The 140,598-nt window shown below is 41.7% G+C and overlaps 12 protein-coding genes, 1 long non-coding RNA gene and 1 other non-coding gene across 20 annotated transcripts; 6 read left to right on the forward strand and 8 right to left on the reverse strand.

The window, feature by feature from the left end:
* Window positions 1-17,837: 17,837 nt before the first annotated feature.
* On the reverse strand, window positions 17,838-22,242 carry LOC115684701 (uncharacterized). Its single transcript, XR_004006164.2, has 2 exons — window positions 22,079-22,242; window positions 17,838-18,061 (listed from the first exon to the last, which is right to left on the reverse strand). It is a non-coding gene; the product is annotated as an uncharacterized LOC115684701 (long non-coding RNA).
* A 732-nt stretch (window positions 22,243-22,974) lies between these two features.
* On the forward strand, window positions 22,975-26,486 carry LOC115684626 (probable LRR receptor-like serine/threonine-protein kinase At3g47570). The gene is made up of 2 exons (XM_030609440.2): window positions 22,975-25,759; window positions 25,860-26,486. Exons 1-2 carry the CDS (start codon window positions 23,068-23,070, stop codon window positions 26,312-26,314), a joined length of 3,147 nt encoding a protein of 1,048 aa, XP_030465300.2. The 5' UTR covers window positions 22,975-23,067; the 3' UTR covers window positions 26,315-26,486.
* Window positions 26,487-31,133: 4,647 nt separating this feature from the next.
* Window positions 31,134-31,934, forward strand: LOC115684654 (dof zinc finger protein DOF1.2). The gene has a single exon (XM_030609483.2). It carries the CDS (start codon window positions 31,134-31,136, stop codon window positions 31,932-31,934), a length of 801 nt encoding a protein of 266 aa, XP_030465343.1.
* A 15,088-nt stretch (window positions 31,935-47,022) lies between these two features.
* Window positions 47,023-50,841, forward strand: LOC115684646 (LRR receptor-like serine/threonine-protein kinase RGI2). 2 transcript variants are annotated; one of them, XM_056305876.1, is made up of 3 exons: window positions 47,393-47,533; window positions 47,727-49,934; window positions 50,269-50,841. In XM_056305876.1, the coding sequence occupies exons 2-3, from the start codon at window positions 47,747-47,749 to the stop codon at window positions 50,703-50,705; spliced, it is 2,625 nt and encodes an 874-aa protein (XP_056161851.1). In that variant the 5' UTR covers window positions 47,393-47,533; window positions 47,727-47,746; the 3' UTR covers window positions 50,706-50,841. The 2 variants fall into 2 exon arrangements, with proteins under 2 accessions (XP_030465336.2, XP_056161851.1); XM_030609476.2 differs by having other exon boundaries at window positions 47,023-49,934.
* Window positions 50,842-52,886: 2,045 nt separating this feature from the next.
* LOC115684647 (uncharacterized) lies at window positions 52,887-56,459 on the reverse strand. 3 transcript variants are annotated; one of them, XM_030609477.2, is made up of 10 exons: window positions 56,154-56,458; window positions 55,970-56,035; window positions 54,864-54,944; window positions 54,710-54,763; window positions 54,559-54,627; window positions 53,752-53,814; window positions 53,569-53,651; window positions 53,416-53,481; window positions 53,198-53,298; window positions 52,887-53,096 (listed from the first exon to the last, which is right to left on the reverse strand). In XM_030609477.2, exons 1-9 carry the CDS (start codon window positions 56,385-56,387, stop codon window positions 53,256-53,258), a joined length of 759 nt encoding a protein of 252 aa, XP_030465337.1. In that variant the 5' UTR covers window positions 56,388-56,458; the 3' UTR covers window positions 52,887-53,096; window positions 53,198-53,255. The 3 variants fall into 3 exon arrangements, with proteins under 3 accessions (XP_030465337.1, XP_030465338.1, XP_056161864.1); XM_030609478.2 differs by lacking the exon at window positions 55,970-56,035 and having other exon boundaries at window positions 56,154-56,459; XM_056305889.1 differs by lacking the exon at window positions 53,198-53,298 and having other exon boundaries at window positions 56,154-56,459.
* Window positions 56,460-60,493: 4,034 nt separating this feature from the next.
* Window positions 60,494-63,167, forward strand: LOC115684623 (glycolipid transfer protein 3-like). 2 transcript variants are annotated; one of them, XM_030609433.2, is made up of 7 exons: window positions 60,494-60,826; window positions 61,004-61,265; window positions 61,357-61,412; window positions 61,801-61,931; window positions 62,288-62,423; window positions 62,654-62,797; window positions 62,879-63,167. In XM_030609433.2, the coding sequence occupies exons 2-7, from the start codon at window positions 61,025-61,027 to the stop codon at window positions 62,912-62,914; spliced, it is 744 nt and encodes a 247-aa protein (XP_030465293.1). In that variant the 5' UTR covers window positions 60,494-60,826; window positions 61,004-61,024; the 3' UTR covers window positions 62,915-63,167. The 2 variants fall into 2 exon arrangements, with proteins under 2 accessions (XP_030465293.1, XP_030465294.1); XM_030609434.2 differs by lacking the exon at window positions 60,494-60,826 and having other exon boundaries at window positions 60,910-61,265.
* A 208-nt stretch (window positions 63,168-63,375) lies between these two features.
* On the reverse strand, window positions 63,376-66,383 carry LOC115684689 (endoglucanase 25-like). Its single transcript, XM_030609534.2, has 6 exons — window positions 65,889-66,383; window positions 65,471-65,772; window positions 64,912-65,388; window positions 64,676-64,808; window positions 64,347-64,519; window positions 63,376-63,986 (listed from the first exon to the last, which is right to left on the reverse strand). Exons 1-6 carry the CDS (start codon window positions 66,295-66,297, stop codon window positions 63,594-63,596), a joined length of 1,887 nt encoding a protein of 628 aa, XP_030465394.2. The 5' UTR covers window positions 66,298-66,383; the 3' UTR covers window positions 63,376-63,593.
* Window positions 66,384-67,639: 1,256 nt separating this feature from the next.
* On the reverse strand, window positions 67,640-68,934 carry LOC115684628 (pathogen-related protein-like). Its single transcript, XM_030609445.2, has 4 exons — window positions 68,662-68,934; window positions 68,438-68,570; window positions 68,038-68,339; window positions 67,640-67,926 (listed from the first exon to the last, which is right to left on the reverse strand). Exons 1-4 carry the CDS (start codon window positions 68,797-68,799, stop codon window positions 67,780-67,782), a joined length of 720 nt encoding a protein of 239 aa, XP_030465305.2. The 5' UTR covers window positions 68,800-68,934; the 3' UTR covers window positions 67,640-67,779.
* A 1,933-nt stretch (window positions 68,935-70,867) lies between these two features.
* Window positions 70,868-72,372, reverse strand: LOC115684640 (pathogen-related protein-like). The gene is made up of 4 exons (XM_030609462.2): window positions 72,142-72,372; window positions 71,841-71,973; window positions 71,422-71,723; window positions 70,868-71,194 (listed from the first exon to the last, which is right to left on the reverse strand). The coding sequence occupies exons 1-4, from the start codon at window positions 72,277-72,279 to the stop codon at window positions 71,048-71,050; spliced, it is 720 nt and encodes a 239-aa protein (XP_030465322.2). The 5' UTR covers window positions 72,280-72,372; the 3' UTR covers window positions 70,868-71,047.
* A 3,305-nt stretch (window positions 72,373-75,677) lies between these two features.
* Window positions 75,678-75,770, reverse strand: LOC115684737 (small nucleolar RNA Z221/R21b). The gene has a single exon (XR_004006172.1). It is a non-coding gene; the product is annotated as a small nucleolar RNA Z221/R21b (small nucleolar RNA).
* A 1,549-nt stretch (window positions 75,771-77,319) lies between these two features.
* LOC115684688 (protein LAZ1 homolog 1) lies at window positions 77,320-81,088 on the reverse strand. Its single transcript, XM_030609533.2, has 9 exons — window positions 80,958-81,088; window positions 80,134-80,651; window positions 79,829-79,885; window positions 79,508-79,616; window positions 79,099-79,283; window positions 78,925-79,013; window positions 78,467-78,722; window positions 78,068-78,313; window positions 77,320-77,979 (listed from the first exon to the last, which is right to left on the reverse strand). Exons 2-9 carry the CDS (start codon window positions 80,347-80,349, stop codon window positions 77,680-77,682), a joined length of 1,458 nt encoding a protein of 485 aa, XP_030465393.1. The 5' UTR covers window positions 80,350-80,651; window positions 80,958-81,088; the 3' UTR covers window positions 77,320-77,679.
* A 12,784-nt stretch (window positions 81,089-93,872) lies between these two features.
* LOC115684622 (vacuolar protein sorting-associated protein 45 homolog) lies at window positions 93,873-100,162 on the reverse strand. The gene is made up of 13 exons (XM_030609429.2): window positions 99,973-100,162; window positions 99,559-99,760; window positions 99,368-99,447; window positions 98,912-99,139; window positions 98,019-98,144; window positions 97,825-97,905; window positions 97,587-97,728; window positions 97,283-97,461; window positions 96,426-96,581; window positions 95,833-95,940; window positions 95,641-95,762; window positions 94,866-94,997; window positions 93,873-94,491 (listed from the first exon to the last, which is right to left on the reverse strand). The coding sequence occupies exons 1-13, from the start codon at window positions 100,060-100,062 to the stop codon at window positions 94,431-94,433; spliced, it is 1,707 nt and encodes a 568-aa protein (XP_030465289.2). The 5' UTR covers window positions 100,063-100,162; the 3' UTR covers window positions 93,873-94,430.
* Window positions 100,163-106,236: 6,074 nt separating this feature from the next.
* Window positions 106,237-111,079, forward strand: LOC115684621 (putative UDP-glucuronate:xylan alpha-glucuronosyltransferase 3). Of its 3 annotated transcripts, XM_030609427.2 has the most exons (5): window positions 106,237-106,425; window positions 106,619-106,715; window positions 108,417-108,626; window positions 108,858-109,495; window positions 109,865-111,079. In XM_030609427.2, exons 2-5 carry the CDS (start codon window positions 106,657-106,659, stop codon window positions 110,893-110,895), a joined length of 1,938 nt encoding a protein of 645 aa, XP_030465287.1. In that variant the 5' UTR covers window positions 106,237-106,425; window positions 106,619-106,656; the 3' UTR covers window positions 110,896-111,079. The 3 variants fall into 3 exon arrangements, with proteins under 3 accessions (XP_030465287.1, XP_056164311.1, XP_030465288.1); XM_056308336.1 differs by lacking the exon at window positions 106,237-106,425 and having other exon boundaries at window positions 106,556-106,715; window positions 108,164-108,626; XM_030609428.2 differs by lacking the exons at window positions 106,237-106,425; window positions 106,619-106,715 and adding an exon at window positions 106,744-107,781.
* Window positions 111,080-111,967: 888 nt separating this feature from the next.
* LOC115684653 (uncharacterized) lies at window positions 111,968-114,156 on the forward strand. The gene is made up of 5 exons (XM_030609482.2): window positions 111,968-112,140; window positions 112,185-112,275; window positions 112,379-112,554; window positions 113,188-113,296; window positions 113,767-114,156. Exons 1-5 carry the CDS (start codon window positions 111,968-111,970, stop codon window positions 114,073-114,075), a joined length of 858 nt encoding a protein of 285 aa, XP_030465342.2. The 3' UTR covers window positions 114,076-114,156.
* Window positions 114,157-140,598: the final 26,442 nt, after the last annotated feature.

Here is a 140,598-nt window from a genome sequence, read left to right on the forward strand (position 1 = left end):
CCCCTCGCGTGCAAACCGGATTACAAGTGACATGTGAAAATTTGACTGATGGGGGTGGATGCACAATCGCAGAAAGAGATAGTACTGACTCCGATATCATGTTAGAAAGTGCAGCACCAAAATTTAAACTGTCAAATGTTTTCATGTTCGAGCTTGTCATTGTAATTTGAGCCTGACGGCACTACCGCCAAGACTACTTGGAAGACTGAGTCCGGTCTCCCTAGCCATTAACAAAACAGATAAAGCAAGAAAGAGAAAACGGGAAGAAGTGCTGCATTTGGATTTGGTTTTTGTTAGCTATGTACTAGGAGTTTTAATCTTCTAGATGAGCTCGCAATCTGCAATGGGATTGCGAATTTGTAATGGCTTACTCGTTTAGCTCGCAAAAAAATTTCACAAATTTTCAGTTGCAGACAAAAGAAAAATGCTAGGCACGGAGTATATAGCCGGTAATTCGAGTGCGGACAAGATTTGAGACTTTTTTGCATCGAGAAATGTGGCATTTTATGTCTAAATATAGCGATGGAATAGCTCGGATACAATGAAATGAGTGATATCGATAATCTCATACCTATAATATGACAACAAAATAAGTAATTACTTTTAGGGAAAATGGCCATAAAAAATCCCAAACTATATCTACTGTGACATATTTACCCTGAATTTTTTATTGTAACATAAAATATCCCAAATTATGCTCAGTGTGACACATTTATCATGAAATGTTTATTGTGATATAAAAAACCCCAAAATTGTACATAGTGACACATTTACCCTCTTTTAATGTTCCATTAGATGATTTTTTAGCCAAAATAACGTCGTTTTTATTTCATTTAAGTCACGTGGGTGTCATGTCAACACAATTTGCCTTCCGGCGTCCATGCAGGTAGATTTTTAACAATACTCGTTGACAGAATCTCGATGGATGATAAATGGTCACACAGGCACAAGTTTGGAATTTTTTTATGTTGTTTTATATTTCATTTAAGTCGCGTGAGTATATGTCAACACCATTTTCCTTCCAGCGTCCATACAGGTAGATTTTTAATGATACTCATTGACAAAATCTTGACGAACAGTAAATGTGTCACTCAAGCACAAGTTTGAAATTTTTGGTGTCACAAGAAAAAATTTAGTGTTAATATGTCGCAATATTTGAGATTTTCGGTGGCTCCTTTCCCTTAATTTAATGCATTGACCTTCTCAAAAACGCTTCTATATCGTCTTTTTATGGGGGTGCTAGGATGAAGCTTTTGCGGTCAGGTGAAATCGACCTCGGTCCTTAAACATGTTGGAGAGGCCCTTGGGATCACAGTGAAACGGTTTCATTATGTTTCAATGTTGAAGGTTGACTATTCACGGCATCTAAGGTTCTTTTGTGTTTTTCGGACGTGACTTTTATTTTTTTATGCTTTGCTTTTCTTATAATGAATTCTCCTTTTCAGCTATCTCAACCCATGAAACCAAGCAAGTAAATCCTTCGCTTCATTCTCCAGAGACACGGGATGAGCGATTGGACCAATGCAGCAAATTTATGAGGTGCTTGAAGATTTCTAAGTATCGTAGAAAAACTTTATAATGAAATAGAGAGTAAAATCAAGAAAGAGAAATCGGGACACAATATTTATCCTGATTCACCTTTAAATTAAGATTACGTTCAGCAGAGGCTCGGAGTAGCTACCTCTGCAACCCCGCCCGCTCATTGGGGAGCGGGAGTCTCGTGTTTTTTTGTCGATGAGGAATATGAATCACACCCACCAAGAGAAGAGGTGGGGAGGTTTAATATATTGATGTAGACATGAGAAAAATTGGACAAAGATGATGAGCCAAGCCAACCCAAAGAATAGGGAGTGTTTGGGTGAAGCTTTCTTGGACCCATTCAAATGCATAGGAGTTGCCAAAGATCACCAGCTCGATTGGACCTGATCTTGTTTGACTCCAGTTGCTTGGATTTCTTCAAACTTCCCACTCCTACACCGAAGGTGGCAGTGTGATGTCATCATGTAGAAATGTTGTGGCTCGATAATGTCTCGTGCGCTAATTATATGATTGGTTCCTCAAGTCTCACGAGTTTATTGCTAATTAACGAGGATATTCATATCCGTAAAAGGAAATAGATGGGTCCCACCTAATCGGGGCAGAGAAGGGACGAAACCGTGACTTTTCAACGATGGTGAACACGCAATAAATACGAAGTGACAAAGGGAAAGAACGAGACTTCGGTCTCCTCAACTGATTATTGTCCGTGATTTTCGATTGAAATTCAGTCGTTTGCGGTATGAACGAACGATTCCAGGTTTGTATAATTTCCACCTGGATTCTAAATAGGTTTCTTATTTTTTTAGAATCTTGAACCTATCCAACATAGCTTAGAATCTGGAACCTACCGTGTCACAGATTTTAAGGTCGGTTTCAGGATATACCCAAGTTCCACCTGTATTATTTATTGAACGATTGTAGTGAATCATTATCTGTAATTACCATCACTTGTTGCTACAATCCACTGACCATAATTTATACTTAGACATCCGAAGAATATAAAACATTAATAAACTTAAAAGTCTCAGTTATAAAATGGAAGTTCGGGCTAGTAGTTCCAGATTTTACACTCATCGTTGAATGCCATGGAATACTGCAGGATCACGCAAAGATATAGACTAAGAAAAATACAAAACTTGTTACAAGTTTCAAGTTCCATCTATTTAGAACCTGAAACCTACCCGTCAAAATAATTTCTCCAATTTTTGGAACTTAGAACCTATCATGCATACCTTAGAATCTAGAACCAAACAGGTTCCTACCAGTCCGATTCTTCAATTCCAGATTTTACCCTATAACCATGCTCACCCCACATGTAATTATTGACATAAATGAGTTGTGAAGCCTATAACTATGTCCGAAATTGTTCGACGCCCACCTTTGCCCTCCTTTTTGGTATCATGCGCTTCGAGAACAATGCACTTTTAATAAAGGGAAAATGGCATAAATAGTATTTGGATTTTGGCTTAATATGTAATGTGATCCATGAACTTTTCATTTATTCAATGTGATCCCTGAACTTTAGCTCAATGTGTAATATCGTCTATGAACTTTTAATTTATTTAATGTGGTCCCTAAACATTTGGTACATATTTAATTTAGTCCATGGACTATACGAAAATGTTCAATGTTGACATTAAACATGTTCGTATAGTTCATGGACTACATTGAATACGTATAAAAAATTAATGGACCACATTGCATATTGAGTTAAAGTTTAAAGATGACATTAAATAAATTAAAATTTTAGGGATCACATTGAATAATTGGTCAAAATTCAGGGATCATTTGTGTCATTATCCCTTCAAAAATTAGTTATGGCAAACTACTGCAGGTTATGAAAAATGAAGAGACTAAAGCGACATTCCGACTATTAAAAAAGATTGACAATTTGTGTCATTCTCTTTCGGGTCAAAACGAAACTCCTAACCGCTATGGTTGAGCTAGCAACGTGCTTTCAGCTGAATCCTTCTAACTTATGATTGAATTAGCCCAAGTCCAGTTGGCATTAGTCTTGCAATGGAGCAAGTAAATCTCATGATTTCTTGCAGCTAACTCACACGGGCTGGATCTGGACTTAACAGTCGTGTCGGCCTTTTGATCTCAATTCAATTGGGTAAATAAGTGAGGCTGAGAGTATACAGACACGAAGAGCATTTTGATGTTGCTGCTAATGAGGTAGAACCGTAGAAGCTCATTTAACTTAATTTCATGCTGCCTGAACAAATGTTTTTTTATTGTTGGGTTTATTCTATTAAGAGATTTGTTTATTCGCCCATTTTGAGCCCGAGAAAGGTCTTATGATGGGAAGTAATAGAGGGGATAGGGGGTCAAAATCTAAAGAACGATTACCTATAATTGAAAAGGAAAATGTCAAAGGATTGATCTAAGCCCATGCAAGAAGACACCTTGGGCTCTTTATCTTTACATTGTGTTGGGTCTATTATTTATCAAATCCATATCTTCAGCGATGCTAATGTTAATCCTAATGGCTTCCTTACTAATCTATTCCATTATGCATAAAACAAGAGTTGAGAGAATGTTCGCCCATGTACCCACCGCATGGCACTTTGCATTACCTCTATGATTGCGAGCGGCAAGACACATGTCGGAGTATTGGCGCATCGTCCACATTCGACCAATGAGCTTTACTTGACTGATTCGTTGTCTCTAAACTTCTAAGGCTACCGTCGAAGGACCTATACCTCCCTACCTTTGTTGGCGAGATGGTTGTTCCCAAAAAACTTTAGTATTGAGCCTCGCATTCCCACGACTATCTTGCTCTGATGCCACCTGACGCAGTGGAAATGAGGATGAAATGAATCGCAATTCGCAACACGAGTAAAACTCACAAACACGCACGAAGGGCAACATAGAGAACAAAAAATCTTGAATTTATTTTTGCTTTTAAGAGATAAACTGTCTTTATGAAAAAAAACATAATAGCAATACAAATAGACTAAACATGCTAAAGAATCGTAATTCGTTAAATCAAAAAAAATCCGGATGAAATTTTAAGTTTAAAATAGGAAATAAGTAAATTTAGTATTGAGCCTCGCATTCCCACGACTATCTTGCTCTGATGCCACCTGACGCAGTGGAAATGAGGATGAAATGAATCGCAATTCGCAACACGAGTAAAACTCACAAACACGCACGAAGCGCAACATAGAGAACAAAAAATCTTGAATTTATTTTTGCTTTTAAGAGATAAACTGTCTTTATGAAAAAAAACATAATAGCAATACAAATAGACTAAACATGCTAAAGAATCGTAATTCGTTAAATCAAAAAAAATCCGGATGAAATTTTAAGTTTAAAATAGGAAATAAGTAAATTTAGTATTGAGCCTCGCATTCCCACGACTATCTTGCTCTGATGCCACCTGACGCAGTGGAAATGAGGATGAAATGAATCGCAATTCGCAACACGAGTAAAACTCACAAACACGCACGAAGCGCAACATAGAGAACAAAAAATCTTGAATTTATTTTTGCTTTTAAGAGATAAACTGTCTTTATGAAAAAAAACATAATAGCAATACAAATAGACTAAACATGCTAAAGAATCGTAATTCGTTAAATCAAAAAAAATCCGGATGAAATTTTAAGTTTAAAATAGGAAATAAGTAAATTACTAAGAAATTCTATTAGACTGAATCTTAAATATTTAAAGAGATAACTACTAAAATTTGTAAAAAAATCATCTAAAATTCGAACATAATTCCAAAAAAAAAAGGGGTTAATACCACGAAAAATCCCAAACTGGTACATCTGTGACAATTTTATCCCGAACTATTTTTTTGATCACAAAAAACCCAAAACTGGTACACCTGTAATAAATTTACCCAAAACTATTTTTTTTTACCATAAAAAATCCCAAACTGGTACATTTGTAATAATTTTAGCCCGAACTAATTTTTTGATCACAAAAAGCTACAAACTGGTACACCTGTGACAATTTTACCCCGAACTAATTTTTTGACCACTAAAAACCCCAAACTGGTACATTTGTGACAATTTTACCCTCTGTTAGTGTCCGTTAAATTGGATTAATATCACGAAAAATCACAAATTGATAAACTTGTGACAAACAGAGGAGTAAAATCAAAAACCGGTACACCTGTCAATTACCATGTGTCATTAAACTTAGCAATTTGATAATAAAATTTAACGGAAACTAACGGAGGGTAAATTTATCACAGGTGTACTAGTTTGGAGTTTTTGATGGTCAAAAAATTAGTTCGGAAGTAAAATTGTTACAGGTGTCTAAGTGTGGGGTTTTTGGTGGTCAAAAAAATTGTTCGGGGTAAAATTATTACAGATATACCAGTTTTTTGTTTTTTGTGGTCAAAACAATAGTTTGAGGTATATTTATTACAGATATACCAATTTGGAATTTTTCATGGTATTAACCCAAAAAGGAGATGAGAAAATAAACAAAAATCATAACATATTTTGATATAGTGGTTGACATGGGCACCCTCTTTCTCTCTTCGTCCCTCCCTCTCTCTGTTCGAATTTCTCATCCATGTTTTGTTGAACTACCTGTGCGTCTGTCCATTACTTTTTTCACCCCGGGAGATCACGGCAACAACCACAGACCGAAAAATCGATCAAACTAGCGAGTAAAAACTCGTTTATCCCATGTACATTCCAATGGTTGTAAATGTCTTCAGTGACAGCAATGAGGTTCAGCAACCCAGATATCAGTAAGCTTCAATAGAACTTATACTAAGTAACAAATGCTCAAGCACCATATTTTACAATCATGAGTTCCAATGCAAACTATAAGCTATTACACTGAGAAATACCACAAAACAGCCGAACAGACTTATTAGGGTGCGCATGGAATGCATTCCGGAATAAAAATTCTGTTCCGGAATGCATTCCGGAGCAGAATGGCGTTTGTTAAAAAATTTCCGGAATGCATTCTGGAGCGATTTTTGCATTCTGGAATAAAAATGCGTTTGTTAAAAATACTTGATTCCAGAATGCATTTTTTATTCCGGAATGAGTTTTTGGCAAGAAAAAGAGAAGTTACTTTTTGTAGCTTCTTGATTCCGGAATGCATTCTTCATATTTTCTCACAATTTTTTTTTTAGAAAATGCATAAAAATTGAAAAATTCTAGAAAAATTCATAAAAATTTCCAGAAAATAAAAAAAAGTCAGATTTCGGGAAAATATGAAATTTGGTTTTATTTTTTTAAAAAAAATAAAAAAAGTCAAAAATTTCAAAACTTCACAGAATAGCTTAAAACACATGTGGCCACCCACTTTGAGTGAAATTTAAATTTTTTGAGGTGCCTAAAAAAATCAAAAATTTCAAAACTTCACAAAATGGCTTAAAATACCTGTGGCTACCTACTTTGAGTGAAATTTAAATTTTTTGAGGTGCCCAAAAAAAAGAAAAATAATAAAAAAATAAAAATTTTCAAAACTTCACAAAATGGCTTAAAATACCTGTGGCCACCCACTTTGAGTGAAATTTAAATTTTTTGAGGTGCCCAAAAAAATAAAAAAAATAAAAAATTTCAAAACTTCACGGAATGACTTAGAATATCTGTAGCCACCCACTTTGAGTAAAATTTAAATTTTTTGAGGTGCCCAAAAAAATAAAAAAATTCAAAACTTCACAAAATGGCTTAGAATACCTGTGGCCACTCACTTTGAGTGAAATTTTAATTTTTTTAGATGCCAAAAAAAATTAAAAAAAATCAAAAATTTCAAAACTTTACAAAATGACTTATAATACATGTGGCCACCACTTTGAGTAAAATTTAAATTTTTTTAGGTGCAAAAAAAATCAACAAATCAAAACAGATTTTTGTTCCAGAAATCAATTTCTAGAGCAGAATTAGTCATGTTTTACCAAACAGATTTCTCCTCCAGAAATCAATTGCTGGCAAAAATTCCAGAAATCAATTTCTGGCAAGAATTTGATTTCTGGAGCAGAATGGTTACCATTCGCACCCTTAGCAACCCAGTCCAGTAGTTCACACATTCCGACAGGACATTACAACAATCCCATTGGAGCACATTCATCAAGTTGCCGAAAATGGTGGCTACCATGTTTCAGCTTTTATTTGCTTATTAACCAGCAACCAAATGAGATCAAGGAGAGGAAGATAAGGGCGCCAATGGTAACCATTCTGCTCTAGAATCAAATTCTTGCCAGAAATTGATTTTTGGAGGAGAAATTTGTTTGATAAAACATGACAATTCTGCTCCAGAAATTGATTTCTGGAACAGAAATCTATTTTTATTATTTTATTTTTTTGGGCACCTAAAAAAAAAATTTCACTCAAAGTGGGTGCCCAAAGGTATTCTAAGCCATTTTGTAAAGTTTTAAAATTTTTGATTTTTTGATTTTTTTGGGCATCTCAAAAAAATTAAATTTCACCCAAAGTGGGTGTCCAAAGATATTCTAAATCATTCTGTGAAGTTTTGAAATTTTTGATTTTCTTATATTTTTTGAAAAAAATTCACCAAATTTCCTATTTTCCCGAAATTTGACTTTTTTTATTTTCTGGAAATTTTTATGAATTTTTCTGGAATTTTTCAATTTTTATGCATTTTCTGAAAAAAAAATTAGTGAGAAAAAGAGAGAAAATAGGGAGAATGCATTCTGGAAGAGAGAAGATACAAAAAGTAGCTTCTCTTTTTCTCGCTAAAAACTCATTCTAGAATCAAAAATGCATTCTAATCGAACGATTCGGAATCAGTATTTTTAACAAACGCATTTTTATTTCGAATACAAAAATTGCTCAAGAATGTATTCTTGAAATTTTTTAACAAACGCATTTCTGTTCCGAAATGCATTCTGAAATAGAATTTCTATTCCAGAATGGATTCCATGCGAAGCTTCCTTGTGCTGATCGTGATCCTGGAGTGAAGCCGCTTCCTCCTCCTGCTCCATAATCGTAGTCCTCCGAGAGAGAAAATAATCAGTAGTTCGCGAGCGCCATGCCAACGGCTGACGTGGAGAGCAATTTTTGCTTTCATCCACTAACAAATGGACAACATGGCTGCTAATGTGTATTAAAATAGATGACGTGGAATTTCTTTTTTTTCTTCCTTCTTCAACAACGCAGTCTTTCATCTGGGTTTCCATGGACGGCGGCGGTTGGTATGGACGGCCGCTCATCCACTGGCGACGGCTGCACGACTTCTCGTCACAGATCTGAAGACGCGCAGGAGGGGTGGCCATGGACGGTGGCCCATCCAGAAATCGCGCGGTGGTCGGCCATGGACCAGCGCTTCCTCTTCCTCTGTTCATTCACCAACGAAATCCAAATCTGGAGCAGTAGGCATCTTGAAACACAAGTCGAGAAAACCCCACGCAGTTCACAAAACTTCATTCCCAGAAATCAAAACCCATGAACCCTAAAAGAAACCCAGAAGAAAAGAAGACGAACCTACAATTAGCGGCGAGCCCGTCGGTAGGGTCAAATGACTCAAGCCACCGTCCATGGCCGCGAGGTTTTTTAAAGAATGCCAGATCTGGCCGCGCAGGTCATCGCTCAGATCTGTGGACGAGAGGCCGTCCATGACCGACGCTACTCTGCATCTCCATATCTGTGGACTAGCGCCCGCGGCCAAGACTTAGTCGCCAGGACAACGGAAAGGGTGGACGCGGCGATCGACCATCGCTCAACAGCCAGATCTGGTCTGCTGCTTAACAGCTTTCAGCTCGAGTCTTGGCTCGTCCATGGCTACCGGCAACGAGCTCAACAACTTTGCCGCGGACGGTGGTGGCCGTGGTGGGGCGGTGGCCCAAGGATGGTGGTAGCGGCGGCTTGGCGGTGGAGATAGCCAAGCCCAGCGGAGCGGAGGTTGAAGATGGAAGAGGAAGGATTAAAAAACTTATTTTTTTAATTTCCAAGTCAATATCTACGTGTCATGATCTAATTGGATATTAGTAAATAAGCGCACACACATTGGTCATTAACGTGACGCTCACAAATCACAAAATATTTTCTCGTGGGAAGAGTATGTTCCACAAGAAATTTTCTTCCTGCACATGAAATTTAATTGTGTCACACATTGAATAATCATAAATGCTCCCCAAGTTCTAACTTTCTTCCATTTACAGTATGCCATGTGGTCGAAATCATATTGATTAGTGTACAAACCTTCTTTTTAGGCTCGTTATCATTTATCAACCGGTTTATATTTCAAGCGTTTGTGGAGTAACTCTCTTTATCTTTCTTCCAGCTTGGGAAGAATTCGGTCATGCAAGTTGAGAAGTGTAGATGATTACATTGAATAGGAGAAGGAGTAGAGGGAAGAAATTGTAGGCACAGAACAAAATGGAGGATCAGAATCTGATTAAACCCAAAACACAAAGCAACCGCTGCACCTAGGGTAAACCACACAGATGTCCAGAGATCTGATTCAAGTACAAGAATCAATGACGATTCTTATAAACACAGACATAACATAGTTGGTAACATGATGATACAAGAATTGTCTCTATAATAGTGCGCCCATCTTTAATTTCTAGTCATATAAACCATGTCCATCCTTAAGAACCCTAGGAATTAGGAGCAGCACTTGCTCATCTCAAAAAGAAGAGCTTAGATGTTGTCAAAAGGTTCAATATATTATTGAAGGTTGGGAAGGCAAAGGAATAGACTTTCATTCAGTATGATTAAGGGCGTGTTTGGTAACCGGCCAAACAGTAACTATTTCTATTCTTTTATTTTCAGAATCAATTTTGGAACAGAAATCCGTTTGGTAAATTTTTTGTTCCCAGGCACAAATTTGCAAAAATTTGTTCCCGGAATCAGTTTTGGAACATAATCAAGAAGCAAAAAAAAGTTGCTTCTTGATTATGGGAACAAGAATCAGAAATGGAAAAGAATTTTCTTTTTCTTTTTCTTCTTCTTGATTTTCTTCTTCTTCTTCTTCTTGGCTTGTGGTCGGTTGCCAGCCGCCGGCAATCGGCGATCGGCCACAGACTAGGGCCGGTGAGGGCGAAGGCTGGACCCTCGCTAGATTCGACGAAGGCTGCAATGCCCTGGCCTGTGGCTGGTTGCCGGCGCCGGCAACCTGGCCATGGCCAAGGAAGGGGAAGAAAAAAAAAGAAATATGAAAAAATTCAAAATATTATTAATAAAAAGAAATTTTGTGTAGTTACCAAACGCATTTATGTTCTTTTTCTATTCCAAGAATATAAATTTTGGACAATTACCAAACGCCTTCGAATGCTTAGAAATTATTCTCAGGCACGAAATCAAAAATAATTATTTTTTAACAGAATCAGTTTCTGAAAACAGAATAGTTGCCAAACGCACTCTAGAGGATGATGCCATTTTGTAATTGGGGATGCAGACACCGCTCCAGGTGACCACATGAGCAATACGGCTGCGATGAAGATGCCCGTCAATATGCCTCTCAAGCCCTTAGAGGATGATGCCATTTTGTGTCCCAGAAGCACCCTCGAGAAGTTTCTTTGTTGTGAATGAGTTTCGATATTTTGGTTGCCCTCTGCATTGCAAATTGGTAGTGCTTCCACCACGAGATGGAACATTAGTTCTACCATTCAACTCTCGAGATTGAGAAATCACGTTGACTTGTCGTCAATGCGCCGCATTTTATGTTCGATACACTAAGGTGCGTTTGACAATCAATCTGTTCCCGAAAATAATTTCTGTTTAGAAATAATTATTTTTTATTCTGTGCCGGGAACAATTTCTAAGCATTTGAAGGTGTTTGGTAACGTCATCGCCAGCCCTGGCCTATGGCCAGTCGCCGGCAGCCGGCCACAGGCAAGGAAGAAAAAGAAGAAGAAAACCAAGAAGAAGAAGAAAAAAAATTCTTTTCCATTTCTAATTCTTGTTCTCAGAATAAAAAAAAGCAACTTTTTTTTGTTTATTGATTCTGTTCCAAAACTGATTCTGAGAATAAATTTTTGCAAATTGATGCCCGGGAACAAAATATTTACCAAACGAATTTCTGTTCCAAAATTGATTTTGGGAACAAAAGAATATAAATAGTTACTATTTAACCAGTTGCCAAATGTGTCCTAAATTTCACGAACAACTTTTTCAACTCTCTATTTCCTTCACGTTTTTCTCTTTTTCTTACACTTTTCAAGTTAACAATTCGGAGGTTCATAAGGAGATGTACTTCTTTGAAATTAAGCTTTGGTGGGCTCTTGCCGGGAAGAGGGTTGCATTTGCCGAGAGGATGGGAGATAATTTTCTAAAATTTGAAAGAAGTGAGCTTGTTCCGACTTGTTAAGCCAAGATTTCACCGACTTGAGAGAGCGGTCGGAGGACATCACATCATCCCTCCGACTTCGGGAATGCTCACATTTAGTCATGGCCACGGGCCGGTTTTGGCCCGGAACCGGCCCGGGTCAAACCCGGGACCGGCCCGTTGATTGGGCTTGCGGTTCAGAACCAGAACCGGCCCGTGACCTACAGGCCCGGTTCCCAAAAAAAAAAAAGAAAAAGAAAAAACCTTCTGCTGCACAGCAGCCCCACCTCTACGTTCGCACGCCCAGGGCCCCACCTCCAGTCCTCCTCCTCCAAATCCGTCCTTCCCCCTCCCTCTCCCCTGCGCCTCCTCCGCCTCCGGTCTTCCCCTTTTCTCCTCCGCCCGCCCCCCGTCTTCCCAGATCTGACCCCCGCCGCCGTTGCCCCCGCTCATGACCGCAGCCGCCGACACCGATGCTCCCTCCTCCTCCCCCCTCGCTACCCTGCGCCTCCTTCCCTTTTCTCCTCCGCCCACCCCCCGTCTCCCCAGATCTGACCGCCGCCGCCGCCCATGGCCGCAGCTGTCGACGCCGACGCCCCCTCCTCCTCCCCTCCCCACGACCCCACCCAGCCCCTGGAGGAGGAGGACCCCCCGCTCCTCCTCCCCGTCCCCATCCCCATCCCCCTCCCGGCCCCCTCCTTCTCCCCCTCGCCACCGCCCCGGTCTCCCGCTTCATCTCCTCGCCGCCTTGAACCCCGCCTCCGCCACCGTGGCCAAGGCCGCGAAGCCCGAGCGACGACCGACGGAGGACCAGCGACCAGGTCTGCAATTTTTATTTTATAATTTATTTTATTAATTTTTAAATTACGAACCGGAACCGGAACCGCCCCTTGTGGTTCCGATTCCGGTTCATACATGGCCACGAACCGGAACCGCCGGTTCCTGAACCGTGGCCATGTCTACTCACATTACTCTCTCGAGCATGAGCTTCGTTTTTTATACTTCTAACTTACTTTAATGCACTTTACATGAGCCGTTAGATTACGTGGATCCTTCATAAATCTCACTATATAGTTCACATGATTTAACGATTGAAATGAGCTAACAAATACTGAGTCTATCCAATAATTTTCCCATCGTTCTTGATTGAAATGAAAATAGAAGTTTTGGAGGATTTTCTTCGATCGGACGCTCTTAATTTTCCAAATGTAATTTATTAGTTTCGACATATAACAAAGATAACTTCAATTTTGTTGGCGCTTATGTTGACTATTATCTCTCCCCTTTAGTTGTTTTCTTCAATCTTTCAGGCAATTCCAAATCTTGGATGAAGTTACAAAAGCAAGAAGTCGAACAAACGAGTGGGATAGACCTTATTTTGACTCGGTCAAACTCAAACGAGTAAATACAGGACCCAGTTGCAAGTGAGTTGCATTATTTGTATCTCCACACATCAGATTTTGCAAATGGACATCGCTTATCGAATAAAATTTTGCACCACAGTAGATGTGGGTTCTGTGAAACTTTGGCTATACAAACCACCATAATTTCAGCAGGGATATAAGCTAGTCAAGCTACTTGTGAAGGGTTTAAACTTGACTTAATGAATTTTTCGATAAAAAAAAAACCCAACTCAATGAATTCTCGAAATCGACTCTTTATATTTCAGTCAAGCCCAAGTTCAAATTACTTCATTTGGTTTTTAGGTCGAGCTCTAGCTTGCTAATATTCAAATTGACAAGTAACTTTATCGAGTATCTTGATTTTTTTTGAATAATTCTTTAACATCTTTAAAATTAGACATAAAAGACCTTAAAATAACATATTGTACCATGACATATTTCCTAGCGAGTCGAGCTTAAGTTTCTCAATTATATTTTGAGTCAAGTTCAAGCAGGGTACATGATATTTAATCGAGCTTAAGTTGGATTTTTTTTATTTGTACCGAATATTGAAGTCGAGTCGGGCTAGAGCCTGATATGTAGCTGGATTTGATCGGGTTTCCCTCCCATCCCAACCTCGATAGATTTGAAGTTTTGAGTGCAAAATTAGACATAAAAGACCTTAAAATAACATATTGTATTATGACATATTTCCTAGCGAGTCGAGCTTAAGTTTCTCAATTATCTTTTGAGTCAAGTTCAAGCAGGATACATAATACATGATCGAGCTTAAGTTGGATTTCTTTTTATCAGTACCAAATATTAGGGGAAAATTCCAAATAAGAGTATGAAATGCTCACATTTTCTCAAATAAGGATCTGAAGTGGACTTTATGTTAAATAAGGGTCTGAAGTGGCTATAACAATTTCAAATAAGAGTCTCACCCTACCGGCCGGCCAAATTTTCCGACCGATCAAGGGAAATTTCGTCCAAAACAATTTTAATATAAATTTTAGTTAAATTAGATTAAAAATTAACAAAAAGGTTTTTTTTAAAAATAAAAAAAAACAAGGGGCTGACTCCAGCCCTCCCTGCTTATGGCCACTGCCCCATCGTCGGCAAAAGGTGAGGGCTAGCGACCCTTGCCCAGGTCTGGGACAAGGTTGCCAGACCTATGCAAGGGTCGGCGACCCTTGCTAGATCTGGTAGAGGGTTGGGCAACCCCTCCTGGCCCTCGCTGAGGAGCTGGCGACCTCACCAACCATCACCGCCGCTCCACTAGCGATGGGGCGGCGGCCACAAGCGGGAGGTGCCAGCTCTCCCATTGTTTTTTTTTTATAACTTTAGCTTTTTCAGTTTGTTTTTTATGGAAAAAACACACAAAAGGAAAAAAATAAAGATAAAAAGGAAAAAAATCAAAAAAATTAAAAGACGAAAATGCCCTTGACTCCGGTGAGGAGGTTCTTTTTTTAGACTAAGATGGCCACTTCAAACCCTTATTTGAGATAATATTCACTTCATGCTCTTATTTAAGAAAATAACGGCACTTCATGTCTTTGTTTGACACTGGGTTCACTTCATGCCTTTATTTGAGAAAATGAGAGCATTTCGAGTCTTTATTTAGAATTTTCCCCAAATATTGGAGTTGAGTTGGGCTAGAGCCTGATATGTAGCTGGATCTGGTTGGGTTTCCCTCCCATCCCAACCTTTATAGATCTAAAGTTTTGAGTTTTGAAACTGTGGGACAATTTTACATCCCACTTACAGAAGGTTTATAACGTGTTTGAGATTATTCTAATTGGTAACTTGCAATTTGAACTGGATAAGCCATTTAAAAAAAAAAACTTAAATTTGTTTGTATAAGTTTGCAAATCCTACATCAATGAAATTAACGTTCACTCATGTAGTCCTTATAAGGTATTTTGCCACCGTGATTATGGCAAGCCATTATGCCACACGGCCGACCAATTATCATTAGTTTAATTATTTATCATTTTCATATGTCTATTACTTATCAACGTAATATTTATATATAAAAATGGACAAAAAAGTATCTTCAAATGTAATAGGCCTGTCACATATATGAAGATAATAATAAATATTTTAAAGTAAACTTATGTTTTCTTTTACAAACAATTATCTCTTTGGACTTATTTCATTCATCTTAAATTGAAAAGATCAAATAATTATGAAGTATCTCGAAATATTTAATCTGTCATTCAATATGAAATTATGTCAAAAAGAAAACTACATCTTAATACATGAATAAAGTACTCACAAGTCACAGCAACTCCGTATCTCTCCTTCCCTCTCTGAGTTTGAGCCTTTATTCGTCATTTCAACTTTTAGAGGGGAATGAGTATAAGATATAATGTTTGCTGACCAAAAAAAAACTTTTAGAGGGAGGCGATTTGACCTAGATTTCTTCCTCCCCTACCTAGTTACTTTTCCTTTTATTTCCTTTTTTTTTTCATTACTCTCCCGATCTTAGATTTGGGAGCTTCGCTCTCCCGATCTTAGATTTGGGAGCTTTTCTATCCAATCTAATTATAGATTTACAAGTTTTAATGAATAATTACTCCGCCTTGAGTTTCAATGGTGATCATAGCAATTTCTGTGTCAAATTTATGCTCGTTCAACGTGTTTTTGTAGCCTTGAGGTCTTGTACTTGCTAAATGGCTCGCTCTCACAGGTGTTAAATTTAAGCTTGTTCAACATATTTATGTTGTCTCCGTATGTTGATAGTGTTGGGGACGCCAAACCTAGGTCCACACCGCCGAAAGGCAAATCCGTAACTACAGATGGAGATCCCGACGAATGCTTATTATCAATAATGTGAGATTCGGTGATTGACCGCCGATCCTTTTGTTTGGATGTAGTTACACATCTGTTCTTAAATGACGAGTGTGTGATTATTTTTGCCAATCATTCTCTGATGATGTATTGATTTCTGGTTTTGGTTTGTTTTAGAGCTCCACGTTATGGTGACTTTTGAGATTTTCTATTGATATTTTCATGTATCATTTTAATAATGAATAGAAATTTCTTTTGACAAAAAAGAAAAGGTACTCACAGGTCAAGGTATAGCTTTTCTTAATTACATGAATATATGCACCATTAATCCATTCAATCTACATTAAATTAAAACAAATATAAGCATAACTTATTTTATACGTGAATAAGATTCACTTAATATTCACTAAACTTGAACACTAAAATAAGAGGATAAAGTTTTCTATTTGAATCATGCATGTTCACATTTCATTTAATTTTGTTTCGTTCCCTTGAACTTCACTTATTTTAAGCTCCACTTATTTGAAATATAGCTCGTATCATCTGAAGAAAATTTATATATCAATAAAGGAAAGCGAAACTATTTTTTTTTTTTTTGAAAGCCACTTAATTTCAAATCAAGATATATTTAGAAAGAAAATCAAATAAGAGATAAGTTCACGAGTTTTCGTTCATTAGCTTATTTTTCTGTAATTAGTCGATTACACAAATTAAATTGACATTTATCCAAGCCAAATTTGATGTATGTTTGATATCTGTTTTAAGTACAAAATTATGATGAAAAATCTTGAATCAACCAATCAAGTTCAAAAACGAGAGTTAAAGACTCCTCACGTCCTCTCCATTAATAATTTTAGGGAATTGTTGTTCATTAGCGAGAAAGCGAAACTCTAAAAGATTCGTGTCATAATGACCCCGACCGTCTTTCTCTTGAGATCAAAGCCATTGAGACATTGAAGTTCAATTCATGAAGGATATTCTAAAATTGTGATGTTGGATTTGTGATTAAACCATCAAGACCCTCAATTGTAATAAGAGAACTTTTATGATTAGATATTGTATTTAGAGATTGTACACTATTTATTCAAAGCGACAGAATTTGATTATCTGAATTCATATAGGAAAGTTTATTCATACACAAATAGGTATCGGTATTGATTTCATCATGCAAAAATGATAGTGGTAAGCCCACGCTTAAGCAAACAAGGATGGGTACCTAGTCCGCAAAACTTTTTAAAATCGTACTGAAGCCAATATGCTCGCAAAATACACATGGCATTTTTTTTTTTGCCATGTCATCCATACTAGATCAATTAATTTTAGCTTATTGATTTGTCATTTACCAACTTCCATCATGTGATTTTTAAATTTGATAGATATAGAAAACTAATGACTGTAAAATGCCTTATTGAGTAATACTAGGCGTGGCTTATCATTTGAGCAAGCCCTTGACATTGGAAAAATAAAGTGACGAGTGAGGTCGCGCAACCGCAAGCAATCCCGAACAGCGAGGACGGCATGCCTCGGACTCGAACAGATGGTCATGTTGGTAACCATTTCATCTCTCTGTCCCTCCCTTCATCTTCTCTAATTTCTCATTCATGCATTTTTTTTCTTTGATAAAACTACCGTTATATTTATTTTTGGGAGCCTAGATTGGATAGATGCGTTGCAAAATTCGACACATTATTATATTATGCATGTATGGATTGTTTACTTGTATTATTTTTATGGAATCGGTGTGCGACTCCTATCGTTAATTACATGCACGTGGCGACGTCTTCAATGTTTCGGGAGCCAGCGCAATTGAAGTTCGGCAATGCTAATACGACCGACCCAAAAGCATGGTGACCGATATTTGCCGTGAAATAACAAAATCGTACTGACTTGTGTCTCATCAGATGCTCAAACACCATATTCAACAAACATTAGTTTTTCATAAGACAAAAATATTTTAAGCTATTACATTGGAGAAGACCCGCAAGAACATCCCATCCTCTGTCTAGAAGTTCATGTATTATTCTACAATGAGTGGAACATGATGATTGTTAATTAAGGTGTTGGATTAAAGTAGCCTCCTCCTCCCGTTCCGTAGGTTCCACCTTCATAGTCTTGGGCATATACGGCAAGAAATTTTCGTCCTGCCACATGAAGTTTAAAGTTGTCACATTTTGAATAACCTATAAGTATATACATGGATGTGTATGTATGGTCAAATGGCTATAAGTTTTACTTCCATTTACAAAAGGTGGGGATGCGTATCCATGATGATTGTTGTGGACCGAGTTAGAGTTCTAGAGCCGTGCAAACGTGAAGTCAAGAAGTGAAAGGCCAAATAGTGTGGGAGACGAAAGAAAAGTGAAACTTCGAGGGAGCCAATGATCCAAGGGGAGGGTTTGATTGGGCAAGCGGAGGAATCCGAGTCGAGAGCACTGAGGGCATCGCTCAATGAGGTGGGGGAAAATGTCATGGACCAAAAATTTTCAAGGCACCATAGGTCAAGGAGGTGACCAAGATAACTGAACATGCCTTGAAGTTGTTAGGGGTTCAGGATTTTAGCACTTTAGAATGTTCTCAATGATGTTTACGAGAATTGTATATCTGTATTATAGAGCATTCTTGTAATTAATTGGTGTTAGACAATAGATATGGAGATTGTATCTCCACTTGAGATTGACAGAAAATATATGATTGTAATTAAAGGGACTCATATGTAAATACGGATTTTCTCCCCCTCATTTGTAGCACCCCATATTCAACACAATAAGAAGCAATAGAGCATTTTCTCCGAAAAACTTCTCTCTTGCGTTTCTCTCTACAATCTGGGGTGGGTTAATGATAAAGATGAAAGCCAAGCTTAGGTAAGGGGTGAACGAGTCAAAGGAAGTCTAAGTATCGCAAGGTTGTGATCTCAAGTGTCGGCACGGGCCTAATTTGAAATAAATATAGTTTTTTTTTTATCATAGGAGAACGTGGATATAAATTTTAAATGTGATGATATGTGCTCCATTAAAGAAGGAAAATTTGTTTGGTAACCTTCTAGGTATATCAAATTTTAATCCAAAGAGATATACAATGCCCTCCTTACTTTTTTTCTCGTATTGAGATTGACTATAGGTAAGGATAAGCGTGATTGGTTCTAGGGAACCGACCTTGTTATGACTGGTTCCTATTTTTTGGAATCTTGAACCTATCTTATTTGCCTTGAACCTGTTTTGATACCCTGTTTGGTTGCAGGACCTATTCGAGAACCTGTTAATCTTTTGTTCCTTTTTCTAGTTTTATTTTTTCCAGCAAAATAACATAAGTAGCAATGAAATGATTCAAAGTAGAAGATGAATAACAATAAAAATCACTAACCGCTAAAAGCAAGAATCCTTAAGATGAGTCATAGAAATTACTATCCACAAAAAACAACAATCCAAGATATAATAATATTATGATCCACCAAAATGCTAAATCAATAGGTTCAAAAACCGGTCTGGTTACCTGGTGGGTCTCCACTTGAAACTAGGAACTGGACCGGTTCAAATAGGAACCGGTTCCTAGACCTGTTTTTCAGGTAGTCCGGTCCCGTTTTCAGGTAAACCCGGTCCGGTTGCATACCCTTAATAAAGATCTATCAATCATTTGAAAAGTGAACACCAAATTTAAAAGTTGGCTTTACATCTAGTATAGATAAAAGAAGTGGAGGAACGTAATTGTTGGAGATCGATATATCTTAGTAACTATATTTCCTAAATTATTCAAAATATATTCAGTTTACTTAACGAGAAGGAAACAACTTTCATATTTCACTGGATAAGCTGTCATGCATTCACAATGCAGAAAATTGATGCAATAAACAGAGACCGAAAGTAACATGAGAATTATTGTCTCTATACTTTGGCCGTAATGCAAGGGTCCATCTTCAATTGAGTTTCTGTTTCTATAATCTGGGGTGGGTTAATGATAAAGAAGAAAGCCAAGCTTAGGCAAAGGGGTGAACGAGTCAAAGGAAGTCTTGAGTTCGCAAGGTTGTGATCTCAGAAGTGTCGGCACGGGCCTAATTTGAAATAAATATAGTTTTTTTTTATCATAGGAGAACGTGGATATAAATTTTAAATGTGATGATATGTGCTCCATAAAAGAAGGAAAATTTGTTTGGTAACCTTCTAGGTATATCAAATTTTAATCCAAAGAGATATACAATGCCCTCCTTACTTTTTTTCTCGTATTGAGATTGACTATAGGCAAGGATAAGCGTGATTGGTTCTAGGGAACCGACCTTGTTATGACTGGTTCCTATTTTTTGGAATCTTGAACCTATCTTATTTGCCTTGAACTTGTTTTGGTACCCTGTTTGGTTGCAGGACCTATTCGAGAACCTGTTAATCTTTTGTTCCTTTTTCTAGTTTTATTTTTTCCAGCAAAATAATATAAGTAGCAATGAAATGATTCAAAGTAGAAGATGAATAACAATAAAAATCACTAACCGCTAAAAGCAAGAATCCTTAAGATGAGTCATAGAAATTACTATCCACAAAAAACAACAATCCAAGATATAATAATATTATGATCCACCAAAATGCTAAATCAATAGGTTCAAAAACCGGTCCGGTTACCTGGTGGGTCTTCACTTGAAACTAGGAACCGGACCGGTTCAAATAGGAACCGGTTCCTAGACCTGTTTTTCAGGTAGTCCGGTCCGGTTTTCAAGTAAACCCGGTCCGGTTGCATACCCTTAATAAAGATCTATCAATCATTTGAAAAGTGAACACCAAATTTAAAAGTTGGCTTTACATCTAGTATAGATAAAAGAAGTGGAGGAACGTAATTGTTGGAGATCGATATATCTTAGTAACTATATTTCCTAAATTATTCAAAATATATTCTGTTTACTAAACGAGAAGGAAACAACTTTCATATTTCACTGGATAAGCTGTCATGCATTCACAATGCAGAAAATTGAAGCAATAAACAGAGACCGAAAGTAACATGAGAATTATTGTCTCTATACTTTGGCCGTAATGCAAGGGTCCATCTTCAATTAGTGGTTGCAATTACCATGTCCGTCCCTTCAACCTAGGAACAAACAACACTTCTTCCTTATCTAAAAAAAAAGAATAAATAGGTTCGTTTGTTAGGGGGAAAACTTCATAATAAAGAAAAATACCTTTCGGGAAATCATTTTTTTTAAATGGTTATTTTTTTTTGTTTGGTGATATGTGACCGAAAACTTTTTGTGGTATTTGGTTCTCATTTGGAAAATAATTTCAATCTCATGACATTATCTCAGGCAAAAAAACAAAAATCAAAATTTTAAATATTTTTTACGTTTCTTTTCTCTCTTTTTTCTTTTTTCCTTTCCCTTCTTTCTCCTCCGGCAGTCGCCGAGCCTCGGTGATGGCTGCGACAAGCCACTAGTGAGGGCCGACTTGGCCAACCTCAGTGAGGTCGAGCTCGCTAGATCCTGACAAGCTTGAGCCTTGCTAGCCTCACATGAGGCCAACTCTCGACGGCCCGTATCTATGGCCGGTCGCCGGCCGTCGCCGAGGCCCGACAACCGGCGGAGGAGGAAGAAGAAGGAAAAGGAATAAGAAAGAAAATAAAAGAAAAAAGAAAACATTAAAAACTCAAGAGGAGTAATTCCGGAAAGTGTTTTTACCTTCTTAGATTTAGGAATTCAATTTCCTAATTTCATGCATGAATCCGTTCATTAACCGGAAAGTATTTTTAGTTGACTAATCATTTTCGACGAACCAAACGGGCAAAAGTCCGGAAAACTAATTTCAAGAAAACTCTTTCTCTCAAACAAGCACACCAGTCTCTATTTGTTCGCAGAACATGAATAATTTAAAAAACATTTTTCAAAAAAATGATTACTTGAAATAATTAGTCAATGAAAATTATATTCATTATTTACAATAATTTATGTCTAACTATTTATGTAGATAATGAAAAAAAAATTATTTTTGTATTTTTGTAAGCGATACAAGTAATTATTTTCAGAAAAATATTTTCTAAATTATTCATTTTTTGTGAAACAAACGCACCCCTAAAATTACCAAAGAGCCTTGATATCTATTGAGGACCGAGTTATGCAAAAAGAGAACACACTCAAGAATGATAAAGTTAAATTAGCTAATCAAGTTCGACAAAAAAAAATTTTAACTTACCAAGATTAAGGTTCGGCGAGGCAGACACCACTTCAGGTGAGGACATGAGCAATATGGTTGCGACCAAGATACCCATCAATATGCCTTTCAAGGCCTTAGAGGATAATGCCATTTTGTGTCCTAAAACGATACTTGTGAATTTTAGTTTTTGTGAAGGAGTTTTGTGATTTGGGTTGCATTCTTATAGGTCAAATTGGACAGGCTGACACGTAATTTATTTCTTTGTAAATTTGCTCTGGTGTTGACTGTAATGGACAATTCCAAACTTGGATGAGGAATAAAAGACAGTCAAAACAGACCTGGATGGCTGTTATGTATGGCTTACTCAGTCAAAAGCAAGGCGGCCACCTACTACCTAGTGACATTTCTTCGCGCGAGTTTGGCATAGACTGGACCGAGCAGATCACTTCTTCAACCATGTTTCGTCAATCATCTAGATAGATAGGGACGCATGAGAATTTTTTAAACGGACGATGGCGCACTCAAATTTCTACCAGCTAGTGTTAGACTAATGAAAAGGTTGAAAATCCAGCTTCTCTGCAGACTTATATGACAATGATTCGGTAGACCGACAACTTCTTGGAAAACGAGAGGAGTTGAATGGCAAACCAAGTCTTCCTTTGCGTGCGTGGCAGAGGAAGACTGACGGAGTCTTCATCTGCCCGCATGGCTTATGAAGACTATCTTATGACTCGAAAGTGCTGAAAAGGAGAAAAATAACGAAAGTCTTCGCATGCATGGTGGACGTAACACCCTGCAAATGTCAAAGACGTGGCGTTCCAAGACAATAATCCGAACTTATTTGGAACTGTCTGAGAAATTAACATCGTATTACCTCATGGATCTTGAAAATAATTGATTCAGTCAAGCATGGTGTTCGCCCATGGATGATCACTGTATTTTCGGATCTGCCCATTCTTCTACTCATAATCCGACATTCCTATGTTAAATTTTTTATTCGTTTGAGCTACATCTCAAGAGAACTTCAAATGAAGCAGAAGAAATTTCACTCAGTTCTCTACATCCTCATTCTGATTCACATCAGGCTTTGTACAAGCACGGCTAGAGCCAGTGATGCCGACACCGACAGAGAAGCGCTCGTGGCTTTCAAATCCACGATATCTGACCCGCGAAATGCACTCACGGGTTGGAATCTCAGCACATCTCACTGTAATTGGACCGGCGTTTCATGCACAAATGATGGTGAAATGAGAGTGAATGCTCTAATCCTTGCTGGTCTCGGACTCACTGGCATCCTCCCATCTCAACTCTCCAACCTCAACTCTCTTCAGTATCTCAATTTGTCTCGGAACTCGTTCAGCGGTGAAATTCCGTCAAGTTTTGGACACCTCACAGCCCTTCGGCAAATCATTCTTTCCAGGAACTCTATCAGTGGCTTGATTCCAGCGAATCTCTCTTGGTGTCATAGCCTTGAAGAGATCAACTTCGAGTATAACAACATATCCGGCGAACTTCCCACTGAATTGGGTGTTCTCTCTGAGCTAAAGATTCTTATTGTTTCAGTGAATAATCTCACTGGCTCAATCCCGAAAACGTTTGGTAATCTCTCTGCTCTCACCACTCTTAGCCTTGCGAGCAACCATTTGTCCGGTGAGCTGTCGAACGAGCTTGGGAGTCTTCAAAATCTGACCGTTCTTCAGCTCTCTGTGAATGCATTAACTGGCACAATCCCCCCTTGGATTTTCAACATTTCAACCCTCGAATTCATTAGTCTTACACAGAACAAGCTCGTCGGAAGATTGCCGTCTAGTATAAGCATCTCACTAGCAAACCTGAAACAACTCTATTTGGCAGAAAATATGATTGAGGGGTTGCTACCAAATTATTTGTTCAACAGTTCACAAATTCAAGTCCTCGATGTCTCTTCCAATCGATTTAGTGGGTCCATTCCTTCACTAGGTAACATGAAAAGCCTGAATTATTTGCATCTCGGCTACAACAATCTGTCATCTACCACCGATCTCAACCTTCAGATCTTCCATTCACTTGTCAATTGCACCAAGTTAGAGATTCTCTACCTAAACAGCAACCAACTAGCTGGCGAACTTCCTAGCTCAATTGGAAACTTGTCAGTGCATCTGCGAGAGTTTTGCATCGATGATAATCATTTAACCAAAGGTTTCCCCGATGTCCTCGATAGGTATCAGAACCTCACGGCCTTGTCGCTCTACCAGAACTGGTTCGCAGGAAAATTTCCCAGCACCGTAGGAAGGTTGCACCAGCTCCAAACTCTCCAAGCATACGGAAATAACTTTTACAGTGAAATCCCGGATTTCTTTGGCAATCTCACTCAGTTATACCGTCTCAGGATGGGAAATAATGAGTTCTCTGGTAGACTTCCTTCGAGCATTGGAAACTGCAAGCAATTGAATGTACTCGGGTTGGCGTCGAATAGCCTCAGCGGAAACATTCCAGAGGAGATTTTCAGGCTTTCCAACTTGAGAGCTCTGCTATTGGCCGAAAACAAATTGACTGGTTCTCTCTCTCCTCGGGTGGGAAGCTTGAAACAACTCGAATCGCTTGATGTTTCAGATAACCAGCTATCTGGAACTATTCCAACGTCCATTGGTGGCTGCTCGAGTTTGGATGCTCTCACAATGGCTAGGAACAACCTAAGCGGGCAAATACCAAGTCAAATTGGCGACTTATCTGCACTGCAGAGTTTGGATCTCTCGTCGAACAATCTCTCCAGTTCAATCCCAGTAGAACTAGGAAATCTTCAGATTCTGCAGAGACTGAACCTGTCTTTCAATCATTTAGAAGGGCAAGTTCCTATGAATGGTGAGTTTGCTAATCTAACCTGGGATGAACTCCAGGGGAATAATGAGCTTTGCGTGATCGATGCAGAAGCAGCACGAAAGCTAGGGATTAGTACATGTGAAGCTATGACAAAGAAAAAGTCCAATCAGCATCACCTGCTTGCAGTCCTCATTCCCGTTTCAATCTCTTTTGTGTTAGTGTGTTGCATCCTCTGCTTCACATGGGTAATTATCCAAAAGAAGAGGAAGATAAAAGAGAGAGAGTCATCATTCCCATCTCCTCTCATCAAAGGCTTGCCGAAGAAGGTATCTTATGATGAGCTTCGCCGTGCAACTAATGGGTTTGCTCAAGAAAACTTCATTGGGAAGGGCGGGTTTGGCTCCGTGTACAAAGCTGTGTTCCTACGGAACGATGGCTCTTGCATTAGCCTTGCTGTTAAGGTCATAGATCTTGAGCAAAGCAAGGCTTCCAAGAGCTTCAATGCGGAATGCAAAGCCCTCAAATTCATCCGGCATCGGAACCTCGTGAAAGTCGCAACTTCCTGCTCAAGTGTCGACAACATGGGGCATGAGTTCAAAGCGCTGGTGATGGAGTACATGCCTAATGGTAACTTGGAGAAGTGGCTCTACCCAGAAGACATCGAGCGTGATGGCTCGAGCTTGAGCCTAATGCAGAGGCTCAATGTCGCTATCGACATTGCTTCTGCAATGGATTACCTGCATCACGACTGCGACCCTCCTGTGGTCCACTGCGATCTGAAGCCGGGGAATGTCCTTTTGGATGACAACATGGTTGCACACGTCGGGGACTTCGGATTGGCTAGGTTTCTTCCTCAAAATCAGCAGGAAACTGGTCACAGCACAATAGGACTGAAAGGTTCGATTGGTTACATTCCTCCAGGTACAGCGATTTCTTTTTTTAATCCAATTTTTTTTTTCAAAAGTTCGATCAATCTTTTCATTATTAAATGATATGCTTGTGCCTTTTTGGTCACCCCTAGAGTATGGAATGGGAAGCAGGGCATCAACCAGTGGAGATGTCTACAGTTTCGGCATCCTCCTGCTGGAGATGCTTGTCTTGAAGAAACCGACAGACCAAATGTTCGAGGAAGGCCTGAACCTGAGAATTTTCGCGTCGGCATTGGACAACGGGGCTCACAAAGTTCTCGACATCGCTGATTCAAGGCTTTTCGCAAATGATGAGGCTTCCAATTCGACGGGGAGCAATATCTCCTCGAGCAGCTTCTTCATGCATTCAGACAACGTCAGCTTAGGAGGCAGCACGAATCCAAGGAACAGCTGGTTGATGAGGTGCGAAGAATGTGTCGCAGGTTCGATCAGGTTAGGCCTGTCTTGTGCAGCGCCATCCGCCAAGGATCGTCCGAGCATGAGAGAGGCCTTGGCTAGATTGCACGAGATAAAGAGAGCTTTGCTGGGCTCAGTCGATGCCTCCTGATCACGTATAAGAATTTTGAGAACCTGTGTGCCCCTATATTTTGTACAATGGCTGTGCAACATCAAAGGCAATTAGCATCTCCAAATCAAAGTCACGTTTGTCATTTATGTCTATGAGAGATTTCTTATATACGTATGTATATGTGTAGATTGAATTTCTAGCTAATGCACTCAATTCCCACGTTTAACATGAGATTTAAGGAGCAGAAGATTTGGCAAGAAAGATGTGATTCTGGGAAGGATATGCACATGCTAGGAAAAACAAAAGGAAACAGTGATAATGACGCGAAACCTCCCCATTACACGAATTCAATGTCTTGATCTCCAAACCCATCAAGGAGGAATTCTGATGGACTCTCACACCCAAAATTCATTATTGTTTTGTTTTAGTCCATTTTTTTCTCACCTCTCACCATGAATAATCGGAGTGTGAATCCAATAGATATCTTCACAGAACCGTGGCGAACTCCAATATCCAAGTAATAACCACTTAGATCAGAAACTGTCTTCCTGTTCAGTTGCTCTTCTCAACACTACTGTTGGAGAGGGTCATGCCCAGCCATTGCAGTACCCTCTGAAAGAATTTACTGAGTTAATACTTTTCTTTCTGATGAGTTTTCTGAGGGTCACCACTTCCTTCTAATTAATTTTCCAACATTTCTTGTTTTTTCTTCCTTTAGCAAACAAGAAGTGGGGCTCTTTGAAAATTCGGCTAATCTGCTCAGATATGATAATCTCCATAGTCCCGAACACAAAAGAAAAAAATCATTTCTTTGTTCTTTCTTTTAGCGTTTCCTTAGGAACTATAAGGTGTTGAGATGCACACGCGAGATGTATAAAAAAAAATATCCCATATCGGAGAATTGGTATGGTGTGGAATATTTAATATATCATAATTGGCTTATAATTCATTGTTTCAAGTGTTTGAGTGAAGATGGATTCAATTGAATATGTTGATGAACTCTACGGTATTGAACTTCTTAGCTTTGTTGTTTTGCGGAAAATGTTTTTCAGGAAAATAATAATATTTTCCGATATTTAACTGATATCTTAAACAAAAATAAACTGGAAAATATTTTTTGCTGTTTCATATTTAAAATCCAATTTGATTTTCCTAGGAAATTACCAAAAAATTCGAATTTTTTATTATTTTTTCTTTTTTCTTTTTCCTTCTTCCTTCTTCCACAGCCAGTGGTCGGCCATGGCAATGGCTAGCGATCGGCCACAAGCAAAGGACGAGCTCGCCCAAGGCCAGCGAGGCTCGAGCTCGCCATATTTCGATGATCTGAGTTGAGCTAGCTTCGGGCAAGGCTCCACATCTCCAAATCTGGTGAGCTCAAAGCTCATCGCCTCCTCCTTGAGATCGCCACGACTCATGAGGCCTTAGCTCGCCACAATTGGCCAACCTCTGGCAAGGCCTTAAGCTCACCCCTCCTCCTCGAGCTTGCCATGACTTGCAAGGCCTCAAGCTTGCCACGACTCACCAACCTTTGGCGAAGCCTCAAGCTCGTTGAATTGGCGAGGTGGAGGCTAGCTTGGCTCAGGTCGTTGGAATTGGGCGAGCTAGAGCCTCGCCGGCTTTGGACAAGCTGGTCCCTCTCCTGCGGCTGGTGCTGTGGCCAGTCACCAGCCGAGGAAGAAGGAAAAAGAAAGGAAAGAAAAGAAAAGAAAAAAGAATAAAAATTAAAAATTCAATTTTTTTAAAAATATTGTTATAAGAATGAATGTTTTATTAACTAAGGACCCGAATCAGAGAATCGAGGACCTGCACTTGGCTTTTGTGAACCTGGGCCTAAGTCCCGAGGACCAGAGCTCAAGGATCGTGGACCCAAACACGACATTTATGGACTTGGGCTCGAGTGCCAAGACATCGGGCATGGGCACCAAGAGTTCGGGCCCAGCCCCGATGGACTCGGGCGTGGGCGCTAGGGCACCGGGCTTGGGCACCAAAGTCATAAACTCGGCCTCGATGGACCCGAGCCCAGGTGCCGGAGACCTGGTCTTGCATGCCGGGGACCTGGGAACCAGCGTTGGAGTTTCCGTGCTCAAACGCAGAATTTCGGGTTCAAGCGTCGATACGTAGTCATATTTTGAAAAATATTTTCCGGTTTTTCAAAGAGGAAATTGTGTTCTTGAATGTAAGCATAAGTTTTTTGTCGACTAGGAGAACATTTTTCGTTATCTCATTTTTCTAAGCGAACCAAACATCGGAAAATGAAGAAAATGTTTTCTTGAAAAATGATTCCCGCAAAACAATCGGAGCCTAAACCGAAATAAATCAAAGCCTAATCTCTTCTGACGTTCATATGGCGTCCGGATGCGTATCTTGACCTAATCCACTTCCTATATGCGGGTAACAATATCTTACGTTCAAGATAACATTGATAATATCACAATCATCGCTTCTACGAGCGAAGTATCACTAGTTGTCCATGAAAGAGACAATTAACGTTCATCCGTGCCGATTAAATTAAGCCGGGACGTCCGTTATGTCGTGCCATAAGTATAAACTACAGCTTGAAATGCACAAGACACAGGCACACGCCAGCTTGCCCAATGACTGGCCAGTGATCATCATCGTATTAGCGAATGATTAACCGCGTAATTAACGAGCTGACCCTTGAAAAGTCAAAGGGATTGCATCGGATTCGAGGAGGGTACCCTGATGGCCGGAAACTCCTGCGAGTGCAAGCCTTGTTCCGAATTTGTTAATCGGACTTTGCTTCGAAAGAACTGAGGAAGACGCGCCACGTAACAGCGGAAGCACGTGCGGGCGCCACAACGCCCCCGCGACGTTAGCTCCTCAAATTTCACGAGCAATCTTCCCCCCTTGACTTGCGTTGCGATTTCGCTAATCCCCAAGTGCGAAAGTACACTGTACATGCTGCACAGCCTCATCACATGCGGACGAAACTCACAGAGGGGGATGCAAACGAGGGTATTCATCACTGATGCAAATCGAGCTAGCATCTCCGCGTCAGTGCTGATCGTGTCATATAAAACGGCCGACGTCTATGTCAGCGATTTCCAGTCAAAATTGGATGGACTGAATTGACACAATTACAATAAATTTAGGACTTTTTTTAGGTAATTCTTTTCCACGGGACATCATTGGCCAAGGACTTGTTCTAATTTTTTGCACTTCTAATGTCTTCAGCAAGAAACAAACAATAGTTGCCATTTATCGTAATAGAGCCGTACCCTCCATCCCAGCTCAAGTGGATCCCTTATGGTCATCTATGGATCCATTGTCCCCACACCCAACACTCAATCGAGGACAACTATGCCAACCGACAAGCCCCGACTCGTCCACTTCAATCGCACTCCGATGTTGCCCATTCTATAAATGCCATGTGACGGATCGCCCCTAGGACGAGCAATTGCCCAGCCCCTTAACCACTACGCGACAAATCGCTTTTAAGAAGAGAATGATGCCGGTACGAACTCATTCGATCCGTGATGTAGTGAGTTGAGCCAAAAAATAAGCGACGTTCTATAAGAATCGGAAATGGAGCGTTCGACAAAAGACAACAGATTTATGAAATGCAGAACATTTGATTCGTAAAATACGAGCCGTGAACATGTAATAGATGAAATTAGAACAATAAGGATGCGAATGGCAACGATTCTGTGCGAGGAAACTGATTCTGCTTAGAAATAATTCTTTTTGATCCCGTGCTAGGGAACAATTTCTAAGCATTTGAAGGCATTTGGTAACTGCCTAAAATTTCTATTCTTAGAATAGAAAAAGAACAAAAATGGGTTTGGTAACTACACAAAATTTCTTTTTATTAATAATATTTTAATAATATATTTGAATTTTTTAATATTTCTTTCTTTCTTTATTTCCTTTTTTTTATTATTTTTTTCTTTCTTTCCCTTCCCTTCGTTGGCCATGGCTAGTAGCCGGCGCCGGCAACCGGCCACAGGCCAAGGCTGGCGAGGGCTAGGTCGGCCTCACCATGGCTAGGAGAGGCCTTGCCGTCGCGGCCGCGAGCCGCCCTCGCCCAGGCGGCGAGGGGGACCCTTGCCGACCCTGGCCTATGGCCAATCGCCGATCGCCGGCGGTAGGCCAGGAAGAAGAACAACAACAAACGAAAAAGGAAAAAGAAAACCAAAAAGAATCAGAAATGGAAAAATTGTTCCCAGAATTAAGAAGTTACTTTTTTTGGCTTCTTGATTCTATTCCAAAACTGATTTTGGGAATAATTTTTTGTAAATTTGTGCCCGGGAACAAAAAATTTAACAAACAGATTTCTATTCCCAAACTGATTCTGATAACAAAAGAACAGAAATTTTTACCATTTGGCAACTTGCCAAACGGGCCCTAAGTCGTCCCAACTCCACACGTAGGCACTCTTATTAATGCTTGTATGAAATGTTATCAGATGTTAGATTAGACTAAGAGAGTATAACTTGGATCCAACTTAAGAAAATTGTACAGGTGAAATGAAATACAAAAACACAAAACACATGACCATGAATCATCACCATCACCACCTCCTCCATCGTTATGATTTCACACCACCATCCTCTTCCTTGGTGCTGACGGCTCAGCAACCGCCCACAACGTTCCGTGTCAGCAAATCCACACTGACCCCACACATGCCCCCTTCAATGCACCGCTCCTCATGCTCCATTCATATATATCTCTTCCTCTTCTTCTTCAATCTTGATCATCTCCTTTCGTATCACACCCACCCAAAAAACCAAAAGAGCGAAAGGAACAACCACCTCCCATCTTGGTCACTGGCTAACCCTAGACCGAGAACCACAGAGTTTCTCTCAGTTCTCTTCGTCGCTGAGTGTGAAAGAACCCGATGTTCGCACCCTCGAGCGACCAAGCAGCGCTGTTCCAGCGGTGGGGGACCGCAAGCCACAGTGGCGTCCCCGCTGCCGCTCCGAACTGCCCCCGCTGCACCTCCGGCAACACCAAGTTCTGCTACTACAACAACTACAGCCTCTCTCAGCCCCGGTACTTCTGCAAGTCCTGCCGACGGTACTGGACCAACGGCGGCTCGCTCCGCAACATTCCCGTCGGCGGCGGCTGCCGCAAGAACCGCCGCAGCACGAAGCCCTCCTCCAGGTCGCAGGCTCCGGGCTCTGGCCAGCCCGAGCGCGCTTCCCTGGCTGGTGGTCAGCCTGACTCAGTGGACAAGGATCAGAGTGTCGAGTCACCTCAGGGTGGCTCGCCGGCCACCACAGCTGGTGCGATGGATATCGATATGGCGGCGGTTTTCGCCAAGTTCTTGAATAATGAGCAGACCAAGTCCAGCTCTCAAGATTTGACAGGTTCGACCTCTAGCGCGGTGACCCCGGATAGTGTGCAGACGTCAGCGTCGCTTGACCTCGTTGGAGAGCAGGCTGAGCCGCCTCTGGAAGTGCCTCACGTTGAAGGGCTGTTCATGGAAACAAATGGTTTCGGTCACCATGAATCAGCGGACGACTTGTTATGGGGCGATACGACGTCCTGCTCGGCGAATTTCGCGTGGCAGCCCATGTTGCAGTTACAGGAGATTGGAACGTCACCGTCCGACGATCAGTTCAGATTGCTTCCGACGAATGATAATTTTTGGAGCTCATTTGATCTTGCGGGGTTTGAGCTCTCCTCGAGGCCTTGAATATGAGGTTGCGGTTTTCTATTTTCTCTTTTTTTTTTCTTTTGGGGGTGGGGGGCATATAATTTTTTAGTGTTTTTCATAAAGTAAGAATTATACAATGAGCCAATGACGCGATTCATGGCGCATATAATACACTCTAGCGATTGATATATGGAATCTGAAATAAGAATAGATTCAAATAGTCCTGATATTATCTTCCCTTATGTATGATTGATCTAACTCATAGAATGAAGTGATTTTCTTTTTGTGAGAAAACTCAGAGAATGAAAAATTGTATGGCTAATATATCAAACTATAGAGAAATGTTGCTAGCATATGACATGAACAATTATCAACTATCTATCTTGTCCTACCATGGCAAATGTTGGGTAGTCAGGGAGGACATAATATCGATATAACGAAGCGCGGGGACCGGTCTTTAGGTTTTCGGAGCACAATAAGTAGTGCATGGTACAACTTGGCTGATTGCATGATCAAATGAATTGCATAGTTTATTAAATGATTGGTGCACCCAAACATATGTGATTCAACCATCAATTGGGTAGACTCATTCTCCGTATTGTTTTACTTTCCATTCTAGTGGGAACTGAAGATAAATGCACCAGTGGCACACTCCAAATTTGAGAAGTTTCAGTTGACCATTATCTTTTTCTTAAATTAGTAAAAACTAGGGTTGATAGTTGGTTCTTAACCAAGTTATTATTTAGTCGTTCTCGTTTGGAGTCACAATCTAGATAGTTATACTTTCCTCCGTCAATCCGTGGTTCTTTGATATCAATTACTCATTCTCATTCTTTAACCATGCCTCTGATCGGGTGGTTTATGAGTCATGGTCTATGGCTATTCACTCGCATGCTAACTTAAGTAAATATAAATATGGTTGATGTCCGTGCTTGTAACCACCAATCACAAGACTGGTTGGATGAAGTTTCCTTCAATTAAGGATCCCGGGAAAACATGGCTCCAATAAAAATCCATATTCCTATCCTCGTTTTGCTCTCATTCTTCTTAATTTTCTTTTACTAAGCTCACAGAAGGCGAAAACTGATTATAGAGCGAATAAGTACATATATTTTACTTTCATGTATCATGTTACAATCGAATGTCACAGCATGTAGGGTTTGGATCTCGATCTAAGGTTTTATTTTGGAGAGAAAGTAATAATAGACCGCCACAATCTTTCTTTCTTTCTTTCTTTTTTTCGGCTAGATTAGAAAAGAAACTAAAGATATTTGATTAAAAAAGTTCCGTGAGCTAATAATTGCAGATACCATTTCATTTTTCGTTTCTTTCTTTTGACTAATACTTAAATATGGAAAAGTTCCTATTAGTTTAGTACATTCAAGGACGAGAAAAGAGATTGGAAAATTTAAATTAATTTTTCTTGGATCATGCGTCGTACCAATTTATTTATACTCGATCCGAGATCTAATAATACGTAATGTCCTTTTGAGGAAGCCAAAGAAAGCGTACCGCAATCGTCTAGGCAATAAGAGAGGACGTTTATCAAGCTCCTCGAGCAAAAATTTACCCTAAAAACACACGTCTGTTTCGGGCCGCAAGTTCTGCCGATGTCTCCACCTTACTTCTCTACTCATCCTCGCTTCACATGAGGTTCAAGAACGATCAGCTAGCTTACCTCGGATCGAGGCAGAGAAGATGTGTACATGACATTGACAACTACGACATCGTGCTTCATCGACTTGATTAGATGTATGAGTAGATACGCCATCGATTTTTTTGAGAAGGTCAAAGTCAGAGAGATTTGGGCAGGTCTCATTGAGTTAGGTATTGCTCAAAATTGTAATAATGGAAGTCCAATACCTCACAATGAGATATCATGAAAGAGATTACCCGACTCGACCTGATTAAACTCAAGAACTTATATTAGTATTATACGAGTTATCCGTCAAAAATAAGAAAGTTAGATTGCTCCATTTAACTTTATTAACTGACGTGGACTTCATAGAAGTTGCGCATTCTTTCCCTTGATAAGTCACTAATACCCAAGAAAACCAAAAGAAAAGCATGTGGAAATATAATACCTCTAAGTTGGAGAAGAAATACTACATAAACTTATCTTGTGAACAATGTGCAACGAATCAATGAACAAATGACAGCACAACGAATACTTCGTATTACGCGATTTATTGCGCAACTCAATATGAAGCTCACTTCAATTCGAAATATATAAGATCAACTTGTTCTAAAAGTAGTGAGAGCCTAGACAACAATTCACCCTTTGGAATCAAACCAACAGACGACAGGAACCATACAAATCTTCTTCTCCCTCTCTCTCTCTCTCTATGTGATGACATATCCATGGGACTCCTTCCACTGCTCACTAACTGGCATCAGTAAAAAACTGTTGCACGTGGGTCATTCCCAAGCGCGCCATTGCATGTGGGCTTGACGTGGGAGCGTTGGGATGTCGATGTTGACGATCCAATTCCGATCGGATGTGGAGTGATTGTATCGAAGATGTTTCCCATCTCTATCGAGATTCGGGTGGATTTTTGTTCCGGGGGAAGTTGGAACGAGTCCCCTTTTGGTGTGATGTCAAACCCCCATCACATGGCCTCATCGAATCATGCATATGTCCTCTTGTGTGGCTTCATATCTTCGGTGGACCCTTGGCAAAATAGCGTCGTGCTCCTTGAATTATTTGGATGAATAGGCTAAAGATTCGCAAGGGGACCTGCTTCTCTTCATATGCTTGGGGTTGTGGATCAATTCGGTTGGCTTAGAGTAATAAATTCGACTGTGAAAAAAGGTGCGGCGGCTTTTACGAGGATCGGCAAAGCACCTCGATGCAACAATTTTAGAGAAGTTGCTTGCCTGGCTTCTAGGTGGTACAACTCTGATGTGTTTTTCCAAACACACGGAGGTACGACCCATCACGGTGTAGTCGCATCACAGCACAGCTAACTTACAGTCGAAGCTATACCATACAAGTTCTAAAATTCAAAGAGCATTTTTGGCATTGGGCTTAAGCTTATATTACGATCATTCATGTCGACGAATGCAATTTTGCAAACATCGTCGGTAAAAAGGAAAATACCAAATGTAACCGTTACCTCTCTCCATCAATTATCACTTTGGCTCCTTTATTTCTAAGTTACCTCTTTCCATCATGCGTGTTCATCTTAAATACCAATTTGCAGCTTAGTTCAGATATTAGTCTAATATTATTTACGAAATCACTACTTGCTTCGTAAAATGCCTTTTACTCAATTCCAAATTATCCCCAACCCAGAAGCACAAACCTCTCTACTAAACCTAACCACCGTAACCTAGTTGTAACCATCATCATCCGGGCACCACAACTGCTGTCGAACCAGCCTTCCATCTCGGCCTCCTCACTACTTAGCACTTCTCGCCTTCACATTGAGAGAGAAAGAGAGAGACCCAAAAAAAGAAAACGAGCCAAATAATCAAGAAGGGGGCTTCGAGTGTCGAGGGTGGTGGCGGGAGTGGAGGCGACGATATGAACAATGGGAGATGTGGCCGTAGAAAGTGGGACAGTCTCCGGCGACGGCAGCGGGGGTGGAGGAAGTGAGGCTCTATGGATGTACTGTTGGAGGTATTGGAGTTTGTGGTCGGTGAAGAGTTAAGACACGCTTGATGTTTTCTAGAAAGAGAGCAATGTAGTCTTTTGGTGCATAAGGTTCTATCTAAGGACTCAAATTGGTACTTTGGAAAACAGACGAGGAAAATTGATAAAGGAGTAAAAAGTGGGATCATATTTGGTATTTGTCTTTCCTAAAGCATGCTTGATATGGGATAAGCCAAGGGTTTCTAAGAAGGGAAAATTGTCCAAAAAATCATAAATATATTACACTTTTGATAATTCAGTCGTGAACTTTTTAATTGTGTTAATTGAGTCATAAACATTTTCATATTTGCTAATTGAATCCATCCGATCAATTTTGGCCTGAAATCTCTTATGTGAACGTCAGCCGTCCTATGTGGCACGATTGGTACAAATGTGAATAATTTTTAATAATATTTTTTGAATTATATATTTATTTTTTTCCTTCTTTTCTCTTTTTTTTTTTATTATGGCCTGTGAACGTCGTCCGACCCTTGCCAGCCATTGGGCAAGGAGAGCGAAGCCCTCGTCAACCGCGAGCGAGGGTTGCAGCCTCACTCAGCCTCGCCCAAATTTAGGCGAGGCCATTGAGACTAATTTGGATAAGGCTGCCTCGCCCACGGATGCACGATCCCCACTAGCAAGTAAGAAAAAAGTAAAAAAAAAAAAAAGGAAAAGAGAGAGAGAGAAGAAAAAAAGGAAAAAAAGAAAAGTTAATAACAAATTCAAAAAAATTTATTAAAAATTGTTTATGTTAGTAGGACGGCCGCGTCCACGTCAGCCATTTTGGACAAATTAAGTTACAAAAAGAAAATTTATCCGCATTTATAAATAATCTTATTTTGTTTTTACAAGTGTGCATTCTCTATCATAAGTAACAGAAAATATGTTTTCTCACGGAGAAAATTAAGTTACAAAAAGCCACAAGAAGAAAATGCAATAATTTGCAAGTGAGCTCGTTCGCTCGTGGTTACACGGTGATGTTGGGCTTCTCTTGTGTAGATTCAACAATCATCACATGGGCTTCTTATGTCCATATTCATGTTCCTAGTCAAAAAGTGCGTTAGCATTCATCAAGCGGACCAAGGATCTTTCGATTTCTAATTGGTAGATTACAAATATAGACCTTACCCTCGTTAACTTAACAAAAAGCAAATCTATCCGCGTTCATAAATCAATCGGAAACACCACCTTCAATTAGGATGATAGCATACATGATCAGTGAAAAATACCTTTCTCCAACTTCAACAATTCCTTTTTGGGATATTTTCAGTTCTTCTTACGGTACAAATCCATATTTTCACTTGCGATCATGTCCTTCGGAGATATTTCTATGAACTGTTTACAAAAAAAAAACAATCAACTCTTTGTTATCAAGAAATCGTGAGGTTTGATCGATTAATCAGGAGTTTGGCAAAAGAGGATACTCAAAGGACACAAGCAAATCGACAAACTATGCACGAGCGACATTGGTATCTAATGAAAGGCGATTGACAAGTACCATGTCTTGTCGGCAGAACCTTTGAGTGACCAACTACCGTGAAATTTTGTTCAATGTTCGACCCAAGAAAGGAGGATGCTTGAGTCACAGGCTCAGAGGTCGAATGGAGCCTTTATCACCAAACAATGGTTTCCTAGGTGGCATTGAAAGTTGTAACCTCTATGATAATGATTGTCAATGTACGAAAAAGCACCCCATGGATCTCGGAGAACATGCAACAGGTAAGTGTAACGAGACTTCAGGTGTGATTGTTTCGAGGAAAGTATTTTTTGAAAATCTATTTTCAGACTTTTACCCGTTTGGTTCGTCAAAAATAATTAGTCAACCGAAAATACTTTCATGTCAAGGAAAACATTCATATATAAAATTTGGAAAGTGAATTTCTTAATTTAAAAGGTAAAAATACTTTTCGAAATTGCTTCCCTTGACTTTTTTAATATTTTTTTCTTTTCTTTTTTTTTGTTCCCTATTCTTTTCTTTTTTCTTTTTATTTTCCTTCTTCCTCCTCCGCCGGTAGCCGGCCTCGGCGATGGCCGGCGACCAGCCACAAGCGCGAGCCGGCAGTTGACCGGCCTCAAGCGAGGCCGAGCTCGCCAGATCCCGGCGAGCTAGAGCCTCACTAGCCTCGCCGCGGAAAGGTCAAGCTCACCCGAGGCCGGCACGCTCGAATCTCGTTGGGATCTGGCAAGGCTCGAGCTCACCGACCTCGGTCGAGCTCAAGCCTGGCCCGTCTCACCACCTTGACCTCACAACCTTGACCTCACCTTGAGCTTGTTGCCTCGCGACTTGGCCCTTGAGCTCAAGGCTCGGCCAATCCCAGCGAGCTCGAGCTCGAGCTCGAGCCTCGCCAAATCCCAACGAGACTCAAGCTCTCCGGCCTCGGGCGAGCTCGACCTCATCGCGGCGAGGCTGACGAGGCTCTAGCACGCCGGGATCTAACGAGCTCGGCCTCACCTGAGGTCGTCGCCAGCCGGTTATGGCGGAGGAAGGAGAAAAAAAAAAGGAAAGAAAAGAAAAAATAAAAAATAAAAATAATATAAAATTTTAGAATTTTTTTAAAAAATAAAAAATAATGAAAATTTCGAATTTTTTAAAAAATATTAAAAAAATTATAAATTTTTTTTTACCTTAGCTAAAATCATGGGATTGAAATCATTTTTCAAATGAGATTCAAACACCAGAAAACGTTTTCAATCACATATCACCAAATAAACAAAAATAATCATTTTCCTGGAAAATGATTTTTGAAAAAGCATTTTCCAAAAACGTTAATTTTTCCGTAGCACAAACGCAACCTTCGTTTAATTTACGAAAAATATTTTCCTCATTTTCCGGCGTTTGGTTCGCTTAGGAAAATAAGTCAATTAAAAGTGTTATCATAGTCGACGGAAAAGATTTCTTACCAAAATTTAAATTTAGGAAAATGGATTCCTTTTTGAAAAATCAAAAATCATTTTATAAAATATGACTAGATATCGGTGCTTGGACCAAAAACTCTGCGCTTGGACTCGTGAATCCCAACGCTAGCTCTTGGGCTCCTGACAATGGGATCGGGTCCACGACGCCTAGGCCCGAGTCCATCGAGGTCGAGCCGGGGACACCGATACCCATGCCTAGGACGCCGGGCCTGGTAATATCGAGGCCGAGCTTAGCTCCTCAATTCCCATGCTCGAGTCCATCGAGGCCAAAATAAAAAATATATATTTTAAATATTTTTATTTTATTTTATTTATTTTCTTTCTTTTTCTTTGTCATTCTTCCTCCGACAGTCGCTAGGCCTTGGCAACGGCCGACGACCGACCACAAGATTGGGTTGGCGAGGGTCTGTGTCACGCCCCGAATCCCACGAATACGCAACATCCCGCATTGGTCGTTAAGTATGCGACATTCCAGCAATTGTCGCCGACCCAGATGAACCTCTAACGATAAGCACAAGCGGAAGCAAACTCGAACTCTCCGAACAGCATACAAATAAACGGGATAGTAGAAAGATATTTGATACACATCAACAAACCACTTTTATAAAACACATTGCTAAATGCAAATATACAATTACAAGCCTTGCTAAAGACCACTATACCAGAACCACGCACAACAAAAAGGGTTGGTGGTTGGTTAGCCTAGCTTCTCTACTAAAAAGGGTATTCAAAAGACGGAGGACTGGACCTAGCTTCAATCCTCGCGATACCCTAGCGGCATCCTCGGATCTTCCATATTGTCGTAAGGCTCGGGATCCGACTTCTCCATATTGGTATGATCAGGATCGATAACTTCTCCGTCAGGGGGATCAATCTCTATGGAATCCCACTCCATGTCTTCATCACCGCCATGAAGGGAGCCATCAAATCCTTGGATCGGGCCAGTCACCTCATCCCCATCATGATAGAACCAGCCCAAAAAGGTGTGGGGCCTTCAATAAGCTAAGCCATCATCTACCCATATCGTTGTATAATGCCTAATATAAACCTTGTCCTCGCCTATCGGGTAACCTGTTTCTAAATGGTCCATATCCATGGGTACCCCAACACGTCGATGAGGGCTAGTCATGGTCGGGGGTCTGAAATGGTTAAATACAACAATGAGAATAAATCTCAATAAGTAACTACCTAAGTCTCGCTTAGGCTAACGCGTACTTCCGAACTAACCAAACATGCAATACTAACGACCAACAAGCCATAAACAATCACAGACGCCATTACCTCGTCTTGACACATACATGAGCCATGCACGTTAGAAAACTGCCACAACATGACAATTGCTCCTTGAGCATGTCAATATCACGCGTGGCATAAATGTGTGTGATACACATAATAATCCAGACACGCTCAATGTGAATCTCAATTATAGCATTTCCCCACTGCATATCGCACTCATTTAAGTCCAGATTATTAACGGCCCCTTGGGCACAACTGAACCCCTGCCGGTCTTTTAGTCTAGCCGGACATCGCCCCGCTACTTCGGGTGTGGTAACTTCTGGGGTCGAACACCCCCCCGGCAAGCCAAGTATCAGATGGCATTCCATAAAGGAGTATTGATCCGGTCTCCGCCGCGATCGACAATGTCTAGAACCCCCGCCGAGACGGTATCCGAACTCCCGCCGGGCATCGTTTAGAACTCCCGCCTGGCATCGTTTAGAACTCCCGCCTGGCATCGTTTAGAACTCCCGCCTAGACGGAACGTGCCATGACCATACGCACACATCATACACTCAATGCCAATTCCTATCTTTGCAATTTAGTCAATGCCGAGTGTTTATGACGTGTAAATCTCGATGAATGAACATGTCATGAAGCGCAATTACATCTGAACGTCAATTGCATAACCGGTTAACACATGAATCAAATCAACCATTAAAGGTCCAAACTCAGCCAACAATATTTCGATTCAGCCATGGATTAAGCCACAATCAAACAACCACATTTCAATCAAATTAAACCATTAAACAATCAAACACCATCGGCGATTAACTAAACAAGATCAACCAACGCTTAAACCACCTAACATGGCATTCAATCGGTCCTTAATCAGCCCACATGTTAGCCACAATTCCACCATAATTCAGTCCACATTCGGTCCTTCCATTTAGCACACAATTCAGTCACCAATCACACATGATCAACCATTCAATTAAACCACAACTCAGCCACAATTCGGTCCCCAGACCAACCACTAAAACAGCCACTAAGTGATCAACTAATTAGTCCACAAACCACATCCATATCAGTCTCTAAACAGTCCTAAATCAGCCCCTAAACATGTCAATTAGTTACCCATTGTCCTAATCAAGGTTTGGGGAATTACTTACACTTAAACCTAAGCAAGAAACCAAGCAAGGCAGCCGCAACAACAGCCACAGCGAGTAGCAGCTATTTCGGCAACCACGAAGGCGAACGGCGACAACGGCAGCTCACAGCGGAGGGGCAGTGATGGCTGGTGATGACGGGGAGATGCTGATGGTCACATTGTGGTGGCGAGGTGGTGATGTGGTGGTGGTGACCAGACAAGAGAGAGCGAATCATGAGGGTGGTGGGTGGTGACCAGCGAACGGGAGCTGGTCGGCGGAGACGTGCAGTGCGGACGGCTGGTGGCCGAGCAAGTCACGGTTGAAGGTAAGGGAATGGCGGACAAGCAAGAAGGGGGCTAGGTGGCAACGGCGAGCAACACAGCCGCGGTTGGACGGCGGCGACGGTGCTCCTCTGGCGACTGGACGGCGACGACGCGACTGCTGTTGATGGTCATGGCTGAGATGGTGGTGGTGGTCAGTCGAAAACTCAAGGGAGAAGGAGAGAGTGAGAGTGAGGGAGTGGTCTTGATCCAAATGTGAGAGAGAGAGAGAGAGAGAGAGAGAGAGAGAGAGAGAGAGAGAGAGAGAGAGAGAGAGAGAGAAGAGTCTAGTAAACCCACTCAAAACCCCACTACTTACCCCACTCACAATCAAGGGTTAGGATTCTATCTTGCTCACCACTCCAAGATCCAAAGGTCCTCATTTTATCTCCCAACTTAATTACCCAAAATAACTAATGACAAGTAAATAAATAAGCAATGAGAGGAGGGGCAAAGTGGTCTATGTAGTTCGGCCAAGATGGAAATGCCATAAAGTCCAAATCGCCCTTCAATGCAACAAATGAATTCAAATATCTCGAGGGTAAAATGGTCTTTTCTAACTTCCGGTCCAAATTATGCTTTTCCGATAATTTCCGAGCGAACCAACAAATGGCCAAGCTTAATGAGACGGCGTCCGATAAATTAGTCGTGGAACTTTGAAAGTTAGATACCTAATTCTGGACTCTAATTCATGGCTAAAACCAATCAATCGCGACTTTAGTATATCTCAAACTAACGGACGGCTTTTAGGAGTTACGCGTATCGACCCATGGTTGACTCGGTTATCAAACCACATCTAAGTTTACTCAAGCCATGGCGACCTCGGTTGTCATATAACTGCGAGGGTCAATCACTAGTTTCGATGGACACGATCGTTCGGAATAGGTTTAGGATCGTTCTAAATTCATACAATGGTCAAGCGTAATCACCCGCAATCTAATTGTATAACATTGGCGAATCATTCCATAACCATTCTTGGATCGATCTATAATTGCCCAAAATATTCCCTCGTCAATCTTTATGGTTGAAGTATCAGTTCATGATCAAGTTCTTAGGTCCACGTACTCATTTCCTAGCTAGTCTTTCCCTAACGGTTAGTCTTCTCAAGAGTGATCAAATCCGAGGGAGATTTAACTAAAAGTGCATTGAAGATATATTCATTTCATAAATTTCGAAAATGGGTCGAATTTCATAATGTCACAATCTGCCTCGGGCGAGGCTCCACCTCGCTAGATCCAATGACGTTGAGCTTGCCCGAGGCGGCGAGCTTAAGCCTCGCCCGAGGCTCCTATGGCCTGTTGCCGGCCATCACCGAGGCCCGGCGACTAGTGGAGAAAGAAAGAAAACAAAACAAAATAAAAATTATTAAAAATTACAAAATTTGTCTACATCACTGTGACCGTGCCACATAGGACCTCGTAGGACGGCCAGCATTCACGTTAGCAATTTCCGACCAAATAAGATTTTTCTTACCATATGACACAAAATATTTTTAGTTTATTTTCAAATCTCAACAAAGAAAAATATTATCATTTTCCGAAAATGCCTTTTCGAAAAACATTTTTGAGAAATGTCGTTTTTGCTAAGAGTCTTTTAAAGCGTTCGTTTGTGGAAAATATTATCCTTTGGAAAATATTTTAAGTCCTGGAAAATGTTTTCCGAAACATAATTTTCGGTGTTCGGACAATATGAAAAGTTTCGGAAAATATTTTCGCGGGCCCGGCGGCGGCCGGCGCGCCGGCCAGCGACAGAGCGACGGCCCACCAGCGGCGGCGCGGCGGATGGCGGCGGCGCAGCGGGCGGCGGCGCCAAGGCACGTTAGCAATTTCCGACCAAATGAGATTTTTCTTACCATATGACAGAAAATATTTTTTTGTTTATTTTCAAATCTCAACCAAACACCGAAAAATATTATCATTTTCTTGAAAATGCCTTTTCGAAAAATATTTTTCAGAAATGTCACATTTTTCGCAATACAAAGGAGCCTTAGAGTAATAACTGCTTGTTTGTAATTGTGGTCAGTGGGTTATAAATACTCACTATATTTGTTGTAAAAGAGGATATTGTTGCCAAAACATATTATTCAATGAAGTTCACTATTTCCATTTATTTTTCTTGTAAGATTTATTTCTGTGTACTTTAAATTTTCACCTTCGTCTCTTTATTTTCACTTTTAAAGCCAACAACTTTGCCGTCCAGAATCATCACAGAACCATTTGCACAAAAAAGAAAACTCAAGAATCAATTTTTTTGTGAAAGATTTCTCGCTATTTGGGTGAATTCCCATTTTCAGTGAAATGTGTTCATTAATATACAGGATAATAACATAAATAGTCCATGACTATTGGCCCAATCTGGTCATTGCACTTTTAATTCGTTCAATGTAATCCCTAAACTTTAACTTACTATTCAATGTTAAGAGATTGTTTATATCATTTTCTCTTAAAATACCGCGCATTTGTTTTGTTGTCCTTGCTTTTTGACCTATATGTGGTATGGGAGGTGGGATTATATAGTTTTCGTGTATCATTTTAAGACTTCCATCACGTACCTTGTTTTGAGAAATGACAAGCATCGAGTAGTTCAATGAAAACTCGAGAGATGACGAAGCAATTCGCCTCGCAAAATCACAATGATGACCTAGAGTATTGTCCCCTCCTTTTCTTCCCTTCTCTCACTTTTTCTGATCAGTTTTTATGGAGGGATGATAGGTCAACATCGGAACAACAATGCAAAATGATAGCTTAGCGAAAGGAAATCGTATGGTTGAGGCAACTACCAATGGTTGGGAAATCAATTGCCCCCACCTTTCAAATCGCTTTGACAAATTTCTCCATGACCTACACGTATGGATGGACCATCATTTTTCTCGTTTCCAAGATTTTTCTCCCAAGTTTGGACTCATTACATGCCATCCTTCTCTACATTGTCCTCTCCATGGAGGCATATCCATCTACAAGCTCGCTTCTATTCATTCATTTGTTAATCTCATCTTCTTTTGCTAGATTAGTGGTGATCGTTCGTATGTCGAAAAAACACGAGATCCCCAATGGCACTTTGGTGCCATGCTCTAGGTCTTAGGAGTTCAAGAAGTGATTCTTGACTCCAAATGGTCTAGGTCTCAGCAAAATAGGATGATTGCCAACTCTTTACAAACCCAATTATTCGTGATCATATATACACGAATTAATGGAACAAAGTCGATGCAACATCTCCATCCTCTCGAACACGGACGTGACCAGGTCCAGTGGCCAAACAAGAGCAAGGAGATAATGTCAGAAAAGGTAGAAAAGAAGAAGATTGGTAATGAAGGAATTTTTGGGGGATTCATTGTATGATGAAATGAAGATCCACGACAAAGACCACATGACAAACATGCACTGTTGTTGTTGGAGACGACAGCGACCCGTCGTCTGAGATGGCCCCAAAACTATTTTGGCAGTGTGTTCTGTCCCCCCTTTGTTCGCATTGGTTGCAGCACTTTTCTTTCATAAAGCGTCTCTCGCATTTACTGCCTAGATTTACCATACCATCTTGTCACATCACATTCGATATCTCAATCAATCTTTTAGAGCTTTATGTCTGTGTAAAGTCATTCTTCAGTAATTTTCATCCTTAGGAAAAGAGAATGATCATTGGAATTTGGCGCGGCGAAGGTTTTCCCAATTCAAGTTTACTACCACGCGCTTTATTGAATTAACCGGTACTATGTTTGATCATGATAAAAGGGCTTGAATTCGATTCCAAATTTGAATTTATTATTGAGTGTCTAAATGTTAGGATTTGTGCGTATTGCAAGAGATCAACAGCCTAATGTCGAGACATATTCAATAAGCATCCCACGCTACATCATCACTTGATAGTGTGTATGACTATCAATCGCGATGCATCATCGATGCGTAAGATTGTAAATCAAATGATGAAAAAAAGTTGAAAAGAGCAATATCGATAGCATTGTGCTATGTGATCCCCATAAAAAGGATTAGGGGAATGGAAACGAGAGGTCTTGAATTCACACCCCGAATGAAAAATCTCGTGAGAGCTAAAGAAGAGAGATCGGAGTGACAAATGTACTTGCCAATTTGCTTTCTAGACAATCTAAGTACCACCTAATTATTCACTTTGCTCTCTCTCTCCCTCTCGATCTTTCGATCTCTCGACTTTGAACCTTTTCTTGTCTTGTCAAATGATCTCACTTTACATCCAACCCTTTTCCCCGAAGGGCAATCCACTTTGATACTCAGTGCTCAACTGGTCCTACAGCTGGTGATCTGCCTCTATCACACTTTAATCATCTATAAATTGAAGGCCTAACATTTATGTCTTATTTTCTTTATTTTTTTTCTTTCCTTTTCTCTTTATAGCGAGACAACGAAGCAGTGAAAATTACACGAACGTAAATCCTTGAATAAATCGGGATAGTCGAAATAAAAGGATAAGATAATAAATTTAAGAATCGCAGAGGAAAATTGAGAGGGGAGGGGGGGAAGTTGTTGGTTGGTCATCAAAAGAAAATAAAATTAATGAAGGTTCATGCATGGAGATCCAACTCTAGATGAGGGTTTGGATGGAACGGAATTATTTATTATTTCTTTTAGAAGTAAACAGGCTCTGTTGCATGATTGGAGCAACTTTATCTGTAGACACGAACTGATTTGGAGATCTCACCTCCGTTTCTATCAATCTATAAGCTTGTGGTGTCCATCTCTTCTTTTTTAGCTGCTTTGTCCTTTTCATTCATTTAATCCTCATGCATCCTTTTATTTTAGCCTCCAAAAAGATGCAAAACTCCTGTCTTGAAGAAACACTGTTCTGATAGATGAAGTTTCTGTCACAATTGATACATTGCCAGAGAAAAACAAACCACGCAGTGGGTTTTACTAGTAAATTATGAAGATGAACCTGAAATTGTTTTTGCAATTTGATCAGCTCCTTCGTACTGCAGTTTTTGCAAGCAGAGAAGTGCAAAAAGTAAAAGTAAAAGAAGCTATGTCTCAGGGTGCGTTTGTTTTGTGGAAAATAGACCATTTCTGAAAAATACTTTTCAGGAAATCATTTTCCAGAAAAATGAGTTCATTTTTCGGTGTTTGGCTAAAACCTAAAAAAGGACTTGGAAAGTATTTTCAGTTGTTTGGTGAGGAAAATCTGATAGTGAAAATTATCAAAAAATTTTGTATTTTTCAAATTATTTGTTATTTTTAAATTATTTTTATTAAGAAAAGAAAATACATGAATGTTTTCTTTCTTAGAATGAAAAGAAAAGAAACAAAAAGAAAAGAAAAGAAAAGAAAAGAAAAAATATTAACAAATTCAAGATGAGCAATTCCGGAAAGTGTTTTCACCTTCTTAGATTAAGGAATTCACTTTCCTAAAATTAAACATGATATTTGTGTTGACCGGAAACTATTTTTCGTTGACCAAATCATTTTCGGAGAACCAAACAGATGAAAATCCGAAAAACACTTTCACCAAAACAAACACATCCTTAGATCCGTATCTGAAACTGTGATGCCACCATTCACTTAGCAAATGTTGTACTCGAAGAAGAATATAAGCTTTGGCTCGCATCGGCTGCGATTTCACTGTGAATAAGGTCACCATAGTTTCGCCTGTTATTTTCAAATTTAACCTGCGCATGTCTATAGCAGATAATTAGTTTCAGACCTTTCGAAGCCGACTTTGCTTATCATACTCTTTTGTCGATCGCGGCATTTAAACCATGAAAGGATCTGCCCTTGTCAATACAAGCTGTCAATCAATTCGATCAGGCCGTGTTACTCGCAAAAGGCGGATGGCTAATCACTAATTACCACGATTTCCGATAAAACTTCCTTTTCAGTAAATATCAATGGAAAGAAGGGGCATTTCGACAGGGCTTTTTCATTGAAAAAAAGAAACCTTCATGTTTGGTGACCATAACTTCAGAAGCAACTGGTCTTTGCTAAAAATAGATGAGATAGAACAGTAGCAGCAGAAGTAGCAAAAGTTTCATCCATGTCAACCAATGAAATCACCTTCTTTCTCTTGCTCATCAACCTCTCCCTCTTCCCATCCATCGCAGCCCTGAATCAGGAAGGTCTCTCTCTGCTCTCGTGGCTCTCGACCTTCAATTCATCGCCCTCTGCCACTTTTTTCTCTTCATGGAACTTCAACCATCAGAATCCATGCGGATGGGAGTACATCAAATGCTCCGACGACGGGTTCGTCTCAGAAATAGCTATCACATCCGTCTATATTCCAACCCCCTTCCCCACACAAGTTCTCAACTTTAACCGCCTCACGTCCCTCGTCATCTCCGGCGCGAACCTCACCGGGGAAATCCCTCTTTCCATAGGGAACTTGACAGGACTAGTCAGCTTGGACCTCAGTTTCAATCACCTCAGAGGAAAAATCCCTACCGAGGTCGGTAAATTGTCTGAACTTCAGCTGTTGTCATTGAATTCGAATTCCTTGAGCAGCAAGATTCCTAGAGAAATATGCAACTGTTCAAGGCTTCGGCAAATTGAACTCGTCGATAATCAGCTGTCCGGAAGAATTCCGGCAGAAATAGGCGAATTGCGGTACTTAGAAATTTTTCGGGCCGGTGGGAATGCAGGCATTAGTGGAGAGATCCCAATGCAGATATCAAGCTGCAAAGAGCTAGCATTCCTGGGCCTCGCGGATACAGGAATTTCAGGGCAGATTCCAGCTAGTTTAGGCGAGCTGAAGAACCTGAAGACACTTTCAGTCTACACGGCAAATCTCACCGGCAAGATTCCACCCAGCATTGGCGACTGCTCGGCCTTGGAGAATCTGTTTCTCTATCAAAACCAGATTTCCGGCACCATTCCTTATGAATTGGGCCGGCTTGAGAAGCTCAAAAGAGTGTTGCTGTGGCAGAACAACTTAGGCGGCAGGATTCCTGATGCTCTCGGGAACTGTTCTCAGTTACTCGTCATTGATTTCTCGGTAAATTCTCTTAGTGGCGAGATTCCTTCGTCGCTGGCGAACTTAGTCACACTCGAGGAACTTCTACTATCCCAAAACAACATATCAGGGGAAATATCGCCACTCATTGGCAACTTGTTGAATCTGAAGCAGCTAGAATTGGATAATAACAGGTTTTCTGGCGAGATTCCGGCCACCGTTGGGAAATTGAAGAAGCTCACTCTTTTTTTCGCTTGGCAGAATAATCTCCATGGCAGGATACCGGGCGAGCTTGCCAACTGCGAGAAGCTTCAAGCGTTGGACCTTTCCCATAATTACCTCACTGGGTCAATCCCAGAGTCTCTGTTCAGTCTCAGCAACTTATTCCAATTGTTGCTAATCTCGAATGACTTGGATGGTGAGATCCCGCCTAACATAGGAGACTGTGCTAGCTTGGCTCGCTTGCGTCTTGGATCAAACCGGCTCAGTGGTAAAATCCCCCCAGAGGTTGGGCTTCTCTACAATCTGACCTTTCTTGAACTCTCGGAGAATCATTTCAGCGGATGGATCCCCCCGGAAATCGGCAACTGCACTAAGCTGGAAATGGTTGATTTGCATGAAAACAAGCTCGAAGGCATGATCCCAACATCTTTCGAGGCCCTCACAGGGCTCAATGTGCTAGATATTTCTGCGAATAACATACAAGGGACAATACCTGAGAACTTGGGCACGCTCAAATCTCTGAATAAGCTAATATTGAGCGATAACAAGATCACAGGTGCTATTCCACGGTCGTTGGGACAATGTATGGCTCTTCAGCTATTTGATTTAAGCTGCAATAGGATAACGGGGTCCATTCCATTCGAGATTGGTCATTTGCAAGGATTGGATATTTTGCTGAACTTGAGCTGGAATTCTCTATCAGGACCAATCCCAGAAAGCTTTGCAAATCTATCCAAGCTTGCCAATTTGGATATCTCGCACAATGCATTGACGGGAAGTCTTGGAGTGCTCGGCAATCTCGACAATCTGGTGTCTCTGGACGTCTCATACAACAATTTTTCCGGCCTTCTTCCCGATACTAAGTTATTTCAAGATCTGCCTCCAACTGCTTATGCTGGCAACCCAGAGCTCTGCGTTTACAAAAATAACTGCCGCCAACGGCAGAGCATCCGTGCCACAAAATCCACCAGAAACCTTGTCATTTGCGTTCTTCTAAGCATTATAATGACGATAGCAATCATCACCATCGGGACAATTTTATTCATCAAAATTTATGGCAGTGCGTTCAGAGGAAATAATGACGAGAACGATCTGCAATGGACTTTTACCCCCTTTCAGAAGCTTAACTTCTCCGTGAATGATATCCTTACACAACTGTCGGATTCGAATATCATAGGGAAGGGTTGTTCCGGAATGGTTTACCGAGTGGAAACTCCAGCGGACCAGGTTATCGCTGTGAAGAAGCTCTGGCCATTGAAAAATGAGGAGATTCCTGAAAGAGACTTGTTTTCTGCAGAAGTTCGGGCCCTAGGATCAATAAGGCACAAGAACATACTGAGGCTCTTGGGTTGCTGTGATAACGGGAAGACTAGGTTGCTCTTGTTCGATTACATCAGCAACGGAAACTTAGGCGAGCTGCTTCACGAGAAGAGGCAGTTCTTGGATTGGGATGCGAGATACAAGATCATACTAGGAGCGGCGCACGGTTTGGCCTATCTTCACCATGATTGCATCCCTCCCATAGTTCATCGAGACATCAAGTCGAACAACATTCTGGTGGGACCACAGTTCGAAGCATATATCTCGGATTTCGGCCTAGCAAAGCTAGTCAATTCTTCGGATTGTTCGATGACTGCCAACACCATTGCTGGCTCTTATGGGTACATGGCTCCTGGTAAGTTGGACCATGCCACACGCGTTCTTTTACTAGTCTATCTGACTTCAGTCCTGATTGTTTTCCATTAGTTGACAAGGTTATTATTGCAGCTAGAACCTTCAATATTGGAATCCTCTAAATTTCGCATATTTTTAGGAGTACTATCTAAGTGTAGTCAAGAGAATACGCTTGTTCCTTCATAGCTTTTAGCACATATTTCCACTGAACTGAACACTTCGACTAATTTGGACTTACGTCAGAACTCTTGGTCATTCTTCCACTTTTTCACCTGTGGTCATTTTCGTTTACAAGTTCACGGATGAAGCATATAGTAACTGATGACATTTTGCAGAATACGGATACAGCTTGAAGATCACGGCGAAGAGTGATGTGTACAGCTTTGGCATAGTTCTCCTAGAAATTCTGACCGCGAAGCAACCAATGGACAATAGGATTCCTGAAAATATGCACATTGTTGCATGGGTGAACAGAGAACTCCGAGAAAGGAAAAGCGAGTTCATGTCCATCCTTGACCAGCAATTAGTATTGAGTTCAGGTACACAAGTTCAGGAGATGGTACAGGTTCTTGGGGTGTCGCTCCTGTGTGTGAACCCGCACCCGGAGGATCGGCCCACCATGAAAGATGTAGTGGCCATGCTCAAGGAGATCAGGCATGAAAATGAGGATCATGAGAAGCCAAGCAAAGCTTTCGGGAGCAACCCAAAAGCAGCTGTTCATTGTTCCAGTTTCTCTAGATCATCTGAACCTCTCATCGGATCATCTTCCTAGGTATAGGAGGACCTCAAGTTCCAGATCTGTGGTTCTTGTTCCCCTTAAAAAATGACCTATTCATTGTATAGATTGATGTGTATAACACAAACCAAAATTCATTTGGCTTCCTCTTAAGGTAAGCACATTGCACGTATTCATCTGTAGCTTCTTGTACTTGAGTTATTTGACGTTGAGCAACTGAATTGACCATTTATGTTATACCAAGTGATCAAAGTAAACGGTTTCCGAGACAGGATATGTATGTCTTTCACTGAAGAATATGATCATCACACCAGTTGAAGCCATGCTGGAACGATCATATGAAATGAGCTCTGTATCATTCTTGTAAAACATCAGCTTCATCGATACAAGGTATCATGGACTGATTCTATTCAAGAATCTTCACGCACATATAAAATTAGATTAAGCAAATATTATGGAGGGCAGAGTCGAAGAAAATGCGAAGAAAGAAGTGCAATGCTAGTAAATAGACCTTCAATTCTATGCACACCATCGATTAAGCCAAGAAATCCGAATTCCAAAATTTCTGTTTGCGAGCACTAGGTGATAAATCGGTGGAAAAGAATATGATTGGGATTCAAAATGCTCCCATTTTCGTCCACTAAATGCTAGTTACTCACTCGAAAATCTGCTTGTCAAAGCTTATTGACAGTTAAATTTCACTAAAATAGTTTCATCTACAATGAGAAGTAGAAAATCCTTTCTATTCGGATGTCTAGTTAGTTAATTACATGCCATTTTTTGGGAGCCCTGCTATGAAACTAACCATCCTATCAAGCTGAAATTCTTTCTTTTCCACCTTAGCTCTCAAAGTATAAGTGGATATCGCAACTAGTGATTAAAAAAGTAGGATAATACAACTGAATGTTTTATTTGAGATTGACATAGCGCTCATTTTGCAAATTGCCAAACATTACCATAAATAAAATTCAATCAGTCCTACAACTACGAGACGACAAGATGCTAGTTGCACAAAGAGAACCAAAAGCATGATTAAAAAAGTAAGATAATACAACTGAATGTTATATTTGAAATTGATATAGCGCTCATTTTGCAAATTGCCAAACATTACCATAGATAATATTCAATCAGTCCCACAACTACGAGGCGACAAGATGCTAGTTGCACAAAGAGAACCAAAAGCATGACAAAATGGAGACCCAAAAGGTACCCCATCCTCACAAGCTTATCACTGCTTATTTCAATAAAGTCGAAGAGATTTTGTCATCCATGCTTTCGGAAGTTGGACGATGCATCGTCTCTAGTCACATATCTCATTTACGGGTGCTTCAATCATCCACTACAACAGGGACATATCTTTCTCCCACTCCTCAATTCCTTGAGAAAAAATTCCTGATGACATGTAGCAAGGAGAATCAGACCAATCTATTCTCTCTTTAAGCTTTCCATTCTTATCATTAGTGTGATCGTTCTGCAAAAGAAATTGTGAGATTGGACCGTCTTTGCCAACTTGCAACGTGAACTACTCACAATCAGACATTTCTCCTTGTCACAAAGCATGTCCACCGCATTTTTAAAATCAAACCATATATATGACATGAAACCAGCACACTGCAAAGTCACATCATGCTTCACAGCTTTCCAACAGCAGATTTTTTCCCATCATAGGTGTCTAAGTTTGCCCAGTACATCCCTTGCAACGATGCTGCTCACTTCCCGATATTTCGCCCCAATGATAACACTAGATTACTTGAGCAATACCTGAAAACGCTCTCAACCAATTCCAATTCTATAAGTTTTCACGCTGTATGGCCTTTCAAATGGACCTCGACTCTTTCCAAGTATGTTTATCTCTCTAACAAGTCTCGCAGGGAAGACTTCTTTCTGAGAGCACAGGTACACAAATTGATTAGCGGCTTCATGGAAGACATAAGCCAGCATAAAGATATCTTGGACAGCAAAAGGAATCTAGGTCTTTTTTCTCAAGTGCAATGGCATTTGTCATGGGAAGACGGTCTATTTTCACATAACTTCAAGGGAAGTGACTGTGACTAACTTTAAAAGCTAAACTTTTCATTATTGATTGCCTAAAAGCCCCTTCCAGTATCATTATATTTTCTTACGACACAAAACGTTGAAAAAGCAACCCTTCTCGTCACCTGGAAGAATGACATGAATATTCGGTGAAGGATAGCAGTTAGCCCATTCAAAAAAGTGTTATTGTGACCAATGACATTCAAGCAATTTATTGCTGAGAACTAAGAACCATACATAGTGACAATTCACTCTTAACAGCTTCTATACTATCTGTACAGAGACGATACAAGGCAAGTTACAGAATACACATGAGCCCAAATATAAATGCCAACACTGTACAACCTCAAACTTCATGTTTCGTTTTCAATTTCTCAAAGAACCTTAAGGAACCTGAAATAAGTCAGAATATATAATCAAGACAAGAAGGAATGGCAACAGATAAACAGCTACTTTATGAGTTCATGTCTATCATATGCTGTTAATATACTTACAGGAATGGTAACTTCACAGTCCACTACAATAACTTGAGCGGAACTAAACAAGTGTGGGTTACACTTTCACCTCTGGATGCCACTTTATGCTACATCCAACACTTTTGACAGAACAAATAGCAATAAGCAAGTCAAATCAAACGGTGAGTGGATTTACAGAGAATGTGTGTGTGTGAGCGTGTGCATGCTGATCGGGGTAGATGATCTTGTGGTTTTACCTAGGTTTTTGTGTCGATGATACAGGTTGTCCACTGAGAACGCAATCTATGGCCAGGCTTAAATCCCTAGGCAGAGAAAAATAATACATATTCAACTGACAGAATAGAAAAGGAGTGGTGAGAAGCTGAGCTTCTCAAGAAATCACAACAGACCTTCCAGTAACAGGCACATTATTACTTGGTCGAGAGTCATCAAACTGGCCATGGTATACTAGTTCAAATGGCCTCCGACCACCCTGTTACATGACAACAAAAACTAAGCGAATCACAGACTTTTGCTTAATTTTGCTCAATATAATGCTTGAAAACCAACTAGAGAGACACATTCAGGTTCACCTTTTTGAATAAATAGAACTCTGGTGTGCAAACAGCTCCAAAATCACGTGCTACATCCTGGCTCTGCAATTTGATCATTCAAATGTAAGCTCTTGCAATATTTTGTTATATGCAAAATCTAATGATTTCTGAATATATTTGTTACAAAAAAGACTGGATTTTACAATATTTGAGGTCACATGACCGTAAAATTGTGCTACAGCACAGGGACAGTAGTTCAACAGCTAAAGTATCTTGAAGCATGAAGGACAGGAGTATGATAACGAACAAAAGAGCTGAATAAGCATTGATTATATTTAGCCAGTTAAAAAAACCCCTCAAACTTGAGTCCTCCTCAGCAAGGATACACATGAGGAACCAACATGTACATCCCATGGATATGCATGTACCATTGAAGAAAAGCCTATATAGACGGAGAAAAGTTCGCCTCATGTGAAACGATCACCGAGCCCACCCAGGTAGTAATTCTGACAGAACGCCTATCATATATAGTCTCCACTGTAAAATGCAACAGAAGGCCAGAGCCCACTAAGTTCCAAAAAGATGCTGGTAGCTAGAGTAACAGGATAGATTAGGATAGGAGACACACATGATTACCAATACTTAAATTTGAATGCGCACGTGTATATTGAAGTCTCATTGAATGAATCAAAGATCCACATATTTAATAGCACAAGGACATTTAGGCTTCTATGCGTGAATAATTACGTATGACTTACTAAGACATAAGAAGCAATAGGCATGGACAAATTTCAGAAAACAGCTTAGGAAAAAAAAAGTCTAGTTCCTTTTAGCAAGATTGCAAACCTCATCATATAGATAAGGAAAGGGATAATTGAATGCTTTAGCTTCTTCTGCCATAAACTCAGGCCCATCCTGTGAAACGGAAATGCATCATAGTCAAATCACAAAGAGCACTCAGGCAGCTCTAAAATGGATATAACAATATGCAACAAACCTGTGGGTGAGTCATCACAGAGTTTGAAGATATCGCAACAGCTGCCAGTCCTTTCTGCAGCACACAAAAGTAGCGCACATATGGTCAACTCAGTATTCATATACTCACAGAACTGGAAAAGAAGCATTCTTGTCAATTGGTAGTGTCTACATACCTTCATGTAGAAATTTGTGAGCTTTACAATATCTTTCTTCAAGTGTTTAACAAACGGGCAGTGGTTGCATGTAAACATAACCTGAACAACAGAGGTACAAAGCAAATAAGCGCAGTGTCAGCATTATATGTTTAAAAGTGGGAAGCACCCATCCTTGATAGAGAGGCAGCTAAAAAGAACTGTCAAAGCTAGTAACTGAGTTGGTAAGCCATATCCTTGCATCTTGTTCATTATCTAGGGTGGAGCTTCGCTGACACTATATTTTGTACAAGAAGCAGCGTGGGGGGAGGATCCAATGTTTAGTTTCACTTTTTAGAAGTTTGGAAGCACCTTTTCTACAGTACCAGGTGCTTCAGAGCCAGACATGCATTAAGACAACCAAGAGTGTGGTTGTATATCAATATGAAAGGCCTTGCAACTGTGAATTCGATGTTTTTGATCAGGAGAAAGCAGCCTCATCTTATTCATACAACAACAATCCACAATAAATTTGACGCTATGTTTTACAAATCAACACTTTGCATATGTACTAATCCATTTTTAACACTTTTTCCCTCCCATACAGCTCTTTCATTTTCGAAGCAGAGTAGACCAAGGCATAACCTACAGAAGATTACCAAGAAAATGCATTTGTTGAACCCTCTTAATGATCACCTTACAAAGTTCCTAACAAGATGAGATAACTTAGAACCGGCAAATCTATATAATGCGGCCACATCTATTGAGGCTTAGAATAAATGTAAGCAACCCCATTCACTCAATAATTTTGCAAAAGAAAAAAAAACAAATCACATCGGGAGGTTATGCTGACTGCAAAATGTCTTTCAATGACAAATTTTTCCAGTTAAAAAAGCGGCCTTGAATGACTGTTTTTTCTGCTCTTTCGGTCGCCCAACTAAAAGACTGAAGCAATCTGCACTCAAAATGTACCCTTCAGATGAAGATGCTACTCAAGAATGAACACAACCAAGAGCCCATTGCAAGAGGAACTAAAAAAAAAAAAACAACACAATCCCGCACCATAAAAACGACAAAAAAACCATTCGGTACGAGGACCCAAGAACAAAAACCAAAACTTTGAGCTCGGGAGGCAATTGCAAGAGTACCAGCAGAGCAGGGTAAGACTCGAAATCTTCAAGGCTCCACATCCTCCCAGTGAGTGGCTCGAGAAGCTGTTTCCACACCCCCCCCCACAAGAAAACACAACAAGCGAACCCGAATGAATTTTTAGTCATTAGGAAAAGCGAGAAGGTGACGACAGTCAGCAGCAGTAGCGGCGACGAGGAGAACCTGGAACTGCGGAGCCCTGAAGCCGAGGGAGGCTCGCTCCGACTCGGCTCTCGCGGCCCTGACAGTGAGCTTCCCTGGCGGCACCGCCGCGGAGCTTCTGCTCTGGAGCAAACCCATCTTGAACGGAGCGAGGGAGGAGAGGGATGATGACCAAGCCGCGGCGGGCGGTGACGGTTTGCGACGCAGACGGAGAAGACGCGCGCTTGTCAGAGGGACAGTTGCTGCTGTGGCCATGGAAATGGAAAATTTCCCGTCTTTTCTCGGATGCGCAAAGGAATCGTTCGGACAAAGCAAGGAAGACGATGCAAAAAAAAAAAATGTTCGAAGAATAATATTTGGACTTTTCGTACGATGGAATTGGAAAATTAGGTAAAAGAAAAAAATAGGTGAATTTTCCTCGCTAAAGGGTTAAATATATTTTTGTCTTTTTGGATTTTGATTCAATTTGACACAAAATCTCGATTTTGATTATGTATTCAAGCTTCAAATCAGATTATAAAACTTAACAAAGAAAGCCAGATAATTAAGAATAACGGAAAAAACGAATGTGGCAATCATCTGCCGTTTTTTTTTAACATATTCTACTATGTTTTCCGTTCTATATAAATGAGTATCAGCATCAAGATTTGTGCTATGCACGGGAAAAAAAGTAAGTATTTATAAAGTTTTAAAGCAATAATTTGGAGGCTATATTTAGGTTTATAAATAATATGGAAATTGATGTAATAGCAATTTAAGAAAAAAAAAATCGAACAAACTGAATCACAATCACCGATTTAACAATGCTAGCTAAACGAAACTACTTTTGCTCTCTAAATATTTTCCTAATCTTTTAAAAGATACAACTTTTTGTAAATAGTTAGGCTAATAAAAACTCTAGAAGAAGCAGAAGCTTGTTGATGATTTCCTTGAAGAAACTCTTTCTTCTTTCTTTTTCTTTTTTTTTTTGCTAGAATCTTCTTTCTTTTTTCTTAATTGGTGCCTGAGGAGAACTTCTTTCCTATTTATTTTTGCAAACTTCCAATTCTATTTTTAGCGTCACCAAAAATGGGCGATGTGTCGCTCATTGAGAAAGCCATGTGTCAACTTCTCAATGGCTCACCAAACATACATATACATAATTATATTAGATTATATATTAGGGTTTTCTCTCTTTTTGTTACCGCATGTTGCTAAGTAGGAGTAAGCACAGTTTCAGTGTAAAACCTGAAATCGGAGAATTTGACCTGTGGAACCTATCCAATTCCAAGTTATAGCTTTCAGGATATACAAGGTATGTTTTAGATTCCAAAAATTGAGGAACCTGTTTTGACACGTAGATTCCAGGTTTTAGGTAGGCGGAACCTAGAAACGAGTTTTTGTGTTTTTCTTAGTCTTTATCTTCGCATGATTCTGCGATATTCCATGGCGTCCAATGATGAGTGCATAATCTGGAACTACTCGTCCGAGTTTCCATTTTATGATCGAGATTTTTATTTTGTTAATGTTTCATATTTTTCGCATATCTAAATATAAGTTTTGGTTAATGGATTATAGCAGTAAATGATGGTTAAAAAAGGTAATAATCAACAACAATCGTTCAATTAATACATGGGGAACTTATAGAACTTAGAACTGACTTTAGAACCTGTGACGGAATATGTTCAAGGTTACAGGGTATAGAGGTAAGTTTCAAGTTCCAAAAAATGAGAAATTTGTTTCAACGAGTAGGTTACAACTTTCAGGTGGAAATCGTACGAAACTTGAAACCACTTACTACCATTGTTAAGTTCATCTCTATAACAGACATGAGCGTTGCTGGGTGTGCTTTATGTACAGACAGAGATTCGGCCACAAATTCAGGAACTGAAGAGAGAAATTAAGCACTCCCAAAGATGATACCGAATGGATTCGAAACAGGTCGGACTTGTGATCGAAAATTCAATGCCAAAATCCGTGCATGATGTCTAGAAAATAATGGATTTTTTTATTTTGGTATCAAATGACAGACCTCAATGGACCTAAGTTCAATAAGTCCAGGGCCCAAGAAAAATCGGTTTTCTTAGATTCGCCTCCAATACGTAGCCTGATCTGATCCGTGATCAGGTCTACTTCAAAGCGGGGTAAAAAGATATTATTCTTTTCTCGTGTGGACCTTAGATGGTTCCTTCCGGCCACACGCCACGGGGCTTTCCAACATTTATTCTTTCTTCTTTGTGCCCAATTGATGTTGCTTTCGTGAATGTCCAAGTACATGTGCACGTCAAAAAAGGAAGAAAGAAAAATTCACTACGAGGGAAAGATCGAAGAAAATAGTGACCTTTCTCGATAAGTTCAACACCATGGGGTCTTGCTCAAAAGGAGTATCAATCTTCGCCCTAGATAGAGACACCACACCTTTTTTTTTCTCAAAGTGTTTTCGATCGTTCATCCTCCCAAGGTCGGTCCTGAGTAGGGCCCTCGATGGAGAGAGAGTTTTCATGGCGCTTTCAAACCTTCAGCAGGCGCTACTCTCGACACCCTTTAGCTTCTCCTCCTCCTTTTTCCTGTTCTTTCGTTTCACCACGAAGCCAACATTATGATAATCCTTGTTCCCATCTCAATTATTACTCTTGAATGCAATCCGGACCCGGTCTGAATTTTGCTTTTGCTGTTGCACTCCAGATTCTATGGGAATAGGAATAGTGACACGACCGTCCTTTTTCTCGAAGGACATAACCTTAAATCCTACCAAAAAAATCAACTTTCAAGAGTCCCATCAAAAGCAGTTTCGAACTATTGGCTACTAACTGAGGAACCTGAAAAACATGAAATATAAAAGAAATAAGCTACCATGGCTCAGTGAGTTCTATATTTTTTCCAAGCGGATCGAACAATCACTATGCATCATTATAAAACGATATCAATCTTATCATCTCAAATTCAATATACGATATATGTAAAATATCGAAAATGTATAATAACTTTCCAACAAAACTCAATACGTGTAAGATCAGTCATCAACATTTACTCAACAATAACAAACAACAATCAATGGTCTATTTCATTAATTAATCTCATCAATCACACGTTGATAGTCCATTCCATCGACTAATCTTATGATCATCATCGAACTATAATCACGTTTAACGCCGTGACAAAGGCAACCAAGCTTATCCCCTTAGCTAGCTCTACCACCAATATCAGCCTACGGTTCGACTTAGAAGGACGTCCTGAAACAGTATGCATACTACCCCCATAGTGGGTTCTCATCATGGTGATGTGAGCAATATCAACCAACATTTTTGGTCATTTTAGACCATTGCATAAAACATTCTCAATCCCTTTTTAATCAACTAAAATGTGGTAAAAGTTTGATCCAATTTATGCAAGAAACATGCTTTTAATAACTCATACTATATTAAAACTCTAACATTTTCAAGACATGAGTTTGTAAATTCATGGAAGAAATAGTACTACTTATCTGGGAATGCCCCAAAATCAAACAACAATACTCACTCGAACCGACGATCTCATAATCCTAACAATTAAACGAGAATCGACGTCAAAACCAAGTAAAATACTACAATAACTACGAAACGGCTAAACGACGCTTAATCGTTAACGAAACAACTCAAAGGCGCCCACAAATCGCTTGTCCAAAACGATTATCCAAAACCTTTCGCAACGCGAAGCTTGAGTGCGAAACTTGGTTTCACCAAAATTCTTTCCTTTAAACCCCGTTTCAAGCGAGCTTATAGTCAAAACAAAGCACATTCAAAGAATTACAAAAACCCCAGCTTGACCGACAAAAAGCAACGAAAATCGGCATGGAGAGTTGCTAGTCGTGCACTGTTCACCACACACGCTCAACTTCAAAATTTTGTTTCGGGTAAACCGTAAGTCTAAATCGAGTTCCGTAAAATCTCACGACCCCACAATACCCTAAACTACCAGTTTTATATATATGTGTATGTGTAGCTCAATAACTCAAAAATCGAATTTCGCAGCTTGAATTTCATCAAACTCTAAAATTATGCCATAATTCCGAAAAATACTCGGATTGGATGAACGAGGGGCACGAATACTTACCCTACGTTGCGATCCGTAATTGATCCTAATTGACGAGGCTCCCGTGACGTGAACCTTTCCTCTTTCTTCTTCTTCGTTTTCTTTCTTTCTCTCTCTTTTTCTTTCCTCTCTTCTCTCCCTTGCTCTGCGCGAGCTCTTGGTTAAAAAGAAAGGAGCCGAGCGTCCACTGTTGCTGCTTTTTGACTTTTTAGCGTTTTTGGCTTTTTTTTTTTTAAGACCAAATATCACATTTTCCATTGCATCCTCATCTAGTTTGCTGGCTGATCTTGTTTCTGTCATCATACAAGGTTCGATACGAGAAAAGGATGTATGAACTTGGCGCGGGCAAACAGTTTAAGAAGATGGGTTCACTTGTCGCTCGATCAAGTCCATATTACATGGTGGCAAACCAGAGGTCCATATAATGATTACATCATTCAACGTGTGCTCAGGTGCTGTTATGGTTGAACTTCCCCTTCTATTATTCGATTTTAGAATCCAAGACCCTGAACACAGATCTGTTCTGGGTTGATTGCTTCTTGCTAAGAACAAGTAATCACATCACTCGATGAGGATAGGCACGAGCTATACAAAAGCAGCTCGCTCACGAAAACCAAACGTCAGAGGGTGGTGATAGCTCCAAGGTCAGATTTAATGTCATTATCAATGTTGGATTAAAAAAATAAAATTTTTTAAACACTTGCCCAGACCCAGAAAACTATTTTGCTAATGCAAGGCTTTGATAAGCCAGGCCGTCATTTGGGGAATAAAAGTCTAAAACATCTCTCTCTCTCTCTCCCTCTCTGTCTCTCTCTCACTAGCCAAAGATACTCCTTCTCGAGATGCAAGCAAATAAAGAAGAAGAAGAAGAAGATGCAGACGTTGGTATCAAGAGAAGGAGAAAGATGGAGGGAGGGGCAGAGATTAAGTCCGTCATTGAAGAGCTCTCTCTGATGTTCAAGCTCAAACCAGTCGTGACCAGAGCTAGGAATGGCGAAGAAAAAGACGAACCGCGTGATGAGGCCTTCCATGTACCAACAAGGGCTTTTCTTTCTCTCTGCAGCTTAGTCCTTGAAGTTCTTGGTAAGTGGAATTTCTCATTTTCTTGCTCTGATAGGCTTTTGGCAAATTATTAGTCATCTGAATCTTTTTCAGTCGCTCTGTGATTTTGCAGATAAGGTTGGTCCCACAATGGCCGTTCTGAGATTAGACGTCCATCGAAATGTTCAGGTAAATGAACAACGAACGCATAGAAAGTTGTGGTTTTTTGGCTCTGTTTTTGTTTTTTGCTTTCTTGTTTGTTATGCCTTGAAAATCTCTTCCTTCTTGGACAGCAAGTGCTGTCCCGAACGTGGAGGCCTCAAGCTTTGACTTTTTTCTTCTTGCTATGGACGAAAGTACCCCGTGTGCATTGTTCGATGGTCTGGCTTCCTGATATGTCCTCTTTTGTCCTTTTGTCCACTCAAAATCAGGGTGTCATTGTCTATGTGAGGATATTTATCAGTTTTCTAATCTCAATGCTGGTTTGGTTCATGCCTTCATGGGGCGTGGCCAGGAAATTGCTCCATCTCTCACTATTCTGTGTTCACCTAGTTTAATTGTCCAATTTGGTTTGTAGCGAGTGGAGTTGTTCAAAGAATCCGACCCATCGAAGTATTCAAATTTGGCTGAGATGATAAAGAAAGAGGCAGGTGAAGGCAATGCAAGAAAAAGTAACAGCTGCAGCAAAGCAATAGTTTGGCTTACTAGGTAAATAAATCCGATCTTGCCCTACTCTTTGGTTACTCAAGTCACTTAGGCCGACTCATGACAACTTTATCTTATTGACCGAACATAGTCCATGTGATGTCCCAACTCATCTGTATCAGTAGATATGCGCAATACTAACATGTAGCAGTCCCAATATCATAATTCGCATTTGATAGGATGGTTTTAGTATAACTACTGCTTAATGAGATGAAGAGCCTCGGCTTAAAAATAATTGAAATTTGTTCATTTACACAATATCCATTGATTGCAATGGTATTGCCACGGTAGAAAGCACTAATTCCTTGATGTGTTGAAGATTCTCAAATTCCAAGTAACAGTTGGTTGTTTTACACCAGATCCATGGACTTGATGGTGGCATTATTACAAAGGTTAGCTAATGATCCTGGACAGAAGATGGAACAAGCAGTGGAGGAGTCCTACAATGTCACCTTAAAGCCGTGGCATGGATGGATTTCCTCAGCCGCCTTCAAAGTAATATCAATTCCCTGACTGTTGCTTCACTTTTTCATTATTCTTGGTTACTCAGTCATATTTTCTGAATTCATGTAGCCCTTTAATCTCGATCATGTTATCTAGTATGATTGGACAGGATCGATCAAGTCAGTCGTTGTTAAATAAAAGTTGTAGTTATTTACGCTATGCTCTTGATGAAGTAATTTCCGCCATTATCAGATTATCAGTATTGATAAAAATTTCTACAGGTTGCCCTTCAACTGGTGCCCGAAACAAAAACATTCATCAACTTCCTCAAGACAAAAGATGACAGCTATGAAAACTTCAAAGAGGACACACAGACCTTTGTTTCGTTAATCTCTCCTGTCCTGGAAGAGATCCACTGTATCCTGGTAACCTCATCTCAACATATTTCCAACTGGATTTAACTCTTTTAAAAAATTTAATCTTTGAATCTCTTTGAAATATTGCAGAAAGTTTATGGCTTGGATAGGTTGAAATCTATTTAAGGAGATCGCACGAAGGACCTCCAGACTTGTACAGTTATTACTAGTCATGAAGTTTTGAACTTTCTTTTTTGTGTTTTTAATTTTCCCCTCCTGGCATCATCACCCTCTCTAGTAATTACATGCCATTAGCTTCTTGAGCAGAGTTGGCTTGGGCTCTGAAAGAGCTGAACTTGTGAAAGGTACAAGAAACTTTGTGTACAGTCCTGTGTTACTTCAAAAGTTACAGATATACAGAGAGTGCATTTTCCGTCAATATTTTGACTGTCCTGTCTGATTTAATCAACTCTGAACGATAATGTTATCTATCTACTGCACAAGTTTCGTGTATATTGTCACACAACCACCGGTTTCAAATCCAGTTAAGCTAGAACTATTCCACTCCTCATAGATTCTTCATTTTTGCTCCATTTGGCAACTGTAAAATGATGAAATTGTCAGGACTATAATATGTACGAAGGTGAAGTACCCAGTAGAGTTTCCGGAGGCCTTTCTTCAAAACATTTAAGTCCAAGTTCCAAATTTAAAATGTTGGAAAGACCTAATTTACATAAAGCTCATTATTTCTGCAAAATCACATTCTCTTGATCTCAGCAATCAGTTGGAACCAGTTTATGAGTCTCCTCTCTCATCTTTGACTTCCCTTGAAAGTTGGTGCTATCTTGTGTTATTCCCAATGAAGTCAAGTACTTGGATGGATTTTTTCGAAAATCCCCGTCTGATCTATTCCCAAATTAATGCCGCCCGAGTCTGCGGGATGGGCAGGAGGATTGTGATGTGCAATAAGTGCTGCGACCAGACCTGCATTGCTCGCAATGGTCGGCTCAGTAAACCACGGTTTGTACCTTTCATCTATGAAATGATCAAACTGGTCCGGTCCACCCACCATGGCTCCCAAAAGAACATTCGGGTTGGGGCCTTTGGAGTGCAGCCATCCGTCTCCCTCACTGCACGAGTACTTCTGACCATCCCACGGGATCGATGCGCTCCTGTGATGAACTTGCAACGGGTACTTGCCTCCAAAGCCAACTATGTAGCTCATTTTCATTGGATTATCTCCCAGGATATAATCAATCTGAAAAAAACAATATCTTGTCAGACATAGGCTTGGTGACGATTGTTTAACCTTCAAATAGGAACATATTGTGGCCAATTCAAGCATGGAAGAAGCCATTCCATCAAGATTCCCTGGACTCCGTTGTTTTCTTTTAACTTTTCAGACCTAGTTCACAGTTGGCGGTGTTTTTAGTGGACAGAGCTGCACCGACAAGTTCAGGCTGAGTCTAGGCACAGCACAACCAACTGTTGCTGAGCTCAAGCCCAACTGAAGACCGCCCATCAACAGGTCTTGATAGACGATGATCACAGCTAGAGAATTTTTCACTTTGCACAGTGGGCACAATGCATTCTTAAGTTGTGTGATGGCTAAGCTGACCTGAGAAGAAGAGAAGCTCTGCAGCATCTTGACTGAGAATGCTCGGTCACGGCACACCCCTCCCGTCATGCGGAGAAGATTGAGGTAGTCACTATACAGCTTACTGAGAAATGATGCCGTGGCTGCATATTGCAGTGGTGACCCAGAATCAGGTTTCAAGAGTATCAATCCACCTGTTTAAGAAACCGAGAAATGAGAAAAATTTAGGCATAAACTGGAGAACTTTACAGACTTTTATACTCATACGCTCACTTTAATGCAAATTGATAGACAGATAGACGTGACAATTTGCCTAGAGCATCCTTAACAGCAAACTCAAGAACTTTTACCCTGTGTCTTATTGAAGATTTGATCCGATAGATATGAACAGAGGATTGACTCGGTCATGTTCGCTGATGATGCAAAAGAATCTTTGTACGGGTAGCCGAGATCACGAAAATATAGAAGTCGCGCAAGCAATACCTATAAGAACATGTCCAGAACTTAATTCCTAATTTTCCATCCAGAATTACACGAACACCAATAACCTTTGCATTAAAAGAGTAGTTTGTTTCTCAAGACTCACCGCGCTGCCGAGGAGCTTGTTGTTCCAATAGAACACCCCTTTCTCGCTAGTCCTTTCCTCTTGCAAGGCCGAACTGAAATTGTGAGTCGTGTATTCGAGATAGGACGCATTCCCGGTAGCAAAGAACAACCAAGTCCCTCCCCACACCAAATCATCTTTGAAGCTTGTTGAATTGTAAAACGCTCTGGCGTCCCTTCCGCACTCATCAACCGCGGTGTAGGTCCCTTGTTTTGTTGGATCTTCTTTGATTGCAAGCTCAAACAAAGTTTCTGCCGCTGCTGTTAATTGTATTGCATAGTCTTTGTCATCTTTGAACACTAAAGATGCTGCCGATAATCCTGCAACAACTTCCCCTGCTAAGTCAGAAGCCACAATGTCACAAGATGAAACGGGTCTTAGATAGCTCATGTCTTCGGGTCTTTGCCAGCAACTTGTCTCATTATCACCACCCTCAGTATCATTCTTAGCACCTCCAACCTATAAAGAAAGATGAACAGCATTTTGACTGAGTTCCACAGATGAGAGTAGGGATTACGGAGGGAAAGTGCTTAGGCCTTGCCTGAGAATACAAGATTGGATCCGAAGCCGCATTGGGAGGAATAAAGAGCTTCAACAAATAGTCACTGCCCCATCTGATAATGTCTCTCGCATGATGTAGCTCACCAATATCGGCATACTTTTCGTGATACTCTAGCACGCTCCAACTCAATAAGGTGACTGTGTACGCAGTTGGGAAGCTGAACTTTATATTGTTCCCGGAGTCATAAAAACCACCTAAAAGGCCAGCCTGCGTGGTGTTCCCATCTTGCAATCCCGAATCTCCTCGAAATTTCACCGGACTGGTCTTTGGGTAATACCCAGCTGCAAAAGACAAACTTCAATGTGATTCAGGAAGAAGAAAGAATCACATCAGTTTATTTTATAATAGTATAAAGGATGAAAACAATGATATAAGCGGGTGCAATGAGAATCATTACACTTTTGAGCATCAAAGAACGTAAGTGCCTGGTTCACTGCAAGAGTGAGATTCTTCGAGGGCCCATGATGCTTATGCTTCCGCGGGAGACAGAGAACCAGCAGAACAAGCGCAAGAACAATGAGTACTATTGAGATGGTGATGTAGAGAAAACGCTTGAAGTGTTTCTTGTCGGTGATAACGAGATCATAGTCGTAGGACTTTGAGAATCTGGAGGGGATAGCTTCATAAGCATTGGTTTGCGACTGAGGATAAAGGCTGAAGCTGAGTTCTATGGAATTCCACCGGCTATCAGATGGCAGAATCCGCCCTGACTGAGACACTGTGTGAATGAACCTCACAGAATTCGCGTCTGAATCCACTGCAGAATTACGCGGAGGCAAATCAATGGAGTACTCCGACCTGGGCATAGTTAATAAGATCAAGGTTCCGAGAGTATGCTTCCTGATATGAGGAAGGAAGAGGATTGTGCTTTATGACGAGAAATTTTTTAAAAAGAACAAATTACAGATTTTGTGCATAAATATCCTGCTGGCTGATTTGTTGAGAGTGTAACATCTCTTTCTTGTGATCACCTATACTTCTATATCACGCATTTGTTGTGCTCCTCTTTTTTCAGCATCCTAAGAAAGCTTATTTTGCATGGTATTGCAGTCAAGAGGTCAAGTGGACGGGTCCAAAGAACTAGAAAACAGATCAAACGTTCAAGAGGAATTTGTCAGCTGGACATATTCCAATATGCTTCTCTTTAGAGAGCGGATCAGGAGTAGCGAATCGATGATTCCAAGGAAGGAGTTTGTACACTTAGTCTCTGCCGGCCTTGTCACAAACGATCTTGCAGAAAGAAGACAGCTTCCCTTTGGTTGCATCTACTAGATCTGTCCCTTTCGAACTTCCATCCATGGCTATTGGAAATCGATGTTAATTGTCAGCTGTAAGCAAGCAAACAAGTATACATAAAAACTATGCATCGGAAATGACATCGAAGAGCAGGCTACAGTATAGGAATGAGAAGTGGTACTATGGTCCTTGATCATGGGCAATAGAGACCATACCGAGATTATCAATTAGGATGTTACTCAAAATGGAACTGTATGAATCTTTCTGCTAAAACATGGCTAACTACAGATGAATGAGCATCTGATCGGGCCTATGACCGCCCCTAATAGGCCTAGCCGTTCTTGCTCTAGGTTGATCCTCTAATAAACCTGTTCGGCCCATATTCAGGAACATGGAATTTACTGGGCACAGTTAGTTCCCAATTCTGGCCTCGGAACTGTCCCAGCTTCAACTTCAAACCCAGGAATCAAATTGGCTGAAAGAGTTCTTCGATTGAGCCAGATTTCATTCACTTATCCAAAATACCGGGAGGGTCACCAATATTAATTGCTTTTAATAGTGGCTCGTGATAAGAGGTTTTTAGCAGCCCAAATTTGACGATCCATAGTTTCGGCTAGTCAACGGGTTACGAGATTCAGAGCTAGCTAAGGTGATTATCCGGGCCCATTCGGTCCAGAACCAGACTGGTGGCAATGTGATTTTATGGCAAATAAATACGAAAGGTTTTTATTTTTTATTTTTTTGGGTATTGAAATACGAAACGTTTTAATTCAAGTAATTATGTACTGATTATAGTACTTGAAGAGTAAAACCTCAAACTGCGCACCGCGCAGGCCATCACCACACACATGGATATTCTGCGCGCATCGGGTGCATAAAAATCTTCCATCGATTGGTTTTGGATCCCCAGTATAAGTAACAGAGTATGCGGAAATTGTTTTACTCCGAGCATTATTGATATGATGACAATGACGCAGACAGTGATACATTGTCCGAAACAAGAAGTAAAACCATCAAGAAACAAAAACTTTCCATATAATTGTTTCATTCTGTTAGTTTTTTCTCAGGAAAGGGCAGCTTGAAGCAGCCTCTTCAACAGCATCATTATTTGTTATTGGTCCGCCCTTCATTAGACCTCCGAGCAGCTCTCCACGGTCATAGAAGAACTCCACCTTCACAATTTTCTCCTGGTCGTCCACCTGTTTTGCACGGAAAAGAAGATAGCAAATAAAACATGCGTGTGAATGAAGAATTCAGCTGCTGAACTATTAAGAACGCAATTGGTAAAAGATGCAAATATATGGGGGCACCTGAAAAACAGCCATTCCGTACAACTCCACCATGTCCCCAGTTGGGGCATGCCCCTTGAAAGGGCCCTCCATGAAGCCCCAGTGCCGGAACTTGTACACGATATCCGGTGGCCCTGAGTAGACCTGGAGGACCTCCAGCGCGAACCCGCGCGGGAATGTTGTCGTGAAGGCGTGGTTGGCCGTGTCCACGGTCTCCTCGGCCGGGTTGTAGCACCGGTACTTCTCGGGCAGTGAGGTCTGGAGGAGGGAGTTGTAGCTCCCCCCAAGCTTCCTCTTGTCTTCTAGAGTCAGAGCCTTTCTTCCTAAATACGAAACATTTTTTTGGGTTTAATCATTCAACTTGCTTTGATTAGTCCAGTTATCGAGAGACAACTGTTTTTGCAATTACAAAGTAGCACACCATTGAGGCTGATGGTGTAATGAAGTAGGTCGACAGATTTGTAGTCCAGAAATTTGGTCTTATGGAACATCTCCATCTCCCATGTCTTCACCAGGTTCTGCACTCTCTCTTCAAGAGACCCCGGTGGCCAGACCTTCACATGAGTACATTAATTGTGTTAAAAGAGGCGAAATTGAGAGAGTTGGCTCGTATGAAATCACGACTCCTTATCAAAGAGAACAGACCTTGGTCCGGCCTTGTTCAAAGAGAGTGTTGACAGCATCATAGTTGGGAGGGGCACCATATCTCCAGTGAGTGTGCTCTTCTCCTTCTCCACTCAAGTAGGAACGATACTTGTCCTCACAAGTTTCCAAGCTTGCCATATTTTGCTCTACTCATATATGGGTACACGTTTAAAGCACAAGAGAGGACATATAAATAGGCAAATTTCACGCAATGATAGTTGACAGACCAGACCCTTTTGTAAGAAAGAAGAGAAGATGACTCCAAATTCTCCACAGAGAGAGAGAGAGAGAGAGAGAGAGAGAGAGACTCTGGTCTACAATTTGGGATGACTTTTCAACTGACATGTGCCTTCTGGAAGATGAATCCCGTCCACTCACGAGTGAAAAAAATCAGTAGAAATTCGTCATTAGGTGCCGCAGATCTCTCTCTCTCTCTCTCTCTCTCTCTCTCTCTCTCTCTCATTTCTTGCTTCCTGTTGATTGCTTCATTTTCATCATGTTCTGGTTAGTATTAGGATCTTTAGGAAGCTTTGATTGGTCTGTACTTACAAAAACAAAAGAGTGGACAAAACTACATCCCAATCATTCGTCTACGCTGAACTGGGAGGGACATCATCACTTGACCAACAGTCTCAAGCCAACAACTCTGAACATGATCTCAATCTTTATCTTTGTATTATCTTTTTATGACTCTACGACCCTGGAGTAAAATGAGACTTTGCTTAGGCACCTTCAAATCGTCTCTCTTCCTAACAACTGATGTTAGGCTTCCACCTACTCATAAACCCAGTCAAACGAGTAGTTACATAGTCTTCAAAAACATCTCGACCCGCCTAGGTAGTGTGCTCCCTCAGTTGCAGATGCACCTACTAAACCTAGAACAACAATCATTAGGAATAAAATTTTCCCTTGTCCCAACATTTCTTGTCCCCCTCGAGTACACGGGGAGGGGGTAATGCCTAGGTGGTTTTGTGTCCGGATGTGACTCCCATTGAGAAAAGATAAATTTGAACCTGAGCAGTTCCTTGAAAAGCTCCATTTAGATCCTCGTTTGAATCACGAAATCACCACGATGTGAAACTCTTAAAAGGTATTCTTAAAAGATATTCCTTCCTCTAAAAAATTGAGGATGCAAGATACGTGGGCACCAGCACACTAAAATAATGAACACATCCATGGAACCCTCGTAGAGACAGACTGCATAGGCCCTCGTAAGAGCACAATTTTTTCTTTTTTTGGTGAGGCAACTTCTTAACCGGACAGCAAAAATTCAAAAGGAACTTCTAATTAAATGGTTAAGAGATGAGTTAATGCCCAAGTGGGTTTCGTTCCTGACTGTGACTCCCGTAAGAAAAGACAAATCTTCATGTGGATCAAACCGAAAGCCTTATCCTCCAAGGAATAGACAAAGAGGCGGCTCGTATGAGGTGTTTACTTTGACTGTAATGATTCGAGCTCTGTCATTGGTTGGGTGCTTTAGCTCTGATGCCACTCGTTTGCCTTGCGACGTGAAGTTAGGATTGCCAGAAAGTTGGACGGGGGCCTTTCTGTTTGGACTTTCAAAAGTACGTGAGAAACTGCTGCTTTTTCTCCGCCAGAATTTACATTTTTATTCGAACTTAATGAAAAACTAGTGGGGATTAGACTAATGTATGTATTGACATGGCAATGTCACCTATTACATGCGCGTGGAGCTTGAATTTGTATAATCCGTACAAAGACTTTTCCAGGAAAAATGTGATCCTTGAAGAGATTGACCATGCCGAGTTCTCGCCTGATCAATAAGTAGGTGGACATGTCATAATGACCAACTCCGACAATAACTCTACATGTTATTCTGACGCTCTCGTTAAGCCTCACCCACGAGCTTAAATGGATTTAGCTTGTCCTGGAATCATGCATATTTTGCCAAAGGACCCGGCTCTGTCGTCATCTTTAACGATCCGGTCAATCCACGTGATCCGTACCTTTGAGAGGAGGATTCAAGTGATGAGACCTTCATACATATTCTCTAGTTACTGCTGCGTACCTCCCAATGCCACGTCAAATTGGATATCTAAGAACGCTACGCAAGTTAAATAACCTTCATGTGGATTGTTAAACCATTCAATTTGAGAAATCATTTTCTTTTTTTGGATGGACAAATAGTTTGCTGCTAAATGAGCAGGAGATGCACAAGATACTACTCAGGGAATGTTAAGAAGTGTGGACTGAAACTCAGACATAGCACTCTGGTGGAATTATTCATTGAAACAAAGACATGAGATGATCATAAAGTACACGATAAATTAATAATACATCGAGGAGGAAACAAACTCTGCTTCTCAAAGAAGCAACAACAGGGACGACACATGACATTTCCCCCCTCTTCTCCTTTTTTTTTGGGTCAACCAGTGTTCCTCATGAAAGGGCAGCTTGTGGCTGAAGCTTCTTCACCAGAACTCCCCAAGATTGCTCCTCTCATTAGACCTCCGAGAAGCTCACCGCGGTCGAAATAGAACTCCACCTTCACAATTTTCTCATTCTCGTCGAGCTGCGATTAAAACAAAAGGTGACATAATCAATCTCTGCTGGAGCAGATCACAATTGAATATAACGTTGCAAAAAGTTTTAAAGCCCCGAAACAAGGTTTATTGGATTCAAAGTCACCCTAATCTTCATACTGCATACAAGATGGATGCTGGACTTGTATTAGTATTCTCAGGGCTGGTGTATCTGTATCGATAACGGGAAACATTATATGTGAAAATGACGATTCACCTCCATTATTCCGATCCCGAAAAATTCGACAATTTCACCCGTCGGGGCGTGGCCCTTGAAGGGACCTTCCATGTAACCCCAGTGCCTGAACTTGTAGGCAATCACGGGCGGTCCCGCAAAAACCTGGAGGACTTCCACCGCGAAGCCGCGTGGGAATGTCGTCGTGAAGGCCACAAGGGCTGAGTTTAAGTTCTCGTCCTCTGGATTGTAGAACCGCAGGTTCTCTGGTAGCGCAGTCTGCAGGAAGAAGTTGTAGCCCCCTCCAAGCTTGCCTACATCTGCCAAGCTCTGGGCTTTCCTTCCTGAAATCGACAAATTGTAAATCCTCAAATGAAACTGTGAATATCTACACTCGAATGTGTAAGAATTTGGTGGACTTTGATAACTCCACGGAACTAGAATTTGAATGTTTTGGGTACCATTTAGGCTCAAAGTGAGCTTTTTGGGGTCAACTGTTTTGAAGTCGTCTGGGCTTGCCTTGTGGAACATCTCCATTTCCCAAGTCTTCACAAGATTCTGCACCTTTTCTTCTAGGGAACCGGGTGGCCATATCTTCAAGCAAGACCATAACAAAAAAAAATTGCAAAGCTTTCAAATTGAGCCGAATCCAATTAAGTTGCACATCACATCATATTGGTTCTTATGCTAATGAGCAGTACATATAGGACCGGTTGCGTAAGATGAGGACGGCGATATGCGCGTGCAAGTGCAAGTACAAACCTTAGTTCGGCCTTCTTCGAACAGCTTGTTGACGACGTCGTAATTCGGGGGGCCACCGAATCTCCACTTGGTGTTCTTCTCTCCTTCGCCGGTCAAGAAAGACCGGTACTTGTCTCCCCCGGAACCCGAAGACGCCATCCTGCTCAGTTTCACAAGGAGATTGCTAGTGAATGGACCTCCTTACATATAGGAAACACAGGTACCCGATGACAGATGACACCCCGGTGCCGTCACGCAGGAAAAAGGAAAAAAAAAAAAAACAAGCGAGAATACCAAAGAAATTTGACCAGCTTATCAGAGCGTTCAACTATTGTCCACTTGAATTGAGGTCAACTGTTTTTTTTTTTAACCAAGTTAGATGAATTAGAAACTTCTTCATCTGAATGAAGAGATCCAAATCTACATCTAAAGTTTTGTAACCAAGTTTTGTGAGATCATCAGAAGAAGCACATGGATGGCTGAAACAGTCTCCCATCAGTGGAACACCCAGATTCTGTTCATTAAGGTTTCACATGCAAATGCTTTGTAGCCATCAGAGAGTTCACCCACTTGGATAAATATTATTTCATTCAATAGTTCATATATGAATAAGAAGCATGATATCTAGGCAAGACAGAGTCAGATGTACATAAAGAAAGCGAACTCGTCAGCAATCACTTTTACCTACCAATTTTCGACTGGTCTTTTCTTATTTTCTTTTGGGTCGAACGACTGGGTCTAAACACATTGCTTGCCCTGATCGAAAACCTCTTTCAGTGCTCATGGGGATTAGGTTTAATGTATTGGCACGGCAATGGAAAAATCATAAAATGTCACCTGTTACATGTGCGTGGAGCTTGAATTTGGACAATCCGTGCTGTGACTTCTACAAGGAAAATGTCATCCTTGAACTGAGATCGAACATTCTGACTCATGGCCTGATCAATAAGGGCGTGAATGATTAACCATTATGTTCATCTATTTTTCTATTTTTTCTGTTACCGAGAACAGGTTTGGAATGAAAATCCGTTTGGCAACGCGATTTCATTTTTCTATTTCCGGAATAAATTTTTGGCCCGGAAATAGATTTGGAACAGAAATGAGAAGTAGAAACTTCCTACTTTTCTATTTCTAGAACATAAACAGAAATAACAATTATTCTAATAAGAGCTCGCCCTCGCAGCCCGCTGATGTACAAATTCTACATCAACTCTATCGAACGAATTTCTATTCCAGGAATAAAAATTTTGGTATTATTATCAAACGCAACTTTCTACTTAGAAACTCGTTCAGAAAATAGAAATAGAAAAATATGGCCATAAATTGTTCTCGAAAATAAAATGATTATCGTTTGAGTCCTAAGTTATTGGACCCTCAAGCTGCTCGATGCAAACTTCAATTTGTCATTAGGATATTATAGAGTTATCTCACCAATTATTCTGGGCTCATGTTTGGACTCATTTGCAAAGAGGTGACACTCTCCTGTTTTTGGAAATATCTTATACTACTATTCTACAAGTCGCCCTCAAGCTGTTCGATGCAAACTTCAATTTGTCATTAGGATATTATAGAGTTATCGCACCAATTATTCTGGGCTCATGTTTGGACTCATTTGCAAAGAGGTGACATGCCCTGTCTTCTTCTTCACCAGCACTAGGTGTCTGAATCAGTCCCGCAATCATCTTCTCCAAAGCCAATTGCACTTTGTTTTCCTTATCGCTTGGCTTATATCATAAGTAGACCTGTCAAAATGGATCATAAACCCATTTCTTAACCCATGTATTAGTAAATGGATCATAAATAGGCCAGTAATATTTAGTAAATGGGTCATAAATGGGTATAGATATAATATGGGTGAACTTAACTCAACTCTCTCGCTCTCATTTTCACTCAATCTCGCGCTTACTCACTTCGCACTCTCATATCAGTTTATATATGAGTTTTCCTAGATTTAGTTAAATACAGAAGTACTTTAGTAACATGGATCGGGTTGGGTATAGATCGGGTATGGGTCGGGTCGAGTGTAGGTCAAGAAAATTGCATTGCACATAAATGGATCATAAACGGGTTAATGAATCAATTTGGGTCGAACTATTTAAGACCTGACCCACCCATTTGACAGGTCTAATTATAAGGGCAGAGCGAGAGCGAGGTTGTCCTGGCTATTATTCTCTTTGGCTGTTCCTAAGTCTTTATGTTCAAGTATATTCAAGTGAAATACTGATAGGAACCACATGAAATCATAGGCGTTGTGTTTGTTGTCGGACTCATGTGGGCCTCACGTAGAATTCACAAGATTCAACCGTTGAAAGCGGCCCAATTCATAAAGGACCACCAGTTCTTGCGATTCTCATCCCGCCTTGGGTGGAACAATGGCTCAATCGCTTAATTTTGTAGCACTCTTGGTGGGCCATCAAGAGACAGAACACGGGCGGGATTAGGGGCTACCGGTGTGCCTCATGAATGCGGCAAGTTCCCTACGGTCAAAAAAAAAAAAAAATACAAATTATCTTGGAGTCTCTTGACTTTAGTTCTCCAAAAACTGTACAAGCCCAACTGCATAATTTCGATCCTCCTGCTCTCTTACCTTTCGGACCAGGCCAGGTTTCTGGCCCAAAATCATGAGCCCAAAAAATCCAGACCGATGGGCCAGCACGGTGCGGCTGACCCCGGCCCACAAATTTTTTTCTTTTAGAAAGTGGGCAACTCTACGGTGGTTACTATTGTTTGGCGGCCCTTTGTGCCCCCAAGCTAAACACTAAAAATGGCCCAAAAGGCCAAAAATCTAGAGATGGGGGAAAAAATACTGGCCCATGGGCCGGCCCATCAAGCCCAAGAACATGACTCGGCATCGCATGGCATGTCCTCTGGAATAACACTTCCCCACGAACACCACTCCCTCAAAGTCAGCGATTCAGTGTAATATTTTTTTTTTTTTGTCAATTCAGTGTAATTTCAAGCGGGCTTAAATGAGATGGAATTTACTCTTTTTTAATTTTCTTTCTTTAAACCGGACAAATTGGAAACCGTTCTTCAAAACTACTTAGAAACACCCTCGCATCAGCTTGGAAATGAATGCAATTTAGCCCCCCATCCTTTCCAGGCTCATTAAACTTAATTCCGGGCAATTTGGGGGCAATTTTCATTTAGTTACTTCTTAACTTCACTTGTTATTATTCTTTTTCGGAAAAATTTTACACGTTTCGCGTTAAATAGAAATCAAGTGTAGGCCCGTAAAAAGCCAAAAAGTCAAACCGAGAGAATTGAAAGAGAGAGGAAAAATCAGGGAAAGGAACCATCAGCAACCAAAGTGTATCCCCAGCAACAGCAGTAGTTGTACGGTCCGCATCATGGCTCGGCCTTTGAAAGGCCGCATCACTTGGTTCCACCTTTCCTCATCCAAAATTTCAATCCAACCCCGAACAGTCTTACTTTTACAGTTCTAAATCGAACAGCCAAATCGAAAGGCAAACGGGGAGCCACATCTACCATAGGATTTGCAGTGGTAAAAGCAAGAGAAGTAAATCAGAAAGAGCAAAACATGGTGTCCGGGGGAGAGGCTCAGATGGAAAAATGGGTGTTGAGAAATTTATCAGCACAGATTAAGATCAGAGTGGTGCATGACTTTCTCAAGTTGATCATCACAGCCTCTCCACGTTTCGCCACCTTATCCCCCACCCACAAACAGAGACACGCAGGAAATTAAAACCCAAGAGTAACCAGAGCCTGCTCGATCTATCAAGAGAGAGAGAGAGAGAGAGCGGCTGTGCAACGTTGAAGAGAAAGAGGAAGACGTGCGTTCAAGTGACTGCTTTTAAGCGTTTATATAAAGGTATGGAAGAGAAGACCTCCAAAAACCCTAGCCAGCACCCGCCAAATTACAAGTGTACCCCCCAGTGTTCCTCCTGAGTCTCCTCGAGTGACTAATGGACCGGGCCCACGACACTGGCCCAATTCAAACCGGACTAACATGAAAAAATTACAAAAAAAGTCATAAACCTTTTGCAATTGTGCCAATTCAGTCCTAAACCTTTTTTTTTTGTCATTTCAATCTTAAACCTTTTGCAATTGTGCCAATTCAGTCCATCCGACCACTTTTGGCCTGCCGGCGCTGACGTGGACATCGGTCGGCGCCCACGTGGACACCGGCCGGCCCACGTCGGCGCCGACCGGCTGACGTGGTATTATTTTAATTTTTTTTCCTTTCTCTTTTTTTTTTCTTTCCTTCTTCCCCCTGGCCGGTCCGGCCAGGGGGGAGGCTCGCCGGCGAGGTGACCTCGCCGTCGCTGGGCGAGCTCGACCTCGCCCGACGACGGCGAGCTCGACCTCGCCAGATCTAGGCGAGGCCTCGTCGTCGCTGGTTGAGCTCGACCTCGCCCATGGCCGGTGAGCTCGACCTCGCCATGGCTGGCGAGGTCGGCCTCACCGGCGAGCCTCCATTTGGCCAGTCTTGCCAGGGGGAAGAAGAAAAGTAAAAAAAAGAGTGAGAAAGGAAAAAAAATTAAAATAATGCCACGTCAGCCGGCCGACGTCCACGTTAGCGCCGGCCGGCCAAAAGTGGCCGGATAGACTGAATTGGCACAACTGTAAAAGCTTTAGGCCTGAAATGGCAAAGAAAAAAGGTTTAGGACTGAATTGGCACAATTACAAAAGGTTTAGGACTTTTTTGGTAATTTTCTCGGACCAACACCACACTCGCCTGAACCGAACTCTATGAACTACTGACTGCTCTTCCACATAACATAATAAGAGGATGACAGTCGGCTCTCAGTTTCGTTTTTAGTTCAGCGAACAGAAAGAGTTATCACTTCGTCTGAATTCGCCTGAGTTATAACCAAACCATTCGGATTCCCCCGCCATCTAGTGTTTTCTCTCGCCAGCCCGGCCAGCCGCCATCAATCTCGCCGCACTGGGTGGTCTACCAAAGGGGATGGGGGGCGACTTTTGGTCGTTCACCGGCAACAGAAAAGAGAGAGGAGTGTGAAAATGATATTCCAAGGATAGACTGGGCGGAAGCGCGGCCTGGGGTTGGGGGCTATTTTGAACAGCCTTCGCTTTAGGAACCAACAATCCACTCTTTCAGGACTAGTGAATTACTGATGCTGGTCGGTGCACCTCCTATCTAGTCGTCTCAGCAATACCCGGGTCGGTCACGAACTCTCCCTTCTCAATTAAATACAACACGGTCCTGCTTCATCATTATAACCAAAAATGAGGCGTCTATTTTATTATGTACATTGTCTTTACAATGATCTCACTTCCTTCAATTGACTTCAAACATCAACATTCGACATCGGCACTTGGCAATGAGGGAGTCCTGTGAGAGAACTTCAGCGCTGGGATGCAATTTGTTTACCTGAGATTTGCACCACAACGGCAGTGTCTTCCAGTCTACCATATACAGTTCTCCACTGTCGAAAGAATATGCAATCGTCTCGTTTCATGACCGTGCGTGAACGAGAAAGTCAACACATTAATCCTAGACTTACCCAGTCACTTCGGCACTTTAAAGCATGTGAAATCCACACCTCCTCTTATGCGCAAGTGCAACTGCGCATGTTATCTGTCTTTAATCTGAGGTAATACCGGTTTGGACTGGCCATGCTGTCTCTTGCCCTTGGTTAATCCACTATCGCTGGTGCTCCCTTCAATGAGATTTTCGTGAACTTCGGAAAACTCTCCAGACCAAGAATTGAGGGGGATCAAATAACTATCATCCTTAGAGTTAGAGCTCTTCCTCAGCTCTTCGAATCGTTTCACATTTTCTGATATCTGATGAAAGGTTCTATTTATCTTTGCAAAACCCCTTTCGACTGGTTCTACCACATGAGAAACCGTGTACTTCATGTCATCAACAATCTGAAAGCACAAAAAGAGAGTCACCACCAGTTTCACTGGACGAACATAAGCCAGTTAACTCAAATTATGGAAAACGGGTCTCTCTTACTATTTCACCGCTTCCAACAACCACATCACGAACACTCTGGGGAAAATTCATCCGTTTTTCTCTCTCATCATGCCGTGCAATGTGTATCCTAGTTGTCCTTTCACAGTCTCGAACCTCCTCGGGATCGGGAGGTGATCCAAGAGATGCATAGTCGGTCATCACGGCCACATTTCGGACACACCTCTCTCCACGCTTGTATGGGACAGCTGGGAAGACATAGAGATGCACCACAGCAGCGACGCCCATCTGCTTAAGATATGGCTCGAAAGTTAATAAATAACAACAAAAACCCCGATATGCATGATTTCCTTGTTGTAACCCATTTACTCAAGAGGCTGGATTGAAGATTAATAACAAAAAGAAAAAACCCAGTTACGCATGATTTCTTATCGTACCCACCTCTATGCAGATGATGTAGTCTTGTATTCGTGTTTTCAGCTCCTGAGCCAAAGACCCCCTCAAGACTCCAACTGAGAAAAGAAATGCAACCGCGATGCCTTGCCACCATGTCAGGAAAACAATTGACTTGAAAACGAGGAACTTTGCCAATGGTTTGATTGGCTCAAGTTTTTCTTTAGTTACAGTATAAAACTGTACCAAGCAATACAGGGCCCATGTCTGACTAAAATTCAGAACCACTGCCAAGTAAGGATAGCTGGAAGAGCAAGAGAAATCCAGTCAATGCACTACAATTCATCAGGAAAAATATCAAGGATGATTACTTAAATGTAATGCAATAATGGCGCAATGTACCTAAAACCTTAATAGTTGGAAGGAAAATTTTTCCAGATAAATTGCATCTATTCATGGACATGTAAAATCAAAGCAGACTTGAATGTAAATGAACATGTACTCACCCATAATTCCATTCAAACTTCCCTTCCCCATATACCCCACAAGCCTCAAGAAGCATAGCCAGCAAAGCACAGATCAGCTTTACAATCATCTGCAGAGTGCAAAGTTTCTCCGTGTTAAAAATCTATAAGAAGTAAACAGCCCAAGTTATTTGTAATACAAACATGAATACGAACATATTGCACAATGCCAATTTTCACAGCATGGTAGAAGTCAGGACCAAGATACCACTCCCTCATGAAGCAATTTAGTGGGAAAGGATGCTCTACAACTCCATAAGAATAAGCTTCTTCCAGAAGAGGTGTACCCGCATCAATTACACTCCGACTTTCCATATATTTGACGGTACTTTCTTCACCACCTAATTAGAAGAACATAACTAGTCAGAATACAAGACAAAAAATGCATTTTACATTGCTGACCCCATGTAAATGGACAGCAGGAGAACACACTAGGAGGACAACCCCAGGGAAATACAAGGAGTGACTTGTGCTTGTATGGATAAAGTGATTCTTAACAGAGCTATCAAATTAGTAAGGTTACCCACATCGGGAAAGATAACATGTCAAAGTTCTGTATTCTTACCTAAGCAGGCAATAAGATATCTCTCAAAGCAATATAGGGCAAATGCTTCATAACAGTCCCGAATCACTTCGCAGTTGAACGCAGCACTTGAATCCACCAGCGATAAAAACTACGCAAGAAGCAGCACGAAGCTCAGGCTAATACACCAGCCACAGGTACAAACACAATTCGACAAGTAGCCTCAGAGAGCTATCCCAAGAAAAATCAACTAACGAAAGTAAGCAAACTGTAGGAAAGATTATATTGTTACAACCCCAAAAGAACAACAGACGACAATATTGCAACAAATGCAAGAAAAAAAGGTAAGTAATTTAATGATACCGATTCCACTGCATAGACAGGAACCATCAGAATGAGCCCGATAAGAAATTTCTGCTCCTGAGATATGAAAGAACAGAGTCACTGCTTCAACATCCAAAGAATAACCAAAACAGTAGCCCATATCACCCTAAACAAACTAGAAGAACAGGAAAGGAAAGAAAGGGTCGTAGGAGGTCCACATTTTGTATATCATATATGAAACACTAAACAGAACTATTAGAAAAACACTGGACTGAGAACAAAGAGAATAATAATAGCACGACATATATATCCAAAATCCAAACTGAACGGGTGGTAGGATGTACCTCTGGCTGGTTATAAGCAGCGAGGTGCTCGAAGATGAGATATGTGGACAGCACGAGAGCCACGAGCACAAATATGCTCGCGCTGAAGGATGTCCAGCTAAGTTCAACGGATGTTTCGGCTCCGAGATTCAATAACCACCCACTACCCAACCGGCTCGAGGATTCGGCTAAAGGGAGGAGAAGCACCAAACAATAGAAAAGCTCCCTCCGTCCCATCGAGCGGCCAAGACAAAACCAACCCAATGCACCACCAGATTGCCTAAATCAAACCCACAAAGCTCCGCACCATCAGAGCACCAAAACTAAGAAACCCCTAAATTGCTTTCCGCGAGACAATCCCTCCAACAGCCCGGCTCTCATCCATGCATTGAGGAATCACTCGCTCTCACACTCGTGCAGCTCTGTGCAAACCCAATTCCTCCTACGCTTTCCACCGACGGAACACGAATTCGAGGGGGAATCAAAAGCTTCCAACGGAAAAACAAAAAGAAAGAAAAGAATCGAACACCGCAAAAATCCTGCAAAGAGCAAAACCGGTCCAAGTCACACAATCAGGCGTCGCAGGAGCTGCAGAGCCGCACGTCCGGCGAGACCGCGAACCGCGATCGCAACGCAACAACAATCGCGCCAAACCCCAAAAAAAAAAAAACAAATCAACAACAACAAAAAGAAGCGGAAATCGGAACCCTAGGAGTCGAGAATCAAACGCCGCGATCAAATCCAAGCATCGGAGAACCTCCGATCAGTCAGGAATTCCAACCCCAAAAACTACTTCCAAGCTATCGAAAGGCGGGGGGGGGGGGCATTCAGATTCGAAATCGAACCTGTTGCAGTGGGGCGAGAGGATCGATCGAAGCTCGGATTCCAGTGGAAGATCGCGCGACGAAGCGGAACGTATATAAAAAAATTTGGAAAAATATTAAAGACGGGGACGAAAGGGAAGGAAAAAAAGAAAAAAAATAAGGGGGAGGGGTAAAAAGGTAAACTGACTTTGCTTCGGCGGTTGGGAAAGAGAGCACGCACACACGGTCGTCGGCGACTTTCTTTTTTATTTCCGTATTAATTAATCATATCTCGGTGCGCAATATAGAAATAGAAATGAATGAAATCGGAGGAATTGAAGACGTGTAGGTTGTAGGGTGACAGCGTCACGCAAGAGATTGGGGTCACAGGCGGGGGCGATCACCGTCGATTTCACGGAAACCCAATGACGAATCACATGGACGGTCGATGACGTTCACGCGTGCCGAATGTATCTTTTTTGGCCGTAATTGATATCGTGATTGGAGATTTGACTCTTCAGAAACATATACCCTATACGGGTTAATTCCAAAAAAAAGCACCAACTTTAGATTGAGGGGCAATTCTGACCCGAATTTTTTTTTGTTCCATAAAAAAGCACCAACTTTAGGTCGAGGGACAATTCTAGCCCGAACTTTTTTTGTCCCATAAAAAAGCACCAACTTTAGGTCGAGGGACAATTCTGGCCCGAACTTTTTTTTGTCTCGTAAAAAAGCACTAACTTTAATTTAAATCCCAAATTTGGCCTCCCATTGACTTTCTGTCTGAAGTTACCCTTGTTTGAGAAAAAAAGTTATGTTGGTGAGCCTGGCGAATCTCTTCCATAGCGTCTGTCGACGGGCGGTGGTCTACAGCTTCAAATTACGACAAAACGACGAAGTTTAGCCAGAAAGATTCAATCTGGAGATATTTTTGACTTGCCGGTGAAGTGAATGAGACGAAGCAGTTTCACCGTTATTCTTCAAGTTGTGGTTCGGAGAATAAGACAATGAATAATGCTTTAAATCCGATCGCCAAGTCACGTGGATTTATTGCTAAGGTGGAATAGTCAAGTTGGAAAATCAATGGTTTTAAGTCAATAAGGGCCAGATTTGGGATTTAAGTGAAAGTTGGTGTTTTTTTACGAGACAAAAAAAAGTTCGGGCCAGAATTATCTCTCGACCTAAAATTGGTGCTTTTTTACGGGACAAAAAAAAGTTCGGGCCATAATTGTCCCTCGACCTAAAGTTGATGCTTTTTTATGGGACAAAAAAAAGTTTGGGCCAAAATTGTCCTCGACCTAAAATTGATGCTTTTTTTTTGGAATTAACCCAATATATATATATATATAAGACTTTTGAGACACACAAGCATGTTTTGCTGATTACGTGAACTCCTCGTCGGACGTTCTGGATCGGGTTAACCCTAGCCTGGCGGTAGCTGGGTCGGAATTTACATGTTTATGTCTAACTTGGATTTTTAACATCTCTTTGAAAGTGATGATGAATAAGTCTGTGGGTTGGATCGTCCTTCCTTTTAATTGGATCAAACTCGGTTTCGATAAGGCCTCTAAAGATAACTCGGGTTTAGGGTTGGTAGGTGAGCTTTTTTGTAATGAATCGGGCAATGAAACTGTGCTCTTTGCTCAAAATAGAATATCGAGAGATATTTTTCGGGTCTCAACATCGTACACATACACTTTTAGGGAAAGACATTCATTTAGTTAGTAAATTGGTGTCCTTCAATTCTTGTGACGTAAATTACGTTCTAGCATTAGGTAGGCCATTGAGAGAATAATTTATTTTGTGGACAAAAGATCAAACTAGATCAAGTTTTATTACGAGAGTAATAATGTAACACTCAGGCTTTAGCCCCTCTCTTACCAAAAAAAATTTATCGACAGGTTATATTATTTTTATTTATCCACTTGAAAGTATTCTTAGACTTATATCTTTGAAAGGTTTTCACATACTTCTCATTCAATGGGAGTCGCATCATCCAAGACATTTATGAATATGGAAAGAAAGACTATTATGTCAAAATTAGAAGTTATGGAACTAAACTAAAGTCATAATCATTCTAATCAAATCATACATTTGTTGTGATCGGTCAAAACCGATATCGTATCGAACATATCAAAATTTGATATGGGACGGCTGCAAACGTTGATCGAAACAAGTACTTGTTTTCTTCAATCATCGAAACAACTAAAATTCAATTAGCAATGTCTATATCTAAAAAAGATTTGACATTCCAACTCTAAAAAGTGACAAAATTTCGGCACGCCACATCAGGAGCCGCATCGGTCTATATTGGCTTCTACTGAAAAAGATTCAAGCGGCGAGACACTTCCCTTTCAGTGCTTCCTCCGCCCACCAACTCATCGGCTTGCCGAGCAACTTCTGCTCCGCCTGTTCCACCGCTTCCGGCTGACAATTTGTGCTGCTGCTGGAGTCCACCGGAGCCTTGCCGGTGACGGTGATGGTGTCGGTGTTTGCATGGCCCAACGAAGGTTGGTGGTGCTCCGCGAAGGCCTTCTTCCAGACCTCGCGAGCATCCGATCGGTAGGCCACCCACTGGTCCTGCTTCTGCTGCAAACGGCTCAGCACGAGTGGCAGCGCCCGCGCCGGGTCCTCCCTCAGGAGCTCCACCATGTCAGCCCCTTGGTCGCCGTACATCCTCCTGACGCACCTCAGCTCTCCAGCCGTCAGGCGACAGCCCTCGGCGCGCCCGGCCGCCATATGGCGCTCGATGCGGGACATCGCTGAACGAACGAGGCCGATCATAACGTCCAGGTCGCACATGTCGTCCTCGCATTCGAACAGCACGCGCTCGTGCGCGTTCTTGACCGGCGCCGGGAACGAACTCCTCGCCTCATCTCCTCTTATCTCGGGCTTCACGCCATCGTTCAGAACCGCGAATTCATTCCCCAACCCCCCGAACGCCTCACGACTGGCGGAGCAACCGGCGCCGTCGATCGGAGCGGAGCCTTCTAACTGAAGTTCCACAAATTCCGCAACCAAGTCTTGATGATCCGCGAAGAGATCGCGCAGCTTCCCGAAAACCCACTCCTCCCCCTTCTCCTCGCACAGGCTGCAGGTCTCGCAGAACGCCGCGAACACATCCGGGCGGCGCGGGAACCGGATCTTCACCCTGTTGGCGAAAGCCACGAGCCGGCTGGCCAGCGTCAGGGACCGCGCCTCGAGGGCGGCGGGCCTTCGCCGAGGGATCTGCGCGGGGCTGCTCATTTCATTGGCTTCGAGGGTTTCTCAGGGAGGAAACGCGACGGTTGGAATTCGAGAGGATGGGATGGAATCAGGGAAAGGTAGGGGCAGGCGTAGAGATGTAATGAAGCAAGGACGAAACCTAGTTCTAGTACTCCTCTTATTCGGACGTGGTCTTTGGGTTGTGTTTTTGTTGGCGGGAAGAGGTGTATTCATAGGGCAGTTAGAACTCGGTTCTCTTTGATTTTAACTGCTAAAAGCTTTCCTGTTTTAGCTCCTGTCCAGCCTGGACGGGGGGGATCAATATCTACTTATAATATCTCCTCCGGTCACGAATTTTCTTCCGAAATTCGAATAAAAGAGGATTTTCTTTTTTATTTTATGTGGAAAATTTTAGGTTAGAACAATTTGTAGCTCATCACGTTGATTTCTGTAAAGGGTCTCGCATATTGAAAATTAAATAAAAGTTAAGATGTGAATGGCACGAAATAATCTTAATTGAGAGAGCATCTTATCTCGAAATTGTTATTAAAACAAAAGATTAATAAATTAGCAATCTCTCATTGTGTGGTCTTTAATTAGAATGATTTTTGTTTTGGCTACTAGCAAAATAGATTTTGTGTCGACGATAACCAAGTAGGCTCGGCGGGCGGGCGCGAGCAATTATTGTGCGCATGTCCAAATCGTATGAATGTGTGCATCTCCACAGTTTGCAATCCCTCTGTTGGATTTGCAAGTATAAGAAAATCGTGAGTGCATTTGGTAGTTGTGAGACGGACAAACGAGATCAACAATTACAAATCCAAGTTCATTAAAGATGGGATGATCACCAAAAAAAAATTTGTATCCTCATTGTGGTTGTACAGAAGAGACATAGGGGGAGCCGGGGGCATGCGAATATCATCTCTTTTCTCTATCCTGGGGCAAAATCGATATCGCCACGGCGGGCAAATGTCCGAGTTGATCAATGTTCAACTGGGTAGATGTTCTCCTGCAAGGCTTCGACATCAAAGGAGCAAGCTCTCCTCTAGTGATACTAACGAGCTGCCCCAGATAGATGGCAGACTCTGCGGATGAGAATCGAGCATAAAAACAGCAGAATTGATGATTGCCGAGAAGACGATCTGATCTTTGCGCCATGGCGGTGCTGGAATGAGCAGTTCTCCGAGCTCCTTCCAGGTCTTTCGAAAACCTCCCATAAGAAAAGGATGGCCATGTTGTAGCATGGCTGAATAAAGATGATCACATGATGAAAATTGTCAAGTTCCACAGAAGCTCTTCCCTGAACATAAAATCACAGGCTAGAGAAGGATCCTCTGGGGATGGACTTGACAAAAAGTTAATATGAAAATCCCCACTCAAGCTGCCAACAGCCACAAGAAAGATGAAGCCGGCATCAACCAAAAGTGATTAGACCTAACTGCTAAGCTGCTTTAAGCTCTTGGACAGCTGAAGTACTATTGCATACTGACCTATACTATACATCAACGAACTCCTCCCTAGATATCCTCTACCAAATGACAATGGGGAGTTGCACATTACCTTCTAGAGTTGAGTGATTACAGAACCACCAAGTCTAAAACGAACTCCCGCACTGCTAGCATTTTGAAGAGCGGCAGACTGATTCCTCATAAGTTGTTCCACCATCAATGAAGATAACAACTTGTGGCCTGCAAGCAAAAAATCAGGAGTAAAAAAATGCTGCACGGCACATCATGTAGGTTCTCAAAGTCGAATGCAGCCTTCTCGACAAATTTAGGGATGAGTTCTAAGAAGTGATCAAACTTGAGAACAAGGACCAGAAAATGTCCACAACAATCCAAGCAGAGGCCTTCGCTCCGAACACACATGAAGTGAATGTTTTCAAGGACTGACAGACACCTTGTGATCATAACAGAGGTGCAATGAAGCATCATTACATAGAGAAGCACAAACACACCTGCTGATAAATTTAGAGACAAAGAACGCAAACACAATTTAATGAGGTTCGGCTAAGTAAGCCTACGTCCTCGGGAATCCTCTCTCAAAGTTTCTTTTGTTATCAATTCTTTGAGAGAGGGACCGCCTTTTATTGATAGAGGTACATAATTGTTTCCGAATTACGAGAGAATGTACAAAGTAACAATTGAACAAGGAAAGAACACCAAATCGGGAGAATATTCTATAATTTTCTCCTACCAAAATAGGAGGATCCTGTCGATTTGGTCAACACTCCCCTCAAGTTGGACCGAAGATATCATCAGAGGTCAACTTGTTCACCATGTCTGAAATGGTCCTTTAGCAAGGGCTTTGGTGAAAATATCGGCCAACCGATCTTCACTTCGAACATAGGGAGTTTCAATGGTGTTATCTGAACCTTTTCCGTACAAAATGGCAGTCTACCTCAATGTGTTTTGTTCTTTCATGGAACACGGGATTTGAGGCGATATGAGCAGCAGCTTGATTATCACAAAACAGCTTCGTAGGTGACGTTCTTGGTTTGCACCCTAATTCCGAGAGGAAGGTGCAGCCAAACTATCTCACTAGTAGTAGTAGCCATTGCTCGATATTCCGTCAAAGACTTGAACGAGCAACAACATTTTGCTTCTTACTTTTGCAAGTAACAATATTACCTCCTACGAAGGTGCAAAAGCCCGTAGTAGACTTCTGTCATTGGGGCTTCCTGCCTTGTCGAGCATCTCGCATACCCGACAATATCGTATGCCCATTGTTCTTCATTAAAATACCCCTTCTGGTGTAGTTTTCAAGTACCTCAAGCAATCGATCAACCAAATCCATGTGCCCTTGAGTCGGATTTTGCATGAATTGACTTACATAGCTAACTACGTAAGTAATATCTGTCGAGTAATAGTCAAGTAAATCAACTTGCCTATGAGACGTTGAAATGCTCCAATGTCTTGCATGGGAGTATTATCGTGGCAAACTTACTATTGTAATCCATAGGAACATTTGCCGATTTGGCCCCATTTTCCCTGTTTCTTTTAACAAGTTCGAATGTACTTTCTCGTGTGAAACAAACCCTTGTGAGAGCTTTGGCCACTTCAATTCCTAAGAAATACCTTAGTTTTTCAAGATCTTTGATATCAAATTCTCGACGAAGATATTGTTTGAGAGCCTCAATTCCAGATTTATTGCTTCCGGTGATAACAATATCATCAACGTAGACGAGTAAAATTACAATACCACCCTCATCGATTTGGTAAACATTGATGAGTCGGCCATACTTCGTGCAAACCCAAACTTTGTAAGTGCACCACTAAGCTTGCCGTACCATGCTCGAGGAGACTGTTTAAGTCCGTAGATGGACTTCCTTAATTTGCAAACCATCCTTTCTTCATTTTGCAAGGCATGACCGGGGAAGATCCATATACACTTCTTCTTCAAGGTCTCCATGAAGAAATGCGTTTTTCACGTCCATTTGACAAAGCGACCACCCATGATTGGATCACTACGGACATAAGAACACGAACCGTATATTCATCTTCACAACCGGAGCAAATGTCTCCTTGTAGTCAATGCCGTAGGTCCGGGTGTAGCCTTTAGCTACAAGGCGAGCTTTATACCTTTTGAGCCATCACTATTGTATTTAATCTTGTAAATCCAACAACAACCAACGGAGCGCTTTCCATCGTGTAATCGCACCACATCCCAAGTGTGATTTTTATCAAGCGCCCGGAGTTCCTCCTTCATAGCCGTAATCCACACCGATTGATGTTTGGCTTCTTCATAACTCGTTGGGTTCTTTTGAACTTTCAAGAGTAGATAAGAAACACCAAAATTGATGCGAAATTTTGTCATAATTGACATAGTCTTTGATGGGATACTGTACCGTGTGATATGTGGTAAAATCTCGAAGTCTAGCAGAGGGCCTAGAAATCCTCATAGATCGGCGAACCGGTGGTGAAGATGCTCCGAGAAAATTCTTCTGTCATGATTTCTTCCCCAGTGAGTTTCGCCATCGGCTCTAGATTTTCTTTGTAGCTCGGTGTCATGTTCTAATCGTCCTCCATCCCTTGTTTCTAAAGTGGGTACATTCGTGGGTACCACAAGTGAAGCAGAATAGGGACAGGGGGGTGAAGAAAACAATAGGGACAGGGGCAACTTCTCCATAATCTGTTGAGAGTTTGGTGTACTCCCCCGAAGTTGGCTCTGTCGAATAATACATATTAGTCTCATCAAAGTGAACATCACGGGATATATAGAGGCGCTTTGTGGTGGGCTCGTAACACTTGTATCCCTTTTAGCTAAAGAATAGCCAACGAACACGCACTTCCGAGCACGTGGATCAAGTTTACCATCGTTCGAGTGAACGTAGCATGTACTCGCCAAAAATCCTCAAATGTGAGACATTGAACTTCTTCCCATATAAAATTTCTACCGAATCTTGTATTCAAGCACTCGGCTAGGGAGCCGATTAATAATATAGCAATGCCCGGTGAGAACAACGTCGCTCCAATATGTTTTGGGCATATTCCCGAAAAAGTAAGGCCCGAGTAACTTCTAGAAGATGACGATTTTTCCTTTCTGCTTGTGGCCATTCTGTTGGGCGTCCCAACACAGAAGTTTGATGAATAATACCCAAGTTGCGCAAATAAGCTTGAAATGCTTGATTGGTGTATTCCGTCCCATTATCCGTGCGCAACACTTTCATGTTTGTCTTAAATTGATTTTGTATCATAGCACAAAATTCTGAAAAACAATAAGAACCTCACTTTTGGTTTTGAGCAGATATGACCATGTAGCGAGACTTATCATCAATAAAAGAGATGAAATATCTATAGCCATCCCGAGACTCAATGGGAGCACTCCACACATCGAATGAATTAAATCAAATAATTCGAAGAGAAATGTGTACTCTTAGGAAAAGGAAGTCTATGTTGTTTGGCGAAATGACAACAATCACATGAACTAGAATCATAAGATAAAGATCTATCAAGAGTGTGTAAAATCGATCGACGGATGACCCATGCGTCTATGCCATAGTTCCGACATCTTCTTAGCATTCTGGATTGCACTCAATGCCTTGGGGTATTGATCTATGACATAGAGTCCATTCTGCAACCTCCCTTCACCAATCGTCCTCTTGGTGATGCAATCTGAAGTAACACCTTAGAAGCAGAAAAAATGACATTGCGGTTCCATTCTTTCGTACACTTACTAACAGTATAATAAACTTGAAGATAAATCGAGTACGATCAAAGCGATAGAACTCTTAGACAACATCTTAAATTTTCCCGCTCCTTGTGTCGGGACCTGTGCTCCATTAGCAACAAGTAATACCAAAATAGGAGGATCCTGTCGATTTGGTCAACACCTGCCATGCTGGAAGTGGTTGCCAGCAAATGGATAATCCACATCTCTCAGTCGGCCCTTTGTGATGCTCTCCATGGTTTGGAACAAAAGAGGTTGGTGCTTCGTATTATACATTCTCGACCCCCTGAAACAGAAACACATTATCAGTTTCGACCGCATCTCTATCTCACGAGAACCCCACTTTACTTAACAGACCTTCAATCCACGTGACATGTTGAGAGCAATATTTAGAAAATCTCGATTCCCATAAAGATCTCCAGTCCGTTTATCCATACCAGCTTGCTTCAGTAAGAATTGAACTAGCTGGAATTCATGATATAGGCACAGTTATTTCCTGATTTAATCACTAGAAAGATTAAAATGTGTAAGACTACAAAATGCCATATATATGAACTAAAGAAGATAGACATCTGAAATTGAAGTTTTCGACAGAAAGCATAAGAGAAAAAGCCAATCAAATTCAACGTGAAGGTTTATGTGTTCCGTCAGCCAATATCACTGACACAGCAAATTGGTATCTTATAATAGCGCAACTGCACTAAAAATTTGCATCCCAATAGGTGGCCATTAAAAGAGCATCACGGGGAAGAGAAAATAAAGAAATATTACAATCACTCTTTCAAAGGAGGAGATAATACTATCAATATAAGTTGCCCTTTTTGGGTCTAAGTATTGTCTAGAGTGCGCTAACAGGAATAGTCTCTCCCTTACTCCGGGCTTGTACTTGGCAGATCGAGCAGCTAGCTTGTTGAAAAGTTGCATCAACTGAACGGGGCTCTCCTTTTCACAGCGCAGTGCATACAACATCACCAAGCGCAGACAGTATATATCGGACACATCTTCATTGTTCAGAAAATTCATTACTGCCTAGATGAGACATTTAAAAGTGGTTATTAGAACCAAAGCCCATAATTCTGAATTGACTCAGCAGAAACAAATAATACGCTCAAAAGTCTGAGAATTAACAAACACATATTAGCAGTATTACCAAGTACAAGAAGAAGATAGAAACATTTCACATCCATACGAGGAATATTAACATAAATGCGGGAGCTCATAGAGGCCAAAACCAGGAGAATTCGATCCCCATCGACATGTGAATGAGTTGAGCTGTCTGAAATAGCAGGTTGTTAAGTAAAGCTGTTTTCTGAAAGCACGTTGAGATGCTGCAGCTGTGGAGAAGCTGTGACTTGTGGGGTTCAACAAGCACCTTGCAGATGCTGCAGCACCCATTTAACAGGTAGGCATGACCTGAGGCATTGCCTATCAAGCCATGTTCATTTCCATTATTCATATTCATGCCGGCAGAACTCCTGAAACGACAGCTTCCGAAACAAACGCGACTCTTGTCCATGGAAAACTTCCAGTCATGCTAACCTCTATGACAAAAGTCCAGACATGAAGCTAAGCTAAATTTCCCTAAATTGTAAGCATTAGTAAACGAGCATCTGTCAGTTATATCGTGCGGCAGACATAGTTAGAACTATCTTTCCAAGGTTTAATCTTCATAATACGACTACAGACTCTGAGACCTCCAAGCAACCCAACACCCACAGAGTTACACACATCGAGCTTATTACGCATAGCAGATGAAACTGGCAATGTTGTATGGAATAAATGCTGACGGTGCCTCAAAATTATATGACTTGTAAAGTGACACGCAAGCATGTCTTGTTTGCTGATTACGTGGAGTCCACTTCGGTGGTTTTGGATCACGTTAGCCCTGGCCTGCCCAGTAGCTAGGTAGCTGGGTCAGAATCCACAAGTTATGTATAGCGTGTATTCCTAACATTTCTTTAAAAATATCGACATTGAGTTTGTAGGGTGGACCGTCCTTCCTTCTAATTGAATCAAAATCAATGCCGACGTCTTTAAAGGCAATCCAGGTTTAATTTCAGCAGGTGGGCTTCTTCGTAATGAATCAAGTAATTCATTCGTTGGGTTTGTACAAACTGTGGGCAGTGTACTCTTGGCTCAAAACAGGACTTTGGGATTTTTTTTTGGGTCTCATATTGGCCATCTCTTTAAGCATTCCCAAACTTATTGCAGAGGTGGACTCTCCCAAGTGGCCATTTTCCTTCCTTCAACTTTGACGACATTAACCCTTTATATGTCAAAATTATACATACTTTTAGGGAATGATTCATGCGCAGATTAATAGGAAAATTGGGTCTTTCAATTCCGTGATGCAAATGACACTTTAGAATTTGATAGGCGGATCAAGTTTTATTACGAGAGTAACAATGTAATACTCAGGCTTTACTCATTTTCTTACCAAAACAAAAATTGTCAACATGTTATACTAATTTTATTTATCCACTTGAAAGTATTCTTAAACTTATATTTTTGGAAGGTTTTCGCACACGTCTTGTTAAATGAAAGTCATATCATGTAAGACGTTGATGAATACAGCAAAAAAGGATTATTACGTCATAATTAGAAGTTATGGAGTTAAACAAAAATCAAAAGCATTCTAAACGGACCATACAAATATCAGTATATACAAATTCGAACTCCAAAAGTGACAAAATTTCAGCAAAAGGCATCAATGTCAGAATATACAAATATTAAACCACTTTTTCATTTAACAACTCAAATTTTTAGAGATCGTGGTTTCACAAAATCTCCCGATCACGAGCCGCATCGGTCCACATTGGCTTCTGCTAAAAAGATTCAAGCGGACATTCACACCGACGTTTTCCGGCGCTTCCGCCAGAGGGCAAGACCCGCTGCCGGTGCCCACCGGAGCCTCAATGGTGATGGTTCTGGTGTCTCCACGGCCCAACGAAGGCCGGTGGTGCTCCACGAAGGCCTTCTTCCAGACCTTGCGAGCATCCGATCGGTAGGCCATCCACTGGTCGTGCTTCTGCTGCAACCGGCTCAGCACAAGCGGCAGCGTGCGCTCTGGGTCCTCCCTCAGAAGCTCCACCATGTCGGCCCCTTGGTCACCATACATATTCCTGATGCACCTCAGCTCTCCGGCCGTCAGGCGACAGCCATAGCAGCGCCCGGCCGCCAGGTGGCGCCCGATGCGGGATATTGCCGATCGAACAAGGCCGATCATCACATCCAGGTCGCACATGTCGTCCTCGCAGTCGAACAGAATGCGCTCGTGCGCGTTCTTGACCGGCGCTGGGAAGGAACTCCTCGGCTCTCCTCTTTCTATCTCAGGCTTCTCGCCGGTGTTCAGAGCCTCGAGCTCGTTCCCCGACCCGCCAATCGCCGCACAACGGCCAGAGCCTTCGGCGCCGTCCATCAGGGCGGAGCCCTTCGAATGCAGTTCCGCGAACTCCGCGATCAAGTCTTGATGATCTGCAAAGAGATCGCGCATCCTCCCGAAAACCCACTCCTCGCCCTTCTCCTCGCACAGGCTGCAGGCCTCGCAGAACGCCGCGAACACATCCGGGCGGCGCGGGAACCGGATCTTCACCTTGTTGGCGAAATCCACGAGCCGACTGGCCAGCAACGGGGACTGCGACTCGAGGGCGGTGCGCTTTCGCCGAGGGATCTGCGCGGGGCTGCTCATTTCATTGGCTTCAAGGGTTTCTCAGGAAGGGAACGCGACGATCGGAATTGGAGAGGATGGGATGAAATCAGGGAAAGTAAGGGGCAGGCGTAGAGATGTAATGAAGCGAGGAGGAAACCTAGTACTAGTACTACTCTTATTCGGACGGGGTCTTTGTGTTGTGTTTTTGTTGGCGGGAAGAGGTGTATTCATAGGGCAGTTAGAACTCGGTTCTCTTTGACTTTAACTGCTAAAAACTTTCCTATTTTAGCTCCTGTCCAGCCTGGAAGGGAGAAAAATCTACTTCTTAATATCTCGGGTTATGAATTTTCCTCCAAAGTTCAGATAAAAGAAGGTTTTTTCTTATTTCAAGAATTAGGTTAAAATAATTTATAGCTCTGCGCGTCGGTTTCCGCATATTATAAAAGGTTTCGTGCATTTAAAAATTAGATAAAAGTCAAAATTTGAAATGCACAAGAATAATCTTAATTGGGAGCTTGTTATCTCAAAATTGTCAACAAAAAAATAAAAAAAAATCATAAAACAGTACGTGCTAATTTCGTATAGCTCCTAAGAGTTGTCAACATTTACCGTTGACGACATTTCTCATTACATGGTCTCTGATTGAAGCGACTTTTGTTTTAACTATTGACAAAATAAATTCGGTTTCGATGACAAACAAGTAGGCTCGATGAGCGGGCGCAAGCAATTACTGCGTGCATGGAGAAATCGATGGTGTGCATCTCCACAGTTTGCCATCCTCCGTCGGAATTTGCAGTATAAGAAAGAAAACGAAAGCAGCATGGATCCGGGGGCAACATGAAGAGTCCGTTGCATATAAAAATCGAAAGCCAAAAGTGCTTCTGGTTGTGAGACAAACAAGATGAACTATCGACAGAAAGAGGGGCATCGTGGTGTTTCCGATCATATATGATACAAATCTTTCACAGCAAAATCCATTACAAAACCAACAGACCAAAAGACCAATTGGGTAAAACCCAGATTTATCAAAGATTATAGACAATGCCCCGTAAAATCAATCTCGGGTTCCTCGTAACTAAACCAGTCTAAGATAATCACAGCTATGCTACTAGTCCATACAGCTTCCCGTTATGTGCGGTGTCTGCACTTCTATGGCAAATATCGAAGAGGAAAAGTCGGATCTCACTAGTCACCGTCATTTTCCCCAAGAACACAAAATTTGTATCCTCATTGTGGTTTTACAAAAAAAGCCATAGGGCCGTGCGAATATGATATCTTTTCTCTATCCCGGAGCAAAATCTATACGACTGGAGCACGAAAATATTCGAGTTAATCGTGGAGAACTAGGTAGATGTTCCTCCTGCATGGCTTGACACTGAAGGAGCCAGCTTTCTTCTAATGATATTAACAAGCTGCTCCAGATAGCAGACTCTGTGGATGAGAATTGAACATAAACAGCATAATTGGTAATTGCCGAGAAGAGGATCTGATCTTCACACCATGTTGGTGCTGGAACGAGCAATTCTCTGAGCTTCTTCCAGGTCTTTCAAAAACCTACATTGCAGAGCAGATTCCTTTATATATGAGGGTACCCATGAGAAAAGGATAGCGATATTGTAGCGTGGCTAGATAAGATGATATATGATGACAATTGACAAGTTCCACATAAGCCCTTCGCCAATTATAAAATCTCAGGTTATGGAAGAGGGCTATAGAAAACACCCCTAGGGATGGACTTGACAGAAAGACAATGTGAAAATCCCCACCCAAGAAGCCAACAGCCACCAGAAAGATGAGGCCAGCATCAAGCAAAAGCTATCTGCTTTAAGCTCATGGACAGCTGACGAACTACAGCGTAGTGACCTCTGCATCAATGACCTCCATCCTAGATATGCCCTACCATATGACTATCGGGAGTTGCACATTACCTTCTAGAGTTCAGAATTACAGAACCACCAAGTATAAAACGAATTCCCACATTGCTAGCATTTTGAAGAGCAACAGACCGTGATTCCTCATAAGTTGTCCCACCGACAATGAAAATAACGACCTCTTGTGGCCTGCAAACAAAAATCAGGACTAAGAAAAAGCTGCATGGCACATCATGTAGGATCTCAAAGTCAAATGCAACCTTATCGACAAATTTATCTTACAAATTCACAGGAACACTCTTTCTGAATGCCACCACCCAGCGCGCCCCCGCCCCCCCCACAACTCCCTCTCCAACACACATACAGAGGTACAATTTCTCTGTAAACACCAATTCAAACCACATTCTAGTTTCACCACTTCTGATACTCGTCCATACCGCTTCACAAGAGACTGTATTAATGACCTAAGACCACTAGGTAACAGTTTGAAACATATCCTACCATCTATGCCAAAGGCAAGGATGCATTATGTAATTTATATATTCATGTTTTAGTAACTCCCATCAAATTGAGCATCTAATTTCATGTCCAAAAAGCATACTTGTGCTCAAATTTGCAATAGTAAAACCATCATAACTCTTGATTCATGACAGCAAGTGGGATAAATTCGAAGTGATTAAACTCAAGATAAGAACCAGAAAATGTCCACAAAATCCAAGCAGAAGCCTTCACTCAAAACACACACAAAGTGAGTGATTTCAAGGAATGACAAACTTTGATATCAAAACAGAGGTGCAATTCAGCATCATTACAGAGAGAAGCACAAACACACCTGCCCTGCTGGAAGTGGTTTCCAATAAATGGATAATCCACATCTCGCAATCGGCCCTTTATGATGCTCTCCATGGTTTGGAACAAAAGAGGTTGATGCTGTGTATATACATTCTCCACCCCCTGAAACAGAAAGACGGCAATCAGTTTCGACAGCATATGTGTCACAAGAACCCCACTTTACTTAACAGACCTTCAATCCGCGTGCCATGTTGCGAGCAATATTCAGAAAATCTCGATTCCCATAAAGATCTCCAATCCGTTTATCCACACCAGCTTGCTTCAGTAAGAATTGAACTAGCTGAAATTCATGATTTAAGCAGTTATTTCCCGATTTGATGACTAGAAAGAGTTACATGTATAAGACTACTAAAGTCATTTGTACCACAATATGAGCTTACAAAGATAGACATCTGAAATTAATGTTTTTGACAGAAAGCATAAGAGAAAAAGCAAAAAATATTGAATTTGCAGGTTTATGTGTTCCCTCAGCCAATATATTGCACAAGGAAAGAATCCTTGATCATCATGTCTTCTTTTTCCCTTTTTCTTTTTTTCTCGATAAGTGGTCATCACATGACACAGCAAATTGGTATCTGACAATAGCGCAACTGCACTAAACATCCGCATCACAATAGATGGCCATCAAAAGAGCATCATGAGGAAGAGACAATAAAGAAAAATAGTATAATCATTCTTCAAAAGGAGGATAATGCTATTACTATCAGTTTCCCTTTTGGGTCTAACATTATTCAGAGTATGCTAACAAGAATAGTCTCCCTTTACCCCGGGCTTGTACTTGGCAGATCGAGCAGCTAGCTTGTTGAAGAGTTGCATCAACTGAACAGGGCTCTCCTTCTCATATCGAAGTGCATACAACATCACTAAGCGCAGACGGTCGATATCGGACACATTTTCATTGTTCAGAAGATTCGTCACAGCCTAAATGAAACATTTAAAAGAGGTTATTAGAACCAAATGCCAACATTCTGAATTGACTAAACAGAAACAAAAATTACACTCACCAGTCAGAGAATTACAAATAAATATAAAAAGATAGAAACATTTACAAAGAATATTAAAGAAAATGCAGAAGCTTATTGAGGTCAAAACCAGGAGAATTTCAGCAGGTTAGGATGCGGTCTGTGGAGCTGTTTTCTAAAAGCAGGTTAAGATGCTGCAGCTGTGGAGGAGCTGCGACTTGACGTGTTCAAAAACACCTTGCAGAAGCTGCAGCACCCCTTTAATCAGTGGGCATGACCAAGGCATTGCCTATCAAGCCATTTACATTGCCAAGGTTTATATTCATGCCAGCAGAACTTCTAAAATAACAGCCTCTGAAACAAACGCAACACTTGTCCATGAACAATCCAATCTTGTTAACTTCTATGACAATGGTCAAGACATGAAGCTAAGCTAATTTCTCTAAATTGTAAGCATTATTAAATGAGCATCTTTCATTTATGTCAAATACAAAGAATCATGTGGCGGCATATTTAGCACTATCTTTCCCAAATTTAAATCTTAAATATATGATTGCAGACTCTGAGTCCTCAAAGCAACCAAACACCCACAGAGTAACACATGAAATTATGCACAGCAGATAAACTCTATATGTAGTATAGAATAAATGCTGACAGTACCTCAAAAGCTGCCACCTGGCCACCATTACAAGCCAATTCCTGCTCTGTCTCCGAAACTACCATTAGCTTTCGCTCTTCAACTATCTTGCTCATCTCTGTAACCAATGTCACATGCTTTGAAACATTCCCATGCATTTTCCTATACTCAGGGTAGTTATCAACGAATTTGGCCATATCCTCTGCAGAACATCAGACCATTGGGTAAATATCTGTACATATTATGCTTCCACAGAGTCGTGGCACTAAGCGATTACGATAATGCAAAGTCAAATCGTACAAAGCTTTCATGCTGTTCTATACAAACCTATTGTCTGGATATTTTGGTTACTTTTGGCAAGTTGCTGAAATTCGTCAACCATCCGTTTGATGTTCATTCCAATGTCACCAAAATTCTCATACATGTTAGCTTTGAAAAAAGCATCTTGTTCAGATGACAGTACAACCTCCTGTGAAGAGAACACGGCAGAAAAACAACTTTAAAATCAGACACATGCATTATTCATTATGGAAATCAAGATAGAGAAAGGAAGAAAGAAAACAACCTGCTGATCTTTAGGCAGCTTCTCTATGCTTCTTAAGTCAACTTTGTTATCTTCAATGCCAATCAGCTCATGAACCATTGCCTAGAAAAAATTCATGAAACCAATTAATTGCTCATCAGACTCTAAAGTAGATGATCGGGCCTTTTTAGCAAGAACAAGGTACTTGCTTAGTCATACTGATAGTAATTGTATACCTGATAAGTCCATTGATTCAGCAATGGAGTCACAGGATCGTCCCTCCTATCAATTATCAGCAGCAATGGAGCAACTTCTGTTCGTCTGAAATCAAAAAGTCCACTTTCCTGTTGATACATCAACTTCTGCGAACATTTACCATTAAAGCAAAAACAACGAAAATCAGATTCTCCCTTCTATAAAATTCAACTAAACCTCAATAACCCGCCAAGCAAAAAAAAAAAAAAAAAAAAACTAAACATGTAAGCCACTAAAGAAGGACAAAAGTCAAAAGTACACACAATTTTGAAAGGCAATTTACAACTTGCTTCACCAAACAAATCTTTGAAGGGATATCTATTGCCTTGATTTTAATCATAACAAATCATCTATGTTAACAGGCAAGTGGTTTGAGTGTTGCGAGATGGACGTACTGAAAAAATCAAGTAAACCATACTATTACTGGATGCAAATTAGGAAGATGCAATTTGACCTGTTAGGCGATAAGGGAAGAATTTTACTATGAATGAGGCTGGGCATGGAAGCATATAAGATGCACACAAAAGCGAAAGGCAAACTTCTACATTAAGTAGAGTTGCAGAATTTACTCCCAGAAGAATTAGCCCGATAACTCTACTGAACACAGGAGAAAATATCAACTCAGAAGAAGCTAAGTATACTGATGGAGAAAAGCTTGGCCCTTGGGAAGACATCTACGAGTCTAGAGGAGAAACTCTATGCATCCCAAGGTCAATATATTACAAAAGCACATTGTTTCCTCATTCCAAAATCGTTACAGTAGCCTACTATATTTGAGTAGAACTCCACAGCCCAAACTAAGAAAAACATCAAAATACATGTCCTAGAACCATATTTTATTTCCAGGAATCTCTAGCATTCAAACCCTGCTTACCGACGCTTCTTGTGCTATCCTTTTTGCAATGTCGGAGGTCCTTTGGTAACGGATCACAGGTCTCCGCTTCATGGCCAAGAATACTGCAGTAACACCATCAACGACTCGGTCACAGAATTGCTGCAATCTTGGGGGGTCGACAACTGCTGGGAGCATATACATGTGATTTGACGGAATATTCAATGTGAAATGGAAAGGGTCTATAGCAACAAAATCTGCATAAAACTCCTGCAATATCAAATCGGTGGTTGGATCTAACAACAGAAAAGATGATGGCACTACAAGCTAATACTACACAGCATTGACCAACTGAACTTTGAGCTAATATTAACAACAAATAAAATAAGAAAAGTGAGTGAACATGGGTCTTCAATGTGCATATTTTTGTCATGGAAGTGAATTGTAAAACCAAGTCAAGCGCAATTTGCATTAAACATTCAAAGAAAACGCGAGTACCTGAACTTGCTGAACAATCTCTAGCTCATCCGAATCAGCCAGAACATGTATCTGCGTATCCTTCAGTATGTTCGAGAAAACTACAAAAAAAATTCGGCATCGACCATCATCATCACTCAATCCCCATCCACAATCACCTCAAAGCTGACAACCGATTCCACACCCTCAACACAGAGATTAGAGGAACTCACAGAGGTTATACTCTCCGAACCTAGGGCTCGCGAGCTGGCGCCGCAGATGCTGAACGTTCTCCGACGTCGGGCGGAGGAAGCAAACCGCCTTGAGGTGCGACATCGACTCCCTAGACTTGGAAATGGAGTCCACCACCTCCACCAAGAACACCTCCTTCTTGAGGAGCTCGGACTGCGAATACGCGACGCTAACGACGCTGACCTGCGAATCACAACAATCCACCGCAGCCACAAAAAACGCGGATTCCGTCAAACATCGCATCCCCTCACCGCAATTCCTCGATCGATCAAGCAAGCGAATTCCGCACCAAAGCGGCGACGATCCAGAGAGACAACGCGCGAACCGGAAGCGGGCGAAATTGCGAAATTTCCCCCCGGGCGGGGAGGCGATGGAGTCGGAAAGAGGGAGCTTACGGTTTGAGAATCGAGGACGAGGACCTTCATGCCGGATATGTCCTGCAGCATCCGGTTGACGTAGTCTCGCACCGCCGAGACCAGCACCATTTTCGCCGATCACCGTCCTCGCCGGAGCTCCTCCTCCTCCTTCGTCCTCCGAAATCTTCCGGTATTTCAGCACCGAGTCTCAGATCCGAGCTTTGGTTTCACCTGCTTTTTTTTTTTTCCTTTTTTTTTTGTTTTTCCCAAAGACGGGTTTTCGGGTCGGTCATCGGCGACGGCCCGTTCGGTCCGGGCCTGTCTGGGCCCGAAGGGCGAACGAGCCGCGAAGCTTGGATTCGCGTGGCGTGCCATTGTATTTTGTGCAAACTATTCGTCTCGACACCTAGATAATTCTCACGGGATTGCAATTTGCTTCCTTATTGAAAATGGGTAGAAACACATGTCGTCGGTTTCGAATCACGCCCCGTCGTAATTTGGCGGCTCAAACCCGTTTTGACCCATTTCAAAATTTCGAGCGACCCATTTTTAACCTGGGCCCACTAAATTGAGCTAATGAATAAGCTCGTGACCCGTATTGCCACCTCTAGCAAATCCGTGTCGCGTGGCCAAGGGTTGCCACCCCACTCCTACGCTCGGCATGTGTTAAGAAAGGGCAATTTTTGCATTAGTTATTTATGGGTTTTGCTTCTTCTTGACCGTGGGCCAAGCGCCTCTAACGAGCTCCCATTGATGCTTATCAATTTGGACTTCGAAGAGCACAAGTTCTATGGCCTCATCGTTTGGGCTTAAAGCCCATAAATTTTGGGCCCACGATCTTACCATTGAATTGAATGTACCCGCGCCTTGCGCGAAAGCGTTATCGTAAAAGCTGACGGAATCACATGATTAGATGCATTAGAAACGTTGGGGTCATAAAAGCAAAGGAAAGAAAAGCAACACAAACTTGAAGGCTTCTTACCGGCATAATTACCAAAAAAAAAAAGCCATAAATTTATAATACCGATACCAATTCAATATAAAATTTTCAATTTGGCCAATTTAATTCTAAACTTTTTAATGATTTGACACAAAAATCGCTAATGTGGACCATTTTACAAATTTTTTTTTTTATATTTTCTGAATTTTTTTCTTTTTTTTTTACTTTCTTTTCTTTTCTTTTCTCTATTTCCCTCCGCCGATCGCCAAGCCTTGGCGCTGGCCAAAGACCCCGCTGGCCAGAAATCCAATGAAGGAAAAATGAAAAGAAAAAAAAAGAAAGGAAAAGGAACAAATAAAAGAAACTTCAAAAAATTCCTTAAAATTTTCGAAAAATCGTCCACGTCAACGCCGGCATCACCGTGTAGGAACTAGCATCCACTTCAGCAATTTTTGTCCAAAATTGACTGGAATAACTATACTGGTAAATCGTCAAAAGGTTTAGGACTAAATTAACAAAATTAAAAAGTTTACAATTGAATTGATTGCCGCCCAATAGGTTTAAAATTTTTGTCGACCATAGAAAATGTCATCTTCTGTTAAAATTCATAATAACGAGATTTGTAGTTATTACTACAATATTTATCATAAATTGGTCATTCTTATGGATTAAAAAATCATTTGCTAATTCCAATGGTTAATTTTCGGGTTAATACCACAAAAAACCCCAAACCTGTATACCTGTGTTTACATTAAACTAATTTTTTGACTATCAAAAACCTCAAACTGGTACACTTATGACAAATTTACCTTTCGTTAAATTTTTACAATTAAATTACTGAGTTAAATGACATGCAGCAGTTGACGGATATATCACTTTGGGGTTTTACCCTTCGTTTGTCACGAGTGTATTAGTTTGTGATTTTTTTTTTTATTGATCCAATTTAACAGAGTGTAAATTTGTCACAGATGTAGCAATTTGGAGTTTTTTGTGATCAAAAAAATTAGTTTAATGGAGATTTGTCACGGATGTACAAGTTTGGAGCTTTTCGTGATATTAATTCTTAATTTTTTTTGGTGTTCATGAATATTTTACTTATGTTGCGGTAATGTGTTGTGGGCCTTGTGGCCCTACACGCACGTTCTTGATTTTCCATTAACTCAATACAATAATTGCAATGATATAATGGAACGCTGATAATTGTTAAATGACAATTATAAGAAACAAATTGAAGATCTTTATTTGCATACTAACCAAAATGACATAGATTCTTTTATTTTTTTATGATTATTTCGGAGAACTTAGACGTATCACTTCCCACCAAATAATAATTCTTATGCCCGCCACTACCCGCTCTGATCCATTTGTAGATGGCATAGCCCATAATGCCAGCTCCACCAGTATGCTAGAAGCCACGAAGTCTCGATATACGAGGTAGCAAATATTTGAGATACGGAATTATTATCCAAAAAGTCATAAATTTATTATGCGATGGCCAATTCAGTTGTAAACCTTTCAGTTGTGTCAATATAATCATAAATCTATTATTTAGATAATTGGATGTTAGGACAAATCGTCAAAAAGTTTAGGATTGAATTGGCACAGTTGAAATGTTTATGATTAAACTGGCCGCCGTACAATATGTTTATGGCTTATTGGACAATTTTCCCTTTGAGATACAAACTGATCAAGAATTCGCTCTCAATATGATACAAATTCGTGATCTTATAAAAGACGGCTCGACGATACCGTGCCTGGACGGCTCGCCGCGTCGTATCATTTAGCCGCACAAAATAATACACATGCTAGAGCAAATCGAGGGTGCTCAAGACAAGGACTTGGGACTCGAATATAAATAATTCCATGGTGATTCGCTATTAATTCTTAACACGAAGCGGAAGACATCATGGATGCCCACTCCCACTCAACTCCTGCCGGCGGGATATGTTTATCCTTTTCCCCTTTTTTTTAACTCACCTTAAAGCTCCAACTTCTTATAAAAAAAAAGTAAGATATTAGCCAGTACAATCTTCATAAATGTCTGTTTACAAGAGTTGAATCTTGCGTGTGTATACAGGGTATGCATTTTAATTTCGAAATAATCATACATTAGGTCGAGGAGATCGATACTATCAAATTAGTCGATAATCTATTGTACGGATGCCACGATTTTCGATGAAAATTGATTGAAAGAACTATATTGAATTTCGCGTAGAGATTTAGGACTCGATTAGCAAAATTATAAATCATAAATTTAAATTGCTGTCCGTATAATAGGTTTAGGACCGATCTCTCATTAAGTGTAAGAATTCGCCCATGACGACCACTCGGAGTCATGTAGATTGGTGATTCTCAGGAGTGGTTCCAAAAAATTTAATGCGGCTTGGAGGCTTGTGTGCAAACCCACCATAGGTTTACGGTGACGTAAAATTTGAAGGATCCATTATATATCTATATGGTTAAATTAAAAGAAATTTTCCAAAAATTACCCCTCAGTATAATGTCTCGGTTGAGTAACCGCCCACTTTTTTTTTCTATGCATAACCTTCCAATAATCCTTCTCTCATTTTCTTTCTACATTTTAAATAAATTTAAGCAACGACGAAACATTTTGCTTTCTAGATTAAAAAAGCACGTGTAATGGTAAAAAGAAAGAACTAATAATTAACCATCTTATTTTTCCATCTAATTAAACTTATCGTTCCATTATTAATTGATTACGATGTCGTACCGAAATGAAGAGTAATCGACGAAAACCGGTACATGATTATCAAAGCAGCGGCAGTTGATATTAATACTAAATTCTCATGTACAGGCGAGCGGTGGTTAGCAAGTCCTTATCGTGTCGTTTGATTGCACGGAACAGCTTAATCCCGATTAATTAGAGATCAATTATTAATTGGGCCGCCCGCCCGCCACACTGATTAGCTCCCAAATAACGGTTTAATTAAAAGGGGGGGCCAGATTTGTTGGGGGGATTGCCTAACACACATGCCTTTGACCGGACCTGGGTTTGGTTTTGCTTTGATTAGGTCAAAAATCAAGAAAGGACCGAGTGGTTTACCAAGTTCCTATTCTCTTTTTCTATGTTATCTCCTTGGCTACAAGTCGTGTTCAACCCACATGCTCATCAATGATGGGCAATTAAAGTAGACTTGGTTTTTAGACCGCAAAAATAAAATAAATAAGTAGGCCTTTTTAATATTTTGGTTAATACCACGAAATACCTCAAATTGATGACAAATTTATCTCAAACTAATTTTTTGATCATAAAAAATCCCAAATCGGTACATACGTGACAAATTTACCCCGAACTAATTTTTTGACCACAAAAAACTCAAAATCAGTACACTTGTGATAAATTTACCATTCGTTAAATTGCGTTAATACCGCAAAAAATAACAAACTAATACACTTGTGAGAAACAGAGGGGTATATAGCAATTTGACTGTAAAATTTAATGTGATTCAATAATTTACGGTAAAATCTGATACGAAACTAACGAGGGGGTTATCTCGTAGTCAAAAAATTAATTTGGGATAAATTTATCACGTGTGTATTAATTTTGGATTTTTTGTGGTATTAACCCTTAATATTTTGCTTCTTGTTTAAAAAGTTCATTGTGTTTGTTAGAAATAAACCAATATGAAGATTGAAGACAATCATCATTTGCTAATTATCTTTGACCTAACAAAACAAAGACTTTGTATAGCATATTGCTTAATGCTCTTCCTCGTGCATAAACCGGTCCTTACGCGTGCTGGACATTGTGTGAATAGATCCGCAATAACGGGATCGCAGACGGAACATGGTAACAGGAGTAACAGACATCAGAAAAATTGAGAGAAAGAATGCTAGGATTTGAACCATTGAGCTGCGTGTTCTTATGTCATGTTAGACAAATTATCTTTTCTAAATTCTTGAGTTTTCGTAAAATTGCCAACATATTACGTGGAAGTTCAGGACATGTATATTTGTGGTTGGGAAAAGTCCCCTTGCAAAGATGATAAATAGGATATTATCTAACCCTAATAACTTTGGAACTAAACAATGTATTATTGTTAGGTCCATGTAGATAAATAATTTATTTTCAAACAAAATCACATTGACTTTTCTACACTAAAATGAGTTAATTATGCTCATTTTTCTTTTGTTTTGGCAATTAGTTATGCTTTTAACTAGGTTGGGGTGGTAATTTTTGGCACAACAAGAGAAAAAATTTCGAACACGACATAAAATTAGTGGGTTTGGATTGAGATTAATCGTGTACGAGTTAATTTCCCATCAACCCGCAAGACCTGATTAATGAATCGTATTCGTGTCCAACAAGCCAGAATCAAATCTGATCCGTGTAACTTATTTAAATTAATAATTTAGTGTTGACACGACCAGCATCGGATTATTCTTTCCATATTATTCACAATTAAGATTTTCAAATGATGATATTCCATTGACTACAAACATGTTTTTTTTATATTTGATTTGATGATATTTTATTGACGAATTGATAGAACTAATGAAAAATTACGCATATTTCACACCAATTTCATCTTGGCGGGTTGATTTTTTATAACGGGTCATGTAATCATGTTGAGCCATTAACCGGTCATTTGATCAGGTTAGATGGGTTGTGCCGTATCACCCCCGTTAGCTTCCGGATCAAGTTCGTGTCAAAATCGTTTTCGTGTTCAGATTGATCTACTTTGCAGCAATGCCCTAGATGTGGACACAACATAACACGGCACAAACACAAATGGCCGCCAATCTGCGCGCCTCACTCGTGGTGGAAAAGCAAGTTGTAATTCCCCCGTATGCAAGTCCAAACCGAAGAACGCGCAACCATCAGCGGCATTGCGAACACACAACCGGCAGCTGGCTCAAGACCATGAGCCCCGTGTGTTCCGACGATCACCGGTTTCGCGACGCGACAACGCGAGCCGACTTGACCGGCGCCCCCAACGCCGGAAGAGATCGTGCAGTTCGTACATGGAAAAGTCCACAGACACGGGGGGGTTGAAAATGAATGCACGAAACCCGACTGACATTAACATCTGCCGCACCCGACCACGATTAATTTACTCGGGGATCAATACAGAAATCTCAGTTTAACTGTTCCAAAATCATCTGACTGTTCCTGGGAATCCCCCACAACTGGAATGTGCAAGCTCTGTTCCCCATGATTGCCTCCCCCCGCCCCGCCCCATAAGACGTATTCTATTCAGGTACAGTCGTCCATGCCTGTCTCGACGTGTCAGCAGCGTATCCCATCTTTAATAAAGAAAGAAAGAAAAAAAAACGGGATTTTTTACCAAAACGAAGGCGAGGGAAGAGGAATTAAATAATGGGTTTTGGAGCGGAGAATGTTGAGGAGAGCGGAAATGGTAAAGGGCGGAAGAGGAAGCCGCCATGGGCCTGTGCCTTCCTTTTGTTGTTTAAGAGTTTCGGAGGGGTTAAGGGGAAGCCGGACGGCGTTGTCGGCATTATTCACCAACCCTTAAATTAAAGGAGCGAGGAGACAGCTATTCTCTCACCGGGAACTTTGCTTATCTCGGGTGTCAACCTCTCTCTCTCTCTCTCTCTCTCTCTCTGTCCTCGAATTGCAGGAAGGAAACGGTTTTTTTTTTTGTACGAGCTCCCTGTTGTTGGGTCTTCTTCTTTTTTACTGTTTTTTATGCGCTGCTCTCTCTCTCTCTCTCTCTCTCTCTTTTGTCTTTTTGGCTGAATTTTTGTTCTCTGCGTATATAGGTGGTGCCTCCACCGAGCCGCCACTGAGCCGTCGGAGGATGAGAGGACCCTCCCCTAGCTCCGTCGAGCCCAGGCACCGACTGTCTTCTCCCTCCAAGTCAGCCTCTCTCTCTCTCTCTCTCTCTCTCTCTCTCTCGTGTGTGAGTGTGTGTGTGTGAGCTGATCAGGTGACCGGAGCTCGTTGGGGGCGCCAAAAGCGTTTGATTTGTGCTTGGCTCATGTGGGTATTAGCATCTAGACTTGTAGAGTTAAAAAGAATGCTTCTTGCGGATGAACTCGACCCCTCTGTTTTGCTGAGCATTATCGAGGCATTGTCGAGATCAGATTGGTGGTTTTGGGAGTTGAATTGGCGTTGGAGTTTTTCGTCTGCGTGATGGACTGTCCTAGCAGCCGGGGCTTACTTGGTCTTCTCCTTTTTATTTGCCGAGATCAATTTGTTTGGTGAGCTGTTCAGCTGTTAGAGCTTTTGCAATCAACTGAGCAACGATGTAGGTTTGCTTACTGCGCTATGTGGTGGAAGGCTGAGAGGACCTTGATCGATTCTCATTTCGAGGTTGGAAACTGTCGGGGAATGCCGAGATCAATGTCTCGTCTGTTTGAAATTCTCAATTGAAGTCGGTTTTGGGTCGAAAAATGTGAATTCTGCAAATTGGTTCAGAACGTGACCAGCAATGTTATCCTTACGCATCGATCTTCATTTTTCTGGAAGCCATTTGACTTTTCCATTTTTGGAGGGTGGGGGCGTCAAATTTTTTGAATAATGCCACAAGATAATGCTATGACAGATTAAGGTAGTTATGATGCTTTTAACTCGATAATGGCTCATCATTATCTAATTATCAAGCTGCCTTATTAGTATTGTTAATGTAGTCAATTATTTATATCCTGTGGTGCTTGGGAAGGGGTTGTTGGGTTGAGGGAAGAACAACAATACACGTTGGAAATTATTTGTTTAATTATTTCAAAACCTGAAGTAGTGTGTAACTTGTCAGTTTCTCCTTTTCTTCTTCGCTAAGGGGAGAGAAAAATGTGTACCCTCCAGTTTCGCAGCATCAGTTCTACATACAGAGACAGACTAATCTTGTGTGCTCATACACTGCCATGGCGTGTTATTTCCATCCAGCCAGATTACGTTCCGTCTCCTGCTTAAGTTTTCTATCACAGTCGGCACTTCTCTCTTGTGCTTATGTTTGTGGTGCTAGCTTCAGAAGAGAAGGATTAGGGATGGTTGGAGAAATAATGATCTTGAGTTGGAATCTAAAATGTTTCCTTGTTTTCTCTTTCATCTCCTGTTTAGTATGTAGTAATATACGACCAAAATCGAATATTTCAGAGCTCTGCCTTGTTTCTCCTATTGCTTCTCTCGTTAAGTTTCTCTTCAAACTATTTGAAGAATCCAAGAAGTAAGGTTTCGAAAAAGGAGTTGCATTTTGCCCAGAAGCTGTATATACATGATAGTTTTTATTTGTACAAGTGTACATTTATCAAGTTATGTAGGAATGGGTTTGTGCAAGTAGTAAATGGTCTCTGATTGGTGTCTTGCAGACTCTTGTGTTCACTATAATAGGGAGAGAATGCCTGTGGTATTATGAGGACTTTCAATTGGCAATGTGCAGAAGTTTGCCTTCTGGAATGACGTTCGCTTTTGTTGAAATTTGTGTTCTGAACGATTGTCAACACTTATAGAGCTTCCAGCTTGTGTTGGTTTATCAAAATTGCGCCTTGTTTATTGTTTATTTATGTGTGTTGTCTTTCAAATACCCCAGGATACATTTTCATTTTTGTCTTCTTGGTGCAGTGACGAGAAAAATAAGAAAAGATTCCAAAGGAGTAAATATTTCAAAGATGTTGAGAAAGCTCTCCATTTACCCATCCAAGCAAGGAATTTGAAATGCAAGATACCAACCTTGAAAGTAGTTCTGCTTATTATTTTACTAGGAACTTTTCTGACGCTCTATTGTTCTCCGGCAATTTATAATACAGATCATCCCCCTGGTTCTTCATCTCGGTAATTCTTGTGCTCCAATCCTCCATCAGAATGAAAGTTTTTTCTTTTTCTTATTGCTTTTTTGGGTGCGAACTGTTATTTTCCTCACCTTTTACCTGTGGGTTGGGCTAGAGTTATTAGAGATATACAGTTTTTCTAAATTTGACTTCATCGTGGTATAATTCATAGATAAATGCATGTTATGCACACACTTCAGTATGTTGGTGCTTGACTAATCTAGATTTCCTGCAGGCCAAGTCTCATTGGTAGATGGACAAGAGAGACTGCTGGTGCAGATCCCCGTTATGCGTCATTGTTGGACATTAATTGGGATCAGATCTCAACCGCTATTGAGAAGCTGACCGATAAGAATGAGTATCAAGGTGTAGGTCTGTTGAACTTTAATGAAAATGAAATTGATAATTGGAAGCAACTATTCCCTGAACCCGAGCATGTTGTGTTACACCTGGAACATGTGCCTCACAATGTAACCTGGGAGACGCTCTATCCTGAATGGATAGATGAGGAAGAAGAGTTTGAGGTCCCCACTTGTCCTTTCTTGCCTCAGCTTCAGATTCCTGGAAAACCACGTCTTGATCTTATTGCGGTCAAGCTTCCATGTGATAAGTCAGGGAGGTGGTCAAGAGACGTGGCTCGTCTGCATTTGCAACTTGCCGCAGCCAGACTTGCTGCTGCTGCTAAGAGTTATCATCAAGTGCGCATTCTTTTTGTTAGTGAATGCTTTCCCATTCCAAATCTCTTCACTTGCAAGGAACTTATCACACACAATGGGAATGTCTGGCTGTATGAGCCCAACCTAAATAAACTGAGAGAAAAGGCTCGTCTTCCTGTTGGGTCATGTGAACTGGCGGTTCCTCTAAAGGCTAAAGGTCAGCTTCTTCTTTATCTTGTTATGATCTCCTCAAGCAAGCTCAAATTTGTTTTGCAAAGTGAACATCCTTTTCTTCTCCCCATTTTCCACCTAGCCGGTTCTTAAACCAGATTCTTCATGGCATCAAGCCATTTGGCCAATATAGACATTCATAGCATGAGCGCACAAAATCCTGCAAAATGCTACTTGTGAGAAGTAAGTTGGGATTGGAATTTGATATATGCTTGTGTGACACCTGGGACGATTACTGCCAAAGTGAACTCAGAACTTGATGAATCAGTTTCAGAGAATGCAAATATACCCTTAAACTTCTCCTTTTGTTTTCCTTTTCTTTTTTCACCCTGATGGGATTGTTGCATTTCAACAGAACACTTTTACTCAGAAAGGCCACATCGAGAAGCATATGCTACAATCCTGCACTCTGCTCATGTCTACGTTTGCGGGGCCATCACAGCAGCTCAGAGCATTCGCATGGCCGGTTCTACGCGGGACCTTGTGATACTTGTTGATGAAAGCATCAGTGACTATCACCGGAAAGGTTTGGAGGAAGCAGGGTGGAAAGTCCACACGATCCAGAGAATCAGGAATCCGAAAGCTGAAAGGGACGCGTATAACGAGTGGAACTACAGCAAATTTCGGCTTTGGCAGCTGACTGATTACGACAAGATCATTTTCATTGATGCTGACTTGCTTATCCTCAGGAATATTGATTTCCTGTTCGAAATGCCTGAAATATCTGCAATCGGCAATAACGCTACTCTGTTCAACTCTGGCGTGATGGTGGTTGAGCCATCAAATTGTACATTCCAGCTGCTTATGGATCACATTAATGAAATCGAGTCCTACAATGGTGGGGATCAGGGATATCTAAATGAAATATTCACTTGGTGGCATCGGATCCCTAGGCACATGAACTTCTTGAAGCACTTTTGGGAAGGTGATGAGGTGGAGAAGAAGGAGATGAAAACACGTCTGTTTGGTGCCGATCCTCCGATCCTTTATGTCCTCCACTATCTCGGTAACAAACCATGGCTATGCTTCCGGGACTACGACTGCAACTGGAATGTAGACATCCTGCAGGAGTTTGCGAGCGATGTCGCCCACCGGACGTGGTGGAAGGTCCATGACGCCATGCCAGAGAACTTGCAAAAGTTCTGCTTGCTTCGGTCGAAGCAGAAGGCAGCTTTGGAGTGGGACCGAAGGCAGGCCGAGAAAGGAAACTACACAGACGGTCACTGGAAGATCAAAATAAAAGACAAACGTCTAAAGACATGCTTCGAGGAGTTTTGTTTCTGGGAAAGCATGTTGTGGCATTGGGGCGAAAAGAATTGGACTGATAATGCGACCGTCACTCCCTCACCGCTGGCAATTAGTTCATCATCCCTCCCTTCTTTATGACCCCAAGCTCCCTTCTGATCTTCACCTATTTTGTGCAAATCATACAGAGACTCGGATCATCAAATAGTTACAGTTCAAATCGAATACTACAGAAACATTGCAGCCTTGCCTGGTCGCGTCCTTGGATGTTTGTAATGAATTCAAATAGCATGCTCAATAGTGAAATACATTCGATTTCTTTGAAGTTCACCTGGCAGTACCCTCTGAACCAGGTTTCGCTAGAGGTTCACAAGCTCCGTTTCATGATTTTAAATTGTTGTCGATGGACCGCCCGAGGATCAATTCAAATTAATATGCGATGACTGCTCATGACATTTTAATGCTAAGGTTCCGATTCCGAAGTAGGCGAAGAAGGGCAAAATAGAGGCTTAGAAAACAATAAGAAAAGCGATTTGGCAAAATAGAGGCCACAAAATAGCCCCTTTATATAGACTGTCTAATGAGATGATTAGCGATTATTTTAATAGATTGGTTCTTCATGAGCGATTATTTTAATAGATCGGCTCTTCATGAGTAAAGTTGTCAAAATGGATCGCAAACTCGATTTGTAACCCTATAATGTAATTGATTTCCTCGGACATTCATAGGCCCATTATGGCCATAACTGGGTTTAGGTACGATTGGTTGCAATATCTTATTACACTATTAAATACGTAAGACATTGGCAAAGGGCAACAAAGTTTATTCATATGACGACGAGAAACGAGGATGTGAAGATTGCCCAAAAGATAAACTTTCCCCAAACGGGGACGTGTTGTTCGCGTAGGCCTCGGTCTCAGCTTTAAAACGGCCAGCTTCCGCCTGCTTTCTCGCCATACCCGTGTCATTCTCATTACCCAGTTCTTGAGTGGCGAGAGCAAGCCGCCGCCGTCCGACCCATCCCAGAAAATCGGAGAAAGAAGGTCTCTCTCCTCTTCCGTTTCAACAGTACACAATTTGCAAAAACTGGAAAAGGCAAAACCATGGCAGGAAAGAATGAGAAATCGACAACAATCACTTCCACTCACCACCATCTAAACCGTCGAAGATGACCCCGTCCTCTTCGTCGACACCCACCGACACTTCTTCGACGATGGCCGGCGTGAGGACTGGCTCGGGCTGCGAGTCCCGCTTCCGGGCGAGGGACGCGAATGCCCTGTTCGGAGCAGAAGCGGGCGGGCACGCCCGAAAAGAAGACGAGCAATCATGGGTATGGCGAGAAAGCAGGCGGAAGCTGTTCGCGAATGCCCTCGAGGCCGTTTTATTGTGAAATGTTCTGAAATGACCTCAACGAGCAATAAGGTGTGAAGACGTCTTAGTTCGTATGCAGATGTATTGGAGGATGAGTATGAGGATGGGACTTTTGAAGATGAGTATCTGGAAGATGATGCTGAAGTCTATGTGAGTAAATGCTGTTCTAACAGAGCCCGTGTTCTAGTTTTCTTGGACACAAATTTGATAAGTTCCTTAATGGACCTAATCTTTTTCTGACACTGTATGAAAGGTTGGGGATGGAGGCGGAGGAGGTGGGATTTCTCTGGCTGGGACTTGGTGGGACAAAAAAGCATTAGCGATAGCAGAACAGGTGTCTCAATCTTTTGATGGCGATTTGAAGATATATGCCTTCAAAACGCTGTTAAATTGCACAATTCAAGTTCGCATCGAAAATCTTTCCAAGAGGTAATGACCTAATGACGCTAATGCAGGCGAGGCTCTATCAAGAGTGAGCGGTACAGTTGATGTTTGGACGGTATCATCCACTTTTTGTGGCAGTCCAAATTAGCGATGAATGCCTTGTTCTTCCCTCGACAAAAATGTGCCGGCCTTAATAGCTCTATAAGTTGAGACATTTATATCAAACCAGCAGACTGAAAGTATGTGGAATGCCTTCTCATTGGAACTCTCTCGCTGTCTCTCCCATATGTTGGTGTCCTAGACAAGGCCGACTTCTGTATGTTTCTCGTACTGGCTTGATTTTGTTTTTTAGAAGGAAATTAAGTGAGGTGCTGCGGAACGATTCCTGCTACATCTCTTCATAGACGTTGCTCGCTCCTTGGGCCTATAGGACAGAAGAAACAGTTACATGCAATGACCTGAGGAATTCATTTTTAGTTAACTTCTTAAATTTGTAGGAAGGATAGCTATGCTTTCCTAACCATAGTTGTGCTGAACTCAAGCTTTAAAACCTTCCTACAGTGGAAAGGACAAATTTGGCTCACTTTCTTATGTTGGTTTCAATTCTATGTGAATGGTGATTATTATTTCCATTGTCAACTAATTCAGTTAATCTCTGTAATCACAACATGTGTTCAGGTCTGGTTCCCCTAGTATGGAAGATATAGAAGCATTTTCTGCGACCTATAGAGCTCGTCTTGATGAAGCCGAGGCTGCCAAATCTGTACCAGAGAATTTATCTTTGGAGGTACTTGTTTCTTTCACTAGTTCCCGGTATAGAGCATTCTTTCTTGCATGCTGAACTTCGTGAGCGGGTGCGTACTGATGAACTCAATGAATCTACCATGACAAGAGACAAGAATGATAATATCTGATGCAACAGGAGAAGTTCCAAATTTAGAGAGCTGAGGTTAAGGTATATAGGGCCCAACTAACCATTGCACTGTAAAAGGGAAAGAGTGAAGGATTAGGAGTGGTATTGAACACTTGTGCTTTAACCGGTTACCATCTTGCCTTTTAAACACACTCTGGTTTCTAATTCTGATGAACTGGAGTAGTAAAATTGTTGATTTGTGAACATGCAAGAAGATATGACAAGAATTGAGTTTATTTGAAGTAAAGTTCACGATATGTAAATGTGATTAGAAGCAACTTTTTTTGAAGAAAAGTTCACGATATGTATCCGGAGTGTCTTGCCTAAAGTAGCAATCCTTCTAGGTCTCATCTCCTGGAGTTGAAAGAGTCGTTGGCATTCCGCATGATTTTGATCGGTTCATGGATCGACCCATGTTTGTAAAATATGTCTTAGAGACAGACTCAAGTGGCTCATCCTCGGAAGGTGATGGCATCTTCAAACTCATTTCGGTCGACACGGAGACCAAATGTTGCACCTGGGGTCTAGCCAATGTAAGAGCAAACAGAGAAAAAGCTGGTAAAGGAAGGCCTCTTAGCAAAAAGCAACGGGAATGGCGCTTAACTACATCCTTTGAATTGTTACGCCTTGTTCGAATATATTCTGAGATCTGAAAATTTTACTCATGGCATGTCTGCATACTGCATAGGTGTTGTTACTATCTGTAATAGTAGTTAAGAGCTCATATTTTTTTCTCTGTTCGATTCTGCCGATGTTTTCTGTTCGATTCTGCCGATGTTTAAAGTCGTGAAGCTGTATATGTAAAGATTTGTCAGACGAAATTGTAGCCACTGACGCCACCAAATATTGAGTTCAGACTTAAGATACTGGAAAACTCGATGGCAGCAATAGGGTGAATTTTTGGTTTTCCTGTCAATCTAGTGATTAGCCTTATCAACTAGCTGAATATTCTTGAAAATCAATAAGAGGGTCGATTTGACCCGGTGAACTACATGAAGAAATGTACACACCAACCTCTTTAAATAGACAGCAAAAGTTGGATTTTGTAAACAACCAGTTATGATAAAGGGGAAGAGAGTCAAGACAGTGATTCTGCTGATAGATCCATTTCTGAGAATTGCAATGATCAAAATCGGGCCTCTTCTGGGGTAGCAGTGATCTCGCAAGAGGTGTTCCCGATACCACATCGCAGTCTTGTGTTACACGAAAGTGAAGCTCTGACCCCGGTAACTCGGATCCTGTAAACCTGTGTCAAAGCGCATGTGTAAACCTGTGACAAAGTGCAAGTCAACGAATGAATTCAGGTTCCTTCAATCTTCCATTAAATTTCTCACTATTATCCCCAATTTCATTTAGGCCCCCACACAAAGCCATGGTGTAGCATTTCCAAGACCAATAGTCTCTTAAACGCCCAAGTTTGCTGTCAAGCATTATAATCGGTATCGGCATACATTCACATAAACCTTCCCCCAATCTGCAGATCTTGGTGATGAACTCTATTGCAAGGATGTAGTTCCTGGTTGAGTCTTCAAATTCTATCTTAACGTCTCTTTTCCCCATAGAGAAAGGCCACCACTCAACCCTTGAGGATCAACATAGAGTGCTTGCACAAAACGCAGCATCCTTCGCAAAACGCAGCCTCCAATCTCTCCTTGTTACCTTTTGTTTCCCTTAGAATAACCATACGAGGGTGTACTTTTCTTGAAAGGTCATTTAAGGCTTGAACAGTCAAGGATGATCCTATCTCTTGACAGTTCCAACTTATTAGTATCATGGCGAAAGAGTGGCTGTATTAGGCCCGCCGCTAGAGCCTCCAAATATGACAGTGAAATTCACACCCTTACCATCAGCAGAATCAACATCCATTAGAAATCCTGACATCCGTTGGATAACAAAGACAATTTCACCCAAATGACCAGTACATGAAATTAAATAACATGATCAAAACTTAACGCAAATTGAAGATGTGGAACCATTTAAAACCCTTACATTGGGTTTTCCAACGATAACAACAGTTATATATAATTTCATAGGAAACTGGCAGCTCTATGCGAATTATTTACTTACATGATTGCACATTTGCTCCTATTATTGAAAGAAAGCAGCGCAATTACTCCTTGAAATAATAATTTTCGTACCTAACTCTACAGTCCTGAAGTTGTAGGTGACCGCCTATCTGGAGGGGACAATATTGGTGCGTTATTTGTACTACAGCAGTTTCCATGCATTCGAAGCAATCATCGGGTGAAATTTCGCCATTGCAAGCTCCGTGGCCGTAGCATTGAGCATAATCGTCTGTAGACCTTGTGTAATAGTTGAAACCTTTGTCTGCCGTTCCATACGGTACGTCTTGAAGAACGTCTTCTACACTTGAAGCGTAAACGGAGCCAGCCGCATATGTATCCGGGTTACAGACCTAATTCACCCCTGAAACATCTGGGTCACTTCTTGCGAGATTGCTGTGACAACAGACCAAGCAGAACACTGTAACCGCAAGTAGTCGGAAAATCGTCATTAGCATCTTCTATGTGTTAGTCCTCTCTTCCTCTTTCTTTATGTTGGATGCTCAAGAACTTTGCCACCATATCGTCTATATATAGTGTTTGCCCTCGCAAAAGTTACGCTCAGTTTCCTCCTCTTGATCAGTATTGGGTCAGATTGATCCTCGTACTTTTGCTAGGGATTGATATAGATCCTAACACTTCATCACAAAGAAGACGGAGAAACCCTTGCATTCGTCCGTCGAGTTTTCGAATGTTATGTTCGACTTGTTCTTTGATTGCCGACTAAGAGGTTCTCTTTGTCCATTTGCATTTGTTCGAATGGGGCAAGCATATATAGGAGGGCATTTGTTTTGCCGGAACTCGATATCAATCTTCTGGTGACAATGCATGTCATGAATTTATGGAGCACCCCATCCAGATATAATAAATTAAAACGTTCATGAAACTTACATTACTATATGGATTATTATTATTATTATACTAACGATGCAATTTTGACATATGACCATGCATATATCTTTGGCATAATTAGGCATGACTCGTGCTATAACTTATAAGCACGTTAATGCTCTTTTTCATAGTACGTACTGCATAGGTACCATGCATATCTCTCATATGACCATGAGTTGATAAGTATGATAATGACGGAAATTATCATCATTTATGGGTGGAGTCTTACCACATGAACGATCGAGGGATGGGCAGTTTGCATATAGACGTGGAGAATTTTAGTTGAGTAAAAAAGGCTCAATATTAAAATAAAAAAAAGGAATTAGTTATCACATTTGCATCTGTGAACACAGTCGCTAATGTGTTCGTGTCTTATTCACGCACATCAGTGTTAGTATCATATACTCCGACGTAAAATGGTCGATCATGCGCATTTCCTTAAAAGTCGCATTTAGGTTCTAGAATCATCACATGACCAATCGTGCATACAGTGCTATTAAAATCACTAGCTCAATATCTCAAATTGATTATATTTTGCTAACATCGATTATATGGAGGAAAATGTCATTTAAAGTGCCATAACTTTTGTACGACACTAACTTCATTGCCAAAACATTTCATGTAATCTCTTGAGTGCTACATTGGTGGAAAAATCGATCACTTAAGTGCATATTCCGGTGATTCGTTCTACGTGAGTTTTTGAATTAAATATTGACTCTAATGAGACTTTTTTTAAAAGAAACTCAAGTCTAATGTAGACAACCTTCGACTAACGTCGCAAAAAAGGGCCAAAATGACATTGTTTGACCAATTTATTCCCAAAAAATTGACTTAAAAATGAAACTCTGATCCTTCTGTCTTCTCTTGGAAGCTTGACTGGTGATGAAGAAGATTAAGGAACCTTGTCTTAGCCACTGGAGAAAGAGAGAGAAATGAAGGATTTGGTTATGGGGCTTGCATTTGAAGAAAACAACTAATTAACTCACAAATTTATCTTCTCTTCTCCTTCATCTAGTTTGTCTTCATCTTCATTTTCTTCATCTGTGTCTTCATCTTCATCTTCTTCGTTTGCGTCTTCATCTTTGTTCAAAGAAACCCAAATGCAACAACCAATTCGTTCAGGTAACCATGTTGCCCCCTCTCCTTCGCAACTCTTGTTCGCCCAATTCTTCACCGAAACATGCTTAATTTGGTACTGTTTGTCCAGCTCCTGCTCTCCATTACAAATTTCAACACCTAATTTTGCTCCAATTTCTTGGTTGAAGAACACATCAAAATTAGGATTTGAACCTTACCAAAAAAAAAATTAGGATTTGAAGAAGAGAGAGAATTTAACCACTATTCACAAATTTGAGGCAGATAACACACATAGACAGGAAAATTTTCCAAAAAGTTATAAACCTATTGCACTTTTGCTAATTCAGTCCTAAAACTTTTAAGTTTATCAATTGAGTCCTAAACTTTTTCACTTCTTGCCAATTGAGTCCATCCACCCAATTTTGGCCGCCTAGAGCTGACGTGGATGCCGGCCATCTAGCTAAAGCTGACATGGCAATTTTTTTTAATATTTTAATATTTTTTTCGATTTTTTAAATATTTTTTTTCCCTTTTTTTCGAATTTTTTTTTTCTGGTCTTCTTTCCTTTGGCCGGTGAGGTTGACCTTGCCGGCCACTGGCTGGGCGAGACCTCGCCCAAATCGGCGAGGTCGGCCTCATCGTCGCCTGGGTCTCCCTTGCCCAACGACGGCGAGGTCGGCCTCGCCAAATCTGGGCGAGGTCGAGCCTCACTGACCCCTGGCCTAGCCCAGCGACGGCAAGGTCAGCCTCGCCTTGGCTGGGCGAGGCTCGACCTCGCCTGGGCGAGGCTAACCTTGCAGTCACCTGGGCGAGGCCAACCTCGCCGTCACCTGGGTCTCCCTCGCCCAGTGACGGCAAGGTTGAGCCTCACCCAGCCAAGGTGAGGCCGACCTCGTTGTCGCTGGGCGAGGCCAGGGGCCGGCGAGGCTTGACCTCGCCCAGATCTGGCGAGGCCGACCTCACCGTCACTGGGCGAGGTTCGACCTCGCCCAGCCAGGGGCCGGCGAGGCTCGCCCTCGCTAGTGCCCGGCAGGGGTGAGCTTTGCCAGTCGCCGGACCAGCCAGAGGGAAAAAGACCAGAAAAAAAGGAAAAAAATTCGAAAAAAATATTAAAATATTTAAAAAATTGCCACGTCAACGTTTGCCAAATGGTCGGCGTTGGTCGATGTCCACGTCAGCTCCAGGCAGCCAAAATTGGCTGGATGGACTCAATTGGTAAGAAGTGAAAAAGTTTAAGACTCAATTGGCAAACTTAAAAGGTTTATGACTGAATTGGCAAAAGTGCAATAGGTTTAGAACTTTTTGGACAATTTTCCCCACATAGACGACATCTTTTAGAGCAATTCATCCTAACTCACTTTGTCAGTAGGCCACATTGGTGGGACAAAGACTAAACTATTGACACATTGCATTTTCCGACAATCCAAATCGGCGACGGCATTGAAGTGGTCGTATATAGCATTCTCTAGTATTTTAAGAAATTGAAGAAATGTGTGGCTAATAGATTGATCATATACAATAGGGTTAATACCACGAAAATCCTCAAACTGGTACACTTATAACAAATTTACCCCAAACTAATTTTTTAACCACTAAAAATCCAAATTGGTACAACTATAATAAATTTACCCAAAACTAATTTTTTTTATCACCAAAAATTCAAAACCGGCATATTTGTGACAAATTTACCCTCCATTAAATTGAATTAATACAAAAAAATTACAAACTAGTATACTTTGGACAAATAGAGGGGCAAATCCCAAACTGATACATTTATCAACTGTCATGTGTCATTTAACTAAGTAATTTGATAATAAAATTTAATAAAAACTAACGGAGGGTCAATTTGTCACAGGTATACCAGCTTGGGGTTTTTGATGATAAAAAAATTAATTTGGGATAAATTTGTCACAAGTGTACCAGTTTGAGGTTTTTCGTGGTAATAACCCTATATAGTATTCTCTATAAATATTTAGGAGGAAGAACCACCTCCTTGTTAAGCCTATAAATAGACAACAAATGCCCTTATTTGAGTAAGTGTGCGTAAGTCCATGCGAAGAATTTCTCCCAACCCACGTCGTAAAGAATGCCTCTAATAAAAAGAGAGTGTTTTTTTTTTCTTTAAGTGAGTTTTTGTATTTTTCTCAACAAGTGGTATAGACCCACATTTCTGTGCTCAACACCCGATACAAAAAACGGGGATAGTCGCATAATTTAATATATTAAGTCTCGACTTTTAAGATATCAAAGGCAAATACCGACTCATTTGTCATGGCTTATTCATCAACATCACCCACATCTAATTTCACTAAGATATATGTGGATGATATCCATAATTGTACCCCATAAATCAAGAATTCAGTTAGAAAACACTTCCTCCAATCGGATATCATCTATCCCATAAATCAAGAATTCAGTAAGAAAACATTTCCTCCGGTTAACGTTGGAGAAAAATGACAAAAAATGCATCAATTTATGCATCGGTGTAAACATAAAATTAATGATGTTGTCATGTGTCAATATCTTGCTATATGCCTGCACATTATGGCCTTAAGTTTTATGAATGTTTGGCTGAGTTAAGATTATTTGTTCGCAAATTTTTTTTTCTCAGAAAGTATTTTTCTCATTTTTTGGCATTAAGATCGATTAGCCAAATGAGTCAAAGGAAGATCTTTCATGGTCAACAGAAAAACTATACTTAAATTAAAGTAAAATGATTTCCACTTTGAAAAACAGAGATCATTTTCCAAAATATAACTAAATATCGGTGTTTGGACCAAAGGTCTTGGTGCTTGGGCACAAAAGCCCCGACCCCCGTGGCTCCCATGCTTGTGTCCTTGGCAACGGTCCTGAGTAGTTTGAAGTCGGGCTTGGGTATCTCGAGGTCGGGCCTGGGACAATGGTGCCTATGCCTTGGTCCCTAGCGACCATGCCTTGGTACCCGACTCCTATGCCAAAGTGACTAGTGCTCGAGACCGAGTCCATAAAAGCTAAGCCTAGGTCCCTCGAGGCCGGCCCATGACCTTGTTGCTCGTGCCCAGTTACGTGGCTCCTTTGCCCAAGACACCGATGCTTGGGTGTTGACACCTAAATTTTGCTTTTCCCACTTAATCTTTTATCGCATGAAAATTAGGGGTTGAAGTTGACCCTTAAACAAAACATTGATTTTGCATTATTTCAATTTGTTGTATTTCTTTGCATTAGGCACTAATAGTATTTTAGATTAACATGTTCAGCATCATGCATATTTGCATCAAGTCGGCCATGGCTGCTCTCATTAAATTCCAGAAAGAGAGTGAACTTCCTTAGATGCTCTATTTCTGGCAATGAATAAAGACCATCATGAGGGCAGTAGCTTCACGCCATTTTGGGAAGGGAATTTTCTTGCTCCAAATCCAAGAGAGAGATCTTCTCACCGGCCAGCTAAACGGAGGAATTCGTGGGATATTTTTCCATGAATGATAAGTTCACAGCTGAAGATAAATGAAAATGCGGCAATTGAGAGGCAAAATCGGTGAAACAGACATCAATAAAAGGATAAAATCAAAGTAAGGAGCTGATTGGGATGCACAAATGGGCTGGCCAAAATCATGCAATGGCATGAATAAAGGGAAGAGAAAAGGAAACTTAAAAGGTTTGCAAAGAGAGGTGTCTAGAGCCACTATAAAAGGGAACCTTACAAGATCAAGAGGGGCGAAGAGCATAATCCATTACGTCGATACTCATTTGCTCTTGCTTCCTCAACGGCGATACTCATATACATCGCCACCCTCATCGGTTTCTCCGTCCATCTGTTGCTTGACTACTCCGTGGCTATCTCCATCGCGTTACTGAGCCAGGCTTGAGGACACGTCCATTTCCATCTCCATCTCACTCGACAAAGTACCTCACGATCTCTCCTCTCTTGACAATACTCAGCACATTCACAAGGAGTCATCACAAGAGGGGGACAACATCACGTCCATTTTCATGGTCACCTCACTATCATCATCTTCACGGGGCACTAGCAGAGAGGGAGAAAAAAAAAAGGCAGGCAGTGAGAAAGAAGTACTCGTTCGTCTTTGTCTCACACCTCCCTGTGCTGCCCCAGACATAACCAAGAATTCGTCGCCGCTACTTTTCGCAGCCATGCCCACAGCCTCCAAGCGACCGTCAGCGAATTCCAGACGAGCTCCTGCAATGTTGTCTATTTTCCTGCCGCGGTAACTCGTTGTCCAACCTCGAGTCAGTCAATCCAGCGGCGTCCCTGCAAACTCCTCGGCAATTCACAGCGGGTTCCTTTATTCCAGATAGCCTCTCATTAGCTTGATTGCGTCATTGTTGCTGTTCCCCGTTGCTGTGTCGCTATTGTCCACTGCTGCGTTGCTGCTGCTGCTCGCTGTTCTGCTGCTGCACCGTTGCTGCTGTTTGCCGCTGCTTGCTGTCGCTGCTGTTCATCGCTGTTGTTCTATGCGTTGCTGCTCCTAGCTGTTGTTGCTGCTGCTGCTGCTGCTGCGCTGCTGTTCATCGCTGCTGTTCGTTGTTCGCTGCTGCTGTTCGCTGTTGCTGCCGTGCCACCGTTGCTACTGTTTGCTGCTGTTCGTTGCTGCTGTCCGCTGCAGTTTGCTGCCAATCGTTGCTGTTCACTGTTGCAGCATATCTCCGGTTGCTTTCCGTGATTTTGTGCCTTCTCTTCGTATCAATCTCTCGAGGTTAACTCTAACCAAGGTGAGGATGAAGTCGGATTAAATTCGTGTATTGTTAATACATGATTTGCATGTCATTAGTCAGTAAAACGTTATCTAGTTGTATTTTTATTCCTTTTTTTTGCATTAACTAAGATATATTAAGGTGTTTGGACCTTTAGGCACTAAAGTCAAACCCTTAATATTATATAGGCATGATTCGGTTTGCTATACGTGATATTTGATGAATTTTAGTTGATTGGAACATTGTTGATAAATCTTGTGAACAACACACATTTTAAAGTTCAATGAAATTTAGTAGTTATCACGTATATAGGACTTATTAGTAATTCGCATTTTAGTTTTTTTTTATAGAATTAGGTCTACACATGTTAATTGGAATGTGTATAGATTTAGGGTGATCCATAGTTTTCATTAAACAAAAATCAATCAAATAAATTGTCATTGGAATCATGTAGGCTCCATGTAGGTTTAAAGTTGATTACCCTCATAGCATGCATATCATTCTAGCACGGCTATGTTGAGGTACTCGGCTTCTATGCCCAATTTACTGGCGATGGACCAATCCAGGACTCCGATGCCCATGCCCAAGGACTTGACTCCCACACCCAAGTCACAAGCACCTGGACCCTGGCGCCTATGCTTGAGTTTCGAGTGCCTTACCCTGAGAAATCCTGGCTCCTCTGACCGAGTACTTGGTTGCCAAGCCCAAGTCTCTCGAAGCCGGGGCTCAATCTCCACACCCGTGTCTAGGTCCTCGGCACTTGAGTCTAGACCCAACCTTCGTGTCCAAACTCGGGTCCCTCGAGGTTGGGCCCGATACCTTGGCGTCCTAGCCTGGGTCTTCTGGGCTTGGTTCAGGGACCCTGATAGCATAGCCTCGGTTCCCCGTGGTTGGGTCTAGGACCCTGGCTCTTGAGCCCAAGTGCCCCATGGCTAGCTCCGGGACCTAAGCATCAGAGGCCAAGTTCCATAAGAGAAAAAAAAAGTTAATTGTTTACAATCTATGAAACTTTTTACGATATAAAATTTAATTACTTGATTTACAGTTTGATATTATATTATGTGGACGGAAAATAATTTCCAGTTTATTTTCAGATTTCTACTAAACACCCAAAAAAATGGGTTAATTCCAAAAAAAAGCACTAACTTTAGGTCGAGGGACAATTCTGGCCCGAACTATTTTTTGTTGCATAAAAAAGCACCAACTTTAGGTTGAGGGACAATTCTGGCCCGAACTTTTTTTTGTTCCATAAAAAAGCACCAACGTTAGGTCGAGGGACAATTCTGGCCTGAACTTTTTTTTTGTTTCGTAAAAAAGCACCAACTTTCATTTAAATCCCAAATTTGGCCCCCCATTGACTTTCTGTCTGAAGTTACTCTTGTTTGAGAAAAAAAGTTATAGTGGTGAGCCTAGCGAATCTCTTCCATGGTGTCTGTCGACGGGCGGTGGTCTACAGCTTCAAATTACGACAAAACGATGAAGTTTGGCCAGAAAGATTCAATCAGGAGATATTTTCGACTTGCCAATGAAGTGAAGGAGACGAACAGTTTCACCGTTATTCTTCAAGCTATGGTTCAGAGAATAAGACAATGAATAATGCTTTAAATCCAGTCAGCAAGTCACGTGGATTTATTGCTAAGGTGGAATAGTCAAGTTGGAAAATCAATAGTTTTAAGTCAATATGGGCCAGATTTGGGATTTAAGTGAAAGTTGGTGCTTTTTTACGAGACAAAAAAAAGTTCGGGCCAGAATTGTCTTTCGACCTAAAGTTGGTGCTTTATTGCGGGACAAAAAAAAGTTCGGGCCATAATTGTCCCTCGACCTAAAGTTGACGCTTTTTTATGGAACAAAAAAAAGTTCGGGCCAAAATTGTCTCTCGACCTAAAGTTAATGTTTTTTTTTTGGAATTAACCCCAAAAAAAATATTATCATTTCCTGGAAATTGACTTTTTGGAATATATTTTCCAGAAATATTAAATTTTCTAGGAAACAACCAGAGCATTGTCATTGGAAAATGGATGTTGAGTTCCGGCAAAAAAATTCTGTCTCTTTCTAAGTTTGCGACAATTGAACAAATGCAACCAGACGATGAGGACCTATTGGTCGGCAATCAAAGAATAAGCTCACCATAACATGTGAAAACTCGATGTAAGAATGCACCTTTTTGTTAGTGATCTGAGTCACGCAGTAAGAATATATCAATCGCTAGCAAAATATTCGTAGAAACTTCAGCACGACGATCAATTTGACCCAATACTGATCAAGGGGAGGAAACTGAGCGTCAATAATGAAATCCAAGGGCAAACTCTATATATATATATATATAGACAAGAGGGAAAATTACCAAAACAGTCATAAACCTATTGCGATTGTGTTAATTCAGTCCTAAACTTTTTTTTGTGCCAATTTAGTCCTAAACTTTTTGCATTTGTGCCAATTCAGTCCATCTGGCCAATTTTGGCCCGCCGGTGCTGATGTGGACACTGGCCGGCGCCGACCGTCCGGCCAAAGCTAACATGGTAAAATATTTTTTTTTTCGAATTCTTTTAATTTTTTTTTCTCCCTCCATCTTCTCTCAACCTCTTGCCTGACATAAAGGTCGATGCAAAGTCGGCCGGCCCCACCGCGCCACTAGTGAGGCCGACCTCGATTCTTCGGGCGAGGCCTACCTCGCCAGTTGTCGGCAAGGATGGGCCCTCGCCAATGACGTTGCTGGGCGAGGACGAGCCTCGCCAGATCTGGCGAGATCCTATCCCTCGCCTGGTCGCTTCAAGCGAGGCCAACCTTGCTAGCGAAGTTGCCGGGCGAGAAAGTCACAACCTGGCAAGGCCGATCTCGCTGTGGATGGTGGGGACGAGCCTCGCCGATCGCTTCGAGCGAGGCTAACCTCACCGGTGACGGCGAGGACGGCCTCGCTTGACCCGGCGCCGAACTGACAAGGGACAAGACCTGGGAACCGGCAAGGCTCGTCCCTATTAAGCCGAGCCGCCGGGCGAGGTCGGCCTTGCTTTAGTTGCGACGCAGCCGAGCGAGGCCGACCTCGTCATCACTGGCGAGGCTCGTCTTCGCCGGCAACTGGTGAGGTCGGCCTCGCTCGAAGCGACTGGCTAGGACAAGAACTCGCCAGATTTGGCGACCGTTGGTGAGGTCGACCTCGTCAGTGGCCGGCGATCGGCCAGAGGCTGGGGCCGGCGAGGATGAGCCTCGCCAAATCTGGCGAGGTCTTGTCGCCTAGAGGTTGAATGAAGGAGAAAAAAAAAGAAATAAATTAATAAAAAAATTCGAAAAATAATAAATTTTTTGCCACGTCAGCGTTGGTCGGGCGCCGGTCGGCATCCACGTTAGCATCGACCAGCCAAATGGACTGAATTGGCACAAATGCAAAAGGTTTAGGACTGAACTAGCACAAAAAAAAGGTTTAGGACTGAATTGACACAATTGCAATAGGTTTAGGACTGTTTTGATAATTTTCCCATAGACAAGATGGTGGCGAAGTTCGCGAGCATCCAGCATGGAGAAAGAGGAAGAGAGAACCGAAACCCGAAAGATTCTACTGACTGCTTTACGACGACTTGCTATTACAGTATTCTGCCTGGTTTGCTGTTACACCAATCTCGTGGAAGGTGACGTAGATGTTACAGTGGAGTATGCCCTCTGTAACCTGGAAACGACCACGGATGCGACTCTTTACTACGATAGCATACTCTTCGTTCTCAACGATATTCCGCTCGGAACGCCGCATCAAGATTTCAGTTATTACACCTCCTCTGAAGATCCTCTAGCTAAATGCGTCGGCCATGGAGCTTGTAACAGAGAAATTTCGGAAGACGATTGCCGCCAATGTGTACTCACTGCCGTAGACATAATATGGCACCGATACTGTCACCTAAGTGTTGGTGCTCAACTGCAACTTAAGGATTGTTGAGTTAGATATGAAAATTATTATTTCATGGAGTAATCGCGCTGCTTTCTTTCAATAAGTTGGAGCGAATATGGTTATTATCGTTAGAAACCCTATACAAGGGTTTTGAATGATTCCCCATCATCAATTTGCGTTGAATTTGATGATTTTATTCAATTTCAGTTCATGTACAGGTCATTTGGGTGAAATTCTCCTTGCCATCCAAGGGATGTTAGCATTTCTAAAGGATATATCGCACATTGGTGATGACCTGCATTTGGAGACTTTATTTTATGTTTTTGGTTGAAGTAACATTTCATTCGTTTCCACAAAAATACCAGAGAGATATAAGGCAGTCCAACTTGAACCTAAGACAAATCCTAGACAGGTTCAAAGTAAAACAAACTTCCGCCTAAGAAGATGAATCACATAACAATATGTTGACACCTATTTTTGATTTGCCCAAAATTAATTACACAAAATTTAGGAATTAATTTTCTTTAATTCCTAAAACAAAAAAATATTTCTATTTAAATGCATTGCATATAGACATTAGGCATATGTGAATTAATAGGGCCTATTAGAGCATATTTTCTTAAATTTTAAACAAAAATTTTAAAAAAAAAAAAAAATTCGAGTCGGGCGGGTTGAGCCGGGTCACGATCCCGCCCATTTCCTTTTTTCCTTTTTCCCCGGGCCCCGGCCCTTTTTCTTTCTTTTTCCTTCGCTGGCCCGCCCGCTTTCCTTTCCTTCTTCTTTCCCACCCACGCCGTCAGGCCAGCCCGGCCCGCCACCTTCTTCCTTCCTTCCTTCCCCGCGCCGGCCGCTCTCTCCTCCCCTCGTTCTCCCCGTGCGCGACCGGGCGTGACGCACGGCGGCGCCGCTCCCTCATCGTCGTCATCCGGCGGAGGAGGCCCGGGCGGGCACGCCATGTGGACCGGCCATTAAGGCCGATCCCGTCTTCCTCATCTACCAGGCTCTCTCTCCCTCTCTCGCACCTTCACCGAACCGCCCCTTTTGCTCGCTCCGCACCGGCCCGCAAATGGCCACGAAAGTCGGGCGTGGCGTAGGCCGGTGCGAGCCGAGGTCACGCCCGACGCAGAGAGGCAGAGACACGTCGATGCCGCCTTAAGGTCAGAGAGAGAGAGAAGTCCCCGAGGGGGGTCGGCCATTTTTGGAAAGAGGCCGGAGAGAATCGTAGAGAAACCGAGAAGAGAGAGGAGCCTCGTGAGGGTCTTGCGAGTCCCAGCCCGGCCTCGTCAAGTCACCAAAGCCGGCCATCGAACCCTAAGCGGCCGGTCGGCCACTTTCCCGGAAAAAAACAGAGACGGAGAGACCTGAAAGCAAGACGTAGAGACCGAGAGCTCTTGGCGATCACTGTGCGCACCGCGCCTCAGATCATCCATCCTCGCGCGCCGAGCCGACGGCAAAGTGGACAATGCTGAGAGAGAGAGAGAGCCCCTGGTCGGCGAAACACAGAGAGAGACCGAGAGAGAGAACACAAGAGAGAATAGAGAGAGAGAGGAAACCGAGGCCACGCCTGAGCTAAAGAAGAACCAAGGCGGCGGTCGCCGGCGCCGCAGACGGGCCGGAGGCCATCCAGATCGAGCGCCGGCCAAGTGAGCCCCCATCCACGAGAAGCTTCCCCGTTTTCCCCGTTTTTGCCTCGGTTTGGCCGGGACTCGCGCCGGCCGTTGCTACGAATCCCGCCCATACCGACGCTTGTGGCCCTGGCCCCTCGCCACCGTCCGCGAACCAAGCCGCTGGAGCCGACCGGATCGCCGGTGAGGAGGTCGGAATCCCCGCTTTTTCCACGCGCCCGCCAAGCGTTCGACGAAATGCCTCAACCACGCCGGTTTTGTCTCCATCGCCTACGGCGAATCCGTGGTCCGACGGCGGTTCGGTGAGCTGGCACGGCAGGCGGTCCGGTCGGGCGACTTAGGGGCGGATCAATTGGGTCGGCCGGCGGACGGCCAATTTGGCCTCTACGACGCCCTCCTCCGCGGATCTGTTTGTTCGGGTCGGTTCGGACCGAGATCATGATCCGGCCGAAAATCTGACCGCCAGGTCGGATCAGTTGACGGGTCGGTTCCACCCGATCCGGATTGACCGATCCGACCGGTCAACGCCGGGTCGGATCCGTTGACCGGGTGAGTTCGACCACCGGATCAGCCCGACCCAGTTAATATTATATTATTATTTTATTTTATTTTAAAAAAAAAAAAAAAAAAATTTAAAAATTTTAAAAAAAAAAATTATTATTATTTTTTTTTTCTTTTTCTTTTCTTTTGTATTATTATTATTATTATTATTAATTTTTTTATTTTTTTTATTTTTTCGAAAAAAAAAATTTAAAAAAAAAAAAAATTTTAAAAATTTGATTGATATATTCTAAATGTTTAATCTAATGTGATATTATTATGCATATTTTTGTCTTGTTTAAATTAGACAAACTTGAGATTGCGGTAATATTTTGCATGTTATGTTTATTATCGCCGTATTGTTATGCATGTTTTTAATACAATTGCATGAACGTTGTGTTTTTTGAATGTCATCTCGACTTAGTTAAGGTTAGAACCTTAGGCCGCATAAATTATTGTGTTCCCGATACGATCGTTCCCTCGATTATGCACTCGCTTGATCACCTCACATGTTAGGAGAAAGGTCCTAAAATCAATCCAAATTGCTCGACAAATGTTTTCGAAATGAACAGTGGTAAAATGGTACCGAAAGGGCATTAGTTATCCAACTAGTGTAACCAAGTCCCCGAACTCATTTAATCTCAGTTCGTAGGAATAGGGTGATTCTCCCATCACCCTATTTGGGTTTCTAATCGACCTACCCCAAATCGATTAGTGGCGACTCCTTGATATAAACCACTTGCATGTTAAAAACTTAAACCCTAAGTCGCGATATGGTATGGGCTTGGGAGAGCCCGAGTTAAGTCCCGAACCTAGACTTAGCACGTACTGTGCGAGCCCCCCACTTTTCCGCATGTCGTTTAAAAAAGGGCTCGGGAGTTCGGTCGACAGACTGGCGACTACCTGGGACTTGCATTTTTAAAGTGGACTTAAGCCAAAAATTTTTGTCTTGTTCAAAATAATTTTTGTTTGGCAAAGAAGGACTCCTGTGTATGATCCCGACATTAAGGTGTTATTTGTCTTGCAGGTTCGAATTGATTGTTTATAATTTGTTGTGCATGCTTTAATGATTTAGCACTACACCGTTGCACACACAACCACGCCGCCGGACCTGGGCCGCGATAGGGCATGTTAGGATGGTGTTAAGAAAGATACGACTCGAACGCGAGCCCGCGATGTAGAGGTTGCCTTTCTTTTCCCGAAATTTATTTCTAAAAATCGTAAAGAAGTATCTTTAGCCGCTATTCGCGTGACTATAAGATATTCCTTTCGATTTGGCCGAGGTTAAAAGGACTTGACACCAACGCGAGATGCGACGGTCAGCACTCTTTAACTTCATGTTGCTAAGCCAGTCTAGATAGAAATCGAACCTCACTCCTCATGTGTATGTCGTTGTGATTGCCATGATTCAAGGAAAGGTATATATTCTATCCCTTCTCATTTTTTTATATATATATACCGCCTACTTATTCAATTGATTTGTTACCGTTAGGCCACCCGTTGATTGCGGCCTATATACCAGGGATACGCTTTATTGCGGAGCTTGTCCGTAAAAATAAGCGCCTCCGAGAGACCGTGATTTTCCCATCATTTATAAAATGAGTATCCGGGAAAGACACCCTTTTGTTAAAAGCCTCTGTCTTTTATATTTCCTAGTAATTATGTTCAGGGGTTTTGGTTATCTCCTGTGAAAATGTTTTTGGGTTGTACTAATGTTAATATAACTCGGGCCATCTTTTATGCTTTAAATAAAATTTTTGCCCCTTAATGACACCATCGCGGCCTTCGCCCGGTGGTATCCGGGGATGTAGCGAGCGGTCCGAGGCGGGGTTCGAACCCGGGACGACGCCGTTTGTAATGTTAATATTAATAAAAACCTTTTTGCTTATTTTTTCTTTGCAAATAAAGAAAATATGCAATAATAATATGAATAAGTCATAGAATGATTCTTTATTGGGCATTATACTCATTCATATACGCGCTGCGAGTAGCTACTAAAAATGGCCGAAGAAAACGTCCGTCTCAATAACATGGAAGATGAGATGAAAATGGTCATCAATGCGATCCAAAATCTCACAAAGCAGGTGGAATCCATTCATGGCAAGCTCACACCTACGCCTGCAGCAGTTGAAGTGGTGTTACCACCACCGTCTACTAGAAAAGACGAAGCCTCCGCCAATGGATGAAAATGCCTCTCCGGGAGGACGATCCGCTTCCCTTGCTGTCGGGAAGCCCGAACTTGAAAATGTACCAATGACAGAACAGGACAAACGCCTTGCAAAAGTCGAGGAGATGCTGAAACAGCTACAAGGCCCGCAGAATCTTGTCCCACTTGACCGTCTATATACAAACGGGTCAAAGTACGGTAAAATTCAAGATGCCGAATTCGAGAAGTATGACGGTACCTCATGCCCCGGACATCATTTGCACATGTATCATGTGCGGATGACCCAAGACGTTGACAACGAACCCTCATGATTCGACCTTTCAAGCGAGTTTGACGGGCCAGCCCCGACATGGTATATGTCGAAGGATGTGGATACTTTTAAGTCTTGGGATGATGCCGCTTGATGCATTCCTCAAGCAATATCAGGTTCAACCTTGACGTCACCTTCACTCGTGACGATCCGGAACGTATTTAAAAGAAGAAGAGCGAGTCATTCAAGGAGTATGCCACCAGATGGAGGAACTTGGCCGCCCAGGTTACCCCACAACTCACTGATCATGAACAAGTGAAATTGTTCATAAAGTCTCTTCCATATGAATACAGACACCGCCTGGTTGGTGCCACTGCTGAATCCCTTAATCGTCTTGTTCCTGTGGGTGAACGAATCGAAATGGGATTGCGTGAGGAGTGGTTTACAGACCCCACTTCCACAAGCAAGAAACTCGATATGAAGAAGGAGAAAGAACCCCTGACAGATGCGGATGTTGCATACACCCAAACCGTTCGTCCTTCCCCTAATGATTCAAATAAGCAAAGGACAAAGAACCGGCCTCAGCCGCAAGCCGCCCCCAAAGGCGAAATAACAAAAGCAGCTCACGCCACTCCCTTTGCCTATGTCTCGATCCCGCCTATTCTCCCGGAAAAGAGGTTGCTTGCTAAAGAGCCAAAGCGTGAAAATCCCGAGCGTTTCCCCAACTACGATCCCTCCGAGGCATGTGAATATCATTTGGGTGAAATGGGACATTCCGTCAATGACCGTGTCGTCCCCGAAAAATAAGGTCCGAAATTATTGGATGCAAAGATGCTTTCATTCCACAATGCACCACCCAATCAAGCAGAGGGCGGATGTCGCCATTGAGTAAACCGTAGACTCAATTTTCCTCCCTTAGAATAGAGGCATATTTAATAGTTTGAATCCTCCCATACTTGGAAGCTTTTCTTGCTTTTTAAAGTCTCAACTGCTTTTCTAGAATTCCGCTTTTTGAATTTGTAATTATGCTTGGAATTTTAGTATTGCAATTTCATTCCAACAAATGTAATTCACCGAATTATTCAAAAGAATTACAATTGTTTTGTTTTGAGGGCCCGAGGAAGTACTCCAAACCGGCCCGTTGATGATATCCACCATGTAAAGGAAAGTGTTCGAGGCCCGGCTTCCTCATGCTCCCTCGTTTTAAACTTTGAAAATAAAACAAACGTTTTATCATTTTTCAAAAGGGCGAAAAGAACGGTGGTGAAAAAGCATGCATGCTCATAGACCTGTTTGTCTTTCTAACTCGCTCACTTCATGTCTCGAGCATACTCCTTTTGATTTATTATTACGAAAGGGACATTTGGAAATGACACAAACCGAAGAGCACATCGCCCTCGTAATGATCGCGGACCAACTCATCTCGATAGGAGCAGTCAAGCGAAGATCATCCAACCTTCAAATGAAACATGGGGCAAATTTCATTACTACGGTGGGTGATATCACCCCGTAAAGTCAAATAGAATGCTAAGCATTCCTTGACTCCATGATGAGCGGAACATCATTTTGTACAAAAGTCGGGCGAGATCAAGAAAAGATTACCCTTTTTGAAAGAAAAAGGTATGTCTTATTCCTTAACAAAATTTGGAAATGACATTCCTTCCCTTTTCTTTTGCAGATAATGAACTGGGGAACATGCTAAACTCTGACGTGCTAGCGAGCCGGATAGAGCACCAATGCCGGGACCTCTCGAATGAAACATGACGAAGAAGTGCTTAATTGGAAGAGTAGACTAGGGGGCATGCGATCTCCCACCATCAAAAGGGTGTATTTGTTCCTAAAGTTCATTCACTTTAGCATAGAAATGACATATCTCTTCCTTTTACATAGGACAAAATTGAGTAAAGAATACTCATTGTACAAGCAACTGGAAAGGACTTTGCATATGACAAAATGGCGTCAAGGCAGATCCTGACAACCACAGAAGTCTCGATGGTAGTCATGCCCATGTTCCAAAGACCTTTAAAGTAGAGATTAGCTTTGCTGCGAAGATCCCCATGCAAGCAATTGCACATGCCTTGTGCAGTCAAGAATCAAAGCATTTACAAGAAACTCCTCAACATGCCGGGACCGCATTGACATAGCATGCGCTAACGATAGAACCCTCTATTCGGAAGCACCCCTAATTATAGAGGATCTCATTTGAGCTTCATGACCAAGAGTATGGAGGAGCAGACTGAGACAGAGAAGGCTGAACAAAGTAAAGAGGAGAAAAGACTCCGCTAGCTTTGAAGGCAAAATGGAAGAAGGGTAATCTGTATCGTTCTTAATTTACCCTCAATCCTCTCATTTCTAACATAAGCTCCTGTTTTTGTTAGGAGGGAATTATCGACATCCGAGGAAACTCAAGGAGTTATCAATTTAATCTCAAATGAGGGGAATCACGAAGGGTAATGTTGTATCGTTCCCAATTCCTATCCCTCAAAGAGCCGTTCATTAACACGGTCTTTCTTATTGCCTGCTGTGTTTACTCTGCTCTTGCAAAGATAGGTAAGTAGTTCTTTCCCTTAAAACTTTAAGAGTTGAAAGAATCAAAAGGAGGAGGAAACATGTTAAACCAAACAAATGTTTAACCTTCCCCCCCAAGTGCATTGCATATCTTTTGGAAAGAATTTCGCATGGTAATTTTACCTGTTTAATTCACTAATTCCTCGTGAAAATCTGGAACAATTCGACGAATGGTATCGAATCGTCCGATGTATTGAACGAGGTGTCTCAGGAGGATGAGAGGCAATCCTTAGCCTAAACACATTCTCAAGTACCAAACCCTTGCAAGATGAGCAAAAAGGTTTTACTTCTACAAGGTAAAGAGATTTCTCGCATAAGGTACGGTAGCCAAAATGACGAGAGGCAGTTCATTTCTCTGCCCCATACACTACCATTAATCCTTTGCTTGACCATTTGAGCCCATACACTTGGAGGTTCTTTTTAAATCACCCCTGTCAAGAACCACCCCACATTGGGGCAGCTTGAGATAAATCAGCATCACAGGGAGAGTTCAAATTCAGAGGGAGCAAGAAGAGCGTCCCTCCCTTTCGATCACCACCCCTGTGACTTCGGCCTCGTCGTTTTCACCCGGTGGTCCTCAACAGAGTCTTCCAAGATAAGCACACCATCGACGGCTGAACAGTCGAGGCTAAGAGGGCTTTGTCAAGAGAGAAGCAGCAAATTAAAGCCTGTCCAAAATGCCAATATCTTATTGATAACAGTGATATTGTCACCGAGTAAGACAGAAGGATGAGGAGTTTGTAATATCTAAAATTTTCTATGATCATCACCAGCAGCAGCTCGCACAAAGTGAAAAGATGAATAGAAATTTTCTTGCTCTCATTTGCATTAATCTTTGAGTGTTATTATTGCAGGTGAACTCTCACGATAATTTGAGTGCCCTAGGATGACGAAGAGCAGTTCTTCTTCTATCCCATACACTTATATCCCTTGCTAGCCCAATTGAGCCGGCGATTTCATTTCGTACCAACCCGCTTGGTGATCATCCCCTACACCGGGGCAAGGCAAAAGTCACCACAGCCTTGAGCATCGTGGTCTAAAGTACCGAATCAAGATGAAGACTCCAAGAGCCTAATAACATTGTTCTGCTCAAACTTGTTTAGGCTAGTCTTGACAATACTAAAAGAGCAAAAAAAAATGCTGAAAACTAGGGGCATGAAAAAGCAAGCTGCCTGGTAAAAGCAAGGCCAATGCCCATGAATAAAAAACAAAGAAAAAGAAAAAGGAGAAGAAGAAAAACGATGAAAAGACGACCCCAAAGGGTTAAACTTGAGTTCTTCTTCGATACAAATTCCTACTTTAGGAACTCGTCTTGACAAAGATCCGTCACGTAGATAGAATGGTATCCAGGAAAATGCTGGACGCAGAAGCTTCTCAAGAAAAAGTTGTCAAAGAAGCTAAAACAAGGGATTGCCTAGGGAGTTTTCCAAAAGAGATCCTGACAGTGAAGAAAAGACTGTGACAATGCCAAGATGATCACCAACTCTCACCCTTACACACATTTTTGAGCCTAACGATCCTTTCGTTTCTCAACCTCGTGAACCGAGCCCACGTTACATCCCTCATGAAGTCTCTTCGATTAGGGCACTTGATTTAACGTGAAATTTCAAATGTTTATAAACAACGCCGAGGAAGTGCGAGCAAGATTATTTCTATCTCGTTTTGCAGTGGTTCTTGACTTGTAAACCCGGAGATGATTGCGAATATTTTCTTTCATGGCATTGACTTGAACATCACCTTCATTAAGCCATTGACCAAGCCTACATTACGACTCAAGAAGACCTCTCGATTGGCAACAGCTGCATCCGCTTGCGATGAAAACTCAAACCCTTGCGGATGTGATAACGGCCGATTGAGTGTTTTCGATGGTCCCGCATTAATGGACGGGACAAATAGCCCTTTTCAACGAGAGCGAGTGGAAAGTCCTTTCTCGATCGAGAATCCCTCGTTCAAAGATCTTGAGAAGTCCACCTCCCGAGTGAATATTGTCTTGATTGACCCTCGTGGATGTTTGGTGATGCAAACATGGCGAAATCATCATGCATGAATTTTCAAATGCGCATTCCGGAATAGCATAGCTTGTCTATCCTTGATGAATGCATGCATGTTTGCGCTAACTCTCTTTGACAGTAAAATATCCTCAAAGACTCAAAGAACATATGACCTTTGGAGCGTCTCCAAAGATGTCACGTAAAAATTTCTTCCGCTCCCCAAGTGGAATTGACACAAAGATGCTTTTGCATTCGTAGTTTTAATCCCCGAGGTAGAACACGAAAATTCGGGCACCGGAGAAGCCCTCATTATCATTCTAAGAGAGAAGCCCGAAAAAGGTCGGGTATTCAGCAGATGATACATCAAACCTCCGGGTAAGAATTCCCAGGTATTTCATCAGTTTTCTTTTCAAACTACCCAGAAGGTAAACCGGGTATTCCTTTGAAAAAAGAAAAAAGCATCTTGACCACTGGTCAAGATATTTCATACGATATTCAAGAATAGCCTCAGCTTGTCTATTTCTCCGATGAATACGTATGTCTTTGCAAAAAACTTGTCCGACAGAGACACGCCCTTAAGAGGGTGAACGTGCCTGTGTATGTACATTTTACCCATGCCGGTTCCAAAATCCAGGTACCTATGATTGTTATGGTACCCCTCCGAACGTCTCGGATTGACCCCGTTGTTCACCCTCCCGAGCATGGGACCGACCCCCATGTTCACAACAAATCCTCGGGCGAGGACCTGTGTGCTCATCGCTTGAGCTTTTTCAAGACCCGCGGCGAGGACCCACCAGGCAAACCAACAAATCCTCGGCGAGACCCTGTGTGCTCATCGTTTGAGAGTTTTTCAAGACCCGCCTGGCGAGGACCCACCAGGCAAACCAACAAATCCTTGGGCGAGGACCCCTGTGTGCTCATCGTTTGAGCCTTTTCAAGACCCGCATGGCGAGGACCCACCAGCAAACAATCAAATCCTTGGGCGAGACCCCTGTGTGCTCATCGTTTGAGCCTTTTCAAGACCTCGGGCGAGGACCCACCAGCGAACAATCAAATCCTGGGCGAGACCCCTGTGTGCTCATCGTTTGAGCCTTTTCAAGACTCCTGGCGAGAACCCACTGTGCAAACCGTCAAACCCTCGGCGACGACCCCTGTGTACTTTGACAAACAAAATCCATATCAAGGCGACCAAGAAAGGTTCGGGTCCTAGACACACCAAACAAAAAATACTCAAGGCGACCGAAGAAAGGTTCGGTCCTAGACAGACGATTTCACCAAGGCGACCGAAGAAAGGTTCGGGTCCTAGACAAAAACAATCCCCGTCAAGGCGACCGAAGAAAGGTTCGGGTCCTAGACAAACCATTTTTCCCACAAGGCGACCAAGACAGTTCGGGTCCTCGACACACAATATCAACTATCCGGAATTACTTTACCCTTCGGCAAGGTAAGTAGCCCCTGTATGTTTTTATTTGCTTTAGCACGCATCATCTTATCGCATCATAAAATGGGACTCCGGCCTCGCCAAAAATAACATTCATCGAACATGCATGGGCCAAATTTAGGTGCCATTTTATCTTTGAACGTAACCTCTGCGAGCTCAATCTCTGCGAGCTCACCTTCAAAGAGGGGTAGCTGTTGACACCTATTTTTGATTTGCCCAAAATTAATTACACAAAATTTAGGAATTAATTTTCTTTAATTCCTAAAACAAAAAAATATTTCTATTTAAATGCATTGCATATAGACATTAGGCATATGTGAATTAATAGGGCCTATTAGAGCATATTTTCTTAAATTTTAAACAAAAATTTTAAAAAAAAAAAATTCGAAGTCGGGCTGAATCGCCACCCGCCCATTTCCTTTTTTTTTTTTTTTCCCCGCCCGCCCTTTTTCTTTCTTTTTTCCTTCGCGGGCCCGGCCCGCTTTCCTTTCCTTCTCTTTCCCCACGCTGCTGCTCGGCCCGGCCCGGCCCACCTTCTTCCTTCCTTCCTTCCCCGCGCCGGCCGCTTCTCTCCTCCTCGTTCTCCCCGTGCGCGACCGGGCGTGACGCACGGCGGCGCCGCTCCTCATCGTCGCCATCCGTGCCGAGGAGGCCAGCGGAGCACGCCATGGGACCGGCCATTAAGGCGCTCCGTCTTCCTCATCTCCCAGCTCTCTCCCTCTCGCACCTTCACCGAACCGCCCTTTTGCTCGCTCCCGCACCGGCCCGCAAATGGCCACGAAGTCGGGCGTGGCGTAGGCGCCTGCAGCCGAGGTCACGCCGACGCAGAGGCGAGAGACACGTCGATGCCGCCTTAAGGTCGAGAGAGAGAGAAGTCCCCGAGGGGGTCGGCCATTTTTGGAGAGAGGCCGAGAGAATCGAGAGAAACCGAGAAAAGAGAGGAGCCTCTGAGGGTCTTCAGAGGTCCCACGGCCTCGTCGTCACCAAAGAAGCCGACAAGAACCCCCAAGCAGCCCCGGCCGGCCACTTTCCGAAAAAACAGAGACGGAGAGACGAGCAAAGACAGAGACCGAGAGCTCTTCCGGCGACCGCCGTGCCGCACCGCGCCTCTCATCCATCCCCGCGCCGAGCCGACTCAAAAGTGACACGCTGGGAGAGAGAGAGAGAGCCCTGCCGGCGAAACACGAGAGAGACCGAGAGAGAGAGAACAGAGAGAATAGAGAGAGAGAGGAAACCGAGGCCACGCCGAGCTAAAGAAGAACCAAAGCGGTCGTCGACGCGCCGACTCGCCGGAGGCCATCCAGACAGCTGCTGGTGCCGACGAAGTGAGCCCCATCGGCCGAGAAGCTCCCCGTTTTCCCTCGTTTTTGCCTCGGTTTTGGCCGGACTCGCGCCGGCCGTTTCGCCGAATCCCGGCCCATACCGACGTCGGCCCCGGCCCTCGCTCACCGTCTCAAGCGAACCTGGCCGCCGGAGCCGACCGGATCGCTGAGGAGGTCAATCCCCGTTTTTCCACGCGCCCGCCAAGCGTTCGACGAAATGCCTCAACCACGCCGGTTTTTGTTCCATCGTCGGCCGGCGAACGGTGGTCCGACGGCGGTTCGGGTGAGTGGCACGGCCGAGGGCCCGTCTGTCAAGCGACAGGGGCGAGATCGGCCTGGTCGGCCGGCGGACGGCCAATTTTGCCTCGCGGCTCTCCTCCGCGGATCTGTTTGTTCGGGCCTGATTCGACCCGAATCACAGATCCGACCCGGTCAACGCCGGTCGGATCCGTTGACCTCGGGCCTGCTCCGACCCGATCCGAATTGACCGATCCGACCCGGTCAACGACCGGCCTGATCCGTTGACCCTGGCCGGTTCCGACCCGATCCGGATTGGACCGATCCGACCCGGTCAACGCCCGGTCGGATCCGCTGACCCGGGTCGCCCGACCCGATCCGCCCGAATCTGCTAATATTATATTATTATTTTATTTTATTTTAAAAAAAATTTAAAAAAAATTTAAAAATTTTAAAAAAAAAATTATTATTATTATTTTTTTTCTTTTTCTTTTCTTTTGTATTATTATTATTATTATTATTAATTTTTTTATTTTTTTTATTTTTTCGAAAAAAAAAATTTAAAAAAAAAAAAATTTTTAAAAATTTGATTGATATATTCTAAATGTTTAATCTAATGTGATATTATTATGCATATTTTTGTCTTGTTTAAATTAGACAAACTTGAGATTGCGCGGTAATATTTTGCATGTTATGTTTATTATCGCTCGTATTGTTATGCATGTTTTTAATACAATTGCATGAACGTTGTGTTTTTGAATGTCATCTCGACTTAGTTAAGGTTAGAACCTTAGGCCGCATAAATTGTTGTGTTCCCGATCAGCGATCGTTCCGATTATGCACTCGCTTGATCACCTCACATGTTAGGAGAAAGGTCCTAAAATCAATCCAAATTGCCTGACAAATGTTTTCAGAAATGAACAGGGTAAAATGGTACCGAAAGGGCATTAGTTATCCAACTAGTGTAACCAAGTCCCCGAACTCATTTAATCTCTGGTTCGTAGGAATAGGGTGATTCTCCCATCACCCTATTTGGGTTTCTAATCGACCTACCCCAAATCGATTAGTGGCGACTCCTTGATATAAACCACTTGCATGTTAAAAACTTAAACCCTAAGTCGCGATATGGTATGGGCTTTGGGCCCGAGTTAAGTCCCGAACCTAGACTTAGCACGTACCAGGCGAGCCCCCCCCCTTTTCCGCATGTCGTTTAAAAAAGGGCTCGGGAGTTCGGTCGCGACACAATATTAGGGGTCACAGGCTCAAAGAATAGATTTGTGACTTCTTCAAATCAAAATCAGCAGTCGATCATCAAATGCGTCTTCAGTAATGAGCACACACCAAGATCTCCATTTATTACGACGGCTTTGCCTTTTGGCTATGTGCGCCTAGGTATGGCGTCCCCAACACTATCGCCATTCAGAGTAAAAATGTTGAACAAGCACATATTTGACGTTCCTTCACGAAGATCCTCCAATTCCCTTCAAAACTGGACTTGTACACCAATGAAATCCAAGAGAAGCGAAACCCCAAAATCATACACACAAAAAAACCCCTAAATCTAGTCAAGATCAGGATAAAAACCTTTTCGAAACAGGAGAGAATCTTCCAGATCTAGACTAAATTGGAAGGGAAAAGCTCCCCAAACGGTAGGAAAGCAAGAAAAAGAAGACAAACAACAAAAATAGCCGAAAGAAAAGGGAAAAAGGGAGGAGAGGGAAAGATCAAGTTCAAACCCTCCCCTCCATGGAGGTTGAAGAAGAAAATTGTGTGAAGATAAGAGGGAGAGAGAAAAAAGTGCTTTGTACCATTTGGAGACTCCATTTAATTCTGGTTGTATGTATGTAAAACTTTCATAATAGTATGAAAATGCAAGCACTGAATTTAGTGGCTTTCTTTTTTTTTCATATGTGAAGGAAATGTAATTGCCGAACCGGTCAAAGGTTTTGAGTGTTCATTTAATTTGAGAATGTCAAATTCTTTCTCTGAGGAATAATTAGTGACCAGTGCTGTAGGATGAGAGATTGAAATTGAAGAACAGGAAGGGATGGAGAAGTTCACGAGAATAATAGAAACAAATCTGGGAAGATCACGAAGAAACTCATATGAAGTAGGGAGTAATTAATACGTATGTATCTGGATATTCAATAATGACAAAAGAAAACACCTAATAGAACAATTGGAAGCTGAAAAGCCAGCATTACCAACGTTTCTAGCTACCAAAGGCAACATTATTCTTGCCTTTCGTTCAATCTAGTCTTCAATGTTATTCTTTCTGCTATAAACTTCGCTAAGTGCAATTCTTATCCAAACCTTTTGTTCTCCATAGACGTCAAATGGTTCTGTTCATTGATGGTGAATGTTATAATTCACGCAATGGCTCTCTCTTGAATGAGAGTCCCTCTCCTCTCTCTGGGGAGTCAGGAATTAGTTACATC

The sequence above is a fragment of the Syzygium oleosum genome, unplaced genomic scaffold (assembly GCF_021117445.2).
Source record: "Syzygium oleosum isolate NSW1041296 unplaced genomic scaffold, Sole_v2.1 Sole_v2.02, whole genome shotgun sequence".
Taxonomy (NCBI): Eukaryota; Viridiplantae; Streptophyta; class Magnoliopsida; order Myrtales; family Myrtaceae; genus Syzygium; species Syzygium oleosum.

Bases quoted from the DNA above. Each gene is read 5' to 3' on its own strand.
- LOC115684626 (XM_030609440.2), top strand. From the start codon at position 23,068: ATGAAGCAGAAGAAATTTCACTCAGTTCTCTACATCCTCATTCTGATT. The intron at 25,760-25,859 runs GTACAGCGATTT...GGTCACCCCTAG, and splicing joins GATTGGTTACATTCCTCCAG to AGTATGGAATGGGAAGCAGG.
- LOC115684654 (XM_030609483.2), top strand. From the start codon at position 31,134: ATGTTCGCACCCTCGAGCGACCAAGCAGCGCTGTTCCAGCGGTGGGGG.
- LOC115684646 (XM_030609476.2), top strand. From the start codon at position 47,126: ATGTCAACCAATGAAATCACCTTCTTTCTCTTGCTCATCAACCTCTCC. The intron at 49,935-50,268 runs GTAAGTTGGACC...GACATTTTGCAG, and splicing joins TTATGGGTACATGGCTCCTG to AATACGGATACAGCTTGAAG.
- LOC115684647 (XM_030609477.2), bottom strand. From the start codon at position 56,387: ATGGCCACAGCAGCAACTGTCCCTCTGACAAGCGCGCGTCTTCTCCGT. The intron at 54,764-54,863 runs GTATGTAGACAC...TGTGTGCTGCAG, and splicing joins TCACAAATTTCTACATGAAG to AAAGGACTGGCAGCTGTTGC. The intron at 53,815-54,558 runs GTTTGCAATCTT...ATCAAATTGCAG, and splicing joins TTCCTTATCTATATGATGAG to AGCCAGGATGTAGCACGTGA.
- LOC115684623 (XM_030609433.2), top strand. From the start codon at position 61,025: ATGCAAGCAAATAAAGAAGAAGAAGAAGAAGATGCAGACGTTGGTATC. The intron at 61,932-62,287 runs GTAAATAAATCC...GTTTTACACCAG, and splicing joins GCAATAGTTTGGCTTACTAG to ATCCATGGACTTGATGGTGG. The intron at 62,798-62,878 runs GTAACCTCATCT...GAAATATTGCAG, and splicing joins AAGAGATCCACTGTATCCTG to AAAGTTTATGGCTTGGATAG.
- LOC115684689 (XM_030609534.2), bottom strand. From the start codon at position 66,297: ATGCCCAGGTCGGAGTACTCCATTGATTTGCCTCCGCGTAATTCTGCA. The intron at 65,773-65,888 runs GTAATGATTCTC...TGTCTTTTGCAG, and splicing joins GTTCTTTGATGCTCAAAAGT to CTGGGTATTACCCAAAGACC. The intron at 65,389-65,470 runs GCAAGGCCTAAG...CTTTCTTTATAG, and splicing joins ATCCAATCTTGTATTCTCAG to GTTGGAGGTGCTAAGAATGA.
- LOC115684628 (XM_030609445.2), bottom strand. From the start codon at position 68,799: ATGGCAAGCTTGGAAACTTGTGAGGACAAGTATCGTTCCTACTTGAGT. The intron at 68,340-68,437 runs GTGTGCTACTTT...TTTCGTATTTAG, and splicing joins TTACACCATCAGCCTCAATG to GAAGAAAGGCTCTGACTCTA. The intron at 67,927-68,037 runs GTGCCCCCATAT...CGTGCAAAACAG, and splicing joins ACGGAATGGCTGTTTTTCAG to GTGGACGACCAGGAGAAAAT.
- LOC115684640 (XM_030609462.2), bottom strand. From the start codon at position 72,279: ATGGCGTCTTCGGGTTCCGGGGGAGACAAGTACCGGTCTTTCTTGACC. The intron at 71,974-72,141 runs GTTTGTACTTGC...TCTTGCTTGAAG, and splicing joins TCGAAGAAGGCCGAACTAAG to ATATGGCCACCCGGTTCCCT. The intron at 71,724-71,840 runs GTACCCAAAACA...TGTCGATTTCAG, and splicing joins GCTCACTTTGAGCCTAAATG to GAAGGAAAGCCCAGAGCTTG.
- LOC115684688 (XM_030609533.2), bottom strand. From the start codon at position 80,349: ATGGGACGGAGGGAGCTTTTCTATTGTTTGGTGCTTCTCCTCCCTTTA. The intron at 79,284-79,507 runs GTAAGAATACAG...TCTTCTAATTAG, and splicing joins ATATCTTATTGCCTGCTTAG to GTGGTGAAGAAAGTACCGTC. The intron at 77,980-78,067 runs GTAAGAGAGACC...TTGTGCTTTCAG, and splicing joins TTGTTGGAAGCGGTGAAATA to ATTGTTGATGACATGAAGTA.
- LOC115684622 (XM_030609429.2), bottom strand. From the start codon at position 100,062: ATGGTGCTGGTCTCGGCGGTGCGAGACTACGTCAACCGGATGCTGCAG. The intron at 99,761-99,972 runs GTAAGCTCCCTC...TGTGATTCGCAG, and splicing joins TCGTCCTCGATTCTCAAACC to GTCAGCGTCGTTAGCGTCGC. The intron at 98,145-98,911 runs GTAAGCAGGGTT...AAATGTTCGCAG, and splicing joins GGATAGCACAAGAAGCGTCG to AAGTTGATGTATCAACAGGA.
- LOC115684621 (XM_030609428.2), top strand. From the start codon at position 107,720: ATGGCGTGTTATTTCCATCCAGCCAGATTACGTTCCGTCTCCTGCTTA. The intron at 108,627-108,857 runs GTAATTCTTGTG...GATTTCCTGCAG, and splicing joins CCCCCTGGTTCTTCATCTCG to GCCAAGTCTCATTGGTAGAT. The intron at 109,496-109,864 runs GTCAGCTTCTTC...GCATTTCAACAG, and splicing joins GGTTCCTCTAAAGGCTAAAG to AACACTTTTACTCAGAAAGG.
- LOC115684653 (XM_030609482.2), top strand. From the start codon at position 111,968: ATGGCCGGCGTGAGGACTGGCTCGGGCTGCGAGTCCCGCTTCCGGGCG. The intron at 112,141-112,184 runs GTGAAATGTTCT...TAAGGTGTGAAG, and splicing joins GCCCTCGAGGCCGTTTTATT to ACGTCTTAGTTCGTATGCAG. The intron at 113,297-113,766 runs GTACTTGTTTCT...CAATCCTTCTAG, and splicing joins CAGAGAATTTATCTTTGGAG to GTCTCATCTCCTGGAGTTGA.